General features: G+C 43.6%; 1 protein-coding gene across 11 annotated transcripts; it reads right to left on the bottom strand.

Annotated features, from left to right (window-relative positions):
- Positions 1-14,219: 14,219 nt before the first annotated feature.
- On the bottom strand, positions 14,220-104,810 carry LOC132896397 (cadherin-13-like). 11 transcript variants are annotated; one of them, XM_060937187.1, is made up of 20 exons: positions 104,647-104,784; positions 85,635-85,742; positions 83,541-83,684; positions 81,886-82,018; positions 64,137-64,285; positions 63,842-63,973; positions 61,825-62,007; positions 54,552-54,853; positions 46,270-46,412; positions 43,276-43,491; positions 32,984-33,190; positions 32,737-32,867; positions 32,115-32,171; positions 29,255-29,305; positions 28,327-28,374; positions 23,885-23,932; positions 19,422-19,472; positions 18,491-18,541; positions 17,375-17,440; positions 14,220-16,189 (listed from the first exon to the last, which is right to left on the bottom strand). In XM_060937187.1, the coding sequence occupies exons 1-20, from the start codon at positions 104,689-104,691 to the stop codon at positions 15,878-15,880; spliced, it is 2,577 nt and encodes an 858-aa protein (XP_060793170.1). In that variant the 5' UTR covers positions 104,692-104,784; the 3' UTR covers positions 14,220-15,877. The 11 variants fall into 11 exon arrangements, with proteins under 11 accessions (XP_060793170.1, XP_060793172.1, XP_060793171.1 ...); XM_060937189.1 differs by lacking the exon at positions 19,422-19,472; XM_060937188.1 differs by lacking the exon at positions 23,885-23,932 and having other exon boundaries at positions 104,647-104,783.
- Between the last annotated feature and the right edge of the window lie 39,369 nt (positions 104,811-144,179).

Below are 144,179 nucleotides of genomic sequence, written 5' to 3' on the forward strand. Positions count from 1 at the left end.
GAGAACGAACTTGCGAAAAAGCTGGACTTCAATGACCTTATTGACAACTTTGCCACAACAAAAGTCCGGCGCATTGCATTTCGCACCTGAATAGTTGCAGACTAAGGAAATGTTAAAACTGTAAAAATGTTGAAATGCTAAAATGAAATGGTTGTTGACCGGTTGAATGGTTTTTGAATACCTGTCATTTAAGGTTTGGAGTGAGTAGAGACTGGGATAAGAGAGGTGGGTGTGTGTGTGGGTTGGCCCGGGGGGGGGGGGGGGCATTCGGAGCATTTTGTCCCGGGCCCAGCCAAAGCTGTCAGCAGCCCTGCCTCAGGTAATTATGATATACATAAGACAATTTATTACATAGGCACGAGTGTTTTACTGGGAAATGCGACACTCGTATTTTTCATACGAGCTACATCCGGGAAGGTGAGTAACATATTTTATGATATCTTGACTTGTAAGGAAATCGATGGATTGTTTTGATAAATTTGGTTACTTTGTGAATGTGGCAATATAATAGAAAGAAAATCACACGCTGGCTTGATGATGTGAAGTTTATCTTCTCGAGTTGAAAAAAATCGCAATTTCATATGAAATGCATCGCAGATCTGAGCGATATATTTTTAAATAATGTTGGCTGGCATTGGGTGGTATATCAGATATATTCTATTTGGCTCGCATGATATTGAACAAATCGAAGACAAGTAGCTGAATGGAATATATTTGATATCCCATGAAAAAAACAGCTATTATTATTATTGTACACTCTCCAGTTTTTCGATGTTGTTGGTATGTTTTTCTCTTGTAATCAGAAGGGAACCGTCAGAGCCTTCTGGGCCTTCATAGAAGGCCCAAACATATAAGCATTTCAAATGTTATATTTAATTTCTTTCATAATTTCATGATAATTATTCTCTTCTAATTTTAATTAGGCCTCATTTTTCTATCAAATTTGCTTCAGAAATGAAAGGGTTACTGTCAGGCTTGTAGTATTCAAGTCCAGGATTCGGACTCGAGTCTGACTCGTGCCCTAATTTTAAAGACTTGTGACTCGACTTGGATTTGAGCACTGATGACTCGGACTCGTGCATTAACTACACTACCGTTCAAAAGTTTGGGGTCACTTTGAGATGTCCTTATTTTTGAAAGAAAAGCACTGTTCTTTTCAATGAAGATCACTTTAAACTAATCAGAAATCCACTCTATACATTGCTAATGTGGTAAATGACTATTCGAGCTGCAAATGTCTGGTTTTTGGTGCAATATCTCCATAGGTGTATAGAGGCCCATTTCCAGCAACTATCACTCCAGTGTTCTAATGGTACAATGTGTTTGCTCATTGCCTCAGAAGGCTAATGGATGATTAGAAAACCCTTGTACAATCATGTTAGCACAGCTGAAAACAGTTTAGCTCTTTAGAGAAGCTATAAAACTGACCTTCCTTTGAGCAGATTGAGTTTCTGGAGCGTCACATTTGTGGGGTCGATTAAATGCTCAAAATGGCCAGAAAAATGTCTTGACTATATTTTCTATTCATTTTACAACTTATGGTGGTAAATAAAAGTGTGACTTTTACGGAAGCTGCGAGAGGCCCTTCATATAATCTTTTTTTATTCACCTTGTTATCCCGAGATAATGACATAATTCATTCAGGATGTCGAGAAAACAACACAACTAATTTGAGATCTTGAGAAAACAAAACAATTATTCCATGATCTCGAAAAAACAAAACAATTATTTTATGATCTCGAGAAAACAGCTGAGATTTCTAGCAGAGCTGCGCCCCCTGTGGGTCAGACAACGAAGACTTAGAAATTGGCGGACATGTAACAGAGCAGAAATGGCTTTTTACGATGCCTTGAGAGAGAGGGGGGCCAGTCTTCTGCGGAGGTGCCGCGGACTAATTTTGAAATTATCCCTTATTAAAAGACTTAATGCAATCTCTCCCTGTGTCAACCCCTGATCAAAATATTGCCTTATTAGATGATCGATTATTCCAGACATTCTAATGACCAAAGTTGCGTCTATACAGAATGAGAAATAGCCCCAAAGTCAGCATATCACAAGTCTCTTGGCGCACCTGAATGAACCATTTCTCAGCTGTTTACTCGAGATCACGGAATAATTGTTTTGTTTTCTCGAGATCACAGAATAATTGTTTTGTTTTCTCGAGATCACAGAATAATTGTTTTGTTTTCTCGAGATCTCGAAATAACGGTTTTGTTTTCTCGAGATCTCGAATTAGTTGTGTTGTTTTCTCGAGATCCTGAATTAATTATGCCGTTATCTCGGGATAACAAGGTGAATAAAAAAAAAAAAAAGGATTATATGAAGGGCCTCTCTCGGCTTCCGTAGACTTTTCATGGAAAACACAAAAGTGTCTGGGTGACCCCAAACTTTTGAACGGTATTGTACATTCGGACTTGTAAAGCGGAGACAAGGACTCGGATTTGTTCTTTATTTTTTGTAACATGCCATAATAATTTGGCATAAGATATTTATATCTACATTTAATTTTGTACTAATTTTGTGCAAGAGTGTCACACCTGCGCGCCTTGGCGCGTGCATCAGAGAGACTCTCGGGTGCGCTCCGGACACTGTGCGCCAAGCGGACTCTCGTGTGTCATAAACAACTCTCACCTGCACAGGATTAAGGTGCAATCAGCACGCCGATATAAAAACTGTGAAAACACACTTACTTTGTGAAGTATTGAGTTGCGTTGCTGACACATTACCGAGCCTTATTTCCTTGTTTGGGTTCCTGATCCCTGATTTCCTGTTTCTCTTCTTTGATTCTGCCGAGTCTACGATAGCCTGTTTTGTGCCTCGCTTGACATATCGCCTGTTTTACGATTTTGCCTGCCATTCTGGATTGTTTACCTGTCTTCACTTGTATTAATAAACACACCTTCTGCACTTACGTCCGTCTCCCAACCATCTCTGACAGAATACGTTGCACTCCCTGACAAAGAAGAATGCACATTTACCTGTTCATACATCATGTTCAGGAACAAATTAATGTTAATGGCGCTAAAACAGCTATTGTCAAATGGTGTGGTTGGAGTCTTGTTCTTGGACTCGGATCGATAGTGGTCTCAGACTTGACTTGAAAATTTTTTTAATGACTTGGACTTGACTCGGACTTGAACACTTGGGACTCGAGAGTGGACTCGGACTTGAGGTTTAGTGACTCAATTACAACACTGGTTATTGTCATGAAAACATTAAAATCGAGTTATCCAATGAGACTTTTTTGTTTGCTGTCTCTAGACTGAGAAGAGTTTAGAGCTGGCTCACTCATTGGTTAGGACTTCATAGCCGGGACAGAAGGCCATGGCAGTATATTTTACGTAAGATGTGTGACAGATGAATTAACCAATCAGATTTTGATTTATAGTGGGGGGACCAAAAATTTATCGCCCTCGGCCTTCTCGAAGCCCAATGTGAGCTTAACTACGAGTCAGCGCATCAGCAAAGTCATCTTCCAGCTGGTGGTTGGTTGTAGGTGGTTTATCAGCCACCTACAATGCAGCCATCAGCATTCTGATTCGGATTCTATGATGATCCATGAGAGGATAAATACTGGATACTCCCTATTAGTCAGACAGAACTGAGGATGCCTTTAGGATGAGAGGCGAAACGTTTTCAAGAATCTTCAAGCAAGTCCAGTTGCTCTCTTCAACCAACCACAGATTACTATGTACCTGGATGACTGAGATTCGTCACAGATGTGCAGCTGGTGTAGTGTTCATCAGTAGTGTCAGCGAATGCTAATAAAGTGGTCAAGCCAGTGCTATCAACAGCAAGTAGCACAGGCTAACAACCAAGAAATTAAGATTTCTGTCTCCAGATTCCTCTTCTACACACTTGCTACAGTATTTTTCACTCAGATTTAAGTATTAATTTCCCTGTGTAATTTACTTAGTTACGGTGTAGTGGTTAGTGCTGTCGCCTTACAGCAAGAAGGTTCTGGGTTCGAGCCCCGTGGCTGGCGAGGGCCTTTCTGTGCGGAGTTTGCATGTTCTCCCCGTGTCCGCATGGGTTTCCTGCGGGTGCTCCGGTTTCCCCCACAGTCCAAAGACATGCAGGTTAGGTTAACTGGTGACTCTAAATTGACCGTAGGTGTGAATGTGAGTGTGAATGGTTGTCTGTGTCTATGTGTCAGCCCTGTGATGACCTGGCGACTTGTCCAGGGTGTACCCCGCCGTTCGCCCGTAGTCAGCTGGGATAGGCTCCAGCTTGCCTGTGACCCTGTAGAACAGGATAAAGCGGCTAGAGATAATGAGACTTTTAAAATCAACATCAACAACTACACATAACAGAGCGACCTGGCAGCCTGCTGCTAATCCCTTGCAAAATCCTTTGCTCTGTTGCTTTTTTGGTGTCTGGTTCAGTTTTGACTGAGCTGAAGTCCCAACTCTAATAATAACAGTTTGTTACTGCTTGTAAATATGCGTGAAGAATATCTAATAGTGTTGGTAGTCTTTCAGATGTTCAATGCATCTTTTTCCTGGTGGAAAAAAAAAAAACTTCTGTGCATGCATAGCAGAAAACTTTCTCACTGGACATTGGCATCAGCTCTGACGTGTGACGACATGTCTTCATAACCATGCAATATCGTAAACCATATTCAATGCTCATTCTCCATTGGGTAGAGTGATGTAATACACATAGGATAAGCGACATGATAATATTACATGCTATCAAACCAAATGAATGAAACCCGCTGGAAGGGAATAGAATACATGTTTTTATTCCCAGCTGGCTGAAAAGTCTGAAGGGGGATTATGTCGTGGCAATGTCTGTTCCTCTCTCCCGGGAAGGGTGCTCACCTTCAGAAATCAACTCCTCTCACGATTTTTGGAGGAATTTCGTGAAACTTGGCAAAAGGCCTTCTTGGTGCTTGAAAGTTTGTGAACCCTTTAGAATTTTCTAGATTTCTGCATAAATAGGACCTAAAACAACATCAGATTTTCACACAAGTCCTAAAAGTAGATAAAGAGAACACAGTTAAACAAATGAGACAAAAATATTATACTTGGTCATTTATTTATTGAGTAAAATGATCCAATATTACATATCTGTGAGTGGCAAAAGTATGTGAACCTTTGCTTTCAGTATCTGGTGTGACCCCCTTGTGCAGCAATAACTGCAACTAAACGTTTGTGGTAACTGTTGATCAGTCCTGCACACCGGCTTGGAGGAATTTTAGCCCATTCCTCCGTACAGAACAGCTTCAACTCTGGGATGTTGGTGGGTTTCCTCATATGAACTCCGAGCCTAATCTAGGGCGCGTAATACGCGATAATATGCATTTTTTATCTGTCTGTCGCACATCCACTTTTTGGGTACGAGAGTGATATCGCGTATCTATTCATTTTGTCGCGCATTTATAAGTAGAGAGCGTGTAGTTGCGTTTTACTGAATCTTGTGCGTATCAATTTGTCAGCACCAGCTAGCAAGCACTGCGGTAAATATAGCGTTGTTTACACACCAATTGGAAAATATTGGAAAGGACCGAAGTATTCCGAATGGTTTATTTAGCGGGTAAAACAGTTTTGTGAATTATTATATCATTGGTCACTGAACCGGAAGACAGTGTATGTCAACCAATCGTGTGAAGTGTTTTAAAAATACCCAAAAGCACATGGCATATCGTTCTGTCTCATCCAAACATAACAATGTCAAAACGCGTGGTCACGTTGAAAGACCTTTGGATGAAAAAAGGAAACAAAATGAAGACACAGAAGTGAGTATTATGTCTCATCTCATCTCATTATCTCTAGCCGCTTTATCCTTCTACAGGGTCGCAGGCAAGCTGGAGCCTATCCCAGCTGACTACGGGCGAAAGGCGGGGTACACCCTGGACAAGTCGCCAGGTCATCACAGGGCTGACACATAGACACAGACAACCATTCACACTCACATTCACACCTACGCTCAATTTAGAGTCATCAGTTAACCTAACCTGCATGTCTTTGGACTGTGGGGGAAACCGGAGCACCCGGAGGAAACCCACGCGGACACGGGGAGAACATGCAAACTCCACACAGAAAGGCCCTCGCCGGCCCCGGGGCTCGAACCCAGGACCTTCTTGCTGTGAGGCGACAGCGCTAACCACTACACCACCGTGCCGCCCAGTATTATCATATTCAAATAGTAAAGGTGCTTAGTTGATATACAAGACATAAGTTTGTGTACAAATATGATCTTAGAGTAATTATATGACAGTGTGAAGACATACTAAGTCATTTGATTCTGATTGATAATGGTTTTTGAAGTTTGAATTTGATATTTTCCTAAAACCAATATACAATTAGTTTGATAATGTTTGGTATTATGTAAGTTTTATTTGAAAATATTATGAAATATATTTAATCTGTTCTTGTGTAATTGTAGGTACTGTAAGATTGTAAATGATAGAGATTATATACTTTTTAGGAAGTCTGAATTTTGAGATTATCTCCAGTCATTTATGTCAAAATCTAGTTTAAACATGGGTAGATTGTTTAATGTTTTTCACTTTCATGAAAGGTGGTCTGAACAAAACAAATATGATAGCATTTTTAAATATTTGATAGTGATTTTATTTTATTCAGAAAGTCAGATTTTTCATCTTATTATTAATTAATAGTGGCAAGACTACATGGATTTTAGACTTAACTATATCAAATGATGTAATATTAACCTAGTCATATTTGAAATGCAACATTATACTACTGGTGGTCAAATTGGTAAAAATAGGCTAGTCACGTGATTTATAGTAAACCAGTAACCTAGTCATATAACAGAAAACTAGTCATATTTGTAAGGTTTTGCAGTATATAATTCTTCATATAGTTTTTGATCTAAAATCTTTACATTTTTAAAGTTCAGATCTGATCATAATGTTTGTGCAATACTATAAACTGTGGATAAGTGTTTGCTGATATGGTTTTCATATCACTGTATTAAAGGATATGTATAGTGCCATAATTATGATATTATATAGATTAACATCTGATATTAATGGTTGTTAGTTTTATTAATAAAACTGTTCTGTTTATAGATGTACTCTTGAAAATATCTACCAATGTATTACTTATTTTTCTGTCCCCACTAACTGGAACAAAATGGGATATTTTTACCCATGTTAATATTTTCTGTCCCCTGTTTCTACAACTAGTGAGGGATCTGTCCCCTATTTTCAAATTCCTAGATTAGGCTCTGTGAACTGCTCGCTTCAGGTCCTTCCACAACATTTCGATTGGATTAAGGTCAGGACATTGACTTGGCCATTCCAAAACATTTAACTTTATTCTTCTTTAACCATTCTTTGGTAGAACGACTTGTGTGCTTAGGGTCGTTGTCTTGCTGCATGACCCACCTTCTCTTGAAATTCAGTTCATGGACAGATGTCCTGACATTTTCCTTTAGAATTTGCTGGTATAATTCAGAATTCATTGTTCCATCAATGATGGCAAGCTGTCCTGGCCCAGATGCAGCAAAACAGGCCCAAACCATGATACTACCACCACCATGTTTCACAGATGGGATAAGGTTCTTACGTTGGAATGCAGTGTTTTCCTTTCTCCAAACATAACACTTCTCATTTAAACCAAAAAGTTCTATTTTGGTCTCATCCGTCCACAAAACATTTTTCCAATAGCCTTCTGGCTTGTCCACGTGATCTTTAGCAAACTGCAGATGAGCAGCAATGTTCTTTTTGGAGAGCAGTGGCTTTCTCCTTGCAACCCTGCCATGCACACCATTTGTTGTTCAGTGTTCTCCTGATGGTGGACTCATGAACATTAGCCAATGTGCGAGAGGCCTTCAGTTACTTAAAGTTACCCGGGGGTCCTTTGTGATCTCGCCAACTATTACATGCCTTGCTCTTGGAGTGATCTTTGTTGGTTGACCACTCCTGGGGAGGGTAACAATGGTCTTGAATTTCCTCCATTTGTACACCATCTGTCTGACTGTGGATTGGTGGAGTCCAAACTCTTTAGAGATGGATTTATAACCTTTTCCCACCTGATGAGCATAAACGCTTTTTCTGAGGTCCTCAGAAATCTCCTTTGTTCGTGCCATGATACACTTCCACAAACATGTTGTGAAGATCAGACTTTGATAGATCCCTGTTCTTTAAATAAAATAGGGTGCCCACTTACTCCTGATTGTCATCCCATTGACTGAAAACACCTGACTCTAATTTCACCTTCAAGTTAACTGCTAATCCTAGATGTTCATATATTTTTGCCACTCACAGATATGTAATATTGGATCATTTTCCCTTAGTAAATAAATGACCAAGTATAATATTTTTGTCTCATTTGTTTAACTGGTTTCTCTTTATCTACTTTTACGACTTGTGTGAAAATCTGATGATGTTTTAGGTCATATTTATGCAGAAATATAGAAAATTCTAAAGGGTTCACAAACTTTCAACCACCACTGTATCTGGCATTGGTACACACACATTATTTTGCTCAATTTGGTCACATTTTACCAGAGTTGTGGCTCTTGATTAACAACCTTATACTTTCACAATTTCATGAAGGTGTGCTTGCCTTCTGGCATCAACTCCTCTCACAATTTTTGGATGAATTTCTCGAAGCTTGGCAAAAGGCCTTGTTATATGACTGTAATATGCATATTGAAATTTAATTTTGTTTGTGAAAATTCTCCCAGAGTTTTGACCCTTGATTAAATAACTTGTACTTTGACAGTTTCATGAGGGTGTACGCTCTTCTGAAATCAACTCCTGTCACAATTTGTGGAGGAATTTCACCAAACCTGGCAAAAGGTTTCATTATATGACAGTTATACGTATATTAAAATTTCATTTAATTTTACCAGAGTTATGCCCTTGATTATTAACAAACTTGTACTTTGGCAATTTCATCAAGGTGTGCTTGCTTTCTGAAATCAACTTCCCTCACAATAATCGGAGGAATTTCATGTAATTTGGCAAAAAGTTTGTATCCCCCACTGGCCAGAAGGGGGATTGTGTCATGGCGATGTCTGTCCGTCCGTCTCGGGAAGGGTACTCACCTTCGGAAATCAACTCCCCTCACAATTTTTGTAGGAATTTCACGAAACTTGACAGGATTCTTTGTTATATGTCGGTAATCAATTCAGTCACATTTTACCAGAGTTATGGCATAGTTTCCAGCGGGGGATATTGTGCTCTCAGAGCACTTTTGTTATTCCATCAAAAGAGTGTCTTGTATGTATAATATTTCACTCCAATGATGTCACTCCCAGTGTTTTCCTGCTGACTAGATGCCCGTTGTCAAAATGGCGAATCAGTTCAAAATTAAAATTCTTTTGATTTACTTGTGGTTTTTTTTTTTTTTTGGTAGATGTGTCTATAAAAATAAAAAGAATATTAGCTAAATGTTCAGTCACTTGTGAATATATTCACCAGTTGAAGATATGAAGTTTATCTTCGTGGTACCATATAATATCCTCTATTTGTGTGTCTTGGAGCAGAAAAATACAATGCAGATATTTGATTCCTCCTTGTAGGACGCTGTAGGAGGAAACCGCCACTTTAAACTGTCACAGACAAGCAAAAAAAGTAAACCTTTGTATCTTGGTGTGTCACCACTTTTGGAATGTACTGTGATGTAATGAAAAGTAAAACATACTGTCGATATGGTAGTTTTCTCATCTCATCTCTAGCCGCTTTATCCTGTTCTACAGGGTCGCAGGCAAGCTGGAGCCTATCCCAGCTGACTACGGGCGAAAGGCGGGGTACACCCTGGACAAATCGCCAGGTCATCACAGGGCTGACACATAGACAACCATTCACATTCACACCTACGGTCAATTTAGAGTCACTAGTTAACCTAACCTGCATGTCTTTGGACTGTGGGGGAAACCGGAGCACCCGGAGGAAACCCACGCGGACATGGGGAGAACATGCAAACTCCGCACAGAAAGGCCCTCGCCGGCCACGGGGCTCGAACCCGGACCTTCTTGCTGTGAGGCGACAGTGCTAATCACTACACCACCGTGCCCACTTTGTACCAGTCTGAGTTAAACCTGTAACTTTGTTTTCTGCCATGGGAAAGTCTTCAGGAGTTTTGAACTTTATGGCTTTACAGTAATGAGCTGCAATTTCTAATATAATGATGGAATGCCTGTTTATAGCTGTTATACCATAAATGAGGAGGAGCTAACATATTTCACAGACATTTCACTAACACTGAACGTAACTATTAATGGATAAAATGTATGAACAGTTGCTGTGTTCCAAGAGGAATAAAACACTCGAGGATATGCTATTATCGGCAAATAATCAACTTGGGAGTGGCATCAGTATTGAAACTTCATCACATCGCACCATTGTTGGTGATTTTTCAATAACACCGCCAAGAGTTTTATTTCTTAGAAAGCCGTCACAATGCCTGTAATAAGGTGTACTCGGTGCAATTCTCATGAGCAACACTAGATGGCAGTTTGTTTGATTAAAAGGGTCAGTGTAAACATATCACTGGTTCAAACGTCACTGTAATCTTTATTTGTATGAATAAAACCCTTAATATTATAAGAAAATAAGCAGAAACCAAGCACGATCATATTTCAAGATCCAATTTGTCAAGACAAAATGAGACAGTGCGTTATGTTTTTGGCTGCAGCTGTATCTCAAAGACAAATTGTATTTCCAGGACAATTTAAATTCAGTTAACTTTAGTGCAATGTCCTTGATTGGAACGGATATTACAGCAGATACATTATTACCAAAGCAATGCAACAGCAAAAATTAAAATACAAATAATAATAAAATAGAACAGAAGTAAATACACTTTCCCTGTACCCAGAGTTTGATCAGTCAGAGACCGAGAGTGTCTTGCAAAAATATCCATCCTCCTTGGTGTTTGTCCTGTTTTGTCATGTTACAAGCTGGAATTCAAATGGATTTTTGGACGGTTAGCACCATTTGATTTATACAACATGCCTACCACTTTAAATGTGCATTTTTTTTTAAATTGTAACACAAACGATAATTAAGATGAAAAAACAAATCTGGAGTGTGCATAGTTATTCACTCCCTTTCGTTTGAAACCCCTAAATAAGAGCTGGTTGGTCCAACCAATTCACTTCATATGTCACATAATTAGTTAATTAAGATCCACCTGTGTGCAATCAGTGTCACATGATCTGTCACATGATGTCTGTATAACTGGACCTGTTCTGGAAGGACCCTGACTCTGCAACACTACTAAGCAAGCAACATGAAAACCAAGGAGCCTCCAAACAGGTCAGAGACAAAGTTGTGGAGAAGTCTAGATCAGGGTTGGGTTATAAAAAATATCCCAAACTTTGAATATCCCACAGAGCACCATTAAATCCATTATAGCAAATGGAAAGAATATGGCACCACTACAAACCTGACAAGAGAAGGCCGCCCACCAAAACTCGCAGACCGAGCAAGGAGGGCATTAATCAGAGGTGCAACAAAGACACCAACGATAACACTGAAGGAGCTGCAAAGATCCACAATGGAGATGGGAGTATCTGTCCAAAGGACCACTTTAAGCAGTCCACTCCACAGAGTGGGGCTTTATGGAAGAACAGCCAGGAAAAAAGTCATTGCTTAAACCAGGGGTGGGGAACGTCCTGCCTCCGGGCCGTATACAGCCTGTGAGACCGTTTGATCCGGCCCACAAGATAATTCATAATTACTCTCTCTCTCACACACACGCATTTATCAGACAAAATGAGATCGTAATTAATAAAATAGGCAAGTGGTTGTCTTTCCGGGCCAAGGTCAGGGTCCTGGACCCCACACGAGCAGAGGGTGGTCATGCGTGGTCACGTCACATCATTTAGCGGGCATAGACAGACTGTTTAACAATTTCATTCAAACACACCATGGCAAGTATGAAGAAGAGAAAGGTAGGTACGGAATGTCACACTTTTCAGGGAAAATGGACAAATTATTATTTTTTCGTCAAAGCAAAAACCAAGCCAGTTTGCTTAGTTTGTGGGGACACCCTTGCAGTGATGAAAAAAGGTAATCTGGAGCATCATTACAGCACCAAACACGCCAAGCTGGATGAGCTGAAAGGACAAGTGCGTGTGGATAAAATTAATGCTCTTTGATGCAGTTTGGGCACCCAACAAACAACATTTACAGGACCTCAAGGTAACCAAGAAAACATTACACAGGCTAGTTTTGTGGTAAGTGAACTAATCGCCAAGAAACTGAAACCACATTCAGAAGGGGAGTTTGGGAAGAAGTGCCTTGTCACTGCTGCAGAACTGCTCGCACCGGACAAAGTGAAACTTTTCCAAAGTGTCAGTTTGTCTCGAAGAACCATCTCCGATCGGATTACTGACATGGCACAAGACATTGAGAAAACACTGAAGGATACCGCGAGGGATTTTCAGTTTTTCTCTTTAGCCTGCGACAAGACAACAGACATCACAAATACCGCCCAACTCACCATTTTTGTGCATGGGATTACAGCGGAGTTTGATATGTGGGAGGAAATGCTGTCTTTGCAAGCCATGCATGGCACTACCAAAGGTGAGGATTTGTTTGAGCAAGTTGTTTTGTCTATGAACAAATTCGACTTACAGTTTGACCAAGCTAAGTGGACTGGCTACAAATGGAACCCCAGCCATGGTTGGCACACAGAAAGAATTGACTGTGTTGGTTAAAAAAAAGGAGTCGTCTCAGTCTGGATCCAAATGAGTTGATTGTGTGCCACTTGATCATACACCAAGAGAGCCTGGGTGCACATTCCCTGAAGCTCAGTAATGTGATGACTACTGTTGTTTCCACCATCAACTTCATTAAAAGCAGAGGATTTAACAGCCGCCAGTTTAAAGAGCTACTGAGTTAGCTTGAGTCAGAGTATGGAGATCTGGTTTACCATTGTGAGGTGCGGTGGCAGAGTTGCGCAGATATGCTTGCACGCTTCTACAACTTGAGGGAAGAAGTAAAGCAGTTCATGGAGATGAAGGGCAAACCAGTCATTGAACTCAGTGATAGCAAGTGGCTGTGTGATTTGGGCTTCATGGTGGACATTACCAAGTACCTCTCAGAACTGAATGTTAAGCTCCAAGGTCCCAACCAGCTTTTCAGCTCACTGTTTTAAAATGTGAAATAATTTGAAGTGAAACTGAAGCTGTGGCAAGTGCAACTGGAAAGGGGAAACACTGTGTACTTTCCTACTTTGCAAGAATAAAGCCTGCTGTGACATCTGAATATGCTGGGGAGTGTGCAAAATTACTCCAGGCCTTTAGAGAGAGGTTCCAGCTGATGAGAAGTTATGAGAAGGATCTGAACATATTTGCAACACCATTCAATGTGGAACCAGCTGATGTGCCTGACAACCTACAGCACAAAATCATTGAGCTGCAATGCAATTATGAGCTCAAAGCTAGGTATAACAACCTTCCTCTACTTGAGTTCTACAAACTGTATGTGCGTCCTGAGGATTTTCCCACTCTGAGGAGACATGCACTGAAGTTTGCATCACTGTTTGGGACAACCGACTGCTGTGAGCAGTTCTTCTCAAAACTGACCCTTGCAAAGAATCGGTTTTGCTCAAGACTGACTGACCCAAACCTGGAAAACCAGCTGTGAGTAGCATCATCATCTGACATCAGACACCTTGCCAAAGAGAAGCCGTTCCAGCCTTCACATTAGGTCAGCCAGATATAATAATAATCTCATCTCATTATCTCTAGCCGCTTTATCCTTCTACAGGGTCGCAGGCAAGCTGGAGCCTATCCCAGCTGACTACGGGCGAAAGGCGGGGTACACCCTGGACAAGTCGCCAGGTCATCACAGGGCTGACACATAGACACAGACAACCATTCACACTCACATTCACACCTACGGTCAATTTAGAGTCACCAGTTAACCTAACCTGCATGTCTTTGGACTGTGGGGGAAACCGGAGCACCCGGAGGAAACCCACACGGACACGGGGAGAACATGCAAACTCCGCACAGAAAGGCCCTCGCCGGCCACGGGGCTCGAACCTGGACCTTCTTATTGTGAGGCGACAGCGCTAACCACTACACCACCGTGCCGCCAATAATAATAATAATTAGGTAAATATTATTATATTGTAGCATCTTCATTACATAAAATGCTCAAAGTGCTTTACATCAGTACATATAAAATCAATAAGAATACAAGACTAAAAACAGAGCATTAAAACAATAAGAGGTGGATAAAATTTAAAAAGAAAATGGGAAGATTAAAAAGGGATAAAACAAAGTTACACCAATAAAGTTGCTTTTTTATTTAAATAGCATGAAAGAAAGCTAAAATAAAATGGGCTGCATCTTAAAATTTTCAGCAGAGGTTATGGGTTAAAACATTTAGTTTGGCCCCCATAGGATGTTATAAAACTTAAAACGGCCCTTGATTGGAAAAAGGTTCCCTACCCCTGGCTTAAAAAAAAGCACCACCACACATTTAAAGTTTTCCCAACAGCCTGTGGCAGACTCCCCAAACACATGGAAGAAGATTCTCTGGTCAGATGAGATGAAAATTGAACTTTTTGGCCATCATGGGAAATGCCATGTGTGGTGCAAACCCAACACTCTGAAAACACCATTCCTACAGTGAAGCATAGTGGTGGCAGCATCATGCTGTGGGGATGGTTTTCATCTGCAGGGACAGGAAAGCTGGTCAGGACTGAAGGAAAGCTGGATGGCACTAAGTACAGGGCAATTCTGGAGGAAAACCTGTTTGAGTCAGCCAGAGGTTTGAAACTGGGACAAAGGTTCATGTTCCAGCAGGACAATGACCCTAAACATACTGCTAAAGCTACACTGGAGTGGTTTAAAGGGAAACATTTAAATGTCTTGGAATGGCCTTGTCAAAGCCCAAATTTCAATCCAATTGAGAATCTGTGGCATAACTTGAAGATTTCTGTACATCAATGCAACCCATCTAACTTGAAGGAAATGAAGCAGTTTTGCCTTGAGGAATGGGCAAAAATCCCAATGGCTACATGTGCTAAGCTAATAGAGACATACCCCAAGAAACTTGCAGCTTAAACTGCAGCAAAAGGTGGCTCTACAAAGTATTGACTTTGGGGAGTGAATACCTATGCACACTCCAGATTTCTGGTTTTTTTTCCATCTTAATTATTGTTTGTGTCACAATAATAATAATTAAAAAAATGTGTACCTTTAAAGTGGTAGGCATGTTGTGTAAATCAAATGGTGCTAAAACCCCAGAAATCCATTTTAATTCCAGCTTGTAATGCGACAAAACAGGACAAACACCAAGGGGGATGAATACTTTTGCAAGATACTGTGCATTGCTGCACCTTAGCCCTGCAATCAGATTTGCCATAAATATGCACCTCCACATTAAATATGATAAAATTAAAGGAAAGATCAACCCTGAAACATATAAAATGTAAACTATGTATGAAAAGATTTGTTTCTTGATTCTCATGCTCATTTGATGCTTGGAGCTGTATTTTCATTACTTCTGTGGGTGTGCACACGCTATGCTGATGTCACATCACGACATTGTCATCGTTGGTGTCGTTACAATGGTGTTAAATAGCAGAAAATTTAACAAACTCAAACATAAAGGGTAACAGGCAGAGCTTTTTCTGCTAGCTCCTAAAAACAAAAAAGCAACAGCTTTGAAGTAATAATCAGCATTATTTTGATAAACTCCAGTATAGAAGTAGTGGATACATTGACGCAAACTCTGGACTCAAAGTCCCAGAATGCAATGCAGTCACTGAGTTATAGCAGAGACTCAGCTCAGCTACTTTACAACCTATGATATGATGAGTGTGATGGTGTTGATGGTGGTATTAGCAGGAAACAAGAAGCTTTGGAAGCTATTTTGAGCAGATTGTACAGATGAGGAGGTGAAAGAGCTGGACAGGCTACTGTACTACTATCATCACGGCAGTTTTGCTGCCTGCAAAATGATGCAATTTTCTCCGTCAGTGGTTGAAAGATGATGATGATGATGATAACGCTGAGAAGATAATGACGCTTGGCTCACATAGCTCTGTTGGATGAGGTCTGGCCTGCACATTTCTGCCAGTCGTTGGAACTTGGAGTCCAGATTTTGGAGATCTCCTACACTGAAGTGACTATCTGCTATAGAAATTCTGTCCAGCTGAGCCCGTTTCCCAGGCTCACCCTCATTATTATATGGGTGTGGCTGATAATCACACAGCTCCTCCTGGTCATGAAATCTGGACAGTCTCTGGAACAAAACAATTCACAGTTAAAGCTGTACTGCCTTTCAGGTTTTTCAAGTGTAGGTCATAAAAAGAATTTTCCCTGACATCCAATTATTTTTGTTAAGTAGACCGAAAGCTACTGAATTCGAATCATAGACTTCCAATTTTATTCTTTTTTTTTTTAATAGAACAATTAAGGAATTTTAGGGCCTCATGGCCCTAAATTCTCTGCTATTTTTTCCTGCTTCACCATGACCCAATTCAAGATACTACATCATGCATCACATGGTGGGCTTTCCCTGTTTGTACAAGGCATTGTGAGATACAAATTTGAAACAGGAGAGAAAAATGGAGGACGTGAGTGTGCGAATGAAACGTGAAAAACCAACGACAGTAATCAAAAGCGAGAAGAAAAGACGCTATGTTATATACGAAGGAAAGGAAACGCAGGACCAAACTAATAAATATCAGCAGTCAGCGAGCACCTCGGTGTGATCAGCTGTTCGTTTAGTGACAGAATGATGTAACTGTCCATGCATGGTCAAAGGTAAACCTGTAGATGGCATTAATGCAACACTGAATGCTAGCTGCCATAAAACCCAAAAAAAGAAGTTGTAGTAGCAGTAGAAGGTAAACCTGTGCATGTGCACACGGACTTCCTTTGTCTGCCTGACTGCACGAAGCAAGCAATGCACATCATTTACTAGGGAATCCCCTCAAATTAAATACCTTCCCAGCCACAGAATGGCCTGATATTTTGTGAGATATTACTATATATCACAATAACCAAATTTCAGAGGGAACTAAATTTCACCGATTTTATGAAATCGAAAAGCCATCTAGCTTTAATAAAGTCATCAGTGATTTGCTAATACTTATCCTTAATGATATATTGAATTATTTTAACTACACTCAAAGGTTTGATCCAACAGGAATCTGATTAGAAATCTTAAACTGTGATTGTTTCATACAGTCTTAGAAAAAACATCCAGGGAAGGTTGCTTCTTGTAAATTAAAAGTGACCTGCTGTTTTTGTGAGTTTGAATCCAGGAAGAAACTCTGTTATCACTGGGAGAAGCTATATGACAAAGAACACAACATTCAGTGATGGAAATCCCTACCTTCCCCAATTCACACGGAATTCATCCTTAAATCTGACATGATTTAATGATTAGACAGCATCGATGTGTAATGAGCTGCATGATTACCTTCTCAATCTCCGTTTTCGCCATTGTACATAGCTGAGACAGTGAGTCGTCATGAATTGTGCATTTCTTGATAAAGGCCCATGAATAGCAACATAAGGAAAGGTAAATTAAATTAGGGGAAAATTTCTAAATACATCTTGTTCCTTATTCATCAAAATTGCATAGAAATTAGTGTAGATTTCAGCACATGGAATGACCAGTGAACAGATTTGTGTCTGATTCATGACATACCACAGAAAAATGAGCAGTGATTTGAGCACAAAATGACCAATCAGATTCAACTGCATTGAAACAAGCTCCTGCTCAACAGTCTATTGCCAGTTTACACTCATATGACATGCCAGCTTTCGGGAGGATCGTAAGCAAGATCGGAATCAGGGCCCTCCTCAGCAAAATGACTACTTTTTTACCCTGCACATGACCGGTTACTAAAGAAACAATAAAAATAAACTAAAAAAAACAAACAAACAAAAGGTTCAAACTGCTGAAAAAGTTAATACTGGCTAAAACAGAAACATGTCAGCATAAACTTTTTCAGCAGTTTGTGGTACAGTTGCTCTTCTGGATTAGACCATATGGGCTAGCCTTTGTGCCCCATGCGAATCAATGAACCTTCGACACCCATGACCCTGTCGCCGGTTCACCGGTTGTCCTTCGGATCCTTGGACCACTTTTGGTAGGTATTAACCACTGCATACGGGGAACACCTCCACAAGATGTACCATTTTGGAGATGCTCGGTCCTAGTCATCTCGCCATCACAATTTGGCCCTTGTCAGTGTCACTCAGCTCCTTACGCTTGCTCATTGTTCCTGCTTCCAACACATCAACTTCAAGAAATGACTCTTCTCTTGCTGCCTAATATATCCCACGCCTTGACAGGTACCATTATAATGATCAATAATCAATGTTATTCACTTCACCTATCAGTGATTTTAATGTTATGGCTGGTCAATGTATACAGTATGTATTTTTTCTGGCTCCCTTTTAATGTGGTGAAAATAAAGACAATGTGGTGTGCATCAATTATTTCTGTCTCACACACACAACAAAGGTTTCATAGGATCTTGCATCATAAACTTTATGGTTTCTGAAATAATAAAACCTGGAAGCATACCTGTGCATTATGATTCAGTGTATGTTGATGGTGACTCCACTCTTTTTGTATCTGCAGAAACAAACATCATGAGCTTGAAAGTGAAAAAGAGGGCGCGTAAAATAGTGGAGCCGAAGATTAAATGGTGGAAACTAAGAGGTTGAACATCAGAAGGAGTTTAAGGAAGGAATGAGATGAGCATTGAGTGTTAATGGAAGTCTGCCAGAAGACTGGGATACGACTGCTATACTAGTAAGAAAGGCAGCAAGGAAGGTGCTAGGGTGGTCATCGGGAAGGACGACAAGGAGACATGGTGGTGGACCAAAGAAGTGCAGGAAGTTATAAAAGAAGAATTGGGACGATCAGAGAGATGAGGAAAGCAGGCGGTTATACAGAGAGACGAGACAAAAGGCAAAAAGAGCGGTAGCGAAGGTGAAAGCAGATGCATACCAGGAACTGTACGAAAGACTGGAGACCAAAGAAGGAGAGAAAGACCTGTACAGACTAGCTAGGCAGAGAAAGATGGAAGCGAGGGACGTACAGCAGGTAAGAATGATGAAAGATGTAAATGGAAATGTGCTGACAAACAGTGTATTAAGAAGGTGGAAAGAGTACTTTGAGGATTTATTAAATGAGGAGAATCCAAGAGAGAAAAGGTCAGAGTCGGAGACAGCAAATCAGGAAGTAGAGTTGGCTAGTAATATCGTACGCCTTGACAGGTGCCATTGTAATGAGATAATCAATGTTATTCACTTCACCTGTCAATGATTTTAATGTTATGGCTGATCAATGTATACAGTATGTATTTTTTCTGGCTCCCTTTTAATGTGGTGAAAATAAAGACAATGTGGTGTGCAACAATTATTTCTGTCTCACAGATACAACAAAGGTTTCATAGGATCTTGCATCATAAACTTTATGGTTTCTGAAATAATAAAACCTGGAAGCATACCTGTGCATTATGATTCAGTGTATGTTGGTGGTGACTCCACTCTTTTTTTATCTGCAGAAACAAACATCATGAGCTTGAAAGTGAAAAAGAGGGCGCGTGAAATAGTGGAGCCGAAGATTAAGTGGTGGAAACTAAGAGGTTGAACATCAGAAGGAGTTTAGGGAAGGAATGAGATGAGCATTGAGTGGTAATGGAAGTCTGCCAGAAGATTGAGATACTACTGCTGTACTAGTAAGAGAGGCAGCAAGGAAGGTGCTAGGGTGGTCATCAGGAAGGACGACAAGGAGACATGGTGGTGGACCAAAGAAGTGCAGGAAATTATAAAAGAGAAGAGGCTAGCAAAGAAGAATTGGGATGATCAGAGAGATGAGGAAAGCAGGCGGTTATACAGAGAGACGAGACAAAAGGCAAAAAGAGCGGTAGCGAAGGCGAAAGCAGATGCATACCAGGAACTGTACGAAAGACTGGAGACCAAAGAAGGAGAGAAAGACCTGTACAGACTAGCTAGGCAGAGAAAGAGGGAAGCGAGGGACGTACAGCAGGTAAGAGTGATGAAAGATGTAAATGGAAATGTGCTGACAAACAGTGTATTAAGAAGGTGAAAAGAGTACTTTGAGGATTTATTAAATGAGGAGAATCCAAGAGAGAAAAGGTCAGAGTCGTTGGAGACAGCAAATCAGGAAGTAGAGTTGGTTAGTAAGGATGAGGTGAGGACAGCCATGAAATGAATGAAGACTGGGAAAGCAGTCGGACCAGATGGTATCCCAATTGGGGCTTGGAGATGTTTGGGTGAGATGGCTGTGGAATTCCTAACAAGATTGTTTAATAAGATCTTCAAGAATGAGAAAATGCTGACTGAATGGAGAAAGAGTGTGCTAGTCCCAATATACAAGAATAAGGGAGATGTATAGAGCTGCAGTAATTACAGAGGGATAAAATTGATGAAGTTATGGGAAAGGGTATTGGAGGCGAAATTGAGAAGAGAGGTAGCAATCTGTGAACAGCAGTACGAGTTTATGCCAAGGAAGATCACGTCGGATGCAATTTTTGCTTTAAGCATGTTAATGGAGAAGTACAGGGAAGACCAGAGAAAGCTACATTGTGTGTTACGATAGAGTGCCGAGAGATGAGTTATGGTATTGTATGAGGAAGTGTGGCGTGAATGAGAGGTATATTCGAGTGGTGCAAGACATGTGAGAACAGTGAAACAGCAGTCAGGTGTGCAGTTGGAACGACTGAATGGTTCAAGGTGAAGGTGGGACTCCATCAAGGATCTGTTTTGAGTCCTTTCTTGTTTGCCATAGTGATGGATAGCTTCATGGATGAAGTGAGGCAAGAGTCACCATGGAACGTGATGTTTGCGGATGATATTGAGATATGTGGTGAAAGGAGGTTGAGTTGGGTTTGGAGAGATGGAGGTATGCATTGGAACGAAGAGGAATGAAGGTGAGCAGTAGCAAAACAGAATACATGTGCATCAATGAGAATGAGGATGAGAGGGTAGTGAAGATGCAAGGAGTAGACGTAAAGAAAGTTGGTGAATTCAAGTACCTGGGGTCAACTGTGCAGGAAAATGGGGGCTGCGATAGTGAGGTGAGAAAGAGAGCGCAGGCAGAGTGGAGCAGTTGAAGAAGAATTTCGGGAGTCATTTGTGATCGGAAAGTCCCAGCAAAAGTGAAAGGCAAGATGTATAAGACAGTAGTGAGACCAGCTATGATGTATGGATTGGAGACAGTACCCTTAACGAAGAGACAGGAGGCAAAGTTGGAGGTGGCGGAGTTGAGGATGTTAAAGTTTGCGATGGGAGTGACAAGGTTGGACAGGATAAGGAATGAGCACATCAGAGGGACAGCACATGTGGAGAGCTTGGGAATTAAGCTAAGAGAGATGAGACTGAGATGGTATGAGCACATCCTGAGAAGAAATGCAGAGCACGTTGGAAGGAGAATGTTGAGGATGGAGCTGCCAGGCACACGAAAATGAGGAAGGCCAAAGAGGAGATACATGGATGTGGTGAGAGAGGACATGAAAGTGGCAGGTGTGGTAGAGAAGGATGCGGAAGACAGGGAGCAGTGGAGATGAAAGATCCACTGTGGCGACCCCTAATCAGGAGCAGCCAGAAGAAGATGCATAAACAAACATCAAACTGTTCATCTGCTTGCAAAGTATTATCAAATGCATTTATTTCAAATTTGCTATTATGTTCACTATCATAAATTAATCTCTCTTTCTCTCTACACACACTATTTCTTTATCGCTTTCATTTTTTTATCTTTCTCTTCTTTTTTCTTTCTTCTATATATCCATTATCCATAACCTCGTATCCTGGGCAGGGTCACAGGCAAGTTGGAGCATAGCCCAGCTGACTATGGGTGAGAGGCGGGGTATACCCTGGGCTGACACATAGAGACAAATAACCACTCACATTCACACCTATGGTCAATTTAGGGTCCATCAATTAGCCTAACCTGCACGTCTTTGAACTGTGGGGGAAACCAGAACACCCGGAGGAAACCCACGCAGACACGGGGAAAACATGCAAACTCCACACAGAAAGGCCCCATCAGCCACTGGGCTTGAACCCAGAGCCTTCTTGCTGTGAGGCGATAGTGCTAACCACTACATGACTGTGCCGCCCCGTTACTATAGAAACAATAAAAATACTCACAAAAATAGTACAAACTGCTGAAAAAGTTAATTCTGGCTAAAACAGAAAGGTGTCAGCATTAACTTTTTCAGCAGTTTGTGCTACAGTAGCTCTTCTGCAGGATTGGACCATGTGAACCAGTCTTCGACACCCATGACCCTGTTGCCGGTTCACAACTTGTCCTTCCTTGGACCACTTTTGGTAGGTACTAACCACTGCATACTGGGAACACCCCACAAGATGTGCCATTTTGGAGATGTTCAGACCCAGTTATCTTGTCATCACACTTTGGCCCTTGTCAAAGTTGCTCAGATCCTTACGGTTGCTCATTTTTCCTGCTTCCAAAACACTGACTCTTCTCTTGCTGCCTAATATACAGTGGTGCGTGAAAGTTTATGAACCCTTGTGTGAATCAGATTTTCACACAAGTCCTAAAAGTAGATAAAGAGAGCCCAGTTAAACAAATGAGACAAAAATATTATACTTGGTCATTTATTTATTGAGGAAAATGAGCCAATATTACATATCTGTGAGTGGCAAAAGTATGTGAACATTTGCTTTCAGTATCTGGTGTGGGCCCCTTGTGCAGCAATAACTGCAACTAAATGTTTCCGGTAACTGTTGATCAGTCCTGCACACTGGCTTGAAGGAATTTTAGCCCATTCCTCCGTACAGAACAGCTTCAAGTCTTGGATGTTGGTGGGTTTCCTCGCACGAATTGCTCACTTCTCTCTCTCTCTCTCTACACACACTGTATTTATTTGTTTATCTCTTTCATTTTTTCATCTTTCTTCCTCTCTTCCATACATCCATTATCCATAACCGCTTATCCTGTGCAGGGTTGTGGGCAAGTTAGAGCCTATCCCAGCTGACTATGGGCATGAGGCAGGGTACACCCTGGTCTGACACATAGAGACAAACAACCATTCACACTCACACCTACAGTCAATTTAGAGCCACCAGTTATCCCAACCTGCATGTCTTTGAACTGTGGGGCAAACCAGAGTGCCTGGATGAAACCCACACAGGCACGAGGACACGGGGAGACACGGGGAAAACATGCAAACTCCACACAGAACGGCCCCTGTCAGCCACTGGGCTTGAACCCATTGCCTTCTTGCTGTGAGGCGATAGTGCTAACCACTACATGACTGTGCCGCCCCATTACTATAGAAACAATAAAAATAGACTCACACAAATAGTACAAACTGCTGAAAAAGTTAATTCTGGTTAAAACAGAAAGGTGTCAGTATTAACTTTTTCAGTAGTTTGTGCTACAGTAGCTTTTCTGCAGGATTGGACCATGTGAACCAGTCTTCGACACCCATGACCCTGTCGCCAGTTCACCAGTTGTCCTTCGGATCCTTAAATCATGTTTCGTAGGTACTAACCACTGCATACCGGGAACACCACACAAGATGTGCCATTTTGGAGATGTTCAGACCCAGTTATCTTGCCATCACAATTTGGCCCTTGTCAAAGTCGCTCAGATCCTTACACTTGCTCATTTTTCCTGCTTCCAACACATCAACTTCAAGAACTGACTCTTCTCTTGCTGCCTAATATATCTCACGCCTTGACAAGCACCATTATAATAAAATAATCAATTCTATTAACTTCACCTGTCAGTGATTTTAATGTTATGGCTGATCAGTGTATACAGTATGTATTTTTTCTGGCTCCCTTTTAATGTGGTGAAAATAAAGACAATGTGGGGTGCAACAATCATTTCTGTCTCACACATACAACAAAGGTTTCACAGGATCTTGCATCATAAACTTCATGGTTTCTGAAATAATAAAACCTGGAAGCATACCTGTGCATTATGATTCAGTGTATGTTGGTGACTCCACTCTTTTTGTATCTGCAGAAACAAACATCATGAGCTTGAAAGTGAAAAAGTGGGTGTGTGAAATAGTGGAGCCGAAGATTAAATGGTGGAAACTAAGAGGTTGAACATCAGAAGGAGTTTAGGGAAGGAATGAGATGAGCATTGAGTGGTAATGGAAGTCTGCCAGAAGACTGGGATACGACTGCTATACTAGTAAGAAAGGCAGCAAGGAAGGTGCTAGGGTGGTCATCGGGAAGGACGACAAGGAGACATGGTGGTGGACCAAAGAAGTGCAGGAAGTTATAAAAGAAGAATTGGGACGATCAGAGAGATGAGGAAAGCAGGCGGTTATACAGAGAGACGAGACAAAATGCAAAAAGAGCAGTAGCGAAGGCGAAAGCAGATGCATACCAGGAACTGTACGAAAGACTGGAGACCAAAGAAGGAGAGAAAGACCTGTACAGACTAGCTAGGCAGAGAAACAGGGAAGCGAGAGATATACAGCAGGTAAGAGTGATGAAAGATTTAAATGGAAATGTGCTGACAAACAAAGAGAGTGTATTAAGAAGGTGAAAAGAGTACTTTGAGGATTTATTAAATGAGGAGAATCCAAGAGAGAAAAGGTCAGAGTCGGAGACAGCAAATCAGGAAGTAGAGTTGGTTAGTAAGGATGAGGTGAGGACAGCCATGAAATGAATGAAGACTGGGAAAGCAGTCGGACCAGATGGTATCCCAATTGGGGCTTGGAGATGTTTGGGTGAGATGGCTGTGGAATTCCTAACAAGATTGTTTAATAAGATCTTCGAGAATGAGAAAATGCTGACTGAATGGAGAAAGAGTGTGCTAGTCCCATTATACAAGAATAAGGGAGATGTACAGAGCTGCAGTAATTACAGAGGGATAAAATTGATGAAGTTATGGGAAAGGGTATTGGAGGCGAAACTGAGAAGAGAGGTAGCACTCTGTGAACAGCAGTACGAGTTTATGCCAAGGAAGATCACGTCGGATGCAATTTTTGCTTTAAGCATGTTAATGGAGAAGTACAGGGAAGGCCAGAGAAAGCTACATTGTGTGTTACGATAGAGTGCCGAGAGATGAGTTATGGTATTGTATGAGGAAGTGTGGCGTGAATGAGAGGTATATTCGAGTGGTGCAAGACATGTGAGAACAGTGAAACAGCAGTGAGGTGTGCAGTTGGAACGACTGAATGGTTCAAGGTGAAGGTGGGACTCCATCAAGGATCTGCTTTGAGTCCTTTCTTGTTTGCCATAGTGATGGATAGCTTGATGAACGAAGTGAGGCAAGAGTCACCATGGAACATGATGTTTGCGGATGATATTGTGATATGTGGTGAAAGTAGAAAGGAGGTTGAGTTGGGTTTGGAGAGATGGAGGTATGCATTGGAACGAAGAGGAATGAAGGTGAGCAGTAGCAAAACAGAATACATGTGCATGAATGAGGCTGAGAGGGTAGTGAAGATGCAAGGAGTAGACGTAAAGAAAGTTGGTGAATTCAAGTACCTGGGGTCAACTGTGCAGGAAAATGGGGGCTGTGATAGTGAGGTAAGAGAGCACAGGCAGGGTGGAGCAGTTGAAGAATTTCGGGAGTCATTTGTGATAGGAAAGTCCCAGCAAAAGTGAAAGGTAAGATGTATAAGACAGTAGTGAGACCAGCTATGATGTATGGATTGGAGACAGTACCCTTAACGAAGAGACAGGAGGCAAAGTTGGAGGTGGCGGAGTTGAGGATGTTAAAGTTTGCGATGGGAGTGACAAGGTTGGACAGGATAAGGAACGAGCACATCAGAGGGACAGCACATGTGGAGAGCTTGGGAATTAAGCTAAGAGAGATAAGACTGAGATGGTATGAGCACATCCTGAGAAGAAATGCAGAGCATGTTGGAAGGAGAATGTTGAGGATGGAGCTGCCAGGCACACGAAAATGAGGAAGGCCAAAGAGGAGATACATGGATGTGGTGAGAGAGGACATGAAAGTGGCAGGTGTGGTAGAGAAGGATGCGGAAGACAGGGAGCAATGGAGATGAAAGATCCACTGTGGCGACCCCTAATCAGGAGCAGCCAGAAGAAGATGCATAAACAAACATCAAACTGTTCATCTGCTTGCAAAGTATTATCAAATGCATTTATTTCAAATTTGCTATTATGTTCACTATCATAAATTAATCTCTTTCTCTCTACACACACTATTTCTTTATCGCTTTCATTTCTTTATCTTTCTCTTCTTTTTTCTTTCTTCTATACATCCATTATCCATAACTTCGTATCCTGGGCAGGGTCACAGGCAAGTTGGAGCATAGCCCAGCTGACTATGGGTGAGAGGCGGGGTATACCCTGGGCTGACACATAGAGACAAATAACCACTCACATTCACACCTATGGTCAATTTAGGGTCCATCAATTAGCCTAACCTGCATGTCTTTGAACTGTGGGGGAAACCAGAACACCCGGAGGAAACCCACGCAGACACGGGGGAAAACATGCAAACTCCACACAGAAAGGCCCCCATCAGCCACTGGGCTCGAACCCAGAGCCTTCTTGCTGTGAAGCGATAGTGCTAACCACTACATGACTGTGCCGCCCCCTGTTACTATAGAAACAATAAAAATACTCACAAAAATAGTACAAACTGCTGAAAAAGTTAATTCTGGCTAAAACAGAAAGGTGTCAGCATTAACTTTTTCAGCAGTTTGTGCTACAGTAGCTCTTCTGCAGGATTGGACCATGTGAACCAGTCTTCGACACCCATGACCCTGTCGCCGGTTCACAACTTGTCCTTCCTTGGACCACTTTTGGTAGGTACTAACCACTGCATACTGGGAACACCCCACAAGATGTGCCATTTTGGAGATGTTCAGACCCAGTTATCTTGTCATCACACTTTGGCCCTTGTCAAAGTTGCTCAGATCCTTACGGTTGCTCATTTTTCCTGCTTCCAAAACACTGACTTTTCTCTTGCTGCCTAATATACAGTGGTGCGTGAAAGTTTATGAACCCTTGTGTGAATCAGATTTTCACACAATTCCTAAAAGTAGATAAAGAGAGCCCAGTTAAACAAATGAGACAAAAATATTATACTTGGTCATTTACTTATTGAGGAAAATGAGCCAATATTACATATCTGTGAGTGGCAAAAGTATGTGAACATTTGCTTTCAGTATCTGGTGTGGGCCCCTTGTGCAGCAATAACTGCAACTAAATGTTTCCGGTAACTGTTGATCAGTCCTGCACACTGGCTTGAAGGAATTTTAGCCCATTCCTCCGTACAGAACAGCTTCAAGTCTTGGATGTTGGTTGGTTTCCTTGCACGAATTGCTCACTTCTCTCTCTCTCTCTCTACACACACTGTATTTATTTGTTTATCTCTTTCATTTTTTCATCTTTCTTCCTCTCTTCCATACATCCATTATCCATAACCGCTCATCCTGTGCAGGGTTGTGGGCAAGTTAGAGCCTATCCCAGCTGACTATGGGCATGAGGCAGGGTACACCCTGGTCTGACACATAGAGACAAACAACCATTCACACTCACACCTACAGTCAATTTAGAGCCACCAGTTATCCCAACCTGCATGTCTTTGAACTGTGGGGCAAACCAGAGTGCCTGGATGAAACCCACACAGGCACGAGGACACGGGGAGACACGGGGAAAACATGCAAACTCCACACAGAACGGCCCCTGTCAGCCACTGGGCTTGAACCCATTGCCTTCTTGCTGTGAGGCGATAGTGCTAACCACTACATGACTGTGCCACCCCGTTACTATAGAAACAATAAAAATAGACTCACACAAATAGTACAACCGGCTGAAAAAGTTAATTCTGGTTAAAACAGAAAGGTGTCAGTATTAACTTTTTCAGTAGTTTGTGCGACAGTAGCTTTTCTGCAGGATTGGACCATGTGAACCAGTCTTCGACACCCATGACCCTGTCGCCAGTTCACCAGTTGTCCTTCAGATCCTTAAATCATGTTTCGTAGGTACTAACCACTGCATACCGGGGACACCACACAAGATGTGCCATTTTGGAGATGTTCAGACCCAGTTATCTTGCCATCACAATTTGGCCCTTGTCAAAGTCGCTCAGATCCTTACACTTGCTCATTTTTCCTGCTTCCAACACATCAACTTCAAGAACTGACTCTTCTCTTGCTGCCTAATATATCTCACGCCTTGACAAGCACCATTGTAATAAAATAATCAATTCTATTAACTTCACCTGTCAGTGATTTTAATGTTATGGCTGATCAATGTATACAGTATGTATTTTTTCTGGCTCCCTTTTAATGTGGTGAAAATAAAGACAACGTGGTGTGCAACAATCATTTCTGTCTCACACATACAAGAAAGGTTTCATAGGATCTTGCATCATAAACTTTATGGTTTCTGAAATAATAAAACCTGGAAGCATACCTGTGCATTATGATTCAGTGTATGTTGGTGACTCCACTCTTTTTGTATCTGCAGAAACAAACATCATGAGCTTGAAAGTGAAAAAGAGGGTGCGTGAAATAGTGGAGCTGAAGATTAAATGGTGGAAACTAAGAGGTTGAACATCAGAAGGAGTTTAGGGAAAGAATGAGATGAGCATTGAGTGGTAATGGAAGTCTGCCAGAAGACTGGGATACGACTGCTATACTAGTAAGAAAGGCAGCAAGGAAGGTGCTAGGGTGGTCATCGGGAAGGACGACAAGGAGACATGGTGGTGGACCAAAGAAGTGCAGGAAATTATAAAAGAAGAATTGGGATGATCAGAGAGATGAGGAAAGCAGGCGGTTATACAGAGAGACGAGACAAAAGGCAAAAAGAGCGGTAGCGAAGGTGAAAGCAGATGCATACCAGGAACTGTACGAAAGACTGGAGACCAAAGAAGGAGAGAAAGACCTGTACAGACTAGCTAGGCAGAGAAAGAGGGAAGCAAGGGACATACAGCAGGTAAGAGTGATGAAAGATGTAAATGGAAATGTGCTGACAAACAGTGTATTAAGAAGGTGGAAATAGTACTTTGAGGATTTATTAAATGAGGAGAATCCAAGAGAGAAAAGGTCAGAGTCGGAGACAGCAAATCAGGAAGTAGAGTTGGCTAGTAATATCGTACGCCTTGACAGGTGCCATTGTAATGAGATAATCAATGTTATTCACTTCACCTGTCAATGATTTTAATGTTATGGCTGATCAATGTATACAGTATGTATTTTTTCTGGCTCCCTTTTAATGTGGTGAAAATAAAGACAATGTGGTGTGCAACAATTATTTCTGTCTCACAGATACAACAAAGGTTTCATAGGATCTTGCATCATAAACTTTATGGTTTCTGAAATAATAAAACCTGGAAGCATACCTGTGCATTATGATTCAGTGTATGTTGATGGTGACTCCACTCTTTTTTTATCTGCAGAAACAAACATCATGAGCTTGAAAGTGAAAAAGAGGGCGCGTGAAATAGTGGAGCCGAAGATTAAGTGGTGGAAACTAAGTGGTTGAATATCAGAAGGAGTTTAGGGAAGGAATGAGATGAGCATTGAGTGGTAATGGAAGTCTGCCAGAAGATTGAGATACTACTGCTGTACTAGTAAGAGAGGCAGCAAGGAAGGTGCTAGGGTGGTCATCAGGAAGGACGACAAGGAGACATGGTGGTGGACCAAAGAAGTGCAGGAAATTATAAAAGAGAAGAGGCTAGCAAAGAAGAATTGGGATGATCAGAGAGATGAGGAAAGCAGGCGGTTATACAGAGAGACGAGACAAAAGGCAAAAAGAGCGGTAGCGAAGGCGAAAGCAGATGCATACCAGGAACTGTATGAAAGACTGGAGACCAAAGAAGGAGAGAAAGACCTGTACAGACTAGCTAGGCAGAGAAAGAGGGAAGCGAGGGACGTACAGCAGGTAAGAATGATGAAAGATGTAAATGGAAATGTGCTGACAAACAGTGTATTAAGAAGGTGGAAAGAGTACTTTGAGGATTTATTAAATGAGGAGAATCCAAGAGAGAAAAGGTCAGAGTCATTGGAGACAGCAAATCAGGAAGTAGAGTTGGCTAGTAATATCGTACGCCTTGACAGGTACCATTGTAATGAGATAATCAATGTTATTCACTTCACCTGTCACTGATTTTAATGTTATGGCTGATCAATGTATACAGTATGTTTTTTTTCTGGCTCCCTTTTAATGTGGTGAAAATAAAGACAATGTGGTGTGCAACAATTACAGCGCCCTCCACAATTATTGGCACCCCTCGTTAAGATATGTTCTTAGTCTTCTAATAAATTCATTTTTTTTAAATGATACAGGACAAAAAAAAAGGAGAAAAATCCAACCTTTAATTCAAGTGCATTTATTCAGTGGGAAAAAATCCCACATTAAGAAATAATTATTTAACATGCAATCGTGTGGCGGCACGGTGGTGTAGTGGTTAGCGCTGTCGCCTCACAGCAAGAAGGTCCGGGTTCGAGCCCTGTGGCCGGTGAGGGCCTTTCTGTGTGGAGTTTGCATGTTGTCCGTGTGGGTTTCCTCTGGGTGCTCTGGTTTCCCCCAAAGACATGCAGGTTAGGTTAACTGGTGACTCTAAATTGACCGTGAATGGTTGTCTGTCTATGTGTCAGCCTTGTGATGACCTGGCGACTTGTCCAGGGTGTACCCTGCCTTTCGCCCGTAGTCAAATGGGATGGGCTCCAGCTTGCCTGCGATCCTGTAGAACAGGATAAAGTGGCTAGAGATGATGAGATGAGAAATCATGTGTGCCACAATTATTGGCACCCCTGATGTTAATACTTTGTACAACCCCCTTTTGCCAACAAGACAGCACTTAATCTTCTCCTGTAACATTTCACAAGATGGGAGAATACAGAGAGAGGGATCTTCGACCATTCCTCTTTGCACACTCTCTCTAAATCGTCCAGAGTCCTGGGTCCTCTCCTGTGCACTCTCCCCTTCAGCTCACCCCACAGGTTTTCAACTGGGTTGAGGTCTGGGGACTGAGATGGCCATGGGAGGAGCTTGAGTTTGTGTCTGGTAAACCATTTTTGTGTAGATTTGGCCACATGTTTAGGGTCATTATCCTGCTGAAAGACCCAGTGACGACCCGTCTTCAGCTTTTGGGCAGAGGCCACCAGATTTTGATTTAAAATGTCCTGGTATTTCAAAGAGTTCATGATGCCATGCACCCTAACAAGGCTTTGGAAGAGAAACAGGCCCACAGCATCACCGATCCTCCCCCATACTTCACAGTGGGCATGAGGTGCTTTTCCGCATACTCATCTTTTGTGATCTATTAGAGTGTTTGTTGCCAAAAAGCTCTATCCTGGTCTCATCTGACCAAAGCACACGTTCCCAATTGAAGTCCCAGTACCGCTTAGCGAACTCCAGACGTTTACGTTTATGCTTGTAAGTGAGAAAAGGCTTTTTCCATGCATGCCTCCCAAACAGCTTGTTGGCATGTAGATAGCGCCTGATGGTTGTTATGGAGACTTTGTGACCCCAAGATGCTACTCTTTGATGCAATTCTCTAACAGTGAGCTTTGGAGAACTTTTTACTTCTCTTACCATCCTCCTCACTGTGCATGGTGGCAAGATAAACTTGCATCCTCGTCTAGGCTTGTTTGCCACTGTTCCAGTTGTTTTAAACTTCTTGATGATTCCTCTGACTGTAGATATGGGCCGGTGTAGGCGAGCGGCTATTTTCTTGTAGCCATTGCCTGACTTATGAAGGTCGACACACATCTGCCTTACTTGAATGGTGTGTTCTCTTGTCTTTCCCATGTTGAAGAGTGGATAAGAGAAATAGGCCTCTGTGTCACATCATATTTATACCCCAGGGAAACAGGATGTGATGAATTACTAATTAAAGGTTCCTAGATACTCTGATCAACTTTATAAACTACAGTAGAAATGACAGAAATGCTTCAATTGCATTTATTTTCTAGGAATTGTTATGGGTGCCAATAATTGTAGAACAGGTGATTTTATGAAAAAATAATTATTTCTTAGTCAGGGATTTTATATATATTTTTTATTCACTTGAGTTAAAGGTTACAATTTTCAGTGTGAGATTATGCTTCTGTAATAAAAATTGAATTTATTTTAAGGCTTTTAACACATCTTAACCAGGGGTTCCAATAATTGTGGAGGGTACTGTATTTCTCTTTCACACAACAAAGGTTTCAAATATTTTATGGTTTCTGAAATAATAAAACATGGAAGCATACCTTTTTATGACCCTTCAATTTACATTGGTGGTGTCTCCACTCTTTTTGTACTGCCATCTGCAGAAACAAACCTCAAACTGTTCATCTTTTTGCAAAGTATTATCAAATGCATTTATTTAATATTTGCTATTATTTTCACGATCATAAATGAATCTATTTCTTTGTTTATCGCTTTCCTTTTTCAGTTTTTCTCTTTCTTTCTCTTATTATATACACCATCTTCCATCAATGATCTCTAATAAGGTTCCATTCTTCACTAAAAAAGGATTCAAAGCAGTAGAAATAATCCACAACAATTTAACGCTCTGTTCTAAGTATCTGCTACCAGTTTACTGATTCATGAAGGAAATATGTAGCCAGAATAATAATTAGTATCATTTGATACACCGTATTTTGAATAATAATTATGAGGTAAGTCAGCATATTACTTTTTTTTGGTAACTGTTGGAATGAAAACTTGGTCATGATCTATAAGAGAAATAAAATTGTGTCTGTAATATTTAATTTGTCATTTGTCCAAAAAAAATCAATTAAAAAATTATAGCTAGCTATAAAATGATAGATAGATAGATAGATAGATAGATAGATAGATAGATAGATAGATAGATAGATAGCATGGTACCTCAACATCATTTCCCGGTCCTTCCTCATTATAACAATGCACAAAATATTTTGAACTGTCATACTCAGGAAATTGTATTTTTTCTGCTGTATTTGAAGAGCATGAACACTTGAACACCATGAGTAGGACACCTTTTGTTTTAAATCACACACACAGAAAGTGAAATTAAATAAAATACAAGGCCAAATGCTGTAAAAATGAACTGGATCACAAATAAATAAATACATCCTTGAAAAGCTTCGCTTACATAATGCCAAGAGAAGGCATATAAGGATCATCAAGATGCTCAGGCCTCCGACCAGTATTTTGGATGAACTGGAACGATCTGTGCACTTATGCACAGTAACTAACAGTTTTTGTGTTGAGAAAAGCCCTCCAGAATCAGTAATATTCAGAAAAAGCTCGTAGCGGCCTTGGAATATGTTCTTGCCTTTTACCAGATTTACAGTTTCTCCTGTACAAACAGATAAAGAAAGATAAATAATGGGTTAATGACATGAAAGTGCAATCGTAACCTCTTCACCATATTAATGACTATTTCTAGAAATTTCTCTAACCAGCTCTGGACAGCAAAGGCGACAGTTGTGGAGCTATGTATTCACTGTAAGTGATTCATTTTGCCTTTTTATACTCGAGTATAAATGTTTGCCAATTTGATGTGTTTACTACTTTACTCCACTTTGAAAAGGAGCTTTAAAAAATAAATGCAGATATTCATTAAAATGACTCTTCAGCTCTATGAGTCAACTCCCAGCATTCACTTTAATGAGCCAACTTAAAGATCTGATTTAATGAGCCAATTCATTTTTGGTCAACACATACAGTTCACCTCATCAGGGGAAACATCACACATCACTGAAAATGGCTGTGCTAAAAATAAATCAAATGATTCCAGCGATTAATTTTAGTCTATGTCTTATATTATTTCTGAAAAAAAAGTAACACTAATTCATGGATTAAAGTTTTCCGTGGCTACGACGGATTTCCGTCAACTGGGAGCACTAAAGGTCAATAATGAGATTGATGCAGATCCGAGGAAGAAAAAAAAAGAGGGGGGGTAGGCCCATAGGTCTGACACCGATGTGATTTAGAACTTCACCAAGCTGCTGTGATTGCCTGTTCTTGAACCCTTTCTTGTGCTATGTTTGAGTATATGTAAAGGAATAAGTTGTGCTAGATAGGCATAAATAAATAAATAAATAAATAAATACAGCCTACGCTACTGTCTAGTCCCGGGGAGGCTAGGCATAGGCGGTGAGCCGCGGTGCTCGGCTTGAGTTTCATTTCTATCGGCGGCTCCAGCCCGACTTTGCACGCTCGTAACTCGGCCAGAGGAGGTCCCAGCCTCCCCAAACTTGGCAGCCAGCGACCTCTGCCCTCTCCCCAACGAACCAGCGCTCCCAGGGCGGGCCAGCCCCGCGGCTCGGGACGCGATTCACCCCAAGGCGAGCCGCGGCGCTCCGCATCAGTTTCCTTTTAACGGCGGCTCCACTGATGAAACAATTTGGCTGTCCTACTACTAGGCAACTACTTGCCTACTACAAATACTAGGCCTATTGTAGTAGTAGTAATAATAATAATAATAATAATTAAAGCCGCAAGCGGCCTCGACGGGCCCTCGCGCCAGCGGCCAAGGGGGGCGGGGGCATGCGTCCCCGCGAAATACCTTCCACAGCTTCTTCGGCAAGAGACATTACTCCCACAATGGCGACAAAGCACAGAATTGGACACATGGCAACAATAGGGTCTCGCACTGTACGGTGCTCGGGGGGCGCTATAGAGGCCCTGAGGCCCGCCTGGATCTGGGCTTCTGGTTCTCAGTAGCGGTGGCAGTCTAAGAAAAAGGAGCCAAATTTCGTGTGTAGTCGACCATGGCAAGCGCCCCAGTAAGGGTCTTGTAAAGAGTTTGCTTGCCAAGTTTGACAAATCAGAAGCTGCAATATCATTTTTGCCATAACCAGCACCCCCAGGGGCGAAAGTGCACAAAATTTGGCGTATATGTCAGGTGAGCTATGAAGAGTTTGTGTATGAAGTTTGAGGACAATTGAGTAAATAGAAGATGAGATATAGATTTTTGAAGAATAAATTTTTTGGTTTTTCCCATGTCAGTAGGTGGCGCTATGCTGTACATGAGCGATTATGAGTTGGAAAAATAAGAGTCTACAACAGCAACGTACTATCACAAGGTAGTGGTGTGAAGGAAAAGCATTATGGAATTATTTACCAAAAACCCGTAATGGAGCAATTGCTTCGGCCAAAAACAGCGCCCCCCATGGACGAAAATTCCCAAAATGTGGTATACATGACATGGGAGGTAGAAAGAGGGTGGCTGTGAAGTTTGACCAAATTTGAGGAAAGATTGGATTTTTTGCCCAAAAATAGTGCCCCCAGAGGCAAAAGTGCACAAAATTTGGCGTATATGTCAGGTGAGCTATGAAGAGTTTGCGTATGAAGTTTGATGACAACTGAGTAAATAGAAGATGAGATATAGATTTTTGAAGAATAAATTTTTTGGTTTTTCCCATGTCAGTAGGTGGCGCTATGCTGTACATGAGCGATTATGAGTTGGAAAAATAAGTGTCTACAACAGCAACGTACTATCACACGGTAGTGGTGTGAAGGAAAAGCATTATGGAATTATTTACCAAAAACCCGTTTTGGAGCAATTGCGTCGGCCAGAAACAGCGCCCCCCATGGACGAAAATTTCCAAAATGTGGTATACATGACATGGGAGGTAGAAAGAGGGTGGCCGTGAAGTTTGACCAAATTTGAGGAAAGATTGGAATTTTTGCCCAAAAATAGCGCCCCCAGTGGCGAAATATCACAGAAATTGGGTAACATGTCAGAAGCCCAATGAGTGATTTGCGTGTGAAGAATGAGCAGTTTTGAGCAATCAGAAGAGTTGTTATGAATTTTTAAGCATGTAAAATTTTGCATCGAAAATTGATTGACGTATAACTTCTGAACGGTTTATCGTACGTGAAACGTATTTAGTAACTTTTTTCAGCCATGTCTGTAGATGATGTGTATCAATTTTGGTGACGTTCCTATGAACGGTCTAGGAGGAGTTGTGCCGTCTTCGTGGCCATGCATTTCGCACAAAAGTGAAATTACCTCACTTCCTGTTGGGCGTGGCTAATGCATTGGCATTACATTTTTGTCCGGCTTAGTGAGATACATATGCGTACCAAATGGCATGCCACTACTACAAACTACATGGCACCCAGGCACCTTAATGCGGGAGGCCAAAATCACAACGACTTAGGGGGCGCTATAGAGGCCCTGAGCCCCGGCCAAGTTTGGGCTTCTGGTTCTGAGTAGCGGTGGCAATTCTCGGAACTGGTGCCAAATTTCGTGCGTTTTCGCCCATGGCAAGTGCCCCGAAAATGGCCCAACAGCGGAGAAAAATAAAGAAGAAGAAGAAGACGGAAGAAGAAGAAGACGGAAGAATAATAATAGTGAACTCTTACAAGAACAATAGGGCCTTCGCCCATAGGGCTCGGGCCCTAATAATGATATTTGCCTATTGAAAGGTGATCAGGTAAAAAAATCTAAACAGCCCCGTTGAAGCCGCAGCAAGACCTATTCTATTAAGCCTTTTGTAGGTTAAACAGGCTTCGGCAGACAACGTTCTGGAAAGGCTGTATTTTTCTTTGGTTTGATTAGCCTACGATTTAATCTTTAAACATTATGGTTTCAGCAGTTCGCTTAAACATTGGAGGCTGTAGAGTCGGGCTGCAAGATTTCCCGACACTTGTTTAAGATGCCAAACTTCATAGTAAGGAGAAAATAATTCCACAGTATTTAGTGCCTCGTCAGTCTCAAAAATTAATAGTGAAGGACCAATGTGAATTAAGTCCCAAAAACCATCTCATAGGCCTATATTTTACATTTTCAAAAAAGTCCGGAATTGGAAGTCAGTCAGTGGAGTGTAATTAAGTGTCTCATTCACTAAGCACAAAATGTCAGAAAACAGTGGAAGCCAATACTCCGAACCTCAAAATTCAGGAAAGTGGCTCCAGTGTCGCAAGTGCACAAGAACAGTTATTTGAAAGTTAACCTCATGAATTTGTGCGTGCGCGTGCGATTTCATGAAGAACCAGGACAATTGGCATTCGGTGAAAGATTCACACCTATGACTCATTATATTCACGCGCGCCCTCTTGCCCACTGTCGCTTCGTTTTCCCGATTTACACGAGTGTCTGAAAATGGAGTTTTCAGAAATCTCCACTCTGCCCCGAGTTTGCGAAAGTAGCTGTTTTCAGTGACTGAAACCTCTGTATACAGTACCAGTCAAAAGTTTGGAAACACCTTCAAATTCGATGTTTTTATTTTAAATTTTTTTTCCTACATTGTAAATGAATACTGAAGTCATCCAGATTATGCAGCAACACGTAAGGAATCATTTAGTAAACTTTACAGCTTTGCACACTCTTGACATTCTCTCAATCAGCTTCATGAGGTAATCACTCGAAATGGTTTTCCAACAGTCTTGAAGGAGTTCCCAGAGGTGCTGAGCACTCGTTGGCTGCTTTGCCTTCACTCTGCGGTCCAACTCATCCCAAACTTTTTCAGACTGACTGACCTTCATTTCTTAAAGTAATGATGGACTGTCATTTTTCTTTACTTAGTTGAGTAGCTCTTGGAATAATATGGATTAGAGCAGTACTCAAATAGGGCCATTCACTGTATACCAACTCTACCTCTTCACAACACAACTGATGGTCTCAAACACATTCAGAGGTCAAGAAATTCAAGAAATTAACTCTTGACAAGGCACAGCTGTAAACTGAAAGCCATTCCAGGTGACTACCTTGTAAAGCTGACTGAGAAAATGCCAAGATGTGCAAAGCTGTCATCTAAGCAAAAGGTGCCTACTTTGAAGAATCTAAAATATAAAACATATTCTGGTTTGATTAAGACTTTTTTTGTTTACCAAATAATTCCATATATATTTCTTCATAATGTCGATGACTTTAGTATTAATCTACAATTCAGAAAATTTTAAAATAATGAAAAAACACTGAATTAGAGGCGTTTCCAAACTTTTGACTGGTACTGTAGGTGTGAATGAGAGGTGCAACCGAATAAATAAATATGCGTCTTTTTTATCCAGCTACATGTAGGCTATCACTGCGCAAAGCCTCTAATGTTGAAATGGTAGTAATATTTGTTAAAATAATAGTAGGCTAATTTCCACATTAATTGGTAAAATGGCCCAAGGGATGTGATGGGGGGATGGCTGTTTTATAAGGGGGATGATTTGAGATTTTTATTTCAGAAGGGGGATGCCTCCCCCCCCACATCCCCCCTCAACTCGAGTACTGTATATAAGGCCATATTTCACCTGACATAGGCCCTTCGATTTCCATCACTAGAGCGCGTCAAATTACTTTCGGTTTTGCCAGCATGGACACGCTTCTTTTAAATGAAGGCACAGATGTGTCAGACATCGACAAAACAGTAAAGAATAAGTGGAGATGGGCTTGGCGAAATGAAATGGGCGATAATGGCAAGCTCCTGCTGCTGTGCCAAGGAAAAAGAAACAAAAGCAGGCATCAGGTGTTGCCAAACTAGATGCCTTTGGCTTCACAGCGAAGAAGCAGAAAAAGTGAACTTTCACTTTACTTTTCTTGTTTCCTGGCTTTATTTCAACAGATTTTCCTATTTTTCTTTCTGTTCCACTCTTTTGAAAGCATGGTTCAAGTTCGACTGCACTTGCACTTTTCTCTGAAGCACTGTTGTGCATTACTAAAGTATTGTTGAAATAAATTTGCACTTTGTGCTGAAAACTTGATGTTTCATCATGAATAGCCAGTAATGACAATGGTAAAGTCTTGCCTTAGCTTTAGTCATTGTTAAAATTATGTAAATGTACTATAAGTAGGGGCCGAGGGGATAATTGTAATATGCATGAGACTATATTTTAACTATATTCTAACATTTTGCTAGTTTTACAAGAGTTGGCTAAATCATTGCTAAAATTAGCATGCTAGCTAACTAGCTTACAGTCACCCAACAGCTAACTCTTAGAAAAATCATCCATTGCTTCATAAAGCAAATAATTAAGTCGTTATATTTTACTATCACTTATTTAAATCGATCGTGTATGCATTCTGTGTCAAATCCTCTCAGAAATCAAATTTAATTGGCTAGCTGTGTGAGCTGCACAGAGCACTGAAGTGCTCAGGCAAAATAACAAATATTTCCATCTCCAAATTGATTGCACACATAGCTTTATTATTTTACACAGTTAATTAGCTGCTAACTGTTACAGCCTCCTCACAGGTTAGCTAGCTTTAGCATGACTAAGAGCAGCTTGCGCTGTATGGATGGTGCAGTCGTGACTTTCCCACCTTTTATGCAGGGCCAAGATGGCGATTTTTTTTCAGTGCCTAAATGGCTGTAATACCTTGCATATAAAGTCACTGTAATATTAAAAATATCCTTAATGAAAAAGATAGTAACGCTTATTAAGAGTGGGAAAATGTCTGCCATGTGGAACCATGGCCAACCTATAAGCTCTATTCAGATTGGATTAGTTTGTCAGGGAGACGTCGGTGATTATTTTAAACTCTCCTTAGTGATAAAACTCTTGCATCCAGACAGCAATAAAATTACTACAGAAGGCGTGAGTTTCTAAAGGTTGCATTTTCTATAATCATGCTCAATTCACAACATGATGTCCAAGTAGGCATGTAACAATATACAGTGTGGTGATAAATCGTAATGCAAATTTATGATGATTCAAATTGATGACATAAAAAAATGCATCATGATTATCAGGCTGTGTAAGCTTTGTATTTCTTTGCTGTAATTCCACTGTTTAGACAGCAGAAGGCATGATAACGTACAACAGTGGGAACACACATGATTTCACCCTAGGTGGAAGTAACACAGCTCTAATGCTGCAAAAACACACAAAAAAAGGGAAAGGGGAAAGAGCTGTTGTGTTATTGGCTGTACAATGAGATTGAATAAGAAATCAAAGGTCTCTTTTTACAGACTGATGAAAGATAAAGAAAAGAGAAGCAAATGGAGGTAGTCCAAATGTTCATCTCATTATCTCTAGCCGCTTTATCCTGTTCTACAGGGTCGCAGGCAAGCCAGAGCCTATCCCAGCTGACTACGGGTGAAAGGCGGGGTACACCCTGGACAAGTCGCCAGGTCATCACAGGACTGACACATAGACACAGACAACCATTCACACTCACATTCACACCTACGGTCAATTTAGAGTCACCAGTTAACCTAACCTGCATGTCTTTGGGGGAAACCGGAGCACCCGGAGGAAACCCATGCGAACAACATGCAAACTCCGCACAGAAAGGCCCTCGTCGGCCACAGGGCTCGAAACCGGACCTTCTTGCTGTGAGGCGACAGCGCTAACCACTACACTACCGTGCTACCCCCAAATGTTCATAATACTTAAAATGTTCAAAAACATCTAATGTTCATAAGTTTGCTAAGAAAAGGCCTATTTGTTATGAACGTTTTCATTTTTAATAAAATTAATATTTTAGTTAACAGGTTATTATACAGTGGTGCTTGAAGGTTTGTGAACTCTTTAGAATTTTCTATATTTCTGCATGAATATGACCTAAAACATCATCACATTTTCACACAAGAATGTACTTTATCCTAAAAGTAGATAAAGAGAACCCAATTAAACAAATGAGACAAAAATATTATACTTGGTCATTTACTTATTGAGGAAAATGATCCAATATTACATATCTGTGAGTGGCGAAAGTATGTGAACCTTTGCTTTCAGTATCTGGTGTGACCCCCTTGTGCAGCAATAACTGCAACTAAACGTTTCCGGTAACTGTTGATCAGTCCTGCACATTGGCTTGGAGGAATTTTAGCCCATTCCTCCATACAGAACAGCTTCAACTCTGGGATGTTGGTGGGTTTCCTCACATGAACTGCTCACTTCAGGCCCTTCCACAACATTTCAATTGGATTAAGGTCAGGACTTTGACTTGGCCACTCCAAAACATTAACTTTATTCTTCTTTAACCATTCTTTGCTAGAACAACTTGTGTGCTTTGGGTCATTGTCTTGCTGCATGACCCACCTTCTCTTGAGATTCAGTTCATGGACAGATGTCCTGACATTTTCCTTTAGAATTTGCTGGTATAATTCAGAATTTATTGTTCCATCAATGATGGCAAGCCGTCCTGGCCCAGATGTATTTTCCTTGCCACAGGCTTGCTCATTGGGGATGGATTAGGGATAAAATTAGCTCATGTTTTAAGTCATTCAAATTGTGTAAAGCTGCTTTGCGACAATGTTTATTGTTAAAAGTGCTATACAAATAAACTTGACTTGACTTGACATGCAGCAAAACAGGCCCAAACCATGATACTACTACCACCACCACCACCACCACGTTTTATAGATGGGATAAGTTTCTTATGCTAGAATGCAATGTTTTCCTTTCTCCAAACATAATGCTTCTCATTTAACCCAAAAAAGTTCTATTTTGGTCTCATCCATCCACAAAACATTTTTCCAATAGCCTTCTGAATTGTCCATGTGATCTTTAGCAAACTGCAGACAAGCAGCAATGTTCTTCTTGGAGATCAGTAGCTTTCTCCTTGCAACCCTGCCATGCACACCATTGTTGTTCAGTGTTCTCCTGATGGTGGACTCATGAACATTAACATTAGCCAATGTGAGAGAGGCCTTCAGTTGCTTAGAAGTTACCCTGGGGTCCTTTGTGACCTTGCTGACTATTACACTCCATGCTCTTAGAGTGATTTTTGTTGGTTGACCACTCCTGGGGAGGGTAACAATGGTCTTGAATTTCCTCCATTTGTACACATTCTGTCTGACTGTGGATTGGTGGAATCTTTAGAGATTGGTTTTGTAAACTTTTCCAGCCTGATGAGCATCAACAGCGCTTTTTCTGATGTCCTCAGAAGTCTCCTTTGTTCATGCCATGATACACTTCCACAAACATTTGTTGTGAAGATCAGACTTTGATAGATCCCTGTTCTTTAAATAAAACAGGGTGCCCACTCACACCTGATTGTCATCCCATTGATCGAAAACACCTGACTCTAATTTCACCTTCAAATTAACTGCAAATCCTAGAGGTTCACTTACTTTTGCCACTCACAGATATGTAATATTGGATCATTTTCCTCAATAAATAAATGACCAAGTATAATATTTTTGTCTCATTTGTTTAACTAGGTTCTCTTTATCTACTTTTAGGACTTGTGTGAAAATCTGATGATGTTTTAGGTCATATTTATGCAGAAATATAGAAAATTCTAAAGGGTTCATAAACTTTCAAGCACCACTGTATTTAACACCAACTTTTACAAATGTGTGTAAATGATTATTGTTGGTCATTAAGAAAATGATTTTTTTTTTTAAACAAGGATACTTCGAAAAGTTCTTGTCCTCACCCAGAAATCCTCACAGGAGAAAGCTTGTTCTTGCATTATTTTTCAACATAGTCTTCTTTAACTTCAATGCACTTGGTCCACCAGTATTCAAGTTTCACTATGCCTTTGTGGAAGACGGTCACATCTTGAGCCTCCAGATACTCCTGAACAGCATGGATGATTTCATCATCACTCTGAAAATGGTGACCATGCGAGTGGGATTTCAGTTTGGGAAACAGATAGATGTTAGATGGTGCAGGTCAGATCAGTAAAGTGCATGGGGCAAAACTTCAAAGCCACATTTGGCTGCTTCTGCCACTGCCACCTGTGCTATGTGGACGGGCGCATTGTCCTGGAGCAACAGCACGCCAGCTCAAAGTTCAAAGCTTTCCTCTCCTTTTTTCTTTGATTGCTTCTTTTATTTAAGTTTTTGTGGACAGTGATATAAGGCTTTATAGTAGACAGTTATGCCCCAAAATGGGAGTTACTCCCCTTTTTTCCAGGTGAGGCCGAGAACTTTTTCCAAGTACCCTTGTATTTAACAAATGGAAGATTTAAGTTGATAAACAATAGGAAAATAGATGCTGCATATTTGGTAATACAATTTTCTTCATTCAATTTTTACTTTCAAAAATATTGTGGGGGAAAATCGAATTTTGAACCCAATACTGTGAATTGAAGAGAATTGTAAATTGAGTGAATCCAAGTAGTCAAAGAGGCACTGGAGTTGAGAAGATATGCTGGCTCTTACTTCTTTTTGAAACCAGTTTGAAAACCCAATCACAAACTGGCTCTGCCATTGTGTTTTTTGTTTCACAACTTTGAAAGTATTTAATACCGTAATATAGGTGACATCTGCATAGAAAATCATGGACGTGTATCTGGATGGAACTAAAATGATCTAATGAGTGCCCAGTTTGGTGAAAAACAGGCTGATCTGAATGGAAATAAAATCACAGAGGAGCACCTGTAATAGGTATAATCGGAACTTACTCAGGACCCCCTGTCCAGATCAGGCTTATGATGGACAATAATCAAGTCAGTTGTAAAAGGCCTATATTGAAAATGCACTGTTATATGTCAGTGTTTTTGGCAGATATGTAGTTTGTTAAAATTTTCTAACTCTTTTGATTTACCATTGGATGGTTCAATCCTCCAATCTGCCTTATCATCTCTGAACTCATATGTGAAGGGTGCGGTGAATGGTGGGAGGTCTGGATCTATGGCAGTGATGGTGGTCATGGATTTTGGTAAACAAATTTCCACCTCGTTGTCCTTCAAAAGTGGAGCATTGTCATTCTGATCTAACAGTTGGATGATCAACGTTCCTGTACCTGTCTTCGGAGGTTTACCTGTAGGTCAGATAAAAGAAAGACATATTGATGTCTTCTACATATGTGACATTTCACCACTAGTGCAAAATTACCAGAGTCACAGTTTGTGAGCAATGTGGTATGTAAATTAAAGGGTTGCCTAACAGTTAATAATAATGACAGAAGTGAGTAGTTTTTGTAGTTGGAGCAACTCAGAGAGATAGAAAGAGCAATAGAACAAAGTTGAATGTTTTAAGACAAACTTAAAAAAACAATAAATATAGTTTTAAAGGTGTATACTGTAGCCTTTAACAGTCTTACAACTAAAAACAGACAAATAAAATGAATGTCTTAGGGCAGGGGCTCTCAACCTTTTCTACTTCAAGGCCCACCTATTCATACTTGTAGCAAGTCGGGGCCCATTAAAAAAGATCCCCAATTATTTTGGCTCATCTATTCTATTAGAATCTAATAATCTATTGTAAAGTGTAGTAATGGGATGCAACATCACTCCCTGTTACAGATGGGAGCCCAGGAATTAAATAAATGCAATATATATTTTTTTTAATGTTGGTATTGTATCTAAGACTCTGTGGATGTGCCAGAAGCCAAACCTTACATGCAGGGTATTCTCAATCAAAAGGGATTAAAGATTAAAAAATTTTTTTTTTAAGATTGTGTATATTTTTAGTCTTTTGTGTTGAAATTATTTGTATCTGTACATGTATGACCCCACCAGCTCTGTTGCTCAACTTATTGTGTTTAAATAAAGTCATTCATTCATTCATTCATTTATTCATTATGAGTTGGAAAATTATCCATCTGTTGAGTTCCCCGACATCTCAAACTACCCGGTGCTGCAGACATCGTTCTACACGGACACACAGATGAAAGCCTGGAAGAGCATGAAGGCATACAACTTTTTATATGTGGCTGGGTTAAATATCTGTGGATCAGGATACTACAAGATAAATCCTGTATTGTTTTTGCCTGGGTAAGGAGGAATTTCTGGGCTTTTTGTCAGCGTCTTTGCAATGGTTGCTAGGACGCTATAAGTTTTAGTATCGGGTGTAAACAAACCAGGTGGCATGGTGATGTAGTGGTTAGCACTGTCACCTCACAGCAAGAAGGTCCTGGGTTTGAGCCCAGAGGCTGGCGAGGGCCTTTCTGTGTGGAGTTTGCATGTTCTCCCTGTGTCTGTGTGGGTTTCTTCCGGGTGCTCCGGTTTCCCCCACAGTCCAAAGACATGCAGGTTAGGTTAATTGGTGGCTCTAAATTGACTGTAGATGTGAACGTGAGTGTGAACGGTTGTTTGTCTCAATGTGTTAGCCCTGGGATGACATGGCGACTTGTCCAGGGTGTACCCCGCCTCTCACCCATAGTCAACTGGGATAGGCTCCAAGCTTGCCTGTGACCCTGTACAGGATAAGCAGCTACAGATAATGGATGGATGGTGTAAACAAACCACAGCTGCTTGATTCTCAATCTGTCCTGCTGTTTTCTTCCAGCAGGCATCACAGATCCATATCATTTACCCACAAATGTATTTATTTATTCTGCATGCGCACTCTCTGTGTGTGTGTGTGTGTGTACGCTCTCTCTCTCTCTCTCGCTTTCTGTGTGTGTGCGCACATGTGTGGGTTAAATGCAGAGGAGGAATGTGACAAAAATAAATGCTTGTTCTTCTTAATTTACCCACAAATGTATTTATTCCACTTTAACAATATTTGCCAAACCAGCTACTGGATTTGGGACACTACAACATCTCATCTCATTATCTCTAGCCGCTTTATCCTTCTACAGGGTCGCAGGCAAGCTGGAGCCTATCCCAGCTGACTACGGGCGAAAGGCAGGGTACACCCTGGACAAGTCGCCAGGTCATCACAGGGCTGACACATAGACACAGACAACCATTCACACTCACATCTACATCTTTGGACTGTGGGGGAAACCGGAGCACCCAGAGGAAACCCACGCGGACACGGGGAGAACATGCAAACTCCACACAGAAAGGCCCTCGACGGCCCCGGGGCTCGAACCCAGGACCTTCTTGCTGTGAGGCGACAGCACTAACCACTACACCACCGTGATGCCGACACTACAACATTCTGAACTATTTAGTATTTGGCTTCAAACTTGAAAAAAAAATTGTGGCCCACTGGCCCAGTGGTTGAGAAACACTGTCTTAGGGAACAGGTGCCCCACCCTCCAATTTAAGTAACACCTTTCCTGCACATTTTAGTGTTTTCTCAGCATACTATAGGGTATTTGCAAGGTTAGCACTTATAGCCTTAAAATTACTGTAACAACATGTAATTATTTCTCATCTCATTACCTCTAGCTGCTTTATCCTGTTCTATAGGGTTGCAGGCAAGCTGGAGCCTATCCCAGCTGACTACAGGCAAAAGGCGGGGTACACCCTGGACAAGTCACCAGGTCATCACAGGGCTGACACATAGACACAGACAACCATTCACACTCACATCTTTGGACTGTGGGGGAAACCGGAGCACCCGGAGGAAACCCACGTGGACATGGGGAGATCATGCAAACTCCACACAGAAAGGCCCTCGCCGGCCACGGGTCTCGAACCTGGACCTTCTTGCTGTGAGGCGACAGCACTAACCACTACACCACCGTGCCGCGCCATGTAATTATTTATTAATTACAATTCACTTTATCCTCATTCAATCAAATTATGCTCACTTACTAGAATTGTTATGAATCATGTTAAAAATTGATTATAGTACACAAGTTTCTTTGAGGTAAGTGAACACATATACCATTTGAGCTATATACCATTGTTGAATAGCTTACCATCATCCACAGCATGCAAGATGACCGTGTAAGTGCTGTTCTTAACAAATGGTGATTCTCTGTCCAAAACTTTGGCTGTGGAGACTTTGCCTGATCTCGAGTCTATTGTTACCCAGTCATTTATATCATTTCCTTTAATGAACCTGAAGAAAGAAAGAAGGAGAAAGGTACATATAGCATAATGAAGTATACATGATACAGGATTTTTGTAAACAAAGTGACATGATAGAAAGTGAAACTGTTTTGTTGCCTTATGAACTGACCTCAATATAATTCTATGAAACATACATTTCAGATTTAAAAACAGAATTATGTACTACAGATTTCAGCACTCAAAAAGGAACAAAAATGCAGCCATGTACACCAAAGTGCACAAATTGCTGATATATTTGTACATGTATTTGTTTTCTTTTTAATGTGAGACATAATAAATGGATGCAGTGAGTTGCTAGTTGCTAGGTTTGCTGTTGCTAGCTACTATAATAAATTAACACATCCGCCACACGCTGAGGTAAATTAACTATAGCGAGTTGATACATATCCACCATACCATATGGTAAGTTATCTACAGCAAGTTGACACATCCTGCACAATATACAGTAAGTTAACTATGGTACTTTAACACATCTGACATGTGGCATGGCAAGTTTACACATCCTGTCCTGTCTTTCTAGAGAAATCAGACTACATTGATAATGGTTTAAAGGTCAATTTGTACTTATGCATTGAATCTACACCATAGGTATGGCAGATTGAAGCATTTATACTTGCATGTAAGGTGTGCGTTTCCTCTAGGAGGTGCTATTACATGAACCACACCAGAATTTACAGCTTTTGCACATACAGGTACAAGAGAGGAATGTGAGCTCCGTATTTCATGGTAGGAATAATAAACAGAAAATAACAGACAAAATGTTGTTTTGAAACAAATTTAATATGGGAAAAGAAACTTCATGTTATTAATTACTTCTTTGAGCTGCTGCCATTAGGGGTTGCCAGAATGGTTCTGTTCTGCATATTTGATTTGGCATAGGTTTTCTACAGGATGCCCTTCCTCACACAGCCCTCCCCAATCTATCCGGGCTTGGGACCGACACTAAGTATGCACTGTCTTGTAGAACCCCAATGGCTGGGTATTTTACCTAATTGGCATGTCTTTGAGCTGTGGGGAAACCCACACAGACACAACATGCAAGCTCCATACAGAAAGGGCCCTTTCAGCCATGAGGTTTGAACCCAGAACCTTCTTGCTCTGAGGCAACAGTGCTAACCACTACACCACTGTTATTAATTACAAACCAATTGAATTTTCACTGAAAGTATTGCTGAAGTGTTTTAACTCATCTGTAGCAGTATGCATGACTTGGAGTCAAATTTCCACTATGCTGTCTGGAATGAGGCACAAAAATAACGCGTGTTTAAAGATGCAGAATTAAACTTGTCATTATAATGGTCTACAACTGCTATAGAGCCTCATACTTTATATATTTATATTAACACAATATTTCTGATTTTCGCAGTGAAGAAAATGCAGCCGGAAATGCGGTGCTACAATGCAGACCGACCAATCACAGTTGTTGCAGTCTGTATCGACATGACATGTAGTTAGATTTCTGGAGAGGTGCATATCAGGCCATGGCATAGATGTACCCGACAGCATAGATTCAACACAGGAGGATAAATTGGCCTTAAATTTGCATTTATGTGCATTTCTGATTTCTTGATTGAACCTTACTGCTGTAAATGGCCATTGAAGTAGTGGTGTGCAATCTAGATTGTATCTTAAAAAAAAAAGATATTCCCCTCAAAAAGAAGTGGTAAAGACAGACATACAGTACCTTTTAAGATCACTTCTGTTGTGTTGACTACATAAAATAGTCTGGTCCACTGAGTTGAATACATAAACTTTTAAACATTACCCTTGTAATGGTCAGCTCAGCGTAGATCATGATTAAGGTGTGAGTTCCCCGGACATTTTTTTTTTCATTGAAGCCTTCAGTTTATAATAATTTTTTAGATGTGCATTCAATTCCATGTAAAATTTAACCCTTACTAAATGTTTGAAAGTTATTTTACACATATATACCTTACATTGGGGCAGCATGGTGGTGTAGTGGTTAGCACTGTCGCCTCACAGCAAGAAGGTCCTGGGTTCGAGCCCAGTGGCTGACAAGGGCCTTTCTGTGTGGAGTTTGCATGTTCTCCCTGTGTCTGCATGGGTTTACTATGGGTGTTCTGGTTTCCCCTAAAGGCTAATTGGTGGCTCTAAATTGACCGTGAGTCTGAATGGTTGTTCATCTCCATGTGTTAGCCCTGCGATGACCTGGCAACTTGTCCAGGGTGTACCCTGCCTCTTGCCCAGTCAGTTGGGATAGGCTCCAGCTTGCTTACGACCCTGTACAGGATAAGTGGCTATGGATGGATGGATACCTTACATGTTCAAGTAGATACAGTACTGTGCAAAAGTCATACGTACACATCAAGAAATGCTGTAGACCAAAAATGGCTTAAAAAATAATGAAATGTTTCAACATTGAAACTATAAACAGCAGTAAGCCATAATAAATTAAACAGTTAATATTTGGTGCGAGATGACCCCTTTGCTTAAAAAAAAAAAATAGTAGTCTCAGGTCCAATGAGTGCAGTTTTATAAGAAAATGAGCTGTAGGTTTTACTGAGCTGTAAACCAGAACCAACCACAGTTCTTCTGGACACTTTGTCACACTCGCTTCTTCATTTTGATAAAAACCCAGTAGCCTTCATTACGTATGTTTTCTTTTTTAAACTGAAACGTGCTCTCTTATGGAATATGCTGCTCAGATACAAACATTATTTTTTTTCTCTGTAACATTTCATTTTGTGCTGGAAAGTGAACACTTGGAACTCTAAAGTGTTTTTGTACTAACTAGATAATGTAGAAGTCATAAAATAGAAATCTATAACAAAGTTTGCATGAAAAAAGAGGGTGCCTAATACTTTTGTACAGTATTGTATATCGAAAGATGATTTTTAAAAACTGGTTTTCATGTTTATTCCATATTTGAAATAAAAAATTGAAATTGGTTATTTTACCTCAAAGAGCAAAAGTTGCTGATATACAGTGGGGCAAAAAAGTATTTAGTCAGTCACCAATTGTGCAAGTTCTCCCACTTAAAAAGATGAGAGAGGCCTGTAATTTTCATCATAGGTACACTTCAACTATGAGAGACAAAATGAGAAAAAAAATCCAGAAAATTACATTGTCTGATTTTTAAAGAATTTATTTGCAAATTATGGTGGAAAATAAGTAAGTATTTGGTCAATAACAAAAAAGTTCATCTCAATACTTTGTTATATACCCTTTGTTGGCAATGACAGAGGTCAAACGTTTTCTGTAAGTCTTCACACACTGTTGCTGGTATTTTGGCCCATTCCTCCATGCAGATCTCCTCTAGAGCAGTGATGTTTTGGGGCTGTCGCTGGGCAACACGGACTTTCAACTCCCTCCAAAGATTTTCTATGGGGTTGAGATCTGGAGACTGGCTAGGCCACTCCAGGACCTTGAAATGCTTCTTACGAAGCCACTCCTTCGTTGCCTGGGCGGTGTGTTTGGGATCATTGTCATGCTGAAAGACCCAGCCACGTTTCATCTTCAATGCCCTTGCTGATGGAAGGAGGTTTTCACTCAAAATCTCACAATACATGGCCCCATTCATTCTTTCCTTTACACGGATCAGTCGTCCTGGTCCCTTTGCAGAAAAACAGCCCCAAAGCATGAGGTTTCCATCCCCATGCTTCACAGTAGGTATGGTGTTCTTTGGATGCAACTCGGCATTCTTTCTCCTCCAAACACGACAAGTTGAGTTTTTACCAAAAAGTTCTATTTTGGTTTCATCTGACCATATGACATTCTCCCAATCCTCTTCTGGATCATCCAAATGCTCTCTAGCAAACTTCAGACGGGCCTCGACATGTATTGGCTTAAGCAGGGGGACACGTCTGGCACTGCAGGATTTGAGTCCCTGGTGGCGTAGTGTGTTACTGATGGTAGCCTTTATTACTTTGGTCCCAGCTCTCTGCAGGTCATTCACTAGGTCCCCCCATGTGGTTCTGGGATTTTTGCTCACCGTTCTTGTGATCATTTTGACCCCACAGGGTGAGATCTTGCGTGGAGCCCCAGATCAAGGAAGATTATCAGTGCTCTTATATGTCTTCCATTTTCTAATAATTGCTCCCACAGTTGATTTCTTCACACCAAGCTGCTTACCTATTGCAGATTCAGTCTTCCCAGCCTGGTGCAGGTCTACAATTTTGTTTCTGGTGTCCTTTGACAGCTCTTTGGTCTTGGCCATAGTGGAGTTTGGAGTGTGACTGTCTGAGGTTGTGGACAGGTGTCTTTTATACTGATAACGAGTTCAAACAGGTGCCATTAATACAGGTAACGAGTGGAGGACAGAGGAGCCTCTTAAAGAAGTTGTTACAGGTCTGTGAGAGCCAGAAATCTTGCTTGTTTGTAGGTGACCAAATACTTATTTTACCAAGGAATTTACCAATTAATTCATTAAAAATCCTACAATGTGATTTCCTGGATTCTTTCCCCCCATTCTGTCTCTCATAGTTGAAGTGTACCTATGATGAAAATTACAGGCCTCTCTCATCTTTTTAAGTGGGAGAACTTGCACAATTGGTGGCTGACTAAATACTTTTTTGCCTCACTGTAGCTCTAGCAACTTGTCTCAACGGTGTAATTCTATAATTTGGAGTACATTTCATATCCACTGATGATATTTATATTCATTCAAACTATATTCATCATATACCTATTAATGGAAAACATATCACACAGATATTAGTACATCCTATGCCTCATACCTCATTTAGCTTGAAATATGTCATGATGTTCCTAAATTGACCATTTTTGCTTTGTCCATTGTCTTGGTTTCAAAATAGTGAATAAAAACCATTAAAGTCAACGAGGTCAACAGTTTTTTTTTAATTTCAAAATTCTAAATAATAAAGAAAAATACTATTATTTTAATTTATTTTCTCATTTAAATAATTAAAATATATTAATTTATTAATGATCACAAATGTTGTCAATCATGTTACTAACAGAACTCACCTCTGCAACTTATAAATGGTTTGTCTCAATTCCATGTGACCAGCATCACATGATGTTATTTTCCTCAGTGGCAGACATGTTGAACACACTTTGGAGTGTCCTTTCTCTCTCTCTTTTGCATTATTTGATCTCTAATGGTACATTGTTATGGTTTACAAATTTATGTTACTTTTAATTTAGTTATATGTTAAAATTTGATGTTAACCTGCTCACTAAAATGATATGTGGTCAGCCAGGACAGGCCTAAATTATGGGTCATAATAGGGAAATTGTCAACTATGTTACCTGTCAACTAAGTTATCCATTAACGGTCTTCATTATCATATTTTTTATTATTATCAATCTACATAGGTCACAAGACCTATTATCCATATGGGCACATTTTCCCTTTCTCTCTCACATTTTTAAAAAAAATCCAATTGTCTTAAATAGATGTCAGCAGCTGAGAAACTTTGGAGATACAGGGCTCGTGGGATGCTGATCTTACATGAAAGGCAGTGTGTTTGCAGATGCACAGGCATAAACTGGTTGACTTTTATTCAGAACTTTTACATGCACATTAATATTCCACTATTATTCCAAATATAACGATATTCAGAATTTGATACGGGCAATGTATCCGAATATTCCATTCAGATATTCCAAATTTGTCCTTATTCCAAATTTAGCATTTTCCGATTAAGACATACCGGTATTATTTGGGTTTTATGAGCATTCTTTGGACATGTATAGAGCACATTCGGAATATGCGCCTCAATTGGAGGTTTTAGAACAGTTTGCGTTACATAGCCTCTTGCCTGTTTACGGTCAGCTCTGTGCATTGTACACAAGCCAACTACACAATTGGAGAATGCACAGCTGCATATAATTAGTGGAATATTCATTTTAATTAGCCATGTAAATTTTAGTCAGAAAATTAGTAAGAAACTTTCTTACAAAGAAAAATTTTCTTTTTGGAATAAGAGCAAAAACTGGAATATTTTGTGCATGTAAACGGTGAATGTCAAATTTGTTACACTTTTTTTTATCCTTTAAAAATATACTGTTCACCTACATCAACACTATCAAAATGACCTGTATGGGAGTTTTATTTTATTTTTTTAAAGTAATAATAAAAAAATCTGTCCTTAATGACAGTGCTGAACATATCACGTATATCTGAAAAAATAATTCTTAAAATAATTTTTTAAAACACAATTGTGTACAAACAGTCCAAGCACTGATCCTCTCCCGCTTGGACAACTGCAATTCTCTCCTTGCTAGCCTTCCAGCTTCTGCCATCAATCCCCTGCAGCTCATCCAGAATGCTGCAGCTCGTCTGGTCTACAACCTCCCTCATTCTTCCCATGTCACCCCTCTGCTTGCCAACTTGCACTGGCTACCTATCACAGCTCACATCAAATTTAAGACACTGGTGCTAGCTTACCAGACTCTCAAGGTGGTTAGGGCCAGTATACCTCCAGAGTCTGATCCACCCCTACATGCCTGCCAGATCCTTACGCTCTGCTACTACTGGTTGCCTGGCCCCTCCTCCTCTCCACTTCTGCCCAGCCCGCTCAAGACCACTGTCTGTCCTGGTTCCCTGTTGGTGGAATGACCTTCCCATTGAGGTCAGATCTGCTGACTCCCTGACCATCTTCAAGCACAGGCTGAAGACCCACCTCTTCACCATGTATCATTCTCGACCAACCCAGGCTATGTGCTGTCTAGCCTTGGGTTAGCTGTTTTGAGTTCTCTATTTAGTTGTACTTTATATGGTTGGTTTGTTTCCTTAACTGTTTGAGTATTAGTATTTCAACAGCAATTTACACTAGGCATTGCTGTCATTTGTTCAGTTGGCACTAGAACTTTCTTGTCTAGAAGTTCAGCACTTCATGTACCTGACTTTTGCACTCGTATGTCGCTCTGGATAAGAGTATCTGCTAAATGCCATGTAATGTAATGTAATATGACAGAATAGACTCAATATACTAACTTGAACCGCTAATTGTTTTATTGGGGGGGGGGGGGGGGACATTCAAGAAAACATTGTTTTTGTAGTTTTTTGTTGATGTGAAATGTACCCCAAATTATACAATGACTCAGACATTTGAGCTTGTTGCTCGTGGGAATGGTCTTGTCAGCTTTTTTTTAAATTCTAGTTAAAAATTGCTAGCCAAAAATAATCCTAAATTATTGAGGATTAAGACCTCTTTACCATTTTTTCTTTGTTGTTGCAACTCTAAAATGGATTCAATATTTTTTTTATCCGAAACGAAAACGAGTTACGTCCGTCTGGTCACGTTTTTGTTTCCGGATCATATCTTTAAAACCACTGAAGATATCTTCATGAAACTTTGTATACATATCAAGCAACATGTGAATTGGTGCCTTTTGCTATATTAGATTTTTGAAAAAAAAAAGTATTTTTCAAATATTTACATAAAAAACAGATTTTGACAGTTTCTAAGAGCAATGTTCGTTTCCGGAGCATACATCCAAAACTATTCATGATACAGATTTGAAACTTAGTATACATGTTAACAACATGATGTAGACGTGCCTTTTCATACTAAGAAATTTGAGAAATTTAAATTTTTCATGTTTCCATGGAAACGATTTCAGACTTAGTCTCTCAGTTTAGTCTTAGGGGTAGATTTTGTTTCTGGAGCAGAACTTGAAAACTATGAGTGGTATGGTCTTGAAAGTTGGTATGTGTGTTGATTAAGTAATATGTGCCTATTGATACTAAGAAATGTGAGAAATTTTAATTTTTAGCTCACCTGGACCAAAGGTCCAGTGGGCTTATGCCATGGGCTGCTGAGTTCAGGGTAAAGAGGTAGGGTTGGTTTCCTGCAGCAGAACTTGAGAAATGTGACAATATCTTGAAACTTGGTATATAGTTGGTATACAGGATGGGGGATATGGATGTCTTCTTCTTCTCATTAATTTGTAAAAAAAAATGCTCCATAAAGAAAAAAAAAACCCAAATATTTGTAAATTTAATAAAAAATGTGAAATTTTATATTTACACTCTTCATTTACTACTTCATGCTTGTGATGATGTCTGATGCTAGCTACCTGAGAAACCATTGAAACCAGCAGTGAAGTCAGGCTATGATTGTCTTTTCATGACTGACATGTAACAGTTCAGGCAATTTGAAGTGAAAAATTGTACTATTGTAAAATTTGTACATCTTACTGGTGTTTATTTGGTGGATTCTGGTCCTGATCCGTTACAGAGAATGTCCACAGACTGTGTCCAGGTGGTGTGTTTTCGAAGATGTTCACATATTTAGTGGTGTCTGTGAACACTGGAGGGTCATTAACATCTTCCACAGAGATGGAGAAAGAAATCCTTGCAGAGCTGGAGCCGTTTCTTGAATAATTGACATCCCACAGTTTTCCAGTGTATTTCTTCTGAACTGAACAGGAAAAGAACGGCTCTTCATTCTCCACATTAACCGTCAGGTTCAGCTTCTGGATCTCTTCATAGTCTAGGGGCTAAATTAAAAAATTGAGAGAGAACACATTATGCTAGTGAAAGGTACTACTGAAAATGACTGACTTACACGAGTCTTCAAAACAAAGAAGAGCTTGGCCCACAAGACTTTCTGTCTGTGCATCACAGCCAGTCTGTGCATTCTGATATAATATTCATGATTTTTGAACCCTTGCAATGGTGATACAGACATACTTGAAAACTATGCTTATCTGCTGTCTCAGCTCAAGCAGTGGAAAGAACATGGAAATTTGCCTGTAGGAAAGGCAATCCAGTGAAGGAGAAAGTACACAGGAAGTGAAAGATGTTTATGGTTACTGTTGCTCTCATTTTCCACTGAATTTATTATTTTTTGGGTGCTAGTGCAGAAACATCCATCTATCCATCCATTATCTGTAGCTGCTTATCCTGTTCTATAGGGTCTCAGGCAAGCTGGAGCCTATCCCAGCTAACTATGGGCGAGAGGCAGGGTACACCCTGGACAAGTCACCAGGTTATCGCAGGGCTGACACGGAGACAAACAACTATTCACACTCAATTTTAGAGCCACCAATTAGCCTAACCTGCATGTCTTTGGGGGAAACCAGAGCACCCAGAAGAAACCCACACAGACACAGGGAGAACATGCAAACTCCACACAGAAAGGCCCTCATTGGCCACTGGGCTTGAACCCAGGACCTTCTTGCTGTGAGGCAACAGTGCTAACCACTACACCACCCTGCTGCAGGAACCCCCCCCCAAAAAAAAAAAAAAAAAAAAAAAACACTATCAAATGACACCATGACAAAATGACACTTGCCAAAAACCAGGGGAATGTTTATCAATTAGTCAAGATTTGCCTGAGTCCAATCTGAATTGAAGAAAAATTAAAACATGCTCCCCTCCCCTGATTTTATTATTAAAGAAATAATAATGTTTTGCCTGTTAATAATAAAAAGTGCAAGGTGAAATGCACTGTGTCACCATTAATTTTTTTTTTCAGTAAGTAGGCTCTGGTAGAGTTTTTATTTGAGCTGAAAAATTCCCCATCTCATCTCATTATCTCTAGCCGCTTTATGCTGTTCTACAGGGTCGCAGGCAAGCTGGAGCCTATCCCAGCTGACTACGGGCGAAAGGTGGGGTACACCCTGGACAAGTCGCCAGGTCATCACAGGGCTGACACATAGACAACCATTCACACTCATACCTACAGTCAATTTAGTCACCAGTTAACCTAACCTGCATGTCTTTGGACTGTGGGGGAAACCGGAGCGCCTGGAGGAAACCCATGCAGACACGGGGAGAACATGCAAACTCCGCACAGAAAGGCCCTCGCCGGCCACGGGGCTCGAACCCGGACCTTCTTGCTGTGAGGCGACAGCGCTAACAACTACACCACCGTGCCTTATTATGTCTAGCTTATTATGGACTGCACTGCAGACTGGACATTCATTTATGTTTGCCAGAGTTTCGACACTGTGGCAGGTTTTCCCAGGACACACACAAATATTGAGGCGAGAGCCAGCACAGGAACAGTACCTATCTTGATCAGTAGGAATGCAAGTTTGCACATTGTGGCAGCGGGGGCGTGGTCAAGCACCGGTCTGTGACAGGAGGGTGGAGCCGGGGAAGGTGAGTGGCAGAATCGTGACACCTGAGGATAATTAACCTGTGTTTGTGTGTGTGTTTTCCCAGTAACCGCTCCCTATTTAAGGAGGCAGAGAGAGAGGAGAGGGGGCGCAACCCGGGACCAGACAAGTGTGCGTGTGTGTGTGTATGGAAGGAAATATTTAGACTGAAAAGTTGTTAAAATAAACAGATTTATCTGCCTCCAAGCATTGTCCTGCCGTCCTCTGTGCTCCACCCACACTCGAAACTCGCTACAGTGGTGCCGAAACCCGGGAAAAAAGTGGAGCACCAACACAGCAGCCCCATGGAATCCTCCCCGTTCGCGGACTTGGTCCACGCCCTCGCTACGGCTCAGCAGAGCCAGCACCAGGCACTTGTCATGCTCCGAAAGGAGCAGGAGCGCCACTCTGAAGCCCTGGTGCTGGCCCAGCAGGAAGATCGAGAGGCGTTCCGGCGTCTCCTCGCGGCGGCGGGGTCCACCAGCGCCCCGGCCATGGGCCCGTCTCCCCTCACCGTGACCAAGATGGGCCCGCAGGACGACCCCGAGGCATTCATCACATTGTTCGAGCAGGTCGCCGAAGCCTCGGGGTGGCCGATGGAGCAGCGCGCGGCGCGCCTCCTCCCCCTCCTGACGGGAGAGGCGCAGCTGGCCGCACTACAGCTCCCCGCCGACCGCAGGCTGGCCTACGCCGATCTTCGCCGGGCTGTCCTCCAGCGCGTGGGGCGCACGCCGGAGCAGCAGCGCCAGCGCTTCTGCGCGCTGCGGATGGAGGAAGTCGGCAGCCCGTTCGCGTTCGGCCAGCAGCTCCGGGACGCCTGCTGGCGGTGGCTGAGGGCCGAAGATCGCGACGCCGAGGGAATCATCGACCAGGTGGCGCTGGAACAGTTCATTGCCCGCTTACCAGCCGGAACCGCATAGTGGGTCCAGTGCCACCGCCCGACGTCGCTGGATCAGGCCGTGGGACTGGCGGAGGATCATCTGGCGGCTGTTCCGGCGGCAGGACAGCGGACGTCATCAGCTTCTCTCTCCTCTTCTCTCTCTCTTTCTCTCCCCCTTCCTCCCGTGTCCCGTCCTCTCCCCATTCCCCCACCGCGGAGGCGGGGACCGGCTCCACCCCAGCCGGCCCGCCGCACCCGTGGTGCCCTCCCGTTTCTCCCTTCTGTGTCTGTCTCTCCCCCCCCCTCAGGTGAGTGAGCCCCAGAACACAGCTGCAGAGGGAAGGCCCGGGCCGGTCTGCTGGCGCTGCGGGGAACCGGGCCACCTGCAGCAACAGTGTGCAGCGATGGAAGTGGGGGCAGTGGTGCGGATCCCCGACGCGCCAGAGGCTGCCCTCGATCAGGCCGGAGCATATCACATACCGGTAAGTGTACAAGGGGCTACATATCAGGCGTTGGTGGATTCAGGTTGCAATCAGACCTCAATCCGCCAAAGCCTGGTGCAAGACGAGGCATTGGGGGGAGCACAAGAGGTGAAGGTGTTGTGTGTGCACGGGGATATTCACAGCTACCCGTTGGTGTCAGTCCACATACATTTCAGAGGGGAAAAATCGATAGTGAAGGCGGCAGTTAATCCTCGCCTTACCCACTCTTTGATTTTGGGGACTGATTGGCCGGGATTTCGGGGTTTAATGGCACGCCTAGTAAAGAGTGGGTCCTGCCAGTTGACAGGGGAGGGTCCCGGTGTCGCTTTGGCTGGAGCTGTGGTCGCAGAGCCGTCTACGTCATCTCCGCGACAGAGTGAGGAGCCACCGGCCCCTCCTCTTTCTATTGGGGAATCCCTCGTGGATTTCCCACTGGAACAATCGCGAGATGAGACTCTGCGACACGCGTTTGACCAAGTGAGAGTAATTGATGGTCAGATGCTCCAGCCGAACGCCACCCCGTCCTTCCCCTATTTTTCCATTTTGAAGGATAGGTTATACCGAGTGATGCAGGACACTCAGACAAAAGAGCGAGTCACCCAATTGTTAATTCCAAAGAGCCGTCGGGAATTGGTATTCCAGGCGGCTCACTTTAATCCCATGGCTGGACACCTCGGCCAGGATAAGACACTCGCCCGGATAATGGCCCGATTCTATTGGCCGGGGATTCGCGGCGACGTCCGTAAGTGGTGTACTGCGTGCCGCGAATGCCAGTTAGTAAATCCAGCGGCCATTCCAAAAGCGCCCTTGCGCCCCCTACCATTAATCGAGACCCCGTTCGAAAGAATTGGGATGGATCTCGTCGGGCCATTAGATCGGTCAACACGAGGGTACCGCTTTATATTGGTTCTGGTGGACTATGCAACACGATATCCGGAAGCAGTGCCTCTTCGCAATATCTCAGCACGCAGTATTGCAGAGGCCCTCTTCCACATCATCTCCCGGGTTGGAATCCCGAAAGAGATTCTGACTGACCAAGGCACCTTGTTTATGTCACGGACACTGAGCGAACTGTATGGGCTACTGGGTATTAAGCCGATCCGCACCAGCGTGTATCACCCACAGACGGACGGTTTAGTTGAACGGTTCAATCGCACCCTCAAGAACATTATCAAAAAATTCGTAAGTGAGGACGCACGTAACTGGGATAAGTGGCTCGAACCCTTGTTGTTCGCAGTGCGAGAGGTCCCCCAAGCCTCCACGGGGTTCTCCCCATTTGAATTATTATATGGGCGTAAGCCGCGCGGCATCTTAGATGTCCTGCAGGAAAATTGGGAGGAGGGACCTTCACAGAGCAAAAACGAAATTCAGTACGTTATGGATCTGCGGGCAAAGCTCCACACGCTCACCCACCTAACTCAGGAGAATTTGCGGCAGGCCCAGGAACGGCAAGCCCGCCTGTACAACAAGGGCACGCGCCTTAGAGAGTTCACTCCGGGAGATAAGGTACTCGTCCTGTTGCCCACGTCGAGCTCCAAATTAATCGCCAAGTGGCAAGGACCCTTTGAGGTCACACGGCGAGTCGGGGACGTCGACTATGAGGTTAGGCGAACGGACAGGGAGGGGGCGCTACAGATCTACCACCTCAATCTGCTGAAACTCTGGAACGAGGAGGTCCCCGTGGCGTTGGTGTCGGTAGTTCCGGAGAAGGCGGAGCTGGGGCTGGAGGTCCAAAAAGGGTCGTTGGCAACACGTACCTCTCCGGTCCCCTGTGGAGACCACCTCTCCCCGACCCAACTCACGGAGGTCGCCCAGTTGCAGGCCGAGTTTTCGGATGTGTTCTCGCCCCTGCCCGGTCGCACTAACCTCATAGAACACCACATAGAGACGCCCCCGGGGGTGGTAGTGTGGAGCCGTCCTTATAGATTACCCGAACACAAAAAAAAGGTGGTTCGGGAAGAACTTCAGGCCATGCTCGAAATGGGCATCGTCGAGGAGTCCCACAGTGACTGGAGCAGCCCGGTGGTCTTGGTTCCCAAGGCCGACGGCTCGGTCCGGTTCTGTGTGGACTATAGAAAAGTCAACGCGGAGTCTAAATTCGACGCGTATCCAATGCCTCGTATTGATGAGCTGCTCGATCGACTAGGCACGGCTCGCTTTTACTCGACACTGGATTTGACGAAGGGATATTGGCAGATCCCCTTGACTCCATTATCCCGAGAGAAAACGGCCTTTTCCACACCGTTCGGCTTACACCAGTTCGTCACACTTCCTTTTGGGCTGTTTGGGGCGCCCGCTACATTTCAGCGGCTGATGGACCGGGTCCTCCGGCCCCACGCCACCTATGCGGCCGCTTACCTAGATGATATCATCATTTATAGTAATGATTGGCAGCGGCACCTACAACACCTGAGGGCCGTCCTTAGGTCGCTGAGGCGGGCGGGACTCACTGCCAATCCGAAGAAGTGTGCGATTGGGCGGGTGGAAGTACGGTATCTGGGCTTCCACTTGGGCAACGGGCAGGTGCGTCCCCAAATTAATAAGACGGCAGCGATTGCGGCCTGCCCGAGGCCCAAGACCAAAAAGGGGGTGAGGCAGTTCCTGGGGCTGGCTGGCTACTATCGTAGGTTTATACCTAATTATTCAGACGTCACCAGCCCGCTGACTGACCTCACTAAAAAGGGGGCGCCAGATCCGGTCCAGTGGACGGAGCAGTGCCAGCAGGCTTTCTCTGAGGTAAAGGCTGCACTGTGTGGGGGGCCACTTTTACACTCCCCTGACTTCTCTCTCACTTTTGTGTTGCAGACCGATGCGTCGGACAGAGGGCTGGGGGCCGTTTTGTCCCAGCAGGTGGAGGGGGAGGACCGCCCGGTCCTGTACATCAGCCGGAAGCTGTCAGTGCGTGAGGGGCGCTACAGCACAATTGAAAAAGAGTGCCTGGCGATTAAGTGGGCGGTCCTCGCCCTCCGTTACTACCTGCTGGGGCACTCTTTCACTCTCTGTTCGGACCACACGCCCCTCCAGTGGCTCCACCGCATGAAGGATGCCAACGCGCGGATCACCCATTGGTATCTGGCACTCCAACCCTTCAACTTCAAGGTGGTCCACAGGCCGGGGGCGCAGATGGTCGTGGCGGACTTCCTCTCCCGTCAAGGGGGGGGGGAGTCGGCTGCGGGCCGGACGAGCGCCCGGCCTGAGTCGGGCGGTGGGGGTATGTGGCAGCGGGGGCGTGGTCAAGCGCCGGTCTGTGACAGGAGGGTGGAGCCGGGGAAGGTGAGTGGCAGAATCGCGACACCTGAGGATAATTAACCTGTGTTTGTATGTGTGTTTTCCCAGTAACCGCTCCCTATTTAAGGAGGCAGAGAGAGAGGAGAGGGGGCGCAACCCGGGACCAGACAAGTGTGCGTGTGTGTGTGTATGGAAGGAAATATTTAGACTGAAAAGTTGTTAAAATAAACAGATTTATCTGCCTCCAAGCATTGTCCTGCCGTCCTCTGTGCTCCACCCACACTCGAAACTCGCTACACACATGAATTTGATTATTGAGTAACAATACATACAAAACAGGAAAAAGCAAACACTGAAAGTAGACATTGTATTTGCATCCAAGTTGTCTTGCTTTTAAGTAAACATATAATTGATATGAAATTTTGCTGAAGAACTATATAGCTTGAATTTCACCTCATATCAGTTTTGTTCAAGTAATATTGAAAAACTTTGTATATTGTCTGTTGACTGGGCAAACAATAAACAAGAAAATGTAGCTGGTGTCAGACTTCAGTTCACTAAAATAAGCACCTGTATTAACTTGGAACCCTATGGAGAAAAATAAATTGTCAGTCAATCAATCAATCAATCAATCAATCAATCAATCAATCAATCAATCAATCAATCAATCAATCAATAATGCCGCCATCATATCAGACCATAATTGTAACTGTTAGCATTCATTCCTTTGTGTCAGTCAATTTAAAATGAAAAGATATTAAGAAAAATATTTTTACCTTTACAACAGATAAGATGCCCTCATTAGTTTTGGGGTTTTTTTCAATTCCAAAGTTTTCTGCTTTTTCACCATCAAGTGTGAATTTGGCCCTCCACCCAGGAGATCCTGGACTGTCTCCATCCGTCACTTGTATTCTGTAAACCTCCATTCCAATCTCTCCTTCTTTTATCTGTCCTTTTATCTGTTATTTATTACAAGGGAAAAAAAGCAGGAACATAGATCATGACTGAAGTGTGATTTCAGTGACATGTTAAAACCTTCAGTTTGTCCTCTGTTGTTTCACATCTATTTTGAGCATAACACTTACTAATCCTTAAAGGAGATATGCAGAACCTTTATTTTTAAATAAATTTCTGAGTGGATAGTACTGTATCTCCATCCTTGACTCTTGTGTGCTGCATAAATGGGAATAAAAATATATATATTTTTGAGAGTTAAAATCAACCACAAAGTTGGCATTCGAGCTGGCCCGCTGACCCAGCCAGCCATGAGTGTGTGACGTCACAGCGGTAACTGGTTTTAAGGCCGAGGCCTTTGACAGCTACAGTATAGACCAAAGTTATATAAATAAAAATTTATGGTGAAAGTAAGAAATACTGTTACCGACTTGCTCAACTAAGACTGATTTGACTTCATTGATTGTGGGTTGACTCTCATTAAAACAGGATAGGTGTTATAACTTATGCAACATACATGTACATGCATGCATTTTCACTGATAAAACGTAAAAGGCTAATTAAATAATCAGATGAACTGAGACAATCACATTCTGAAGCAAATTAAATAATCTTATACCGGTAATTTAAACACACAATACAAGTTGCATGGATTAATCTAAATGCAGGTAAACAATGTGTTGTTTTTGTTGTTTTGTATCCAAATGAGAGTCGGAGCTTACCCGTCTGCGTTTTTGCTTCTTGAAGGCCAATCTTGTGGCCGATTATTTTGAAACAATCTGAGTTTCAGTTCTTTGTTCAGTTCTCCGTTCATTCACTTCTTCCATGTAAGGGCGAGATAGCAGCAATATCCAGTGGAAAAATCAGACGGCTGCTCCACTCATTCTCCATTTTCTCCATACTGAGTACTCCACCATTGCTGCTTGGCTCAGGCAGTTACTAAAACCCAGGACGGGACGGAACATCACCGGTTTTAGCAACAACTGCGGGGAGGTCACTGCCCAAGCAATATGTCACCTCCTGTTCCATCCTGGGTTTTACCAACAACCCATGGCTCACACTCTGGGAGAAATGGTGCAACTGAACTTTCCTTTTTAAAATAAATAAAATACTTTCCTTTTCTTATAGTTTTATTTAATTGTTGGTACTGCACCCTCTTTCAGTACGGGCTTATAGCCAACACTCCTCAACAGATCAGAGGTCTCATATGAGTCTTCAGTAAAATGTGCAGAGCAGAGGAGAGACTTCGTAGGCACCCAATGTGCCCATGAACTTCTCCCAAAATGCATCCAAATCTTCACAGTTTGAACATTCTTGGGCCAGGAATGCAACATAAATCCACCTTCTGTCATGTTGCTGGTGGGTGCAGCAACACATCTATGTGGCATGGTGATAAATTAGCTCAAAATGGAGGATCGGAGTTGCAGTCAGCTCTGTTTTAGTATAGCGGAAATGAGACCAATAGACTTCCTGCTGTGACGTCACGGACGTCAAGGTCATTCACTCAGACTACTACCTATATGAATCACTTTAATCATAAAAATTTATATATTAGATTTATTGTTAATGCTTAAAACTATTACTGTGCCATTCTAGAGGTCTCAAGGCATTTATAAACGAAAGTGAGGCCATGGCTCTGCGTATATGCTTTAAAGCAAAGCCATATTGATTTCATGTACAGTTGAATCAAGATGTGCCAACCAGAAACTTGCTAGAGCAACTGTCTTTATGCTTATTGCTTATTTCAAATACATATAGTTTCATAATATCTAAAACATGCCATTTTAGCATACTGATTTTGTTTATATTTATTTTTCCACTGATTTCACATTTACTCACCTTTTTTCCTGTAATTACTGGTTTATGGTCATTTTTGTCAATAACCTTGATTATCACTGTAGCTGTACTGGAATGTGAAGTTAATATTTTTTGGTCCTTCGCTTCAACCACTAGTGTGTATTTCTTATTTTCCTAAAGGAAAGCAATATAATATGAATGCTGTCAAACACATTACTGTTGATTTGTACATCCAGAAATTATTAGCATTGTAATTAAGCCAAAATCCAAACAGAAATGCTGCACATAGAACCAACCACACATGAAGCCAAGGAAAGAGATGTGGAGATCATAGTACCTCATAGTCCAGACATCCTCTAAATGAAATTTCCCGCTTTTCATTTATCACAAACATAACATCCTTGGGGTCTGTTTTAACTTTAATATTGAAAGTTAAGTTTGGATTGTCTGTGCTGTTGGGTCCATTCAGTGTTAACAAATGTGTACCTGCAGAAATACAAGCAGAGAACACATAAGAACTGCACATATAAATGGGAATACAATGTACAGTGTATACAATGTATACACATACAGTATATACACTGCCCAGCCAAAAAAAAGTGGCACGCTCTAATATTTCTGTGGACCGCATTTAGCTTGGATTACGGAGTGCATTCACCATGACATTGTATCGTATTTGGTAGAAATTTTCAGTTGGACTCAAAGAGGAACTGATTTTGGTGATCAAAGGTCAAAGTCACTATGACCTCATGTATATCCCATTTTTGTGAATGGAGAATCTAAAAAACACCTTGAGGGAATTTCTTCAGATTTGGTACACTTCATGCAGCATGTGCTGCCTCCCTCTCCTTGGTCTTGATTCTCCTTGATCTTTCTGCTGCATTTGACACTATTGATCACTCCATCCTCCTGTCATCCTTATCAGGTCTAGGGATCTGTGGGACAGCTCTAGACTGGTTCAAGTCCTACCCCTCTGGTTGCTTCTTCCAGGTTATCTGCTCTGGTACTGTATCAGCACCACACCCACTTAACACCAGTGTTCCTCAAGGTTCAGTTCTCAGTCCACTTTTCTTCTCCCTCTACACCCAGTCTCTTGGCTCAGTTATCTCTGCTTATGGTCTATCCTACCACTGTTGTGCTGATGACACCCAACTGTTTCTCTCTTTTCTTCCTTCTAACACACAGATCTCTGCTTGCATCTCTGCATGCCTGCGTGACATCCAGAGTTGGATGGAAAATCATCACCTGCAGCTCAACCCAGGCAAGACAGAGGTAATCTACATTCCTGCTCCATCCTCTCCACCCCTGGACATTGTCATCTCCCTGGGGGATGTTTGAGTATTGGTATTTCAACAGCATATTACACTAGGTATTGCTGTCACTTGTTCAGTTGGCGCTAGAACTTTCTTGTCTAGAAGTTCAGCACTTCATGCACCTGACTTTTGCACTCATTGTATGTCATTCTGGAAAAGATCATCTGCTAAATGCCATGCAAATTAATGTAATGGTACAAATGTTCACTTGGACTCAGAGATGAACTGATTTACAATTTGGTGGTCAAAGGTCATGTTCAATGTGACCTCATGTTCTTGTGAACACTATATATCAGGAATGGCTTGAGGGAATTTAACCCTTTGATGCAAAACATATGCACACCCTTTCTAATGCACAACATGGGTCAAAAATGACCCGCATTCATTTTCCAGGTTATTTCATGCTGACTGAGTTTTTCTTTGCTCTATCTTTTGAAATCAATTTATTTTATGATTGAATATTCCAAGTATTCTTTAAATATCTTGTTTTTAATTACCACACATCATGAATTAAATTTTTTCTTTCCTACTTTATGAACAAAAATACTTTTTATATTACTACACATGGGTCATCCAAGTGTGATTTAAAATTAAATGTCTTAATACTATAATAATAATTTGTTTCAAGTAATTACTTTAGCAGTGAATAGGGACAGTTATTTATTTATTAACTATGTAGTTAGCTAAGCCAACTACAATAAAATTAGCTAACTAAAGTAGAATATGTCAACAACTAGGTAGCTAATAGTAATTACTTGTAACTTTCTGACAAGTAATCTACTCACTCTCAAGGTAACCTGAACATAATCAATTTTTTTCTAAGGTAATGTTAGAACAATTGAAAAACATTACTTCCATGTGTTAGATGGGCAAAGGGCGCTGTGCTGAGCTGTGCAATGTCTGACACAAGCACAATTCACAGTTCCCACCAAATGCTGGAGTAAATGCATGCGGGTCGTTTCTGACCCATGTGTGTAAACTTGATGTAGAATTACAAAAGCTGTGCTTGTTCATAACTTAAGAAAGGAAAAATAAAAATGATGATTTGTGCTAAACAAAAACAAGATATTTACTGCATATTTGGAAAAGTAAATGACAAAATGAATTTATTTCAAAAGTATATCATAGAAACACTCAGCCATACATGAAATAACCTGGAAAATGAATGCAGGTCATTTTTGACCCATGTTGTGCATTAGAAGGGTAGTGATACAAAAAGGGTTTTTATTCAAAAAGTAAGAAAGGAAAAAATAAAATAAGGATGTATGATGATCAAAATCAAGTTAATTGAGGAATACCTTGAATACTGAATGATGGAATTAATTTATTGCAAAGATATAGAAGATAAAAACTCAGCCGGGTCACTTTTGACCCATGTTTTGCATCAAAGGGTTAAAACTGAACTGGCTTGAGTTTCCCAAAAGCATTGCAGCACAAAGTTCATCATTAAATGGTAGATCGAGCAGCACAATTAACATTCTCTCTCCAAGTTAAGACAATCTCAGTGTTAAGAGGCTTTCGGGAAGCCCATCCCTGGTTCGTGAAGGCATACAACTGCAGAGTGGTAATTCTAGTCTTCTTTAGCCAGGTTAAAACACAGGAATCACACACTGGTGCAGAGCAAAGCAACCAAATGTGCCTGAGCATAATTGTTTTTGCCATGGACTCCAGTGCGATTTAGTTGCAGTATTGACTACACTGCAGGAAGTGAACCAAATATGCAGTATATTTTGGAATGCTAATTTTGTTCACTGTGTTTTGCAAATGTGAGTTGCTAAGTCGAGCTCCAAGGTGCAAAGTGAGCCAAAGTAGTTCTATAGTGTTGCATAAACACCATGTGCACTAAATATATGGATTGATGGAAAAAAAAAAGGAAAGTAAACACTGAGTCACAGAATGTTTTAAACTGTTAATCTCATCTCATTATCTCTAGCTGCTTTATCCTGTTCTACAGGGTCACAAGCAAGCTGGAGCCTATCCCAGCTGACTACAAGTGAAAGGTGGGGTACACCCTGGACAAGTCACCAGGTCATCACAGGGCTGACACATAGACACAGACAACCATTCACAGCTGCGGTCAATTTAAAGTCACCAGTTAACCTAACCTGCATGTCTTTGGGGGAAACTGGAGCACCTGGAGGAAACCCACATGGACAACATGCAAACTCCACACAGAAAGGCCCTTGCTGGCCACGGGGCTTGAACCTGGACCTTCTTGTTGTTAGGCGACAGTGCTAACCACTACACCACCATGCCACCCCCTATCTATCTATCTATCTATCTATCTATTTATTTATTTATTTATTTATTAATATAAATTTATAATCATACATAGAACTGACTTCATGACTTCACTGACTTCATGCTTGGGGGAATTTTGTGATTAACACATGCACTTGGCAAAGTTTCATGTACCATATTCTGGTGTCATATTTTTGACTAACAAAATTGTTGGACACGTATGTTTTTAGATGTACATGTCTGTCAGCCAGTGCACTTTTTTTTTGCCTCATTAATGCAGAAGGAAACCAAGCCAAATAGCAAACAGACCAAAAGTATTAAAATTTTTTTAAAAATGCTCTGATTCATGCTTGGCAAACAGAACTCGAGGTGTAACAGCAGCCAGTTTATTAGATACTTTCAAGCTAAACTGATCAGCCATTTTACCAGGTGTATTTACCATATAGATCTACTTACCATGTCTTGCAAAAGTATTCATCCCCCTTGGTGTTTGTCCTGTATTGTAACATTACAAGCTAGAATTAAAATGGATTTTTGGAGAGTTAGCACCATTTGATTTAGACAATATGCCTACCACTTTAAAGGTGCCAATTTTTTTTTTATTTGTGACACAAATAAAAATTAAGATGAAGAAACAGAAATATGGAGTGTGCATAGGTATTCACTCCCTTTTGTATGAAACCCCTAAATAAGATCTGGTCCAACTAATTCACTTCATAAGTCACATAATTAGTTGATTAAGATCCACCTGTGTGCAATCAAAGTGTCACATAATCTGTCACATGATGTCTATATAAATCAACCTGTTCTGGAAGGACCCTGACTCTGCAACACTACTAAGCCAGCAACATGAAAACTAAGCAGCACTCCAAACAGGTCAGAGACAAAGTTGTAGAATTATATATATATATATATATATATATATATATATATATATATATATATATCCCAAACTTTGAATATCACACAAAGCACCATTAAACCTGACAAGAGAAGGCCACCCACAAAAACTCACAGACTGGGCAAGGAGGGCATTAATCAGAGATGCAACAATGCCACCAAAGATAACACTGAAGGAGCTGCAATGATCCACAGTGGAGATGGGAGTATCTGTCTATAGGACCACTTTAAGCCATACACTCTTTTATGGAAGAGTAGCCAGAAAAAAGCCATTGCTTCAAGAAAAAAAAAAAAGAAAATATGCTTGGAGTTTGCCCAACACCATGTGTCAGACTCCCCAAACACATGGAAGAAGATTCTCTGGTTAGATGAGACTAAAATTCAACTTTATGGCTATCATGGGAAACGCCATGTGTGGCGCAAACCCAACGCTTCCCATCACCCTGAAAACACCATTCCTATGGTGAAGCATGGTGGTGGCAGCATCATGCTGTGGGTATACTTTTCATCTGCAGGGACAGGAAAGCTGGTCACACTTGAAGGAAAGATGGATGGCACTAAATACAGGGGAATTCTGGAGGAAAACCTATTTGAGTCAGACAGAGGTTTGAGACTGGGACGAAGGTTCACGTTCCAGCAGGACAATGACCCTAAATATACTGCTAAAGCTACACTGGAGTGGTTTAAAGTGAAACATTTGCTCAATGTCTTGGAATGGCCTAATCAAAACACAGACCGCAGTCCAATTGAGAATCTGTGGCATAACTTGAAGATTGCTGTGCACCAACAAAACCCATCTAACTTGAAAGAGCTGGAGCAGTTTTGCCTTGATGAATGGGCAAAAATATCAGGGGCTAGATGTGCTAAGCTACCCCAAGAGACTTGCAGCTGTAATTGCAGCAAAAGGTGGCTCTGCAAAGTATTGACTTTGAGGGGTGAATACCTATGCACACTCCAGATTTCTGTTTTTTTTCCATCTTAATTATTGTTTGTTTCCCTTTAAACCACTCCAGTTTAGCTTTAGCAGTATGTTTAGGGCCATTGTCCTGCTGGAATGTGAACCTTTGTCCCAGACTCAAACAGGTTTTCCTCCAGAATTGCCCTGTATTTAGATGAAAAATATCCCCACAGCATAATGCTGCCAGCACTATGTGTGGTGCAAACCCAACACTTCCCATCGCCCTGAGAACACCATTCCCACGGTGAAGCATGGTGGTGGCAGCATCATGCTGTGGGTATGTTTTTCATCTGCAGGGACAGGAAAGCTGGTCACCCTTGAAGGAAAGATGGATGGCACTAAATACAGGGCAATTCTGGAGGAAAACTTGTTTGAGTCAGACAGAAGTTTGAGACTGGGATGAAGGTTCACATTCCAGCAAGACAATGATCCTAAACATGTTGCTAAAGCTACAATGGAGTGGTTTAAAGGGAAACATTTAAATGTCTTGGAATGGCCTTGTCAAAGCCCAGACCTCAATCCAATTGAGAATCTGTGGCATAACTTGAAGACTGCTGTACACCAGTGCAACCCATCTAACTTGAAGGAGTTGGAGCAGTTTTGCCTTGAGGAATGGACAAAAATCCCAGTGGCAAGATGTGCTAAGATAATCAAGACATACCCCAAGAGACTTACAAGTAATTGCAGCAAAAGCTACGTAGCTCTACAAAGTATTGACTTTTTTTTTTGGGGGGGGGGGGGGGGGGGGGAATGCACTGTAGAAATAGTTAAGGTGGGTGGAGCACAGAAGCATGGCAGGCCAGAACTGAGTTTGCAAAAACCCTTTTTATTTTAGCTTTTCAGCTTTTAATTATTCTCACACACACACACACACACACACACACACACACACACACACACACACGTGTTCTTGTTCGGGGAGAGCCCCCTTCCTCTGCTCTCCCTCTCCTCTTATAGGGTGCGGTCACTGGGGAAGACACACAAATACAGGTTAATTCCCGTCAGGTGCAGTGATTCTGCCACTTACCTTCCCTGACTCTGCCCTCCATTCATAGACCAATGCTTGACCATGCCCCCGCTGCCACATACCCCCACCGCCTGACTCAGGCCAGGGAGCCGTCTGGCCTGCAGCTGACTACCCCCCCTTGATGGGAGAGGAAATCCGCCATGACCATCTGCACCCCCGGCCTCCTCAAACTTAAACGGCTGGAGTGCCAGATACCAACGGGTGATCCAGGCATTGGCATCCTTCATGCGGTGGAGCCACTGCAGGGGCACATGGTCCGACCAGAGGGTGAAAGGGCGCCCCAGCAGGTAGTAGCAGAGGGCGAGGACCACCCACTTGATGGCAAGTCATTCCTTCTCTATGGTGCTGTATCTGCCCTCGCGCACTGACAGCTTGCGGCTGATGTACAGCACTAGTCGGTCCTCCACCTCCACCTCCTGGGACAGAACAGCCCCCCAGCCCTCTGTCCAGTGTGTCCGTCTGCAAAACAAAGGGGAGAGAAAAGTCAGGGGAGTGTAACAGTGGCCCCCCACACAGTGCAGCTTCTACCTTAGAGAAAGCCTGCTGGCATTGCTCCGTCCACTGGACCGGATCTGGTGCTCCCTTTTTAGTGAGATCAGTCAGCAGGCTGGTGACGTCCGAATAATTAGGTATAAACCTACGATAGTAGCCAGCCAGCCCCAGGAACTGTCTCACCCCCTTTTTGGTCTTGGGCCTCGGGCAGGCCGCAATCGCTGTTGTCTTATTGATTTTGGGACGCACCTGCCCATTGCCCAAGTGGAAGCCCAGATACCATACTTCCACCCGTCCAATCGCACACTTCTTCGGGTTGGCTGTGAGACCCGCTCGCCTCAGCGACCTAAGGATGGCCCTCAGGTGTTTTAGGTGCCACGGCTAGTCATTACTATAAATAATAATGTCGTCCAGGTATGTGGCCGCATAGGTGGCGTGGGGGAAGAGGACCCTATCCATAAGCTGCTGGAACATAGCGGGTGCCCCCAACAGCCCAAAAGGAAGTGTGACAAACTGGTGTAAGCCAAACGGTGTGGAAAAGGCCGTTTTCTCTCAGGATAGTGGAGTCAAGGGGATCTGCCAATATCCCTTTGTCAAATCCAGTGTCGAATAAAAACGAGCTGAGCCTAGTCGATTGAGCAACTCGTCAATACGAGGCATTGGGTATGCATCAAATTTAGACACCGCGTTGACTTTTCTATAGTCCACACAGAACCGGACCGACCCATCAGCCTTGGGAACCAAGACCACTGGGCTGCTCCAGTCACTGTGGGACTCCTCGACAATGCCCATTTTGAGCATGGCCTCGAGCTCTTCCCAAACCACCTTTTTCTTGTGTTCGGGCAGTCTGTAAGGGCGGCTGTGCATTACTACCCCCAGGAGCATCTCAATGTGGTGTTCTATGAGGTGGGTGCGGCCGGGCAGGGGCGAGAACACGTCAGAAAATTCTGTTTGCAACTGGGCTACCTCCATGAGCTGGGTCAGGGAGAGGTGGTCTCCACAGGAGACTGGAGCGGTGGGTGATGTCAATTTTCCCTTTTGAACCTCCGGCCCCAGCTCTGCCTTCTCTGGAACCACCGACACCAACGCTACGGGGACCTCCTTGTTCCAAAGTTTTAACAGATTGGGGTGGTAAATCTGTAATGCCCCACCCCTGTCCATTCGCCTCACCTCATAGTTGACATCCCCGACTCGCCGTGTGACCTCAAAGGGTCCTTGCCACTTGGCGATCAATTTGGAGCTTGATGTGAGCAACAACACGAGTACTTTATCTCCCGGTGTGAATTCCCTAAGGCGCGTGCCCCTGTCGTACAGACGGACTTGACGTTCTTGGGCCTGCTGCAAATTCTCCTGGGTTAGGCGCATGAGGGTGTGGAGTTTGGCGTGCAGGTCGATAACATATTGAATTTCATTTTTGCTTGTTGAAGGTCCCTCCTCCCAATTTTCACACAGCACATCTAAAATGCCATGCGGCTTACGCCCGTATAATAATTCGAACGGGGAGAACCCCGTGGAGGCTTGTGGGACCTCTCGCACTGCGAATAACAAGGGCTTGAGCCATTTATCCCAGCTGTGTGCATCCTCGCTTACAAATTTTCTAATTATGTTCTTGAGGGTGCGGTTGAACCATTCGACTAAGCCATCCGTTTGTGGGTGATAAACATTGGTGCAGATAGGCTTAATTCCCAGTAACCCATACAGTTCGTGCAGTGTGCGTGACATAAACATAGTGCCTTGATCAGTCAGAATCTCTTTGGGGATTCTGACTCGGGAGATGATGCGGAAGAGCGCTTCCGCAATACTACGTGCTGAGATATTGCAAAGAGGCACTGCTTCCGGATATCGCATTGCATAGTCCACCAGAACTAAAATAAAGCCATATCCTCGTGTTGACCAATCTAATGGCCCAACGAGATCCATCCCAATTCTTTCAAACGGGGTCTTGATTAATGGCAGAGGGCGCAAAGGCACTTTTGGAATGGCCGCTGGATTTACTAACTGCCATTCGTGGCACGCCGTACACCACCTACGGACATCGCCGCGAATCCCTGGCCAATAGAACTGGGCCATTATTCGGGCTAGTGTCTTATCCTGCCCTAAGTGTCTGGCCATGGGATTAAAGTGAGCCGCCTGGAATATAAATTCCCGGTGGCTCTTTGGGATCAAAAACTGTGCTATCAGTTCGTTAGTCTGAGTGTCCTGCGTCACTCGGTATAATCTATCTTTAATAATGGAGAAATAGGGGAAGGACGGGGTGGCGTTTGCCTGGAGCGTTTGACCATCGATTACTCTCACTTGGTCAAATGCATGCCACAGAGTCTCGTCTCGCAACTGCTCTAATGGGAAATCCGTGAGGGATTCCCAGAGAGAGGGAGGAGGAGCCTGCTGCTCTTTGCTCTGATGCAGTGATGACGTAGACGGGTCTGTGACAGCTGCTCCTGCCAAATCCACTCTGGGACCTCCCCCCACTAAATTATGGCAGGCCCCACTCTTCACTAAATGTGTCATTAATTCCCCGAATTCCGGCCAATCAGTCCCCAAAATTATCGAGTGGGTAAGGCAAGGATTAACCGCCGCTTTTACTCTAAATTTCAGCTTTTAATTACTCTCACACACACACACACACACACACACACACACACACACACACACGTGTTCTCGTTCGGGGAGAGCCCCCTTCCTCTGCTCTCCCTCTCCTCTTATACCCCTGTAGCAGTCCATGTAGGTGGGTGGAGCACAGAAGGACGGCAGGACAGAACTGATCTCACAAAACTCTCTTTTATTTGCACTTTTCAGTCGCAAAAACACACTCAGACATACGCACACACATCAGCCGTCTGGTTGTGGAGAGAGCTCCCTCTGCTCTCACTTTCTCTCCTTAAATAGGGTGCGGTCACTGGGAAGGCACAAAAACACATTAACAACAGGTGTAGTGATTCTGCCACTTAACTTCCCCGATTCTGCCCTCCTGTCACAGACTGATGCTAGACCACGCCCCTGCTGCCACATACCCCCACCGCCCGACTCAGGCCGGGCAGCCATTCCGGCCCGCAGCCGACTCCCCCCCCAACTTGACGGGAGAGGAAGTCCGCCATGACCATCTGCGCCCCCAGCCTGTGGATAACCTTGAAGTTAAAGGGTTGGAGTGCCAGATACCAACAGGTGATCCGTGCATTGGCATCCTTCATGCGGTGGAGCCACTGGAGGGGCGCGTGGTCTGAACAGAGGGTGAAAGGGCGTCCCAGCAGGTAGTACCGGAGGGCGAGGACCGCCCACTTGATCGCCAGGCACTCCTTCTTGATGGTACTGTAGCGCCCCTCAAGCACTGACAGCTTGCGACTAATGTACAAGACGGGGCGATCCTCCCCCTCCACCTGCTGGGACAAAACGGCCCCCAGCCCTCTGTCCAACGCATCTGTCTGCAACATAAAGGGGAGAGAAAAGTCAGGGGAGTGTAAACGTGGCCCCCCACACAGTGCAGCCTTAACCTTAGAAAAAGCCTGCTGGCATTGCTCCGTCCACTGGACCGGATCTGGTGCTCCCTTTTTAGTCAGATCAGTCAGCGGGCTGGTGACGTCCGAATAATTAGGTATAAACCTATGATAATAGCCAGCCAGCCCCAGGAACTGTCTCACCCCCTTTTTGGTCTTGGGCCTCGGGCAGGCCGCAATCGCTGCAGTCTTGTTAATTTGGGGATGCACCTGCCCATTGCCCAAGTGGAAGCCCAGATACCGTACTTCCACCCGCCCAATCGCACACTTCTTCGGGTTGGCTGTGAGACCTGCCCGCCTCAGCGACCTAAGGACGGCCCTCAGGTGTTGGAGGTGCCGCGGCCAGTCATTATGATAAATAATGATATCGTCTAAGTACGCGGCCGCATAGGTGGTGTGGGGGCAGAGAACCCTGTCCGTCAGCCGCTGAAACGTAGCGGGCGCCCCAAACAGCCCAAAAGGAAGTGTGACGAATTGGTGTAAGCCGAACGGTGTGGAAAAGGCCGTTTTTTCACAGGATAATGGAGTCAAGGGGATCTGCCAATAACCCTTTGTTAAATCCAGTGTCGAGTAAAAACGAGCCGTGCCTAGTCGATCGAGCAACTCATCAATACGAGGCATTGGGTACGCATCGAATTTAGACACCGTGTTGACTTTTCTATAGTCCACAAAGAACCGGACCGACCCGTCGGCCTTGGATACCAAGACCACCGGGCTGCTCCAGTCACTGTGGGACTCCTCGACAATGCCCATTTCGAGCATGGCCTCGAGTAACCTGTAAGGGCGGCTACGCACTACCACCCCCAGGGGCGTCTCAATGTGGTTCTCTATGAGGTTAGTGCGGCCGGGCAGGGGTGAGAACACGTCCGAAAACTCGGTCTGCAACTGGGCAACCTCCGCAAGTTGGGTCGGGGAGAGGTGGTCTCCACAGGGGACCGGAGAGGGACGTGATGCTAATGTTCCTTTTTGAACCTCCGGCCCCAGCTCCGCCTTCTCCGGAACCACCGACACCAATGCCACGGGGACCTCCTTGTTCCAGAGTTTGAGTAGGTTGAGGTGGTAAATCTGTAGCGCCCCACCCCTGTCCGTTCGCTTCACCTCATAGTCGATGTCCCCGACTCGCCTTGTGACCTCAAAGGGTCCTTGCCACTTGGCGACTAATTTAGAGCTCGATGTGGGCAACAGTACGAGTACTTTCTCTCCCGGTGCAAACTCTCTAAGGCGCATACCCTTGTCGTACAGGCGGGTTTGCTGTTCTTGGGCCTGCCGCAAATTCTCCTGGGTTAGGTGTGTGAGTGTGTGGAGTTTTGCGCGCAGGTCAATAACGTATTGAATTTCATTTTTGCTTGGTGAAGGTCCCTCCTCCCAATTTTCTCGCAGCACGTCTAAAATGCCGTGCAGCTTATGCCCATATAATAATTCAAACGGGGAGAACCCCGTGGAGGCTTGGGGGACCTCTCGCACTGCAAAGAGCAAGGGTTCAAGCCATTTATCCCAGTTATGCGCGTCCTCACTTACAAATTTTTTAATTATGTTTTTAAGGGTGCGATTAAACCGTTCCACTAAACCGTCCGTTTGTGGGTGATACACGCTGGTGTGGATCGGCTTAATACCTAATAACCCATACAGGTCGTTCAGTGTTCGTGACATAAACGAGGTGCCTTGATCAGTCAGAATCTCTTTCGGGATTCCAACTCGGGAGATGACGCGGAAGAGTGCCTCCGCAATACTGCGTGCTGAGATATTGTGAAGAGGCACTGCTTCCGGGTATCACGTTGCATAGTCCACCAGAACTAATATAAAGCGGTACCCTCGTGTTGACCGATCTAATGGCCCAACGAGATCCATCCCAATTCTTTCGAACGGGGTCTCGATTAACGGTAGAGGGCGCAAAGGTGCTTTTGGAATGTCCGCTGGATTTACTAACTGGCATTCGCGGCATGCCGTACACCACCTACGGACATCGCCGCGATTCCCCGGCCAATAGAATCGGGCCATTATTCGGGCTAGTGTTTTATCCTGCCCTAAGTGTCCAGCCATGGGATTAAAGTGAGCCGCCTGGAATACCAATTCCCGGCGGCTCTTTGGAATTAAAAGCTGAGTGACTCGCTCTTTAGTTTGAGTGTCCTGCGTAACTCGGTATAATCTATCCTTCATAATCACGAACTAGGGGAAGGACGGGGTGGCGTTCGGCTGGAGCGTTTGACCATCGATTACTCTCACTTGGTCAAACGCATGCCACAGAGTCTCGTCTCGCGACTGCTCTAATGGGAAATCCGCGAGGGATTCCCCAATAGAGAGAGGAGGAGCCGGCGGCTCCTCACTCTGGCGCAGAGATGACGTAGACGGCTCTGTGACAGCTGCTCCCGCCAAAGCAACACCGGGACCTCCCCCTGTCAAATGGCAGGACCCACTCTTTACTAAGTGTGTCATTAAACCCCCAAATCCCGGCCAATCAGTCCCCAAAATTAAAGAGTGGGTAAGGTGAGGATTAACCGTCGCCTTCACTATAAATTTTTCCCCTCTGAAAATAATGTGGACTGACACTAAAGGGTAGTTGTGAACATCCCTATGCACACACAACACCTTCACCAATTGTGCTCCCCCCAATGCCTCGTCTTGCACCAGGTTTTGGTGGATTGAGGTCTGATTATGGCCAGAATCCACCAACGCCTGATATGTATCCCCTTGGATACTCACTGGTATGCGATACGCTCTGGCCCGATCAAGGGTGGCTCCTGGCACGTTGGGGATCCGAACCACCACGCCCACCTCCATTATCGAGCACTGCTGTTGGAGGTGGCCCGGTTCCCCGCAGCGCCAGCAAACCGGCCCAGGCTTCCTCTCTGCACTAGTGCTCTGGGGCTTACTCACCTGAGGGGGGGGAGAGACAGACACAGAAGGGAGACACAGAAGGGCACAGCGGGTGCAGCGGGCCGGCTGAGGTGGCGCCGGCCCCCGTCTCCGCGGTGGGGGAATGGGGCGAGGAGAAGACACAGGAGGAGGGGAGAAAGAGAGAGGAGAGAAGAGAAGAGGTCGTCTGCTGTCCTGCCGTCGGGACAGCCACCAGATGATCCTCCGCCAGCTCAATTGCCTGATCCAGTGACGCCGGGCGGTGGCACTGGACCCACTCTGCGGTTCCCGCTGGTAGATGCCTGACGAACTGTTCCAGTACCACCTGGTCGATGAGTCCTTCGGCATCACAGCTATCGGCCCTCAACCACTGCCAGCAGGCGTCCCGGAGTTGCTGGCCAAACGCGAACGGCCGGCCGACTTCCTCCAAGCGCAGAGCGCGGAAACGCTGATGTTGTTGCTCCGGGGTGCGTCCCACCCGCTGGAGGACGGCCCGGCGAAGGTCCGCGTAGGCCAGCCGGCGGTCGGCGGGGAGCTGTAGCACGGCCAGCTGCGCCTCTCCCGTTAGCAGGGGGAGGAGGCGCGCCGTGCGCTGTTCCACCGGCCACCCCGAGGTCTCTGCTACCTGCTCAAAGAGCATGAAGAATGCCTCGGGGTCGTCCTGCGGGCCCATCTTCATGAGGGTGAGGGTGAAAGGGCCCGCGGCGGTGGAGATGGTGGACCCCGCCAACGTGAGGAGGTGCCGGAACGCCCGACGATCTTCCTGTTGCGCCAGCACCAGGGCCTCGAACTGTTGTTCTTGCTCCTTTCGGAGGGCGAGCAGCGCCTGGTGCTCGCTCTGTTGGGCCATGGCGAGGGCGTGGATCAGGTCAGCGAAGGTGGAGGACTCCATGGGGCTGTTGTCTTCTGTGCTCGGATCCCGGGTTTCGGCACCACTGTAGCAGTCCATGTAGGTGGGTGGAGCACAGAAGGACAGCAGGACAGAACTGATCTCACAAAACTCTCTTTTATTTGCACTTTTCAGTCGCAAAAACACACTCAGACACACGCACACACATCAGCCGTCTGGTTGTGGAGAGAGCTCCCTCTGCTCTCACTCTCTCTCCTTAAATAGGGTGCGGTCACTGGGAAGACACACAAGCACATTAATTAACAACAGGTGTAGTGATTCTGCCACTTAACTTCCCCAACTCCACCCTCCTGTCACAGACCGATGCTAGACCACTCCCCTGCTGCCACAACCCCTTTTCCACCAAATCAGTTCCAGGGCTGGTTCGGGGCCAGTGCTGGTGCACAACTCATTCAACTTGTGAGCCAGCTGAGAACCAGTTTGCTTTTCCATAGCTTGGGGTGCTAAGGGGAGCCACGTCATTACGTCACTGTATACGTCAGTTATGTCGTGCATTTGCATAAACCTTGGTGCCTACATCGAAGCAACAACAACACAGAGAAAAAGAAGAAGAAGCAACAACAACAATAATGGATGACTTCGCGTTTGTACAGCTGCTCCTTCTGGCTTTATGGTGCTTCATTGGGATCAGAAATGGCACCCTCTTGCGGTCTTGCTATTGTTGTTGGTCTTAACAACTCCGCCCCCCTGCTGATGTAAGTGGTTCTTTCCTCTAGCCCAGCAAAGAGTTGGTGCTACCCTGGAATCAGTTTTTCTGGCCCAGAGCCAGTTCTTTGTTCAGTGGAAAGAGAAAACCCGGTTCCAAACTAAGCACTGGCCCCAAACCAGCCCTGGAACTGCTTTGGTGGAAAAGGGACATTATAGGGCATCCCATCAGGTGCAGTGATTCTGCCACTTACCTTCCCTGACTCCGCCCTCCATTCACAGACCGATGCTTGACCATGCCCCCGCTGCCACATGCACACTCCAGATTTAGGTGTTTTTCATCTTAATTATTGTTTGTGTCACAATAAAACAACAATTTTCACCTTTAAAGTGGTCGCATGTTGTGTAAATCAAATGGTGCTAACTCTCCAAAAATCACTTGTAATGCAACAAAACAAGACAATCACCAAGGGGAATGAATAGTTTTGCAAGACAGTAATATATATATATATATATATATATATATATATATATATATATATATATATATACAGTGGTGCTTGAAAGTTTGTGAACCCTTTAGAATTTTCTATATTTCTGCATAAATATGACCTAAAACATCATCAGATTTTCACAAAAGTCTTAAAAGTAGATAAAGAGAACCCAGTTAAACAAATGAGACAAAAATATTATACTTGGTCATTTATTTATTGAGGAAAATGATCCAATATTACACATCTGTGAGTGGCAAAAGTATGTGAACCTCTAGGATTAGCAGTTAATTTGAAGGTGAAATTAGAGTCAGGTGTTTTCAATCAGTGGGATGACAATCAGGTGTGAGTGGGCACCCTGTTTTATTTAAAGAACAGGGATCTATCAAAGTCTGATCTTCACAACACATGTTTGTGGAAGTGTATCATGGCACGAACAAAGGAGATTTCTGAGGACCTCAGAAGAAGCGTTGTTGATGCTCATCAGGCTGGAAAAGGTTACAAAACCATCTCTAAAGAGTTTGGACTCCACCAATCCACAGTCAGACAGATTGTGTACAAATGGAGGAAATTCAAGACCATTGTTACCCTCCCCAGGAGTGGCCGACCAACAAAGATCACTCCAAGAGCAAGGCGTATAATAGTCGGCGAGGTCACAAAGGACCCCAGGGTAACTTTTAAGCAACTGAAGGCCTCTCTCAAATTGGCTAATGCTAATGTTCATGAGTCCACCAACAGGAGAACACAGAACAACAATGGTGTGCATGGCAGGGTTGCAAGGAGAAAGCCACTGCTCTCCAAAAAGAACATTGCTGCTCGTCTGCAGTTTGCTAAAGATCACGTGGACAAGCCAGAAGGCTATTGGAAAAATGTTTTGTGGACGGATGAGACCAAAATAGAACTTTTTGGTTTAAATGAAAAGCGTTATGTTTGGAGAAAGAAAAACGCTGCATTCCAGCATAAGAACCTTATCCCATCTGTGAAACATGCTGGTGGTAGTATCATGGTTTGGACCTGTTTTGCTGCATCTGGGCCAGGACAGCTTGCCATCATTGATGGAACAATGAATTCTGAATTATACCAGCGAATTCTAAAGGAAAATATCAGGACATCTGTCCATGAACTGAATCTCAAGAGAAGGTGGGTCATGCAGCAAGACAACGACCCTAAGCGCACAAGTCGTTCTACCAAAGAATGGTTAAAGAAGAATAAAGTTAATGTTTTGGAATGGCCAAGTCAAAGGCCTGACCTTAATCCAATTGAAATGTTGTGGAAGGACCTGAAGCGAGCAGTTCATGTGAGGAAACCCACCAACATCCCAGAGTTGAAGCTGTTCTGTACGGAGGAATGGGCTAAAATTCCTCCAAGCTGATGTGCAGGACTGATCAACAGTTACCGCAAACGTTTAGTTGCAGTTATTGCTGCACAAGGGGGTCACACCAGATACTGAAAGCAAAGGTTCACATACTTTTGCCACTCACAGATATGTAATATTGGATCATTTTCCTCAATAAATAAATGACCAAATATAATATTTTTGTCTCATTTGTTTAACTGGGTTCTCTTTATCTACTTTTAGGACTTGTGTGAAAATCTGATGATGTTTTAGGTCATATTTATGCAGAAATATAGAAAATTCTAAAGGGTTCACAAACTTTTAAGCACCACTGTGTATATATATATATATATATATATATATATATATATATATATATAATGGTGCTAACCCCTCAAAAATCCATTTTATTTCCAGCTTGTGATGTAACAAAACTGGACAAACACAAAAGGGGATGAATAATTTTGCAAGACACTGCACCTGGGGAAAAACGCAAGCAGAAGCAAACACCACAATTGTAACAGAGTGTACCTTTTTGACCCAAAAGAAGAAGATTGTTTGTGCAACAAAAAAATGCACCTTTAAAGTGGTAGGCATGTTGTGTAAATCAAATGGTGCTTATCCCCCAAAAATCCATTTTAATTCCAGCTTGCAATGCGACAAAACAGGACAAACATCAAGGGGGATGAAAACTTTTGCAAGACATTGTTTTGGCATGTTGTAAAAGACTATAACTCAATGTTGCTGTGAACAATGTGTCAGCCTTTTACCCCATTGATGAAAAGAAAGGGACCATCAGCAGCAGAACGAGCTCCACTCTGTAAATGTACTCTGACTAAGTGGCATGTGTAGCTGATAAAGTGGCTGATGAGTGTTCTAAGGATTAAAATTATTTTAGATTAAAAATGGCTTGGCGGCACGGTGGTGTAGTGGTTAGCGCTGTCGCCTCACAGCAAGAAGGTCCTGGGTTTGAACCCCGGGGCCGGCGAGGGCCTTTCTGTGTGGAGTTTGCATGTTCTCCCCGTGTCCGCGTGGGTTTCCTCCGGGTGCTCCGGTTTCCCCCAAAGACATGCAGGTTAGGTTAACTGGTGACTCTAAATTGAGTGTGAATGGTTGTCTGTGTCTATGTGTCAGCCCTGTGATGACCTGGCGACTTGTCCAGGGTGTACCCCGCCTTTTGCCCGTAGTCAGCTGGGATAGGCTCCAGCTTGCCTGCGACCCTGTAGAAGGATAAAGCGGCTAGAGATAATGAATGAATGAATAAAAATGGCTTTCACAACACCATGCTTGGCTCTTTAGGAGAAGATCAAATCAGAAAAAAAGGGGAAATAGAAAAAAAAACCACAAAACCAAAAAAAAAAATCTCAAATAATATTGATATTTTACACAATAAATCAAATTATCATGTTGGTCAGCCACACTGACTTACCTTGCTGCATTGATTCTTCTGCACTGATAGAATAGGTACCCTGAGTGAAATATGGCTCATAAGTCTCCTCTATGAGAATATCCACTGCAAGTCTTTTGTACACATTCACCAGGGAAGCACATTCAAATACAAGCTGCAACCAGACAGAAGATAATTTAATTTAAAACATAGCTTTAGCCATAATTTATATATTGTAGAATAGTTGGGATTTTGCTTAGAATCTGCATAGAGAACAGATTGAGCAAGGTGTATATGCTACACACACAGTGTCTTGCAAAAGTCTTCATCCCCCTTTGTGTTTGTCCTGTTTTGTCGCATTACAAACTGGAATTAAAATGGATTTTTGGGGGGCTAACACCATTTGATTTACACAACATGCCTACTACTTTAAAGGTGAAAATTGTGGTTTTATTGGGACACAAACAATAATTAAGATGGAAAAAAAACAGAAATATGGAGTGTGCAGAGGTATTTACCCCTCCCCAAAGTCAATAATTTGCAGAGCCACCTTTTGCTGCAATTACAGCTGTAAGTCTCTTGGGGGTATGTCTCAATTAGCATCGCACATCTAGCCACTGGGATTTTTGTCCATTCCTCAAGGCAAAACTGCTCCAACTCTTTCAAGTTAGATGGGTTGCGTTGGTGTACAGCAATCTTCAAGTTATGCCACAGATTCTCAACTGGATTGAGGTCTGGGTTTTGATTAGACCATTCCAAGACATTTAACTATTTCTCTTTAAATCACTCCAGTGTATATTTAACAGTACGTTTAGGGTCATTGTCCTGCTGGAATGCGAACCTTACTCCCAGTCTCAAACCTCTGCCTGACTCAAACAGGTTTTTCTCCAGAATTGCCCTGTATTTAGTACCCTCCATCTTTCCTTCAGTCCTGACCAGCTTACCCCACAGCATGATGCTGCCACCACTGTGCTTCACTGTAGGAATGGTGTTCTCAGGGTGTTGGGTTTGTGCCACACATAGCATTTCCCATGATGGCCAAAAATATCAAGTTTTGACTTCCATGTGTTCGGGGAGTCTGCTAAATGCTGTTGGGCAAACTCCAAATGTTTTTTCTTCAGCAGTTACTTTTTTTCTGGCCACTCTTCCATAAAGCACCACTCTGTGGAGTGTACGGCTTAAAGTGGTCCTATGGACAGATACTCCTATCTCCGCCATAGATCTTTGCAGCTCCTTCAGCATCATCTTTGGTGTCTTTGTTGCATCTCTAATTAATGCCCTCCTTGCCCAGTCTGTGAGTTTTGGTGGGTGGCCTTCTCATCAGGTTTGTAGTGGTGCCATATTCTTTCCATTTTGCTGTAATGGATTTAATGGTGTTCAGTGACATATTGGTTGGACCAGCTCTTATTTAGGGGTTTCATATGAAAGGGGGTGAATTTCTACACACACTCCATATTTCTGTTTATTCTTCTTAATTATTGTTTGTGTCACAATAAAGCAACAATTGGCACCTTTAAATGGTAGGCACGTTGTGTAAATCAAATGGTGCTAACTCTCCAAAAATCACTTGTAATGCAACAAAACAAGACAATCACCAAAGGGGATGAATACTTTTGCAAGACACACACACATATATATATATATATATATATATAAAGGGTAATTTTGATTGCAGTGCCAATAAATAAAATGAGTACCGTAAATTTTTTGTCATCATAGTTCACTTTCCCAGTTGCATATATTTCCCTGAGTTTCTTGCTGATTGTGAAAATGTTCTCTGGCTTCTGATCATAACCAGAACCAGAGATATCGCAGTCTTCAGCATTCTCAGTAAAGCTCAACTGTGAAAAACAAGATCATTGCTTCACTGCAATTGTGTGATAATTATCTCATCCTTCATCAAACAGTCATCTTTGGTTCTACATCAGTTGAACTGAATGGCTTCGCCTGTCCTGATGCTGCTTGTGAAATGATTTGTCAAGTGACAACTTGTTCCAGAACAAAGAGTTGCATATACCAATGTGGCAGATCATGTTCCTTTTTTTTTTTAAAGCTAATTGATTTCATAATCATTCTTCCTCTTGCTCCCATTAGGGGTCACCACAACACAGCTGTTCCACATATTTCATTTGGCATAGGTTTTACAAAAGATGTCATTCCTGACACAACCCTCCCCAATCTATCCAGGCTTGTATGCACTGGCTTGCACAACCCAAGTGGCTGGATATTTTACCTAATCTGCATGTCTTTGAACTGTGGAGGGAAACTAGAGCATCCAGAGGAAACCCATGCAGAAACAGGAAGAACATACAAACTCCACACAGAAAAGCCCCCAATCGGCCATGAGGTTCAAACCTTAACCTTCTTGCTGTGAGGTGACTGTGCTAACCACTGCACCACCCAAATAAACAATTATTCGCAGAAGGTGAAGTGACTATTGAATAATAACCGAGATGAATTATTTAATTTATGAATAAATAATGAAAAGTCTGAGCAGCCAAAACTGCCATCAGTTTAATTTTCCAGATATATTTCTCCTAACGGTTTGGTTAATTAAATGTCATTATTTATGTTGTGCAATATGCATAAGCTTTTTGCATACTCTGTAGCTTGTGGTAGAGTATGAGATAACAGCATATAAGTGATTAATGCTACATGTAGCTTAAATTTCTCCTACATTTAACTAAAATCCATAAGATTTGTTAGTGCAGATTACTTAATTAAATGTATTGCTTCTTCTTTTTCCCCATAACCAGCAAAGGGCTATAAGGGCACCACTGATGACAGTTTATCACTGGTGTGTCTAGGACATTTTAAACTTGGTAGAGCCCATCCTTCTCCAAGCTTGATCAATGGACAATTTAGAGTAGCCAGTTAACCTAACTGCATGTCTTTGGACTGTGAGGGAAACCAGAAGACCCAGAGAAAACTCACACAGACACAAGGAGAACATGTAAAGCCCACACAGAAAGGTCCCTCGTTGGCCATGAGGTTCAAACCCAGAACCTTCTTATTGTGAGGCGACAGCGAAAACCACTACACCGCTGTGCCACCCAACATATTACTACTTAATCAATTTCTAAGGTTTTTGAGTAACCCTAAAACTGGCTGCCAAAAGTATTCTACCTTCAAAGTCCCTTGCTTCAGTTAGATTTTTTGAACCTGCTGACTATGTTTGAGCTAAGCTCTCTGAACATAAAGGAAGGGTCTGTGAGACTACTTGCTATCTGTTAGTCCTGCAGACCTAATGGCAATTTCTGAGTCCCATGATGTCACAGCTGTCAATCACACAGTTTTTGTTTCATACCATTCAGTTCAACTGATGAAACCTAACAGATTTAAGTGTATTTATTTGTGTGTGTGTATATTACATTATATAGACACAAGAGTTTTACTGGGAAATATGCCACTCACATTTTTCATGCAAAATACATTGCAAATCTGAGTGACATATTTCCTGATATTTCACCCCGATAGCATGACTCCCAGTATTTTCCTGCTGACTTGATGTACATCATCAAAATGGAGAACCATTTCAAAATTATACTTCTTTTGATTAACTTGTGTATTTTTTGTGGATGTGTCTATATAATATAAAGAACAGTATATGGTGGTGTGAAGATATGAAGCTTATTTTCTTGTGTTTAAAATATTGAATATAACATACATTAACCACTCAAAGATAAACTTCATATTTTCGTGTGACCATGTAATATCCTGTGTGTGTGTGTGTGTGTGTGTGTGTGTGTGTGTGTGTGTGTGTGTGTGTGTGTAAAAAAATTTATACATACACGTCCGACTAATCCTTTGAAGCCTCGTTTAATAGTAAATATATCCATGACCCATGCTCGTTTTTGGCGTATCTTGCTCACTGATGAGCCAATCTCTTGAGCCCCAACCTTTTTACATATTAAATGGCAGTTAATACATCATGCACAAATATGTTACAATACAAATGAAAAAAATATATAATATAATGATGATCAAGTCATGTTTCTAACTAAACATAGCTATTGAAGTGACATTGAGCAACTGAGATTTTATTTTTTATGATACCAGAGTCAGCCCTGTGGTGACCTGGCGACTTGTCCAGGCTGTACCCCGCCTCTCGCCCGTAGTCAGCTGGGATAGGCTCCAGCTTGCCTGCGACCCTGTAGAACAGGATAAAGTGGCTAGAGATAATGAGATAAGATGATACCAGAGTGCTGTTGATTTCTTGAATCTGATAGGTAGGAAGGTGTTGACTAATATCCTATGTCAACTCTGCCAGTAGTGCAGCTGCAAATCATATGTTTCTATTAATGTGCTTGTTATAATAAGTTATTGTTTCTAAATTAACAGCCCATTCAAGCCCAGGAACTTGTATGGTGAATGCTGCGCAAGGCTAATAATAAATACATCAATTAATGTTATTTAATTTCCCCAGTGTCACATGAGTGGGCAATAGACAGATGTAATCGCAGAAAGAGTTTATTAAAACTAAGCTGGCAAAAAATATTGAAACATGAGGCAAAGAGCATAAACAAGAACAGGCACCTGACACCACAACACCTGCAGCCCTCTCCACCTCTTTCTCCTTCTCTCTCACTCCTCGACTATCTGATCATTGTGGTTGTGGTACTGGTTTGTTGATCTCTCAGTCATGGAAATTTTCACCTCTTCCACTTTCTCACCTCTCCATCTCCTCCTTTGAATTTCACTCTGCTTCAGTCTTCTCTCTTGTTAACCTGTTTGTCATGGTTGTTTATTGCCCTCCAGGCCCTGTGGGATGGTTCCTTGATGAACTGGACATCCTACTTGGCTCCATCCAAAAAGATGGCACCCCACTGATACTCCTGGGAGACTTCAACCTTCACTTAGAAGCCTCCCACTCTGCTGCCTTCCTTCTACTACTCCACTCCTTGATCTCTCCCTGCTGCATTCACCTCTGACCCATAAAACTGGCAACCTTCTAGACCTGGTCATTGTGAGAAACTGCTCTGCCTCTGATCCCACAGTTACCACTCTCCATCTGTCTGACCACCACTTCAATTCATTTTCGCTCCCTTTTCCTCTCCCCCCTCCTACCCCCACTGTTACAGTCCATTCATAGATATTGATGGCGGCGCACATGGTTGCAGCGGCTCACGGCTCTCCTTTTCAGTGCTCTTTTTTGTTGTTATTGTATTTCTTTCTTGCTTGTTTGTGCACCATCGGTTCTGCGAACATCCAGTACACCCGCCAGACACTTTTGGACATCGGTGACCAATACCAGATATCTGTTTCGAGCGATTTTCACTACTCGCATAACATCCCAGATGACATAGCAAGACCGCTGGGCTCTCCGAGGATTGTTATCGGGTCTAGGAGGTGGCACAGACGGAGGAGGGAGAGGAAGCAGAAGTAGGGCCGCAGGTCCAGTATTATGCTAAGACTAAGAAAACAACCACACAAGCCACCTCTACCGGGCCTGTATCTCTCCAATGCCAGATCCCTGGTGCATAAAATGGATGACTTGGAATTACAACTCGCTGGAAATCGCTATATTCGTGACTGCTGTATTTTGATTATCACCAAAACCTGGCTTCACCCGGGAATTCCCGATGCTAGCTTGCAGCTAGCAGGTCACACTCTGCTCCGCTGGGACAGGACTGAGGACTCTGGTAAGAGCAGAGGAGGGGGGCTCTGTATTTACGTGCATGATAACTGGTGTAACAACAGAACAATTATAGACAAACACTGTTCCCCAGACCTCGAGTACATGTCTGTAAGATGCCGGCCTTTTTTTCTACTGAGAGAGCTAACTGTAGTGATTGTCACGGCTGTGTATATTCCACCCAACGCCAGTGTAAACACAACGCTTTCTCTCCTGCTGAACACCATAAACAAACAGCAGCGAGCCCACCCCGACGGTGTTCACATAATTGCGGGATACTTTAAAGGAACAGTCCACCGTACTTCCATAATGAAATATGTTCTTTTCTGAATTGAGACGAGCTTATCCGTACCTCTCTGAGCTTTGCGCGACCTCCCAGTCAGTCAGACGTGCTGTTACTCCTGTTTACTCCTAGTTAGCAATGTAGCTAGGCTCAGTATGGCCAACGGTATTTTTTGGGGCTGTAGTTAGATGCGACCAAACTCTTCCACGTTTTTCCTGTTTACATAGGTTTATATGACCAGTGACATGAAACAAAGTTCAGTTAAAAAAATTGAAACGTGGCGATTTTCTATGCTATGGAAAGTCCGCACTATAATGACAGGCGTACTAACACCTTCTATGCACTTCAACAGCACATTGATACCGTCACTCCTGAGTGAAGGTATCAATGCGCTGTCGAAGCGCACAGAAGGTGTTAGTACGCCTGTCATTATAGTGCGGACTTTCCATAGCATAGAAAATCGCCACATTTCAATTTTTTAAACTGAACTTTGTTTCATGTCACTGGTCATATAAACCTATGTAAACAGGAAAAACGTGGAAGAGTTTGGTCGCATCTAACTACAGCCCCAAAAAATACCGTTGGCCATACTGAGCCTAGCTACATTGCTAACAGGAGTAAACAGGAGTAACAGCGCGTCTGACTGACTGGGAGGTCGCGCAAAGCTCGGAGAGGTACGGATAAGCTCGTCTCAATTCAGAAAAGAACATATTTCATTATGGAAGTACGGTGGACTGTTCCTTTAATAAGGCCAACTTGAAGACTGTACTGCCGAAGTTCCATCAACATGTCAAGTGTTCTACTAGAGGGGAGAACACTTTGGATCACGTTTACTCCAACATCAGGCATGCGTACAGAGCCATACTCCTCCCCCACCTCGGCCAATCAGACCATCTTTCCCTCCTGCTCTCCCCAGACTACACCCCCCCTCACATGCAGAGCCAGGCCCACGATTAGGAATGTTACAACCTGGCCTGACAATGCACTCTCCAAACTACAAGACTGCTTCAATCAGACAGACTGGGACTTATTTGAACACCAGGAGCTGGAGATATTCACAGGAACGGTACTGGACTATATCAAGTTCTGCATCGGGAATGTGACAGTGGACAAAAACGCCCTGGTTTTCCCAAACCAGAAACCCTGGATGACCAGCCAGGTCCACTCACTCCTCAGGGCCCGCGACGCTGCCTTCAGGCCAGGTGACAGAGCTCTGTACAGAGCTGCTCGAGCTGACCTGAAAAGAGGAATTAAAAAAGCCAAGGCGGACCATAGGATAAGTATAGAGTCCCACCTGTCCAGCAACAACACACGGGTGGTATGGCGGGGTATACAAGACATCACAAACTTTAGAGGCTGTGATGCGTCAACAGGAGACCTGAGTGCACCACTGGCAGAGGAGCTAAATTGAGGAATGCGTCTGCTCATCAAAACCAAACAAATTCCAAACTTATCTATTTCGGCTCTCCACCAGCACTGGCCTTGGTCAAGGCCGTTGCTGGGACAACAATTCCCCTGGAGAACACTGCTGTTAGACTCTCTTGTATTTCCTCCCCCCCTCTTCCCGCGGTTGCTGCTTCACCCCCAGTGTGACAGGTGGGTGCATGATCAGCGCCATTATGGCTGCAGGAGCAGACGGCTGCTTGCTGCGCTGGGTTACCTCTACCTCCTCCCCAAAAACCCTTCCCCACCCCCCCTTTTTTTATCCCACACCCCTGCTCTCCCCCCTCCCCCTTCAAGTCCCGAGTTTTTCATGTTGTAAAGTGTACTTGTGTTATTTTTGTGCTTATGTGCTGAGGTTTTTTAATGTTCCCACACTGTACTCCTCAAGGAGCATAATGTGGGGGTTGCTTTTTTCTCCTCCTCTCTCCTCATGTTACTACTGTGCTTCCTTTTCTTTTATTCCTGTCTTCCTGTCCTGTTCCCCCTCTGTAAGGACAGGTTGATGGTCAATTTCACTGGTACAGTGATAATAAAGGGTTCATTCATTCATTAAATTGCTTCTTTGCTAGCTTTGAAACATCCCAGCAGCACTCATCTGCTCCAGCCCTGCCCCCACCCCCACCCGGCTCCTGCACCACTCCATTCACTGTACAGGAGCATGATGTCAGACGGATGCTCCTGGCAGTGAGCTTCAAGAAAGCTACCGGCCTAGATGGAATATCTGGCAAGGTGCTCAGAGAGTGCGCCCATCAGCTTGCCCTCACCTTCACCAGGATCTTCAACCTCTCTCTGGCTCAGGCAGTCATCCCACCCTGCCTAAAATCAGCAACAATAATCCCAGTGCCGAAGAAGTCTCCCGTCACCAGCCTGAATGATTACCGTCCTGTGGCCCTCACCCCGGTGATCATGAAGTGCTTCGAGAGACTAGTTCTTCAGCACATCAAGGACTACCTCCCCCCAGACTTTGACCCCCACCAGTTTGCATATCGTGCAAACAGATCCACAGAGGACATCATTGCCGTAGCTCTCCATTCTGCACTGAACCACTTGGAGCAGTGCCAGAGCTATGTCCGGATGCCCTTTGGAATTACAGTTCAGCCTTTAACACAATAATCCCGGACATCCTCATCAGAAAACTGGACAATCTCAGCCTCCCCATCTCTCATGTGCCTGGATAAAGGACTTTCTCACCAACCAGCCCCAGACTGTGAGACTTGGCCCCCACTTCTCCTCCACCCGCATGTTGAGCACTGGCTCTCCACAGGGCTGTGTGCTGAGCCTCCTCCTGTACTGCCTCTACACCCACATCTGCAGTTCGACCCACAACAACAACCTCATCGTCAAGTTTGCTGATGACACCACTGTGGTCGGACTCATCTCGAAGGGAGACGAGACAGCCTACAGAGAGGAGGTCCTGAAGTTGACAGCCTGGTGTTCGGAGAATAACCTTGCTCTGAACACCAAGAAAACCAAAGAGATCATCGTTGACTTCAGGAAGCACAGCACTGACCTAGCCCCCCTTCATATCAACGGCGAGTGTGTGGAGAGGGTCCACACCTTCTGGTTTCTTGGCGTTCTCATCTCCGCCGACATCTCCTGGACAGAGAACATCACGGCAGTCATCAAGAAGGCTCAGCAGCAGCTACACTTCCTGAGAGTCCTCAGGAAATACAACCTAGACTCCAACCTGCTGCTGACCTTCTACCGCTCATCCATTGAGAGCCTGCTGATGTACTGTATCACAGTATGGTATGGCAGCTGCACTGCTGCAGACAGGGAGAGGCTCCAGAGAGTAGTAAAGGCAGCACAGAAGATAATCGGCTGCCCTCTCCCCTCCCTAATGGACATTTACACCTCCTGCTGCCTCAGCAGAGCTAAGGACATTACCAAGGACAGCTCCCACCCTGGCTTTGATCTGTTTGACCTGTTGCCCTCAGGGAGGTGCTACAGGTGCATCAAGACAAAAACAAATAGATTCAAAAACAGCTTCTTTCCAAAAGCCATAACCATCCTGAACTCGAATATGCACTGACTTTATAGTCTAACCCCCCCAGCCCCCGGATTCTCCCTGTGCAATACTTATAATGTGCAATACCTGGACTTTCTCTGTATAATACTTAAAATGTGCAATACCTGGACTCTCCCTGTGCAATACTTATAATGTGCAATACCCGGACTCTCTCTGTGCAATACTTAAAATGCGCAATACCTGGACACTCTCTGTGCAATACTTATAATACTTATAATGTGCAATACCTGTACTCTCTCTGTGCAATATTTATAATGTGCAACACCCCACTCCATAATGTGGAACACAACACTGTACATAGCACCTTTTTTTAACTATATTCTTTGTTCTGTGTTTATATTGCATATTTTTATGCTGTTTGCACTGTGATTGGAGTTGCTTTTAATCTCACTGTACATGTGTATAGTGACAATAAAGGCATTCTAATTCTAACAGTCCACTGTAACTTCTGCTTCCTCTCTCCCTCCTCTCTTGCCTCCTCTGTCACTGCTTCCCTCCCCCCTTTGAATAATTCTCCAATCTTCCTGCTGCATCTTCTGTGCTCCTCTCTATCCTCATCACTTAACACATTATCTCCTCTTAGTGGAGCAGATAAGTGAGAAAATATTTCAAATGGTGATACAAGCACCAACATTTGTACAGATATCCTTCAGGGGCCATATATATTTAAAAAAAAATCCCACAGGCCAATCAAAATTCCAAAATGACCCCTATTTTTTCAAGATGACTGCCCTTTTGGTACAAAATTGCATATTTTACCATAGAATTCCATTCACTGGGCCAAATTTGATGAGTAAGGTATTGAGTTATGGGTTTTTGACTATGAGGAATCCAAATTATGACTCTCAGCTCTGTACAAGGTTTCTTTCTAGCATTTCTGGAAGGTTGTGTGAAAAATTAGTAACAAAACACATTATTTGCAAACAAACTTTTATTACTGGGTATCAGTGAAGTGGTTCAACATTAGATTATCAATACAAAAGGGATGTCCACATTACTGTATATTTTTGAAACTGCTCTGTGTTTCCACTCATCAATTATTAATCTGTTAATAGGCCATCTGCTCACATGACATCTGAGCACTGCACATAACCAGACTATAAAACAAATCTGAAAAATATGTGAACCATATCTGTTATTAACTGTGTGTCCACACTAAGGGCATCGCTGGCCCAAATTCAACAGTCAAGAGAGTTTGCTTAAGGGTTCTCCATTGTCTTTATATTTGCCAGCCTAATCCTCACATTTGCAGCTACACAGTGCTGTACAGGTGAGACCAAGACGGCACCTTCCATGGCATTTCAACTTACACCCACACTTGGTCAACTGTTGACAACTCTCTGCAATAGGTGGAAGCTCTGTCCAGAAGGCCTGTCACAGATCAAATCAAATCAAATCAAGTTTATTTGTACAGCGCTTTTAACAATAAACATTGTCGCAAAGCAGCTTTACAGAATTTGAACGACTTAAAACATGAGCTAATTTTATCCCTAATCTATCCCCAATGAGCAAGCCTGTGGCGACGGTGGCAAGGAAAAACTCCCTCAGACGACATGAGGAAGAAACCTCGAGAGGAACCAGACTCAAAAGGGAACCCATCCTCATTTGGGCAACAACAGACAGCCTGACTATAATATTAACAGTTTTAACAGGTATAACCCTCAACTGTCCTCATGGGGCCGTCCTTCACAGGAGTGGGGCGATAAAACTCCGACCAGACACAGGGCACCAGGATGGATCAAGCAGGTCCGAGGGGCAGAAGAGGCCAGCATCTCAATCCCAGGATCAACATGTAACTCAGATGGACAGATGGGGGGGGGGAAGAGAGAGAGAGAAAGAAAACATGTTGTTAGGTATGCCCTAAAAATGACAAGTATTAAATCTGTGTGGTAGGCTCGCAGAGACGAGAGTCTTTACATCAGGCATGACACACAATGGCATGTTAATATGGTAAAAAAAATATATCATGACCTGCTCTGGCTGGATGCTTGATTGGGTGATGGGAGCACACTCCTCAGCAATGATGAGATGCAGATGGGACCCTTAGGCCTGGCCAAGACAATTCAGTTACATTTCACCGGGTCTGGGACATGCGACAGAATGTCTGACGGCCGATTCCCTGCAGGCTACGATAGCCAGTCGTCACCTTTCTTTGTCAAGCCCCAGTCAGCAGGACATGGTGTTTCTGGTGGGCACAGTGTTGATTGGCTCCATATGCCACCTGCCTGGTAGGCAGCACACTTGGTGTGTTGCAGTAGAGCCCCCCTGGTCAGAGGAATTACTTCATACGGTCTCTGCTTTCGAGCAAATATGTCCAGCCTCGCATCATCAATACCTTCATCTTTCTTGTGATGTCCACATCTACTAGTCATGGATGAGCTGACTTCATGCACATAAGGTTTTGGAGTCTAACATAATCCATCACACACAGAGACTCTCTGTGTGCTACCCTCAACTAGTTTTGCCTGTGAGCCAACACAGGGTACCAGGGTGTGGCCATTGCTGTGCACAAACAACTTATTGGAGCCATAGGTGAGAGTTGGGTAAGTAGTGAGGACTAGTGCTAGGAGTCCATCCAGGGGATGTGGCTGACTTCTGAAGCAAAAAGTACTACCACTACTACTACTACTACACCCCAAAAAATAGAGCAGATCTATGCATGCATGTTAGAGCTGTCAGTTAGTAGATTATTATGACAATATATGAAATCTAGTAAAAGGAAACTTCTGAGTGTTTCTAGAGGTCCAATTTTGGTTTCTGCAAAGTCAGAAATGTATTATTTGATGTCAGAATCATTCAACTCGAACAAGTCTGTGCAATTTTTTTGCAAAATGTAATTTTATCGTACCAAAAATGGCGGCCATCTTGAAAACTGGCAGCCATCTTGAATTTTGAGTGGCCCATGGGATTTTTCCAAAGAGTAATGCCCATGGAATATTTGAGCCATTTGGTGCTTGTATCACCATTTGAAATATTCTCCTGAAATATTCAGTTACTGTATCTGCTGTACTATCTTGTTTCCAGGCCAGCAAGCTCTTCTCCTAGTCCCTGATTGTCTGAAACACTTTGCTCCAGCAGAAGCAGTTTGTGAGCAGTGAAGAGGAAATGGAGAAAATTCCAGGGTCCGAGCTGACCGGTCTCACTACCAGTCCCTCCTGGCCAATTTCACAGCTTCACTCACATCAGCTAAGATCAAATTTTAGCATTACAAAATTCATAACTCTCTCTAACCCTTGTCAACTGTTCTGCCTTCTCTTCTCTCCTCAGCTGCACTTCAGTCCTCCTTCACTGCCGAGGACTTTGCAGTCTTCTTTGAGGAAAAGATTGTGCCCATCTGTATCTCCTTCACCTAGGGGTAGTGTTCACCTTCACCCAGTGCAAAGAATCTATAGGTGGTGTTTGACAACAGACTCTCCTCCTCAGTGAACATCACTGCAGTGTCCCAGACATGCAGATTTCTCCTCTAAAACTTCTGAAGGATCCACCCTTTCCTCACCACCTACTTTACGCAGCTCCTGGTCCAAGCACTAATCTTCTCTTGCTTGGACTACTACAATTCTCACCTTGCTGGTCTTCCAGCATCTGCCATCAGACCCTTGCAGTTCATCCAGAATGCTGCAGCCCACCTAGTCTACAACCTCCCTTGTTCCTCCCACATTTCTCCTCTGCTCGCTGCCCTTCGCTGGCTGCCTGTTGCAGATCACATCAAATTTAAGATGCTGGTGCTAGCTTACCAGGCAGTCAAGGGGTTAGGTCCAGCATATCTCTAGAGACTGATCTGACCCTACACCCAAGCCAGACCCCTACGCTCTGCTGCTACTGGTCTCTTGGCCCCTCCCCTTCTCCACTCCTCCTCAACCCCTCCAAGACTGCTCTGTCCTGGCTCCCCATTTATGGAATGATCTTCCCATCAAAGTCAGAACTGCCAACTCCCTGACCACCTTCAAGGTCAGACTGAAGGCTCACCTTTTCAGGCTGCACCTTTCCCCTGCTTCCTTGCCCACTGTGCCTATCGGTCTTGACCAACCCAGGCTGTGTACTGGCTAGCCTGGTCATGATGAATTTGGGTTAGCCATTGGGGTTTTAATTTTATCTATTTAGTTGGACTTTGTCAGCTCATTTGTAGGTTGGCTTGTTTTCCTTGGCTGTTTGAGGATTGTTGTTACTTCAGCAAAATATTACTGTGGCAGCGGGGGTGTGGCCAAGCAGCAGTCTGTGAATGGAGGGCGGAGTCAGGGAAGGTAAGTGGCTAAGCCATTCCACCTGCTGTCAATTAATGTGTGTGTGTGTGTGTGTGTTCATTACAGGGATGGAGCATAAAAGGAGGGGGAGGGCAGAGAAAAGAGGCTCCCTCCTGACCACAATGCATGTGTGTGTGTAGTGTGTGTGATAGTGTGAGTGAGTGCTGAAAAGCTAAATTAAGTGAAATAAAAGAGTTTGTGTGTGTGACCATCAACTCTCGCCTGCCATGCTTCTGTGCTCCACCCACATCAGGAACTGCTACAGTGGTGCCGAAACCCGGGAAGCACAGAAGGGAACCACCCCATGGAGTCCTCCCCATTCGAAGAGCTCATCCTTGCCCTCGCTACTGCCCAGCAGAACCAGCATCAAGCACTGATCGCCCTCCGAAAGGAACAAGAGCAGCGTTTCGAAGCCTTGATGCTGGCCCAGCAGGAAGCTCGCCAGGCGTTCCAGCATCTGCTCGTGTCAGCAGGGGTGTCGACCATCACCACAGCCAGCACCCTTATGAAGATGGGCCCTCAGGACAATTCAGAAGCGTTCCTCGTCCTCTTCGAGCAAGCAGCTGAGGCGTGGGGGTGGCCGCTGGAGCAGCTTGCACTGCGCCTCCTACCGCTCCTGACTGGTGAGGCACAGCTCACAGCACAGCAGCTCCCTGCTGACAGCTGACTGGTGTATGCTGACCTGAGGAAAGCCATCCTGCAGCGGGTTGGCCATTCCCCGGAACAACATCGCCAGTGCTTCCGAATACTGGCATTGGAGGAGATTGGCCGGCCATTTGCATTCGGCCAGCAACTCCAGGACACTTTCCAGCAGTGGCTGAGGGTGGAAGACTGCGACGCCAATTAAATCATCAATCTGGTGGCACTGGAACAGTTTATCTCTCGACTTCCAGAAAGAACAGAGGAACGGGCCCAGTGTCATCGCCCAGCATCACTAGAATGAGCCTTCAAGCTGGCAAAGGACCATCTGGAGGTGGCTCCGATGGCAGGCAGATGAGGTGTCTCCCCTCACTTCTCTCTCTCTCTTCCCCCCTGTCTTTTGTTCCCCTCCCCACCCCATTCCCCTGCTGCGGAGGCGACAGCCAGCTCCTTCCCAGCCAGCCCATCACACCTGTGGTGTCCTCCCATCTTCCTCTTCCATCTCTGTGTTGTCTCCTCCTCAGGTGAGTGACACCGATAACACCAGTGTAGAGGGAAAGCCTGGGCTGGTGTGCTGGCGTGGCGGGGAGTCGGAGCATCTCCAGAGTCGGAGCATCTCCAGAGTCAGAGCTCCACAAGGGAGGTGGGAGCTGTGATCCGGATCCCTGACATGCCAGAAATCGCCCCTGTTTGGGCCGGAATGTATCGCATACCGGTAAGTGTTCAAGGGGATACATATCATGCTTTGGTGGATTCCGGTTGTAATCAGACCTCAATTCACCAATGCCTGGTGCAAAGTGAGGCATTGGGGAGAGCACAAATGGTGAAATTGTTGGGTGTGTACAGGGATGTTCACAATTATCCCTTAGTGTCTGTCTGTATTCTATTCCGGGGCCAAATGCATAGAGTAAAGGCAGAGGTTAGTCCTCGTCTCACCCACTCATTGATTTTGGGTACTGATTGGCCAGGGTTTAAAAAGCTGATGGAATATTTAACACGTAGTGGGTCCTGCACTAGTAGGTCACGGGAAGATCCCGGTGTGGCGTTGACTGGAGAAGCTGTCACAGAGCCATCTACACCAACACCATGTCAGAGTGAGGAGCAGCCCACTCCTCCTCCCTCTCTTGGGGATTCCCTTGCGGATTTCCCATTAGAGCAGTTGCGAGACGAGACTCTGCGGTATGCATTTGACCAAGTGAGAGTAATCAATGATCAAACTCTTCAGCCAAGCGCAGCACCGACCTTCCCTTATTTTGCTATTATTAAAAAAATAGATTGTACTGAGTGACGCAGGACACTCAAACTAGTGAATGAATAACCTAAATGTTAATCCCAAAGAGCCGCAGGGAACTCGTATTCCATGCGGCTCACTTTAATCCCATGGCTGGACACTTAAGGCAAGATAAAACACTAGCCCGAATAATGGCCCGGTTCTATTGGCCAGGGATTCACAGGGATGTCCGTCGGTGGTGTGCGGCATGCCATGAATGCCAATTAGTAAATCCCGTGGCCACTCCAAAAATGCCATTGCGCCCTCTTCCCCTAATCGAGACCCCATTTGAGCGAATTGGGATGGATCTCATCAGGCCATTAGATCGGTCGGCATGAGGGTATTGCTTTTAGTTCTGGTGGACTATGCAATGCAATATCCAGAAGCAGTGACTCTCCGCAATATCTCAGCATTGCGCATATCTCAGTATTGTGGAAGCATTCTTCCGCTTTATTTCCCAGGTTGGGATTCCGAAAGAAATCCTGACAGACCAGGGCACTTTATTTATGTCACGCACACTGCATGACCTATATGGGTTATTGGGGATTAAGTCTATCCACACTAGTGTCTATCACCCACAAACGGATGGCTTAGTAGAGCGATTTAACCAAACACTCAAGAACATAATCCGGAAATTCGTAAGTGAAGATGCACGTAATTGGGATAAGTTGCTCGAGCCCCTGTTAATTGCAGTATGAGAGGTCCCACAAGCCTCCACTGGGTTTTCTCCATTTGAATTATTATATGGGCGTAAGCCTTGTGGCATTCTGGACGTGCTACGAGAAAATTGGGAGGAGGGACCTTCACCTAGCAAAAACGAAATCCAGTAGGTTCTTGACCTGCGGGCCAAACTCCACACCCTCATTCACCTAACCCAGGAGAATTTGCAGCAGACACAAGAATGTCAAATCCAGCTGTATGCCAGGGGCACACGCCTTAGAGAATTCATGCCAGGAGACAAAGTGCGGCGGCACGGTGGTGTAGTGGTTAGCACTGTCGCCTCACAGCAAGAAGGTCCTGGGTTCGAGCCCCGGGGCCGGCGAGGGCCTTTTTGTGTGGAGTTTGCATGTTCTCCCCGTGTCCGCGTGGGTTTCCTCCGGGTACTCCGGTTTCCCCCACAGTCCAAAGACATGCAGGTTAGGTTAACTGGTGACTCTAAATTGACCGTAGGTGTGAATGTGAGTGTGAATGGTTGTCTGTGTCTATGTGTCAGCCCTGTGATGACCTGGCGACTTGTCCAGGGTGTACCCCGCCTTTCACCCGTAGTCAGCTGGGATAGGCTCCAGCTTGCCTGCGACCCTGTAGAAGGATAAAGCGGCTAGAGATAATGAGATGAGATGAGACAAAGTGCTCATATTATTGCCCACATCAAGCTCCAAATTAGTAGTCAAGTGGCAAGGGCCCTTCAAGGTCACACGGTGAGTTGGGGACGTCGACTATGAGGTGAGGCGAACAGATAGGGGCAGGGCATTGCAAATCTACCACCTCAACCTTTTAAAACACTGGAATGAAGGGGTCCCCGTGGCTTTGGCGTCGGTAGTCCCAGAGAAGGCAGAGCTGGGGTTGGAGGTGAAAAAGATAGCATCTCGGACCACTCTGGTCCCTTGTGGAGACCACCTCTCCCCGGCCCAACTCACGGAGGTGGCCAAGTTGCAAAAGGAATTTTCCGACATGTTCTCACCCCTTCCTGGTCATACCCACCTCATAGAACACCACATGGAAATGCCCCTGGGGGTGGTAGTGCGTAGCCGCCCTTACTGCTTGCCCGAACACAAGAAAAAGGTGGTTCGGGATGAACTCAAGGTCATGCTTGAAATGGGCATAATCGAGGAGTCCCACAGTGACTGGAGCAGCCCAGTGGTCCTGGTTCCCAAGACCGATGGGTCGGTCCGGTTCTGTGTGGACTATAGAAAGGTCAACGCAGTGTCCTAAATTTGACACATACCCAGTGCCTCACATTGATGAGTTGTTTAGAACACCCGAGGGCCGTTCTAAAGTCGCAGAGGCGAGTGGGCCTCACAGCTAACCCAAAAAAGTGTGCAACTGGGCGGGTGGAAGTACGGTATCTGGGGTTCCACTTGGGCCATGGGCAGGTGCGTCCCCAAATTAACAAGACTGCAGCAATTGCAGCCTGTCCGAGGCCCAAGACCAAAAAGGGGGTGAGACAGTTCCTGGGGCTCGCTGGCTATTATCATAGGTTTCTACCTAATTATTTGGATGTCACCAGCCCGCTAACCGATCTCACTAAAAAGGGGGCTCCAGATCCAGCCCAGTGGACGGAGCAGTGTCAACAGGTCTTCTCTGATGTAAAAGCTGCACTGTGCGGGGGGCCACTTTTACACTCCCCTGACTTCTCTCTCCCCTTTATTTTGCAGACTGATGCATTGGACAGAGGGCTGGGGGCTGTTTTGTCCCAGGAGGTGGAGGGCGAGGAGCACCCCGTGCTGTATACCAGCCAGAAACTGTTGATGCATGAAAGCAAGTACAGCACAATTGAGAGAGTGTTTTGCCATCAAGTGGGTGGTCCTTGCCCTCCGATACTACCTGCTGGGGTGCCCTCTGTTCGGACCACGCGCCCCTCCAATGACTCCACCACATGAAGGATGCCATTGCGCGGATCACTCATTGGTATCTCACCCTCCAGCCATTTAAGTTCGAGGTGATCCACAGGCTGGGGGCACAGATGGTGGTGGCGGACTTCTTATCCCATCAGGGGTAAGTCAGCTTCAGGCCAGATGGCTCCCCAGCCTGAGTCGGGCAGTGGGGGTATGTGGTAGCAGAGGCGTGGCCAAGCAGCAGTCTGTGAATGGAGGGTGGGGTCGGGGAAGGAAAGTGGCTAGGTCATTCCACCTGCTGTCAATTAATGTGTGTGGGTGGGTGTGTTTGTTACAGGGACGGAGCATAAAAGGAGGGGGAGAGCAGAGAAAAGAGGCTCCCTCCCGACCACAACGCATGTGTGCCTGGAGAGTGTGTGATAGTGTGAGTGAGTGCTGAAAAGCTAAATTAAGTGAAATAAAGAGTTTGTGTGTGACCATCAACTCTCATCTGCCAGGCTTCTGTGCTCCACCCACATCAGGAACTGCTGCAATTACAGTAGGTGTTATTCTGTCCCTTGTTCAGTTGGCACTAGAACTTTTTTGTCGATCTGTTCAGCACTTCTTGTACCTGAATTTTGCACTTGTCCTTTGCTCTAGATAAAAGCATATGCTAAATGCCTGTAATGTAATGTAATATAGACCGGTATATGACAGTGTATACTTCAAAAAGTCCTGTGCTTCCTGTGAGTCCTTAAATACGTGATCTTTGATTGTGCTGTGATCAAGCACAGGTGCTTGGCATCAGTTAGTCTTAATGAGCATAAGCATGGCATGAATGTGAGTTGCTGTCCGAGACTCACCGCTGCATGCTCTGAGTGCAAACGCATGTGGACAGGACACCCAGCATTGAGTTGGCTTATTACATTTATGACTTTTTTACATATTACATTTAGATGGCTTTTTAAACCATCTACTTGCATTTTTTTTTGTTGTTGGCTTTTTTTATATATATATCCCACCAGCAAATACTGTCAACATCCACAGTGACAACAAGTGAACTTCTTGGTATATTAAAAAAATTAAATTAAATTAAAAAAAAAACTTTAAACAGTAGAATGAATGCCATCAACTCATAGTGGATAAAAAAATTATAAGGTAAAATAGACCAAAAATAAGATAAAATAGAAATAAGTAGCATTGTAGTAATGCACAGTGTGAACAGTTTCTGGCAGTGGTATCAATTAAATATGTATGCATGGCATGTATGGTATAAACAATATTGTAGAAATAGTTAAGGTGGGTGGAGCACAGAAGCATGGCAGGCCAGAACTGAGTTCGCAAAAACCCTTTTATTTTAGCTTTTCAGCTTTACATTTATTCTCCCACGCACACACGCGCGCACACACACAAGTGTTCTGGTTGGGGGGAGAGCTCCCTTCCTCTGCTCTCCCTCTCCTCTTATAGGGCATGGTCACTGGGGAAGGCACACAAACACAGGTTAATTCCCGTCAGGTGCAGTGATTCTGCCACTTACCTTCCCTGACTCCGCCCTCCATTCACAGACTGACACTTGACCACGCTGCCGCTGCCCCAAAATATAATGGTATAAATAGTGCAAAGTGTCCAGCAGTCATAAATAGTAGCAAATGTATGCAGCAACAGAACCAAAACAGTCCGGAACTGTAGCTATAGTCTCCAAAGAAAACAGTGTGGGTGAATGTATTAGTTTCTGTACACTGAGGTTATTAATTACAATTTAAAGTGAGCTAAAAATCTAATTAATGGCTGCCTGGTTAAATTGTTTATTAAATGTGGTCACATTTTCATTATAGGAGAGCAAAATTCATTGCTTAACCTAATTAACTTGAGCAATTTTTATGTAGTAATTGTGTTAACTTTAAACTGTATATAGAAAATAGAATCACAAAAACAATGCATTTAGTATATTTTGTGTTTGAATGTGAATCGCATTTTAAAGAATTTCATAAATATTTCACAAAACTTTATATGCTATAGTAGTAATAATAATAATAATAATCTCATTATCTCTAGCCGCTTTATCCTTCTACAGGGTCGCAGGCAAGCTGGAGCCTATCTCAGCTGACTATGGGCAAAAGGCGGGGTACACCCTGGACAAGTCACCAGGTCATCACAGGGCTGACACATAGACAAACAACCATTCACACCTACAGTCAATTTAGAGTCGCCAGTTAACCTAACCTGCATGTCTTTGGACTGTGGGGAAACCGGAGCACCCGGAGGAAACCCACGCGGACAACATGCAAACTCCGCACAGAAAGGCCCTCACCGGCCACGGGGCTTGAACCCGGACCTTCTTGCTGTGAGGCGACAGCGCTAATCACTACACCACCGTGCTGCCATAATAATAATACAAAATAGGAAAGTTGTGCCAATAGTTGTTGGGGCATTGGGTGCAATATCAAACAAGTTGACAGGACACTTGAAGGAACTGGGTATTTCAGACAGGAAAAGAACAATGCAAAAAAGTCTGCTCTCCTTGGATCAGCACATATCCTTAGGAAGGTGTTAGAAGTCTAACGTCTCAGGATGAGACTTGACTGGAAGCTATTTATCCAGGGATGAATCCTGTATTTAATCCAAATAATAGCTTGTTTAATTTTTAAAGTACCCATAATCCAGCCATCCATCATTTGTAGCCGCTTATCCTGTACAGAGTCATTATAGACCCTTTTCAGTCACGTGACCTTCGTAAACGCGACCACCATTTTGGACATGTAGCGGACTTCGGCTCGAATTGGTTTGAATGCGAGGAAGGCGACAAACGGAGAACATGCAAGAAAAAGGAGCGAGATGCAGAAAACACCTTCGCTATCCAGCGACGTAGGGCATTTACAGGGCGAGCAGAGGGAGAGGTATTTGCAAAAATTGAGGTTAGCAGGCTTAGAGAGCGACGTTTATCTGCTTCCGCATGGATTGTTTAAAGACGTACGGAAGTACACGAAGCCCTCGTCTTTACCTGACTTCGGCCCACATGATCTTTATACCTATGTCGTTAAAAACCCGTCGCCATACACAGGTATTGATCTGAAAACTCTTGTTTTGAACACTTATTTGTAGGCAGTGCTTAATTTGTAAAGTAGGAGGTCCCGGAGCGCAGAGGATGAGCGGCTCCGGTGCGGAAAAAAAGAGGGGGGGAGGGAGGGCACGGCGCTGCGCTTCTAGGCATGTTTTGTAATAACACTGCAAATTAAGTTCATCTGCAGATATTTTGTGGATGTCGTTTCATGAGAGAAATCACCAACAAGACAGATATCAAAATCAGACATTAACACTAAATAAACTTGCATTTTTTAATTTAATTATTATTATTTTTTTTGTTACATAGTCAAAAGAGGTGTCGGATCACCGGATCCAGTGTAAATAGCTGCCGGAGCCAACGCCCGAGGTTCCAGAGCGCGCTCCGGCTTGCTCCCCCTCAAATTAAGCGCTGTTTGTAGGACACTGCCTCTGATCTGTCCTACAGTCTACCAACAGCAAAGGAACACAACGCTAGCTAATGTCGTTAGCTAATAGCTACTACAGAAGAACAAAGAGGTTACAATGGGTTATTTTAGCCTATTTGGTTACACACTCGCCGCCACAGAATGTTAACAGCAATGTAATGCCTTTTCTGGCTAATTTTATGCGTCTTACCTCCAACAAAGTGGTCACTGCACAAGCGCTGGTATGCCGAGGGCTGCCAATCTTTCCTGTTTATGGCCGCTATCCATCTACCGGGATCCGATAAAATGATAACCCTTGCCTTGTTTGTTGATAGTTACTACATCCAGGTGCACAACAATATAGTGGCATGATGGAAGTCTTGCTGAAAATAAACACTTTCTTTGCTGCCGTTCCTCAATGCTGGCTGTGGTAAACTACTGGTAGTACATGTCCAAAATGGCGGCCGCATTTGTCGTGACGTCACGTGAAAAGGGTCCATAGGCAAGAGACAGGGTACACCCTGGACAAGTCACCAGATCATCACAGAGCTGACACATAGAGACAAACAACCATTCATATTCACATTCACACCTATGGTCAATTTAGAGCCACCAATGTAGCCTAACCTGCATGTCTTTGGACTGTGGAGGAAACTAGAGCACCCAGAGGAAACACACAGACACAGGGAGAACATGCAAACTCCATACAGAAAGGCCCTCATCAGCCACTAGGCTTGAACTTAGGACCTTTTTGCTGTGAGGCAACAGTGCTAACCACTACACCACCATGCCACCTGTACGCATAATATAAATTATTGTTATTATAAATTAAGAAGTATATTTATATAGCAGGTGGCACGGTGGTGTAGTGGTTAGTGCTGTCGCCTCACAGCAAGAAGGTCCGGGTTCGAGCCCCGTGGCCGGCGAGGGCCTTTCTGTGTGGAGTTTGCATGTTCTCCCCGTGTCCGCGTGGGTTTCCTCCGGGTGCTCCGGTTTCCCCCACAGTCCAAAGACATGCAAGTTAGGTTAACTGGTGACTCTAAATTGACCGTAGGTGTGAATGTGAGTGTGAATGGTTGTCTGTGTCTATGTGTCAGCCCTGTGATGACCTGGCGACTTGTCCAGGGTGTACCCCGCCTTTCGCCCGTAGTCAGCTGGGATAGGCTCCAGCTTGCCTGCGACCCTGTAGAACAGGATAAAGCGGCTACAGATAATGAGATGAGAGATGAGATTTATATAGCAAGAATGCTCTGGTTACTTACTGTCATTATGAAGAGAATGATCACAGTAACGGTTATTGTCCTCATGCTGTCTATTGCATTTGTGCATCTACTGCTGCAGTGTATGAGCCTTTCCAGTTTCAAACCTTTTAAAGGTTTAGTGGGCGGAGAGCTTGAACAAGTCACATTTGAAATTCAGCAAAATGTGACCATGCCATTATTCAGTCATCATCACCTATCATATCGTTCATCTTCTGCCATACTGTAAACATGTTCTTGAAAAACCAGTTGTTTCACTGAGTCATGTTGAGAACTGGGCAACAGTGACTTACCGTAAAATTAATGAGCCACAATGATTCAAAATTTCTAGTGAAATAAAGACCAACAACATTTTATTTCTATCCAGGGTCACCTTTTGAAATAAGTCGATAATTGTGAGCATAGTGTGAATTTACTTCATATTAATTTGATAAATAGCACACCTGGTCAACTTTTGCCATGCAATGTTTTTAAAACATTGATTGAAAAGCTGAAATGCTTTGAATATAGTTGTAAGAAAAGTAAATACTGAACTTAATGCAAAAAAAATGTGATTAATGTTTGATTGAATTTGATCATTTTATTGATTAGATCATGAGTCTTAATAAACAAACAAAAAACCCAGCATGCGTCTACTGCTTTGACTATTAGTTCTGTATTTTTTTTGTCCATTTTCCCTCTACTGCATCCATATCAAGCTACAAAATATAACATTTAAGATGCAAGAAAGTTATTTAATCAGTTTACTCTTTGTAAAAAATGTGAATGTAAAATTAAATATAGGCCTTTAAAAACTTACAGTCATGAACAGAATGATCATCATAGTAATTATCATCCTCATGCTGTCTTGTGTTTCTTCTCTGATCAGGATATAGCTTAAAACTAGAATGTGTGTGGCCTTTCTCTTCCTTTCCTTCTTTCTTTTCTATGGTCGTGGGTGTTTTTGTGTTGTATTATTTCATAGCTTTTAATAGTTGTAATGGGAGAAGAGTTCAGATTAATTACTCTTGAAATGCTATGCACCTGAACTTTGCGAACATCATTAAAAAGACTCCTGATGTTAAGGGTGGCGAGATGTGGTGAGTTAGGATCCGATAGCAGAAAAGAAACCAGAAAATCCAATAAATAAAAAAATTATTTAATTAAAGTCCAAAAAGAGTCAACAAACATAAATAGCAAAAATAATCCAGACAACAACGAGGTAGACAAAGAAAAAGGGCCAATATGAAAAAAACATGAAAAATAGTTCTGACAAAAACTGGAGACAAAAAACGTAGTGCAAAAAAACATGAAAAACTGACAAAACGTGAGTGCAAAAAACTGTGGCTAAGACTAGGCAAAACAGAGAGCAAAAATGGCACAGAGATGACGTGAGAAACAGACAAGATGTTCTGGCAAAGTCCCCTTCTGAGAACGGCCTATTTATAGACCTTGTGCATGTGACGTCATGGTCACGTGATTATCTGTTTACACCGCCATATTGGGGATCACGCTTTCGCAAGTTTGTAAGTGATACCCACTGTCGCGATGTCATCTTCTCAAGTCTGCCTCTTGACTTATGCTGAATCCCTGGATGTTACAGCAAAAAAATCGCTATAGAGATAAGATTGCTGTCTTAGGGGTCGATCCATATATCATTAGTAAGAGTGAAACCAAATCTGCGCTTGATTGTTCAAGTAATGAGCTGCCAGATGTAAGTTACCCGGATGTATATCACTATCTAATCAACATGCCAGGGGGTTACAGTGGTCAGTCACTAAAAGCCTACAAGTCACTAGAAGCTTACAGATATTTCTCCTCAGGATGGGTAAGGAACTTGCTAGTTCATACTAGGGATGTTAACCGATGACCGTTTGACCGATGGTTGACCGAATCAACGTCAACCGGTTAATTTTTTTTTGGTTGTCGGTTAAAAAAAAATCAATCGTTTTGAAGCTGCCGATTTTGGAGCGGAGAACCTGGAATTCTGTGTTGTAAACGCTTGGGGCATGCCATGTGGTGTAAGGACGACAGCTGACAAATCAGAAACACCCATTCAGTCATGTCCCGCCCTCCCGCCCCAGTTGAAGACAGCTGACAAATCAGAAACACCCATTCAGTCATGTCCCGCCCTCCCGCCCCAGTTGAAGACAGCTGACAAATCAGAAACACCCATTCAGTCATGTCCCGCCCTCCCGCCTCAGTTGAAAACAGCTGCCACTCGGCGAAAGAAAAGTGTAGACACAGGCTTTTTAGCATACAGATTACTATTGTGTTTTTTTTTTTTTTATTATTATTAGAAGGCACATTGAGTTTAGTCCTGCCTTGGCCAGTGCATTCTGAAAGTATGTTTCGGTCTGTAGCCAACAATGCATGTTATTGTAGATCATATCTCTCCACACAAACTAAAGGCGCAGATGCCGACTTTTTCACGGCTGAATCGTGCAGATCCGAATTTTTTTTTTTTAGGGGGGGCGTTGGAGTGTCTGAATAATTTCATCAGAGTACAACCCCGATTCCAAAAAAGTTGGGACAAAGTACAAATTGTAAATAAAAACGGAATGCAATAATTTACAAATCTCAAAAACTGATATTGTATTCACAATAGAACATAGACAACATATCAAATGTCGAAAGTGAGACATTTTGAAATTTCATGCCAAATATTGGCTCATTTGAAATTTCATGACAGCAACACATCTCAAAAAAGTTGGGACAGGGGCAATAAGAGGCTGGAAAAGTTAAAGGTACAAAAAAAGGAACAGCTGGAGGACCAAATTGCAACTCATTAGGTCAATTGGCAATAGGTCATTAACATGACTGGGTATAAAAAGAGCATCTTGGAGTGGCAGCAGCTCTCAGAAGTAAAGATGGGAAGAGGATCACCAATCCCCCTAATTCTGTGCCGACAAATAGTGGAGCGATATCAGAAAGGAGTTTGACAGTGTAAAATACCCAGTGTACCCCACACCCCTGATCGCCCCCCTCTCCCCCCTCCCCCATCAAGTCCCGAGTTTTCATGTTGTACAGTAAAGTGTACTTGTGTTATTTTGTGCTTATGTGCTGAGTTTTTTTTTAATGTTCCCACACTGTACTCCTCACAGGAGCATAGGGTGGGGGTTGCTTTTTTCTCCTCCCCTCTCCTCATGTTACTCTGTAATTTTCTTTTATCCCTGTCTTCCTGTCCTGTCTACTCTCCCTCTGTCAATTATGTGTATGTATGCATGTAAAGACAGGTTGATGGTCAATTTCACTGGTACAGTGATAATAAAGGGTTCATTCATTCATTCATTCATTCATTCATTATGTTTTGGCCATGATTCATCCATTGGTGGTGCAGCAGTGTCTCAAGGCCGGATTAACTATATGGGCCTGCGGCACAGTGCCCAGGGGCACTAACCACTCACAGCCAGTGGGGGGGGCACCACATGACAGAAACTTTAAAAATATTTTTCGTGAATGTTTGTACACTTAAAATGGTTATACACTTGACATTGTTAAATAGTCATATATAATTCATTATGAACACTAATTTCATAAGAACAACAACAATAATCATAATTCTGAGCAAGAGTGGCCTATGTGACCATTAACCCCCCTTTCCTCAACCTGTCAGCTGAGCCAGTCCACCTACGGTGAAATGTATAAATTTTTTAAAAATCGCGGTAGAAATGAAAAATGGACAGACATCAATTGAGTGGTTGTGCGAAGAGAAAATTAAAAAAAGAGAAAGACTCCAGGCATGTAGCTGCAATTAAAAATGTTCCAGTGTTGGATCGTTTTTTTTTATAAAAACATTGACAACTGCTGTCACTACCAGCGCTGAAGCCGAAGCTAGTGAAATCAGTGATGCTAGTGAGGGAGATGGCCCTGCTAGCACTAGCCGGGGAGATGCTACAACCACAGCCAGTGTTAGCTGAGGGGTCGGCGACGACGAGGATCCCCTTGAGGAAGATGGGAACGAGGGAGACCCCGGGGAGGAGGATATGTGCGAAGCCACTTTAAGCCAGGTAGAGATCAGTTCACACCATGGTGACGAGAAGGAAGACGAGGGTGTTATGGATGTCAACCCAGCACAGCCGACGCCAGTAGAACACTTCTCTTTTCAACTGATCCTGCGCTATGGGGAGATCTAACGGAGTTGAAAAAAGAACTGGCTATTGCTAATGGTCCCGCCACCTACCACAACCGGGCGGCTAAATATGCAGCATCCTCATGGCACGACGGTAAGAAAACCAGATTTCTTACAAATGATCTCTTTCAGTGCCAGCTGCCGAACAAACAGTCAGTGTCCAGAGATTGGCTAATCTACTCCCCTTCAACCGGCATGGTTTATTGCTTCACGTGCAAATGCCTGGCTGTGCAGCAAAATGCCTTCACATCAGGATACAGTGACTGGAAACACTCCGACCGAGTCACAGCTCATGAGAAGAGCGCAAGCCACCACGAATGTATGCTCGCACTTCTGAGGAGATCAAGGAATGTGGGTACAGTGGATACCATACTCAGGAAGCAGAAAGAGGATGTGGCAAAGTATTGGAGAGAGGTTTTGCGACGCATTGTGGCCGTGATAAAGTTTTTGAGTGTGCGAGGTTTGGCGTTCAGAGACAATGAGCTGCTGGGGTCATCTGGCAATGGCAATTACTTTGGGCTGATTGAACTAATCGCAGAGTTTGACCCATTCCTGTGTTAGTAACTTGCCAGCGCCCCATAACGATCCCACAATTCCTTGCGCGCTCCACCCGGATGTGACATAAAGTGGAACTGCTTTAACTGTATCGAGAGTGCCTCGATTCACTCTCTCATGTTCTGACTACTGGAGTGGTCAGACGGACTGTAGGCACGCTCGCTACAGTGTTGAGACTAACCGCTATTGTCTGAGAACAGCCTGTTCAAATTAGTTTCGGCCGAACTTTTGAACGACCTGCTAGGTTTCAGTGATATAGTGGTTTTGATTCTAAACCTTTGCAAAGTTTAACTACAGTTAAGTAGTTTTCCACGCTAAGAGGCATTTGTGGACAGCTTCGCTCCTCTCAGCCTTTTTCTCATCGACGCATCACCGGAGGTTTCTCCCGAAGCACCGTGGACCAGCTAGGCCTCCATCTCCCTGCTTCGTTTAGCCGTGGTTGGACGCAACTCACCACTTACCTCCTCTCCTCAGACCGCGACCCTCAGCGCGGACATCGGAGAACGAACTTCCATCGCATTGAGTAGGCACTTGGGCAAATTTTAGTAATTTGTAGCTTATTCAGATGGTTGTTAGGGTCATGTTTAAGCTCTGAGCTGTTTAGCATACCCGCTCAGACACGGAAGGTGTCTTTTATTGTTTGTTTTGGTTCTGTTTTTCTTTGAACTTGTTAAACAGGGTATCTTGCATGATTATGTCTTTCCTTAACTCCATTGCTAGCTTCCCTATCTGATTAGCAGCGCAGCAACAAGTTTGTTATTTTAAGCCCCGAGGCTGGACCGCTACAAGGCCTAGTCCTCTCCATCCAACACCTATTACTCTTCCCCTCTCTCTCTCTCTCTCTCTCTCTCTCTCGCATTGAGTTCTTTGCCTAGATAGTCTGTTGGAAATTGTTGTTAAGCACAGTGTTTGGGTCCAGCTGTAACGTGGCCAGATTCTCATTAGCAACTCATTGCTAGCTACCTCAGGGTGATACGCTAGCTGGTAGGCTTGTGTTCTCGACTAGGCCTGCAGGCGCCATATTCCCCGACGCCATTTTGGTACCTCCCTCATTGAGCTACCTGTGATACGTCACCTAGTTTACGACATCTAGGCATTGACCGCCATTTTGCTTAAGCATTGCTAGAGTGGCTAGTCGTTAGCATCTGCCCACAGATACACACACACACACACACACACGCACACCTACACACACGCACGCATCGGCTTTCCCTAGTCACACACACACACACACGCACACACAAGGGATTCTCTTTTCCTATCTCTCTCTTTCTCTCTCTCTCCCCCTCTCTCCTGCCCCAAACCTATGGCCCAGGTGTAATTGTTCCATTGTTGTGCCTTGTTATTACCTTTGCCCGACATTGAATGTATTTTGTGAGATTCTTATTAGTGAGTAGTAGACAAATAAAAGCTAATCAAATTGAATTACATTTTACTTGTTCCTGTTGTTTATTCACAAGGTCAACTATTTAGAACTCCTTTTTCCTTCAAATTTAGCTTTTGTATACAACTGGGTTTCCCACCTAATGCAGAGCTACCATTAATCTTGAATGTAACCATTCACGGTGAATATTAAGATTAATAATTTAAGATTTTATGAAACTGATCTTTAATTATAAATTGATTAATTCAATTATCAATTATTACATAATTTATAATTTAATTAATCCCAATTCCACCTACACCTGAAAGAACACCTGGACAAGCACGGCCAAAAGGGAAGAGGAAACACATCTTACCTGTCGTCTACAGTGTGCGATGAGTTGATCTGCTTGATGGGCGAGAAAGTGAAGCGGAAGATAGCATCCGAAATTCAGCGTGCCAAATACTTTTCCATCATTACGGATTCGACGCCCGACATGTCGCACACTGACCAGCTGACTTTCATCTTCAGATGCGTGAGTAAAGAAGGCGAAATAGTCAAGCGATTCATTGGTTTCGAGCCCATTTACAGCCACACTGGAGCAAGCCTCGCTGAGTGTGTTATGAAAATGACAGCTGATCTCGGTTTAGACCTGTCAAACTGTAGAGGCCAAAGCTACGACAACGCCAGCAACATGTCTGGAAAATACAATGGTCTTCAGGCTCACCTGAAAAAGGTCAATCCCTTAATTCACTATGTACCCTGTGCTGCACATTCCCTCAATCTCGTGGGGGTGAACACGTACTGGATGTTATTTGAATTTATATTTCGAATTGAGACATTTGAATATGTTGCCTAGATCGATGCTATTTTAATTGATACACATTTTGAATTGACACATTTGAATATGCTGTATAGATGGATGCTGTTTAAATTGCTGATGCTGTTTGAATTGATACACATTTTTGAATTGAGACATTTTAATATGGATAGAATAGAGTATGGATACTTTGAAGGTTTTTATTGAGACATACAAATATATGCTGCTCATTTTTGAATGAGACATTTCAATATGCCTACATGCATATCGTTGGTTGTTTTCAGTGAATTTGATGGGCTGATGTAGCCTACTTAATACATTTTCAATGAGGAAGAATGACCTTGTTTATGTGTACTATTGTTTATGTATATGCTACTATTTTTGACAGCAAAGGGCAAGGTTTGTAAGTGTGTGCAGGAGGTTACTGAACGCGTGCGCGCAGGGTGGTGGTGGTGGTGGGGGGGGGCACTTGAGGTATATTGCCCAGGGGCACCGCATTGGCTTAATACGGCACTGAGTGTCTATTTGTACACCTGTAAGCAGGATTATGCAAACACCACACACCCTATTTTCACAAAATAATGTGGAATTTCACCATCACCCATGCATGATTATACCTGTTGCACTATGCTCATAGATTTCACATCCAATACTTATATACTCTGCCACACAGTCCAGGTAACCTTTAGGTTAAGAGACATAAACACACACAGACAGACAATATTAATGTCTCTTACAAAGCAGTACCTTAATTCAGCATAATGCTACTGTAAACACAATGTAAATTTAATATGCTATTTGAACTTCAAGAACGATTACAAATTTGCGAATTGAGGATATCATGCTGTTGTATAATTACATTTCAAAGTAAATTAAAACACAGTCTTTATCGGGTCACGGACAGCTTCAGGTCATGCCAACATACTATTTGCAGCCACAACTAAGCTCTCTATTTCCTTTACTGTGTCTAATAAATGTTTACTGTATGTCTGTCTTTATTTTTGCTCTGTATTAGATAAGAAGAAAAGCAAGAAAAGCAGTGCCAGGGCAGATGAGGATGCCGTGATAGACCTGGAAGACTCTGGGTCATCAGAATCATTCCAGGATTCCACAAGCTCCTCATCATCTTCCTCATCCTCTTCATCCTCTGAGGATGAGAGAAAGAAGAAACAGAAGAAGAAGAAGAAGAAGAAGAAGAGGAAAAAAGAAAAGACCAGAAGGGAGGAAAAACACTTCAGACACAGAGGTAAATATGGGCTGTAGAAATTGTGTCTTTGAGAGCTATGATTACAAAAACTGGGTTTGTATTACTGTTTAAAATGAATAGTTTGGAATTATGAACATAGATACTTATTGTTTAATTATCCACAATGTTGTTGATTCGTGGATGTCTATTTCAGCTTACTGCATGCTGTTCTTGGTTTAGAACTCATCAAAACAGTTTTGTGCTTTGTGTTTGGTCAATCATATATCTGTTGTCACTGTTATAAATAGCATTGTGTCTTACATTATTGGAAAGCCTGTTCATTTCCCTTTACAATGATGTCACATCTGCAAGGATGATCACCTTTGCTGCTCATCCCAGAAATGCTTGATCTTTATGGATGGGTCACTGTAAAGAGAAAAGAACAGGTTTTCTGATTACGTAAGATGCAACTATGCTATTTAATACAGTGACAACACAGTGATAACAGAGATATGATTGACCAAACCCAAAATTCTGACTGTTTTTGTACAACCCCGATTCCAAAAAAGTTGGGACAAAGTACAAATTGTAAATAAAAACGGAATGCAATAATTTACAAATCTCAAAAACTGATATTGTATTCACAATAGAACATAGACAACATATCAAATGTCGAAAGTGAGACATTTTGAAATTTCATGCCAAATACTGGCTCATTTGAAATTTCATGACAGCAACACATCTCAAAAAAGTTGGGACAGGGGCAATAAGAGGCTGGAAAAGTTAAAGGTACAAAAAAGGAACAGCTGGAGGACCAAATTGCAACTCATTAGGTCAATTGGCAATAGGTCATTAACATGACTGGGCATGAAAAGAGCATCTTGGAGTGGCAGCGGCTCTCAGAAGTAAAGATGGGAAGAGGATCACCAATCCCCCTAATTCTGCACCGACAAATAGTGGAGCAATATCAGAAAGGAGTTCGACAGTGTAAAATTGCAAAGGGTTTGAACATATCATCTACAGTGCATAATATCATCAAAAGATTCAGAGAATCTGGAAGAATCTCTGTGCATAAGGGTCAAGGCCGGAAAACCATACTGGGTGCCCATGATCTTCGGGCCCTTAGACGGCACTGCATCACATACAGGCATGCTTCTGTATTGGAAATCACAAAATGGGCTCAGGAATATTTCCAGAGAACATTATCTGTGAACACAATTCACCGTGCCATCTGCCGTTGCCAGTTAAAACTCTATAGTTCAAAGAAGAAGCCGTATCTAAACATGATCCAGAAGCACAGACGTCTTCTCTGGGCCAAGGCTCATTTAAAATGGACTGTGGCAAAGTGGAAAACTGTTCTGTGGTCAGATGAATCAAAATTTGAAGTTCTTTATGGAAATCAGGGATGCCGTGTCATTCGGACTAAAGAGGAGAAGGACGACCCAAGTTGTTATCAGCGCTCAGTTCAGAAGCCTGCATCTCTGATGGTATGGGGTTGCATTAGTGCGTGTGGCATGGGCAGCTTACACATCTGGAAAGACACCATCAATGCTGAAAGGTATATCCGGGTTCTAGAGCAACATATGCTCCCATCCAGACGACGTCTCTTTCAGGGAAGACCTTGCATTTTCCAACATGACAATGCCAAACCACATACTGCATCAATTACAGCATCATGGCTGCATAGAAGGGTCCGGGTACTGAACTGGCCAGCCTGCAGTCCAGATCTTTCACCCATAGAAAACATTTGGTGCATCATAAAATGGAAGATATGACAAAAAAGACTTAAGACAGTTGAGCCACTAGAATCCTACATTAGACAAGAATGGGTTAACATTCCTATCCCTAAACTTGAGCAACTTGTCTCCTCAGTCCCCAGATGTTTACAGACTGTTGTAAAGAGAAAAGGGGATGTCTCACAGTGGTAAACATGGCCTTGTCCCAACTTTTTTGAGATGTGTTGTTGTCATGAAATTTAAAATCACCTAATTTTTCTTTTTAAATGCTACATTTTCTCAGTTTAAACATTTGATATGTCATCTATGTTGTATTCTGAATTAAATATGGAATTTTGAAACTTCCACATCATTGCATTCCGTTTTTATTTACAATTTGTACTTTGTCCCAACTTTTTTGGAATCGGGGTTGTATGAGTTCACTGTGTGCGTGTGTGTGTTTGTTTGTCAGTCACTAGCTATCACAAATGTGGCATCTATTCAGCCCTAATTACAACATTAGTTAATTTGCCCTGTCATCATCTGTCTGGGAACCCTGCCAGTGCATGTGCAAGATATGAATTCAGGCAGCGAGGACAGTGGAGTCAGAGATTCAAAGATGCTATCCTATGTTGCCATCAATTGACATTCCAGTTAATTCCAAAAGAGTTGCGCAACAAATAATTTCTTTTGTACTTCTGTGGTTTATTTACCGTAAATCATATTGGCACAGCTAAGAATGTATCTTGGCCAATCTCAATGCATGGTTGGAAATAGCTGTTGTATACCGTACATTGTATTTATCTTTGTTTTGTCTTTTCCATAATAGCAGTAAATCCACACCAGGTGGTCAAGAGGTACCAGAAGGTCTTGCAACATTACCAAAGAGGCAAGAATTTCATCGAGTCATACAAGGCTGTCAGGGTGAATAGGAATACTGTTGTAGCAAATGCCCCCGTTGCCTCACCAGAAAAGTATGGGGAACTGCTGAAGGTGTATTAAAGGTTGCAAAAGCTTCAGGCTGCAAAGTGCTAATGTTATTAAAGATGATATGTGTTGTTGGCTGAGGTCGAAGAAATGAAAAGCAGGGAAACCTCTCCCTTTCCTGAAGAGGAAATAGAGTACAGAAATGGGAGTGGATGGGTGGGTTAGTTAGTTTGAAGAATTCACAGTTGTCAGTGTTTTATAACAGTGTTTATGAACAATTTTTTATTTGTATTAACAGTGTTGTGAATGTGCAAGCTGTTGAAAAGCATTTCATTGATATATGTTGTTTTGCTGCTATATTGGTTATTGTGTTCATCTCATCTCATTATCTCTAGCCGCTTTATCCTTTTGGGGTCGCAGGCAAGCTGGAGCCTATCCCAACTGACTACGGGCAAAAGACAGGGTACACCCTGGACAAGTCGCCAGGTCATCACAGGGCTGACACATAGACACAGACAACCATTCACACTCACACCTACGGTCAATTTAGAGTTACCAGTTAACCTAACCTGCATGTCTTTGGACTGTGGGGGAAACCGGAGCACCTGGAGGAAACCCACACGGACAGGGGGAGAACATGCAAACTCCGCACAGAAAGGCCCTCGCCGGCCACGAGGCTCGAACCCGGACCTTCTTGCTGTGAAGCGACAGCGCTAACCACTACACCACTGTGCCGCTGTTATTGTGTTCTCATCTCATTATCTGTAGCCGTGTTATCCTTCTACAGGGTCGCAGGCAAGCTGGAGCCTATCCCAGCTGACTACGGGCGAAAGGCGGGGTACACCCTGGACAAGTCGCCAGGTCATCACAGAGCTGACACATAGACACAGACAACCATTCACACTCATATTCACACCTACAGTCAATTTAGAGTCACCAGTTAACCTAACCTGCATGTCTTTGGACTGTGGGGGAAACCGGAGCACCCGGAGGAAACCCACGCGGACACGGGGAGAACATGCAAACTCTGCACAGAAAGGCCCTCGCCGGCCACGGGGCTCGAACCCAGACCTTCTTGCTGTGAAGCGACAGCGCTAACCACTACACCACCGTGCTGCCGTTATTGTGTTCATTTTAATAAAATGTATTATACTCTTATGCTCCTAATTCTGTCACTGTTTGATGTCACAAAGAAGGATGGATCCCAAAGTTGTCTACAACATTTGTAACATGTGATAAAAAAAATCTACAAATCTTTAACAAACATTATTAGATATTTGTTAATGATGAATAGGGTTCACTTTAGATTAAGGGACACAATAACATCAGCAAATTATTTATATATTTTTTATGAATGTCTAACAAATCATTTGTTAAACATGAATAGACAAGTTAGTAATTGCTTCGTGTCTGTATTCCTAAAAGCCAGATTGTTCATAAAAGGTGAGCAAAAAGTCTACAAATCATTTATTAACATTAACAGGTATTTGTAAATAATGAACAGGGTTCACTTTAGATTAAGGGACATAATAACATCTGCAAATGATTTAAAGATTTTTTACGGATATCTAACAAATCATTTGCTAAACATGAATAAACAAATGGCGGTACAGTGGGCTTTTTAACACATCTACACTATTTCATTTGATGATCATATGGAAAAAATGATCTACAGATCATTTAGGAATATTAAAGTAATACATGTACAAATTATGTACTAATCAGTTATAAACGTATAGAAATAGTTTGATAATAAGCAGTTTGTTATCTATGATTTTTCTTGAAATGCTTTAGGCTGCAACAAAAACTTAACACGATTTATACTGTCTTATTAAATGTTTAACAAATCATTTATTTACCATGAAAAACTCAATACATGTAGCTTTAATCAAAGAATATTTTCTTAAAATCATTCAAAAATGTTTTCCTACACACTAAATAACATTATATAAAAATGAATAAATCATGTGCAAACAACGCTGACAATGCATTTTTAATAATGCATTATTATTAATTCATTATCTACTAATAGCTAACAAATGTCTTAAAAATGATCGTTATTATAAAGTGTTATTGTTCCGGGATTGTGGAAAACTATGAAACATACGGAGAGGCGGGTTCGGATCAGTCTCTCTTGATTTCAATGAAAGAAACTCACTTTTCAGGGGTTGTCATGGCTGTCATCAACAAATATAAGGCACGCACAGTCACAGCCAATAATCTGGCTCTCTCCTTCTTCTCTCCTCTTCATTCTTTTATCAGCTCTCTGTCACTGGGAAAACACACACACACACACACACACACACACACACACACACACACACACACAGAGCACATTAATTAACCACAGGTGTGATCACTTTGCCACTCACCTTCCCTGGTTTCGCTGTCCATTCAGAAACTGGTGCTCGACTGTGTCCACGTTGCCACAAGTTGAGGATGTACTGAATTTCATTTTTCCTTTCAGAAGGCCCCTCCTCCTCCCAGTTTTCCTGGATGACATCTAGGACACCCCTAGGCTTGTGCACATATAATAATTCAAATGGAGAAAACCCCATGGAGGCTTATGGACCGCTCATACTGTAAACAACAGGAGTTTGAGCCATTTATCCCAATTATGAGTGTCTTCACGCACAAACATACGAATCAATTTTTTAAGGGTTCAGTTAAATTGCTCGACCAAGCCATCTGTTTGTGTGTGATAAATACTTGTGCAGATTGATTTAACCCCCAAAAGCTCGTAGAGTTTCGGAGTGTGCATGACATCAACATAGTGCCCTGATCAGTTAGGATTTCCTTCAGAATCCTGACTCAGGAGATAATTTTAAACAAAGCCTCTGTGACTCTGCTTGCAGAAATGTTATGCAGTGGCACTGCTTCTGGGTATCATGTTGCATAGTCCACCAGGACTACAATATAGCAATGCCCTCACACAGTCCAATCTAATGGCCTGACAAGATCCATCCCGATTCTTTCAAAGGGGGACAAAATTTTTGATTTCCTTAATTCTTGATTAAGGGAAGAGGGCGCAATGGTGCTTTTGGAATGGCTGCTGGATTTACCAGCTAGCGCTTGTGGCATGCTGCACACCACCTGCAGACATTCCCGCAATTCCCTGGCCAGTAGAACCAGGCCATGTTAGTGTTTTGTCTTGCCACAGGTGACCAGCCATTGAGTTATAATGAGCTTCATGGAAAAGGAGTTCTCTGTGGTTTTTGGAAATCAATAATTGTCTTACCTGCTATCCAATTTTAGTGTCCTGTGTCACTTGATACAGTCTATCTTTAATTATAGAGAAGTACAGAGAGAGTGGGAGAGTGCAACATTTGGCTCTGACTATCTATTACTCTCACTTGGTTGAACGCATGAGGCAGAGGTTTGTCTCGCACCAGCTCCAAAGGGAAATCTGCTAGGGAATCCCTGAGAGAATGGGTAGGCCTGACATGCTCCCCACTTTCCATGTCGCCATGATGCAAAGCTGATGTAGATGGCTCTGGGACAGCTTCCCCTGACAACATCACACCAGGATCCCCCCATGATGCACTACTACAGGACCCACCCACCACCACTTGCTTTATTAGGCTCCTAAACCCCAGCCAATACATCCCCAGAATTAGTGGGTGGGTAAAGTGTGGGCTAACTGCTGCCTTGACACTATAATTTGTTCCCTTTAATTGGATTTTTTACCAATACCTGTGGGTATTCATCAATATCCCTGTACACACACTGAACCTTCACTAAGCATGCTGTACCCAGTGTTTCACCTTGAACCAAGCTTTGGTGAATCGATGTTTGATTGCAGCCTGAATCCACCAAAGCATGATGTGTACCCCCTTGGATACTCACCGGTATGTGGTACTTCCAGCTCAGTCGGGGGTGGTTTCTGACACATCGGGTATCCAGACCACTGCTCCCACCTACATTGCAATGCACTGATCCTGGAAGTGCCCAAGCTCCCCACAATGTCAGTACACCAGCCCAGGCCTCAACTCTGCACTACTGGGGTAAGGATCAATCATGAGAGGGGAAGACACAGAAGCATAATGGTTAGGGGGAATGGGAGTCATGGGCCTCGGGAACTGGCTGTGGGGGAATCAGCCCCTGCTTCTGCTGTACCAGGAGGGGAGGGGAGAGGAATAGGTGGAGGGGGAGATGAGAGAGAGAGAGAGAGAGAGAGAAAAGAGGCAGGATGTTCACCTGCCACTGGAACCATTGCAAGATATTCTTCTGCCAGCTCAATTGCTTGATCCAGTGATGCTGGGTGGTGGCATTGGACCCACTCTGCTGTCACCCTTGGCATTGAGTGATGAACTGCTCCAGTGCAACCACATTGATAACCCCCTCAACATAATGGTCTTCAGCTCCCAACAACTGCTGCCAGGCATCTTGCAGCTGCTGGCCGTAGGCAAACAGCCAGCTGACTTCCTCCACTGTCAGCCCATGAAAGCACTGATGGTGTTGCTCAGGGTGTGTGGCTGACTCACTGTAGGATAGCACAATTCAAATCAGGGTATTCCAGCCTGTTGTCAGCTGGCAGTTGCTGCACTTCGTCGGTGAGGAGCAGCAGTAGGTGAGCCATTTTTTGCTTGTCTGGCCATTCCCACACCTCCATGGCTTGCTTGAAGAGTCCTAGGAAGGCTTTGTGGTTGTCGTATGGCCCCATTTTTGCAAAGGTGATATGGGGTGACTCTGTGACTCTGCAGACTCTGTGATTGGGGCACCGGCAGGCGTGATGAAAAGCAGGAGTGCCTGGTGGTCTTCTTGCTCAGTCTGCAGCATGGCCTCAAAGCGCTGCTCCTGCTCATTGCACAACGGCTAGTGCTGGTTCTGTTGGGGTGGCGGTGAGGTCATGGATGATCTTCTTGATCAGGGAGGACTCCATGATGGCAGTTCGCTTCAATGTTCCCAGGTTTTAGCACCAGTGTAACATTTCCCTGAATGTGGAGAATGCTGAGACACACAGGCAGGCAGGTTTGGGTCAGTCTCTCTTTGTATTTCAACAAAAAAAACTTGCTTTTCAGCAGTGGTCATGGTCGTCACTGACAAACATAAGGCACACATGGTCACAGCCAATACTCTGGCTCTCCCCTTCTTCTCTCCTCTCCAGCCTTTTATCAGCTCCCCATCATTGGGAATACACACAGCACAGCACATTAATTAACCATAGGTGTCACTTTGTCACTCCCCTTCCCTGGCTTCGCACTCAATTCACAAACTGGTGCTCAACCATGTCCCTGCTGCCAGAGGATGTTTTTGTATGCACATATCTTTGATATAACATGGCCTTTGCATGTGGCTTAGTTCAAAATATTTAGCGGAAAAACTTTTACACATATTTGCCTGCTATTAAGTGCTTAGCTAGCAAGGTAAATAAATAAGGAGTCACATTCAGTTATCAGTTAGCATTTTCTGAACCACAGTTAATCTTAACCCATTTACTGGAAATTCCTGAGTCATTTGCATAGCCTAGATGGCTTGGCCTACTCAAAACTGACAAATAACTATTAAAAATCAAATAATCTTTTTGTTTTCTATGTTGTGGTGGTTTGTATGAACACAGCACAACATAAAATGAACAAACAAACAAACAAGCAAACAAAAACCCTGTACTTAACTCTTCTACAACTCTTTGAATTGTTTGCACATTCACACATTACTGCCCTTCTGCTGCTACGTCTGATCATTGCCTTATTTTTGTATTACACTACCTATTTTGCACTACATTTACCTTTATTTTGTACTATACTGTGTGTTTTTGTTTTTGTTGCTTTTGCTTTTCTTTGCTTTTATTTTTGCACTATATTGCCTTTACTTTGTATTACTTCTCCTGCCTATTTATTTATTTGTAATTGGCATTCATGGTGGACAGCAAACTAAGAATTTCATTGTGCAAGTGGACATGTCCTTACTGTTCATATGACAATAAACACTTTGAACTTGAACTACATAAACACCCTGCCTATTTTTATTTATTTTTTTTATTTGTGTGTGTGTGTGTGTGTGTGTGTGTGTGTGTGTGTGTGTGTGTGTGTGTGTGTGTAAAATACGCAGTGAATGTGGAACCTGTTGTGGCAGGTATGTGCATCAGTATATTATGCTTAATTGTGCCAAATAAGAAGATATACTAACTTTCACTAAGGTTATTGTAGCGCGAATAAAGTGTGGGTGGAGCACAGAGGATGGCAGGACAACGTTTAGATGCAGAGAAGGATATTTATTAATCAACTTTTCAGTCGAGATGCAGTGTAAGCCCACATACACACGCACACACACACTCTGCTTCCGGTACCAGGTCGCGCACCCTCTGCTCTCTCTCTGCCTCCTTAAATAGGGAGCGGTTACTGGGAAAACACACACAAAACACAGGTTAACTACCGTCAGGTGTAGCGATTCTGCCACTCACCTTCCCTGGCTCCGCCCTCCTGTCACAGACCGGCACTTGAGCACGCCCCCGCTGCCACATACCCCCACCGCCCGACTCAGGCCGGGCGCTCGTCCGGCCTGCAGCCGACTCCCCCCCCCTTGACGGGAGAGGAAGTCCGCCACGACCATCTGTGCCCCCGGCCTGTGGACCACCTTGAAGTTGAAGGGTTGGAGTGCCAGATACCAATGGGTGATCCGCGCGTTGGCATCCTTCATGCGGTGGAGCCACTGGAGGGGCGCGTGGTCCGAACAGAGAGTGAAAGGGCGCCCCAGCAGGTAGTAACGGAGGGCGAGGACCGCCCACTTGATCGCCAGGCACTCCTTCTCGATCCTGCTGTAGCACCCCTCACGCACTGACAGCTTCCGGCTGATGTATAGGACCGGGCGATCCTCCCCCTCCACCTGCTGGGACAAAACGGCCCCCAGCCCTCTGTCCGACGCATCCGTCTGTAACATAAAAGGGAGAGAGAAGTCAGGGGAGTGTAAAAGTGGCCCCTCACACAGTGCAGCCTTTACCTCAGAGAAAGCCCGCTGGCACTGCTCCGTCCACTGGACCGGATCTGGCGCCCCCTTTTTAGTGAGGTCAGTCAGCGGGCTGGTGACGTCCGAATAATTAGGTATAAACCTACGATAGTAGCCAGCCAGCCCCAGGAACTGTCTCACCCCCTTTTTGGTCTTGGGCCTCGGGCAGGCCGCAATCGCTGCTGTCTTATTAATTTGGGGATGCACCTGCCCGTTGCCCAAGTGGAAGCCCAGATACTGTACTTCCACCCGCCCAATCTCACACTTCTTTGGGTTGGCAGTGAGTCCCGCCCGCCTCAGCGACCTAAGGACGGCCCTCAGGTGTTGCAGGTGCCGCTGCCAGTCATTACTATAAATGATAATGTCGTCTAGGTAAGCAGCCGCATAGGTGGCGTGGGGCTGGAGGACCCGGTCCATCAGCCGCTGAAACGTAGCGGGCGCCCCAAACAGCCCAAACGGAAGTGTGACGAACTGGTGTAAGCCGAACGGTGTGGAAAAGGCCGTTTTCTCTCGGGATAATGGAGTCAAGGGGATCTGCCAATATCCCTTCGTCAAATCCAGTGTCAAGTAAAAGCAAGCCATGCCTAGTCGATCGAGCAGCTCATCAATACGAGGCATTGGGTACGCGTTGAATTTAGACACCGTGTTGACTTTTCTATAGTCCACACAGAACTGGACCGAACTGGGGCGTCTCTATGTGGTGTTCTATGAGGTTAGTGCGACCGGACAGGGGCGAGAACACATCCAAAAACTTGGCCTGCAACTGGGCGACCTCCATGAGTTGGGTCAGGGAGAGGTGGTCTCCACAGGGGACCAGAGAGGTACGTGATGCCAATGTCCCTTTTTGAACCTCCGGCCCCAGCTCCGCCTTCTCTGGAACTACCGACACCAACGCCACGGGGACCTCCTCGTTCCAGAGTTTCAGCAGATTGAGGTGGTAGATCTGTAGTGCCCCCTCCCTGTCCGTTCGCCTAACCTCATAGTCGACGTCCCCGACTCGCCGTGTGACCTCAAAGGGTCCTTGCCACTTGGCGATTAATTTGGAGCTCGACGTGGGCAACAGGACGAGTACCTTATCTCCCGGAGTGAACTCTCTAAGGCGCATGCCCTTGTTGTACAGGCGGGCTTGCCGTTCCTGGGCCTGCCGCAAATTCTCCTGAGTTAGGTGGGTGAGCGTGTGGAGTTTTGCGCGCAGGTCCATAACGTACTGAATTTCGTTTTTGCTCTGTGAAGGTCCCTCCTCCCAATTTTCCCACAGTACATCTAAGATGCCGCGCGGCTTACGCCCATATAATAATTCAAACAGGGAGAACCCCGTGGAAGCTTGGGGGACCTCTCGCACTGCAAATAAGAAGGGTTCGAGCCACTTATCCCAGTTACGTGCGTCCTCACTTACGAATTTTTTGATAATATTCTTGAGGGTGCGATTGAACCGTTCAACTAAACCGTCCGTCTGTGGGTGATAAACGCTGGTGCGGATTGGCTTAATACCCAGTAGCCCATACAGTTCGCTCAGTGTTCGTGACATAAATGAGGTGCCCTGGTCAGTCAGAATCTCTTTCGGGATTCCAACCCGGGAGATGACGTGGAAGAGGGCCTCTGCAATACTGCGTGCTGAGATATTGCGAAGAGGCACCACTTCCGGGTATCGCGTTGCATAGTCCACTAGAACGAATATAAAGCGGTACCCTCGTGTTGACCGATCTAATGGCCCGACGAGATCCATCCCAATTCTTTCGAACGGGGTCTCAATTAATGGTAGGGGGCGCAAGGGCGCTTTTGGAATGGCCGCTGGATTTACTAACTGGCATTCGCGGCACGCCATACACCACTTACGGACATTGCCGCGAATTCCCGGCCAATAGAATCGGGCCATTATCCGGGCTAGTGTCTTATCCTGCCCGAGGTGTCCAGCCATGGGATTAAAGTGAGCCGCCTGGAATACCAATTCCCGGCGGCTCTTTGCAATTAACAACTGGGTGACTCACTCTTTTGTCTGAGTGTCCTGCGTCACTCGGTATAATCTATCCTTCAAAATGGAAAAATAGGGGAAGGACGGGGTGGCGTTCGGCTGGAGCATTTGACCATCGATTACTCTCGCTTGGTCAAACACGTGTCACAGAGTCTTGTCTCGCGATTGTTCCAGTGGGAAATCCGCGAGGGATTCCCCAATAGAAAGAGGAGGAGCCGGCGGCTCCTCACTCTGTCGCGGAGATGACGTAGACGGCTCTGCGACCGCAGCTCCAGCCAAAGCGACACCGGGACCCTCCCCTGTCAACCGGCAGGACCCACTCTTTACTAGGCGTGCCATTAAACCCTGAAATCCCGGCCAATCAGTCCCCAAAATCAAAGAGTGGGTAAGGCGAGGATTAACCGCCGCCTTCACTATAGATTTTTCCCCTCTGAAATATGTGTGGACTGACACCAACGGGTATCTGTGAACATCCCCGTGCACACACAACACCTTCACCCCCTGTGCTCCCCCCAATGCCTCGTCTTGCACCAGGCTTTGGCGGATCGAGGTCTGATTGCAACCCAAATCCACCAACGCCTGATATGTAGCCCCTTGTACACTCACCGGTATGCGATACGCTCCGGCCCGATCGAGGGCAGCTTCTGGCGCGTCGGGGATCCGCACCACCGCCCCCACCTCCATTGCTGCACACTGTTGCTGCAGGTGGCCCGGTTCCCCACAGCGCCAGCAAACTGGCCCGGGCCTTCCCTCTGCAGCTGTGTTCTGGGGCTCACTCACCTGAGGGGGGGAGAGACAGACACAGAAGGGAGAAACGGGAGGGCACCACGGGTGCGGTGGGCAGGCTGGGGTGGAGCCGGCCCCCGCCTCCGTGGTGGGGGAATGGGGCGAGGACGGGACACAGAAGGGAGGGAGAAAGAGAGAGAGAAGAGGAGAGAGGAGACGCCGTCGTCGGCCATCCTGCCGCCGGAACAGCCGCCAAATGATCCTCCGCCAGTCCTACGGCCTGATCCAGTGACGCCGGGCGGTGGCACTGGACCCAGTCCGTGGTTCCGGCTGGTAAGTGGGTGATGAATTGCTCCAGCACCACCTGATCGATGATTCCCTCGGCGTCGCGATCGTTGGCCCTCAGCCACCGCCAGCAGGTGTCCCGGAGCTGCTGGCCGAATGCGAATGGCCGGCCGACTTCCTCCATCCGCAGTGCACGGAAGCACTGGCGCTGTTGCTCGGGCGTGCGCCCCACGCACTGGAGGATGGCCCGGCGAAGGTCGGCGTAGGCCAGCCGGTGGTCGGCGGGGAGCTGTAGTGCGGCCAGCTGCGCCTCTCCCATTAGGAGGGGGAGGAGGCGTGCCGCGCGCTGCTCCATCGGCCACCCCGAGGCTTCGGCGACCTGCTCGAACAAGGTGATAAATGCCTCGGGGTCGTCCTGCGGGCCCATCTTGGTCAAGGTGAGGGGAGACAGGCCCGCGGCCGGGGCGTTGGTGGACCCCGCCGACGCGAGGAGATGCCGGAACGCCTCTCGATCTTCCTGCTGGGCCAGCACCAGGGCTTCGAAGCGTCGCTCCTGCTCCTTTCGGAGCATGACGAGTGCCTGGTGCTGGCTTTGCTGAGCCGTGGCGAGGGCGTGGACCAAGTCCGCGAACGGGGAGGATTCCATGGGGCTGCAAAGCTGGTGCTCCACCTTGTCCCGGGTTTTGGCACCACTGTAGCGCGAATAAAGTGTGGGTGGAGCACAGAGGACGGCAGGACAACGTTTAGATGCAGAGAAGGATATTTATTAATCAACTTTTCAGTCAAGATGCAGCGTAAGCCCACATACATACATACACACACACACACACACACACACACACACACACACACTCTGCTTCCGGTCCCGGGTCGCGCACCCTCTGCTCTCTCTCTGCCTCCTTAAATAGGGAGCGGTTACTGGGAAAACACACACAAAACACAGGTTAACTACCGTCAGGTGTAGCGATTCTGCCACTCACCTTCCCTGGCTCCGCCCTCCTGTCACAGACCAGCGCTTGACCACGCCCCCGCTGCCACAGTTATGTTTGCCTTTTTTTAGCTTAATTTTAGTTCAACATCAATAATCAACATTAACATCAACATAAAAAAACTCAAGGTAATTTAATTGTTTCCATATTAGGTCAGATTTGAAGGGAAAACATGCTAACCTATATTAGGCACCCAAGAAAAGGCAGAGATGAAATGAGCACCACCCAGCATCTGATCAAGGACCAACCTATGTTTGCAAAACCTGTGGCAGAGTTTGTCTCTCAAACATCGGACTCATCATCCACAGTAGACGCTGTTTAAAAAAGTCTAAAGCCCTCTACTGAGTGTATCCCATGTTTGACTATGACTGGTGGTGGCCTACTACTACTACTATATTAGACACCATAGCTTTCACACTTAACATTTTTAATGAATTATAAAATCAACAGTTCTGTGCATTTCTGTTGATAACATAGGCAATTGAGGGGTTCAAATTGAATAGAAGAGAATAAATTATCTTTGTCATTGCATAATGACAAAGTGATTGATTGACAAAATGATCAGTTGTCAACTGCACAGGAAGAAAAGTACAACGAGATTAAGTTTGGAGTTTGTAGGGCAGGTTTTTCAAAGTTCCCTCATCTACCACATCTGATAATTACTTCACTGGAAAGGTTGTCACTTAAGAAATTCACTACCATAAAATCAATTTGGGTCCATGTTCACCTAAGATGGCAGTGTGATGGCATATAGTAGAAACAACTCCCTGTATTGCCTTTTGCCTGCAGCCTTTTTGGATCAGGGTGTTGCTGAAACATCAGGGTTTCAGTCAGTTTTTATAACATCAGGTTCTCTTTATCTACTTTTAGGACTTGTGTGAAAATCTGATGGTGTTTTAGGTCATATTTATGCAGAAATACAGAAAATTCTAAAGGGTTCACAAACTTTCAAGCACCCCTGTAATGTTTAATGACGATACAATATATTAACATATTTTAAGTATTTATATTCCATTGGTTTTTGGTTAAAAACAAATGCCACTCGACCTCCTTGACTGGATTTAACAACTGCTAATGCTTTAGCGAGGACGGCTCATTGCAAAGAAGCTCTTGGCAAAGTTGCTGTTAAAGGTAGACTGCCTTTCAGATTTTTCAAGTTTAGGTCATAAAAAAATTTTTTCCCTGACACCCAGTTATTTTTATTTAGTCAACCAAAAGCTACTGAATTTGAATCACAGACGTCCAAATTTATTAGTTTTTATAAACAGAACAATTAATGAATTTAGGGCCACATGGCCTTAAATTCTCGGCTATTTTTTCTTGCTTCACCATGACCCAATTCATGGTACTATGTCATGCATCACATGGTGGGCTTTCTTCATTTGCACAAGGCATTGTGGGATACAAACTTGAAACAGGAGAGAAAAATGGAGGATGTGAGTGTGCGAATGAAATGTGAAAGACCGACTACAGTGACGGAAAGTGAGAAGAAAAGATGTTATGTTGCAAAGGAAAGGAAACGCAGGACCAAACTAATAAATATCAGTGGTCACCGAGCACCTCATGTGATCAGCTGTTTGTTTAGCGACAGAATGATGTAACTGTCAGTGCACGGTCAAGGTAAACCTGTAGATGGCACCTGTGGATGTTCAGTGTTTGGACAACAAACTGGATGAGCTGTGTGCACAGATTAAACACCAAAGGGACATCGGAAACTGCTGTGTTTTTGCATTTACAGAGATGTCACTGGAGCCCTGCATGCCCAACTATGCTGTTACCCCAGAGGGTTTCACTGTTTATGGGCAAGACAGAACGAAGGACTCAGGCAAGTCAAGGGGAGGGGTTATGTGCTTTATGGTGAACTCTTTGTGGGCCACATATATTTGCATCTTAGCAAAGCACTGAACTGAACTAGGTCTGTGAAACAAAAGACAAATATATACTTTCTCTCTTACTACCTTTGCGTTCTCGTTTCTTTCTCTGTAAGACCAAAACATGAGGTGTATAACTCCATACTCACTACCGTGGAGTTGAGCTCATGCATTCTAAGGCTAAGATAGCTAATGCTAGCTAGAATGATTTAGTTATCTGTCCAGACAAATGACATGTCATCTAACCTTCCTGTATCTGGCAGTTGCACTCACTAGGCAGACTTTCCTTTTCTTTTCCGCTGGCTTTTAACTGGCATGAGAGCAAGGTCTGTCATATTTGCCCATGCCAACTTGTTTTGGTTAAAAGTAGGTCAAACATGCCCCATGGTAGTCACGTGATATTGTTGCTCACTTGCTTCGGCAATTTCTGTAATCGTAAAATGCAGGACACTTTTTATCTTGGTAAAACATTTACATGGTGTGTGCAGCAGTGAAACATCTCGAAACTCCAACAGGAATAGAAACAGAATGTTTTGCCCAGAATTCAACTTTACAGTCAGCACCTTTAAATATGATTCAGTTCGAACATTAAACCTTTATTGCATTAATTTTTGTTCTTTTGGTTCATATGATTATTTAAGTGTTTTCAGTCTCTGATTAATGATAATGATTTCTAGAATTATTATTATTATTATTATTATTATTCCTTTTAAAAAGTATCAGTGGTGTAGTGGTTAGCACTGTTACCTCACAGCAAGAAGGTGCTGGGTTCAAGCACAGCAGCTGACAAGGAGCTTTCTGTGTGGAGTTTGCATGTTCTGTCTGTGTGGGTTTGCTCTGGTTTCCCCCAAAGACATGTGGTTAGGTTAATAGGTGGCTCTAAATTGACCATAGTTCAATTTATGGTTGTTTGTCTCTGTGTCAGCCCTGTGATAACCTGGCAACTTGTCCAAGGTGTACCCTGCCTCTTGCCCATAGTCAGCTGGGATAGGCTCCAGCTTGCCTGCGACCCTGTAGAACAGGATAAGCGGGTACAGATGGATGTTAGTATCAAAGCATTTTTGTCATTAAACAAAAAGAGTATGAATAAAGAATTCGTCTTACAAAATGTAAAAAAAGGGTGAATACTTGTACAAGACACTGTAGCCACCAGTAGTGAGTTTGACTGTATTATTATTAAACACTATCTCTGCCTGTGGCAGAATGTGCACTCACATGACTTAGTTCTCTCCAAAGTTCCTGGTTCTGAGTGGCTTGGTTTAGAGTGTCAAGGTTGAGCTCTGACCAATTGTAGATGTTATCATGCCACCTTTTTTGTTGGGCTCCCCTGCTTCTTTTACCAGTTATCATTCCTTCTAAACATATTTTTTGACAATCCTTTTTTACTACATTTGATGTGACCATAAAATGTAAGTGTTTTGCTTTTGATGAAAGGGACAGTTGGGGTTAAAGCAATTGTTTCAAGAACAGTTTGGATCCTTATGCGATCAGAAAGATGTTTTTTTTTTTCATGAATCTCACGATATGGTTTTGGAAGGTTTCAACTCTTTTTAGAAGTACTGTTGTCCAATTAACACAGTTTAACCCATAGAACAGGACTGGTAGTATGTATGTATTGTAACTTTTAGCCTTAATTTGCTAGGGAACATGGTTAGAGGTGAGATCTTTATTCCTCTCAATTACTGCCCAACCAAGGCTGGTCCTATACTGAACAGGCACAGAGCCATCATTGGTAGGAGAAAGTTCATGAGCCAGATAGATAAACTTGGTTACTTGTTTGACTGGTTTCCCATAGACTATTATATTGAAAGGGAAATTATTTTTGTTCATGGACATGCATTTTGTTTTTGATACATTGATAGACTGACTTTTTCCTGCGTTTTTAGCTAAGGTGTCTATGTATTTCTGCATTTCAGTGATTGAATTGTTTATGGCTGGAATGTCATCTGCATAGCCTAGGTTTGAAAGAAGATGTCCTCCAATGGAAAAGCCTGAATTGCAAGTGGATTTGGTTTTCTGTGTAATCGATGCAATGACAATACAAAAAAGAATTTCAGACAGAATTTTGCCGTGTTTGACGCCTTTTAGAATGTCAACAGGTCTTGAAATATCAATGCCAGTTTTAATGCAGGCTGTGCAGCTGTCATGTGCATTGAAGGAGATTTGTGTATTTCTTGTTTATGCTTGTTCCTTCTAAAAGTTTCTATAGGCAGGGTAGTTTTATACTACCAAACACTTGTGTAAAGTCTATTAAGACAAGATACACAGGGTTGTTAAATTCAGTAGATTTTTCAAAAATTTGTTCTAAGGCTATTTTTGCTCTATGGTTCCCCTTCCAGGTTGGTATAAAGCCTGTGAATCAGGGAAGGACGCATAAAGATAATTTTTTACTCAATTTGCTATGATGCTTATGAAAAGTTGATAAACATGGCTCAATAAGCTCATTGGTTTATAATTTTTGCATTCAAGTTGGCTATCCCATATGGAAAAGAAATAGAAGAAACTTATAAAAAAATATATAACTTTCCATCACCTTCAGTTTATGTTTCATGTATTGTGCATCATATAAGGAATATGATTTACTCCTGGGGCGGCACGGTGGTGTAGTGGTTAGCGCTGTCGCCTCACAGCAAGAAGGTCCGGGTTCGAGCCCCGTGGCCGGCGAGGGCCTTTCTGTGCGGAGTTTGCATGTTCTCCCCGTGTCCGCGTGGGTTTCCTCTGGGTGCTCCGGTTTCCCCCACAGTCCAAAGACATGCAGGTTAGGTTAACTGGTGACTCTAAATTGACCGTAGATGTGAGTGTGAATGGTTGTCTGTGTCTATGTGTCAGCCCTGTGATGACCTGGCGACTTGTCCAGGGTGTACCCCGCCTTTCGCCCGTAGTCAGCTGGGATAGGCTCCAGCTTGCCTGCGACCCTGTAGAAGGATCAAGTGGCTAGAGATAATGAGATGAGATGAGATTTACTCCTGAAAGTGGCCACTTTTGCATTACTGTCATATATTGTTCTGATAAATACACAAATCATACAAGTTTCATTTTGTTCAAATTTACTAAGGATCTTATATCTGGTTTCACTGTTGTATGCTTTACATTCAAGTTTCAGACAAAGGACATACAAAGTTTATAAGCTTTATCTACATCTTTTCCATATGGGATCTTTTTTTAAATAGCACAACTATTAGAAGTTCTTTGAAAGACTGTGGTACTACATTAGCTGTAAGGATTTTGTTAAACAGAAGATGCAAGGTATTTACAAGGGGATCGTCTCCTGCTTTAAGATATTCAGAATAGATGCTATCAAGTCATGGGCTTTTTCCATACATTAGGTTGTCAGTAACATGGGTAATTTTGCTCTGAAGAATTGATGGAGTGGATTCTTCTTGAGCGTCTTCAATCGTTGTGTCTGGAGAGTAATCAAAATAGAGATCTTCATGAAATTCAGCCCATCTCTCTAAGATTTTAGTCTTATTTGTCAAAATGTTATTGGTCTAATCTTTAATTCTCCAACTGATGTTTTGGAGTTTTGCTTTGAGTTTCCTGATTGCTGTGTAATACTGTTTGTTTAGTGGTAGACTACTCAAAGAATCTAGTTCTTTTTCAATTTGTTTGAGCTTGTCTTTCTTTACTAAGTTTTTGTTTTCAGCTTTTACGAGTTTATCAAGGCTAGATGATGTGCCATGGTTCTTCCTTATTTGATATTTCTTGTCAATCGTAATTTTGGTTTCCCTTGTCATCCAAGAAGCATGAAATTGTGGTTTTGGTGGAAGATGTTCTTCCACTAAGTCATTGATGGTGGAACTGATCTTTTCATAGAGAGTTTTGAGTCTAACTCACTTGAAAGAGGTGTAAAGTGGTTTCTGACTTCTAACTGGAATAAGTCTTTGATGTTATTCTCTTTCAGATTATCTAGATCATATTTTTGAGGACTCTAGTTTCAGGGGCCATGAGAATTTTAGCTTGATGGTGGATCTTACAAGCTGATGGTCAGAGATATCTGGTCGACTTAGGGCTGAACTATTAATGATAGTTTGGCGTGATTACTGGTGCCTGGATAAAACAAAATCAATTTGATTTCTTGTTTTTCCATCAGGGGATGTCCAGGTATAAAGGTTGGCTTTTTGACAAGTCTGTTAGTTTCTATGAGCCTTTTTTTTATACAGAATTTTGCAAGTAGCTCAGCCCTGTCATTAAAACATCCAATGGCATGGTTTGAGATACACTGTATTTAAGCCCCTTACTTTGCTGTTAAAGTCACCCATAACAAAAAGATGATCGTGTTTAGGGATGTTGTTGATCATCTGTTGGATTTGATTGTAAAGCTCTAGGACTTCATCAAGATGTCCAGTGGTTGGAAAATAGACCTGTATCAAGATGATGTTTGAAAATTTCTCTTTGAGTCTAAGGGCTATCAGATATTGGATCATAGTCATCAATGAAAGGAACCAAAGATTTGTTGACAAGGAAACCAACACCATGAGATCTAGAAATTTAATTGCCTAAGAAGAACAGATGATGCTGCAATTCTTCTAAGAGTTCAATTTTGGACTCTTTCATTTTAGTCTCAGCTAGCCCAATTATGCCCCACTTAATATATTTTACCTCATGGAGCATAATTTCAAGCAAGTCTTCATTTAAGTAATTTATAGTACAGATGTTATATGTACAGATGTTGAGAGACTTAAGTGGTGATCCTCCGGTTGCATGTCACACCACAGTCCAAGGCTGCTGGGGTGAACCCCTGTTTGCCCCTCTCACACCACTCCAGGGCTGCTGATGTGCCCTCCTGGTCACATGGCGAGGGTTCGGAGGTGGGCCCCTTTTAACTGATGAATTTGGATTTGGCATAGTCATATAATATTATGAGCCTACTCTTCAGTGCTGGCTCAAAGCAATTTGGAAGAGTTGGAAAAAAATGCATACAGTCAAGTTTAAAGAAGGTCTTTCCTCCATGAAGTGAATTATCCCGCACCAGATACCAGAGGTGGAAATACCCGGGTGCAGAAAGTAAAAACCCTGCCACATTTTTGCTCCAGCCAATTCAATGAACCAGCTGATCCTAATTACCACATCCCCTAAGCCAGGTTGATGAGCTAATTGGTGAAATCACCTGTGTTGAGAGCACAGGCAGAAGGAAAACCTAAGCAGGACTTTTACTTTGTCAATCCAGTTTTTCCACCTCTGCCAGATACCAACCTGGAATTTATACCCTCGCATTATTGTTTGTGCTATCAACCTGCAGACCAATGCTGATGACCCTAATCTGAATAATATACAGTTTGACTGTATATTTAATCTTAAAAGCATCTGTTACCCCTTTTCCACCAAATCAGTTCCAGAGCTGGTTCGGGGCCAGTGCTGGTGCTGGTTCACAACTCGTTCAACTTGCGAGCCAGCTGAGAACCAGTCTGCTTTTCCATAGCTCGTGGTGCTAAGCGGAATGTGTACCCCACCTTTTGCCCGTAGTCAGCTGGGATAGGCTCCAGCTTGCCTGAGACCCTGTAGAACAGGACAAAGCGGCTAAAGATGATGAGATGAGATGAGATGAGATGAACAATATTTCTTGGGACCAGAAGAAAATTACAGAAGGTTTTTTTAACATAAAAAGTTTCAAATGTGCATAAAATTAAAACCGTTGCTTATGACCTTTAACGTTACAACTATTCTTACATAATAGAGTTAAAATTTTGTGTACAAGTAGCTTTGTAACAAAATGACTTTTAAAATGACTCAAAACTAGACATGGTAATATCATTTGGCATTCAGATTAAAATCTGCTGGACCAGGACTTAGAAAATAGAAGAAAATAAAATAATATTTTATAATAAAAGAGAAAATAAAAACTCTTAAAATATAAATCTACATCCTCCAAAGCATATGACTGTGACTGTCATTCTTATTATGAATTTAAAAAATGCACATAATAATAACAACATAACCACTGATTGGCAGTTTGGCACTTAATATAATACTGTACTGCGAAGTTTCATGTAAACTGAACTCTTAATCAATCGACTGGATCAATCATATACTGTCAACCCTAAAACATTAGTTCAAATTAATTTTGCAATAAAAACAACGATGAATACTGAGTTTATTATTGTTGTCTTCTTTCATGTGCCACTTCGGGAGAGGGAGGTACCTGTAAATTTTGGGAGGGCTAGGACCTTCAGTGGCCAAGTTATGAAATTTTAAATCCCCGGGTGTGAGACCAGCTGGAGCCAGGGCTTGTGCTAAAGCTTTCTGTGATCTGCGCTCGCTCCTGATGTTGGATTTAGCTGAGCCTGGGCTTGTCCAAAGGGTCTTGGGGAGAGGGATGTGTGGGTGAAGTTTGGTGGGGCTGGGACCTTTGGTTGCCGAGTTATGAATTTTTAAAGTAGTGCCCGCGGAGGCCCCCGTTTCACAGGCCATGTTATGATATAATGTATTAACACAGTGTAATATTTGCAAGAAAATTAGAAGTAGATTAGACCCATATCTTTACAATTTTTCATGGACCATCCGGTTTGATGCTTTTGAAATACAGATGGACTCATTCGAATGATTTTTTATCACCCATCTGGTCCGATGCTTTTGAAATACAGGCAGACAAAGGCGAATATTTTAACAAATGTAAATGTCCGCTGGTCTGACCTTATTTCCTTATTTCAAACACTGTTGGTCGAGTCTATGCTGACCACATCAGCACTAATAACATAACCCAGGAAAGAGAGCTCAGTGACATGGAACTCACATTTCTCTGCTTTGACATACAACTGATTTTCCAGGAGCTTGCTGAGAACTGACTTGACATGTTTATAATGATTGGTTTCATCTGGGGAATAAATCAGAGTATCATTGATGTAGGTGATAACATAGCATCCCAGCGTGTCCCACAGCACATCAATGATGAGACACTGGAACACGTTGGGTGCGCAAGATAGTCCATATGGCATGATAAGATATTCGTAGTGACCTGAGGTCGTGCTGAATGCCGTCTTCTATTCGTCCCCTTCCCGTATAGGCACCAGGTTACAGGCACTTTGGAGGTTGAGTTTGGTGAAAATATGAGCAGATTTTAGTTGGTCTAGGGCAGATGGGACAAGGGGCAATGAATATGGATACTTGATGGTTATCTGATTAAGGCCTCATAATCAACGCAGGGTCATAGGCCTTCCCCTTTCTTTTCCACAAAGAAGAAACCCATGGATGCTGGGGATGGGGATGGACAGACGTAACCTTGCTGAAATGCCTCCTGTCTATACTCCTGCATAGCTGCTTGCTCTGTTCTAGAAAGTGGGTAAATGTGGCTGCATAGAGGGGTAGTGCCCAGAAGGAAGTCTATGGCACAGTCATATGGTCTATGAGGGGGTAATCCACTGGCCTTTCCCTTGCTGAAGTTCTTAGTAACAAGTACCCAAAGTTCATAGTAGCAAGTTGGGACCTGCTCAATGCCCCAGGGGAGGGGCTGTCCATGGAGGTGGAAGTCAGGGTGAGTTGGGGCAATTGTAGGCAGTTCTGCTGCCAGGAGATGAGTGGATCATGTACTTGCAGCCATGGAAATCCTAGCACAATAGCATGGTTGGAAGCTCAGATGATGTACAGAGACAGATGTTCCTTGTGCAGGGCCCCAACTTGAATCTCCAGAGGTCCAGTTCTTTTTCTGACCAGTCCATCTCTGATGGGGCCACCATCAATTGCTTGGAGGCTCACAGGTTGCTGGAGTTCTTCGGTGGGCAGCTCGAGCTTTTGAACGATTTCAATGTCAATGAAGTTACCTTCTGCCCCAGAGTCTAATAGAGCAGAGAGAACATTGGTGGTTTCTGATACTGATAGCAAAACATTGAGCTTCAGAAATGGATGGGTAGGAAAATGTTTATGACTCACCGGGGTGTCAGAACGATCCTCTTGTTGGGGGCTGTCATGCCTTCAGGAAATTACAGGCCAGACAGGACATTTGGACCAGCAGGTGACTGCGCTCCCCATAATAAAAGCATAGCCCTTCCCGGCATCTTCTTTGTCTCTTGGAGTACAGTGTGTGAGTATTGGAGATTTCCACTGGAGTGGGCACCTGTGAAGGCTGGCTTGGAACATGGGTGGGTTGCAAGGAGGGCCAGTTTTGGAGGAGGTGGTCTAGTTTAATAGCAAGGTTGATTAGTGAATATAAGGTATACTGTTCATCCCTCCATGCAAGTTCAGTTAGGATGATAGCTTCCAGATCCTGATAAAAAACAGCCTTCTACACCAGGTCATTCAATCCACTACCGGCAGCCAGCATGCGAAACTCTAATGCATATTCTGCCTCAGACCTTTGTCCTTGCTGAAGAGAGAGTAGTTTCTTACCCACCTTGATGCCTTCAGGCTGGTGATCAAACACTCTTCTAAATAACTCCATGAAGCAATCACAAGACATTGTGGAGTCACCTCCGTGATTCCAAACCACAGTTGCCCACTTCAAAGCACAGCCAGTTAACAGATTTACAAACTGAGCTGTCTTTTGTTGTTCAGAAGAGTCCATTAGAGTAGTGAAATGCAACAAACATTGTAGAAGGAATCTTTTACACTCAATTACATCACTCGGGAACTTATCTGGCTGTGGAATGGCTGTAGCAGAGTCATGTCAGGAGGGCCTGTGACACAACTGCAGTGAGCTGAGAGAGGCAGATATCAGTTTCACTCAGCATCTGCTGATGTTCTCCCAACAGTCATCCTTGAGCCGAAAGCGCAGTTTGCTTAGCCTCTTCTGCTGCGTTCATGGTCGCAAAGTATCCTGTCAGAGTGCAGGCACTTATGGATGCAAATGCAGGGGAGAGCAGGTGCATTGCAAACTGGAGAACAAAGCCAAGTCATGAGATGAGAATCGAGGTCAGGTTCATAGCAAAGGTTGGTCAATGTGCAATTGGAGTGTCGGGGGAAAGCCAGAGTCTCAAAGTCAGTAAATATGTAGCAAGAGTCATAATACACTAGAGTCAGGTCAAAGAAACAGAAAGGCTCGGTATGATCAGTTATGAAAACACAGAACAATACTTCACAATGGGCTGGACTGTCTGGTGCTTATATAGGGAAAGTGCATACTCCCAATCAGAACTTGGGAGAGGGAAGGCGCTGTGGTGCTTGGGAATTGTAGTCTATGGCAGCCGTATTTGAAGGCTGCCACAAACTTGTGTTGTCACTGACAAAAAAAAAAAACACTGCCTACTGTCATTATGATGAGAAAGTTTATCATGGTTATTATCCTCATACTGTCTTTGATCCATTTCTGCTCTATCCATCCATCATCTGTAGCCACTTATCCTGTTCTACAGGGTCACAGGCAAGCTGGAGCCTATCCTAGCTGACTATGGGCAAGAGGCGGGGTACACCCTGGACAAGTCGCCAGGTCATCGCAGGGCTGACACAGACAACCATTCACACTCATGGTCAATTTAGAGCCACCAATTAACCTAACCTGCATGTCTTTGGACTGTGGGGGAAACACACAAACATGGGGAGAACATGCAAACTCCACACAGAAAGGCCCTCGCCAGCCACTGGGCTTGAACCCAGGACCTTCTTGCTTTGAGGTGACAGTGCTAACCCCTACACCATCGTGCCACCCCATTTCTCCACTACTAGAAAAATAAAGATGTAGGCAATAAGTAGAATGTGGATTATTGAGGTGTGTATGTATGTGTGTACAGGTTTCATCAGTTCCCCAGCCTTTTATATTTGTAGTGGACAGAGTATTCTGATTAGAAACCCGTATATAATTAAGTAGCCTTCATGGCAGACTTTTCATGACAAATAAGTACCATTCACACCATACTCACTGGTGCAAATCTGAAAGAAAGCAAATGCACAAATAATCTGCCACCTCTTCCACTGACATGATCGTCGATATATCTGGTAAAATTCTATTTTTCTCTCTGCTTCCGAGAAAACATGATTTCCTTGTTTCTCTGGTCTCAGGGATTTATGTGTATGCATCTTTTCAATGAGAGGCAACACACTTTATCTTCAGGCCATTTAAAGGCAACATGAGATCAAAGTCAAGGCATAACATATTTACCACACACACACACACATATATATACAGTATATATATATATATATATATATATATATATATATATATATATATATATATATATATATATACAGTATATACTGTATATACTGTGTGTGTTCTAAGTACAATTACATGCATAACACCAGCTGTATTAACCAGCTGTATTGTTCATCCTGAGCAGGAAAGACATCTGTGTGTTTAAAAAGAAATGCCAATCATGTTGAGGATGTTTTTAAATGAAGTTCATTTCCTGAAAGCTAAAAAGTTTTACTTTCCCCTATGTATGGAGATGTCTGAGACAACCTGCAGCATTTTAAGAAAAAAATAATCAAATATATTTATGAGAGCTATTGATCTTTTATCACTGACCTTTAGTTTGTTAAGATATAAGTTATATTATAAGTTTGGAAGTGTTCTGTATCATACAAAGGATACTTGAACCATTTATTAACATTGCTGTTAATCCTGTTTATGATTATTTTACTATTAGTCTTTGTGTCTTTGAAAATGCACAACTTTACAACTTCTTTGTAATGTGGCATAATTTAAACCAATTAAATACAAATGATGTGTCAATTTGGTTTATATTTGCCAGAAATGCAGGCAACAGCTGGATGTAAAAGCAGGAAAGAGTTTAATCAAGAAAAGCAGGCAGACAAATCCAAAACATAAGGCAAAAGGCAGAGTCAAAATACAGGTGAGGTGAGGTCAGGTGAGGCACAAACAGGCAGAGGTAGAAAGGCAAAACAGCAAAATCCAAAAACATAAAGTCTAAACCAGAACAACAGAGCAGGATATCAAAGGCTTGGAAAAGTCAGACCAACAGTAACTGAACGTTTACTTCACAATGAACTGAGAAACTGAATTCCTTAAATGATGAGCCGTGAGACTGTAAAGTGGTTGTGAACAGGTAAGTGCAATTAATAATTAGGGGACTGTGAGTGGTGAAGTGTAGAATGGATGCTGTAGTCCATGGCAGTCATATATGAAGGCCACTCTGTGAATGCTGGGAAGTGGAGTCTTGAGTGCAAGCAGGTGCAGATGTGACAGACCCCTCACCTCCACCCTGAAGAGCTGAATCTGGGAACAATAGTTTTTCTAGACAGCCCTGGGGTCAAGAGCCTGGCTATCTAGATGCTTGACAGAGTAGGGGGTCCAGGATGTCCTGTGTTGGGACCCAGCACTGCTCCTCAAGACCGCAACCCTCCCACTACACCAGGTACTCCAGCCTGCCATCTCTCCTATGAGGTTCCTGATGGTGTAGGCAGGCTGGCTGTTGATGTTAATGGGAGCAGGAGGTGTCATGGAGAAGACTTTAGTGGATAGGGGACCTAGGATGGTGGACTTGAAACAAGAGAAATGAAACATGGGCAAGAGTCTACTGTGTCTGGGCAAGTCAAGCTTGTATGTGATGTTGTTGATGCATTAGATGACTTTGAGTGAGCCAATGTACTTAGCATTGAGTTTCTTGCAGGTCTGCGGGATCTTTATGTCCTTGGTGGACAGCCATACTCAATCACCTGGGTTATACTGGAAGTTTCTGCTATTTCAAATGTTGCAGGGAGGCCGGGTAGAGGGATGAGCCTCAAAAACTCTGAGAACTGGTCGATGATAACCACAATTACTGTGTTGCCTTGGGACTTGGGAAGATCTATAACGAAGTATATGCCTATGTGGGACCACGGACACTGAGGCATGAGAAGTGGCATGAGTTTGCCTACTGGAAGCACCTGGGGTACCTTGGCCCCATTTTCACATGCTGAAAATGAGGAGATTTAACATTTGATATCTGTTAATGTGTATTTGGTTTGGAACAGTTGGACGTATGATGACTGCCAGGATGCCCAGTGGCAGGAGTAGTGTCAAGTCAAGTTAAGTTTATTTGTATAGTGCTTTTAACAATAGACATTGTTGTAAAGTAACTTTACAGAAAATTAAAGGCTTTAAACATGAGCTAATTTTATTCCTAATTTATCCCCGATGAGCAAGCCTGTGGTGATGGTGGCAAGGAAAATTCCCTCATTTGATATGAGGAAGAAACCTTGAGAGGAACCAGACTCAAAAGAGAACCCATCCTCATTTGGGTGATAACAGATAGTGTGATTACAAATAACTCACTTCGATAACTGTACCCTATAGAGTCACAATGTAGAACTGTGAAAACAGGAAAATCATTAGTTTTAATGTGAAGTCTCTTTTGTTGAAGTTGTAAACTATTCATTGAGAGAAACTTGAGTGCAAAACTGCTCATGACAACTGCAGTCCTAAAGTTAGCAAGTCAACTGTTGTCCTCAGACACAAATGTATTACTGTACGTGTCCAGAGCCTTCTTCTGAGTGCAACTTTCAACTGTCCATATGGGACTGTCCTCCACAGGAGCGATAAAATGAGACTCAAGCCAGATGTAGGGCATCAGAATGGATCAGGCAGGTCCGAGGAGCAGAAAAGGTCAGCATCTTACTGGTGTCTAAGGATTGACATGGGTGGTAAAAGAGAGCAACTGGACTTGCTTGAAGATTCTTGAAGACGTTTCACCTCTCATCCGAAAGGCTTCTTCAGTTCTGTCTCACTGGTAAGGAGTATCAGGTATTTATTCTCTCATGGATGAAAAGCTCATCTAAGGTGTCGTTGAGTCATCCTGTTGGTGTGGGTCACTGGGGGCTGTTCTCTGACCCGCTGATGTAGGCATGTTACCCAGCCTGACACAAAATATTTGTAGGTATCCAAACTCTTGTACGCTTTCAGATCAATACCTGTGTATGGTGATGGGTTTTTAACGACATAGGTTTACAGATCATGTGGGCCGAAGTCAGGTAAAGACGAGGGCTTCGTGTACTTCCGTACGTCAGTGAACAATCCTGGTGGAAGCAGGTAAACGTCGTTCTCTAAGCCTGCTAACCTCAATTTTTGCAAATACCTCTCCCTCTGCTCGCCCTGTAAATGCCCTACATCGCTGGATAGTGAAGGTGTTTTCTGCATCTCGCTCCTTTTTCTTTTATGTTTTTCATTTGTCGCCTTCCTCGCATTCAAACTGATTCGAGCCGTGACGTCCAAAATGGCAGCATCACATGACTTGGTCACGTGGGTGAAATACCTCAATTGTGTGCATGTCAGGGTTGCAAGGAAAAAGTCACTGATCTCCAAAAAAAAAAACATTGCTGCTCGTCTGCAGTTTGCTAAAGATCATGTGGACAAGCCAGAAGGCTACTGGAAAAATGTTTTGTGGATGGATGAGACCAAAATAGAACTTTTTGCTTTAAATGAGAAGTGATAAGTTTGGAGAAAGGAAAACACTGCATTCCAGCATAAGAACCTAATCCTATCTGTGAAACATGGTGGTGGTAGTATCATGGTTTGGGCCCGTTTTGCTGCATCTGGGCCAGGATGGCTTGCCATCATTGATGGAACAATGAATTCTGAATTATACCAGCGAATTCTAAGGGAAAATGTCAGGACATCTGTTCATGAACTGAATCTCAAAAGAAGGTGGGTCATGCAACAAGACAAAGACCCTAAGCACACAAGTCGTTCTACCAAAGAATGGTTAAAGAAGAATAAAGTTAATGTTTTGGAATGGCCAAGTCAAAGTCCTGACCTTAATCCAATCAAAATGTTGTGGAAGGACCTGAAGCGAGCAGTTCATGTGAGGAAACCCATCAACGTCCCAGAGTTGAAGCTGTTCTGTATGGAGGAATGGGTTAAAATTCCTCCAAGCTGGTGCACAGGACTGATCAACAGTTACCAGAAACATTTAGTTGCAGTTATTGCTGCACAAGGGGGTCACACCTGATACTGAAAGCAAAGGTTCCCATTCTTTTGCCACTCACAAATATGTAATATTGGATCATTTTCCTCAATAAATAAACGACCAAGTATTATATTTTTTTCTCAATTGTTTAACTGGGTTCTCTTTATCTACTTTTAGGACTTGTGTGAAAATCTGATGATGTTTTAGGTCATATTTATGCAGAAATATAGAAAATTCCAAAGGGTTCACAAACTTTCAAGCACCACTGTATGTCCCACTATGCCTCTGGGACTAGCTGATCACCTGGGCATGCACTTTCTCCCTCCCTTCCCTCTGTTTGTCCCTCTGAGTTACATGTCAATCCTTGTCTGTGAATATTCTCAGTCATCCAGGTCATAGTAACTATGGGTGGTAAAAGAGAGCAACTGGACTTGCTTGAAGATTCTTGAAGACATTTCACCTCTCATCCGAAAGGCTTCTTCAGTTCTGTCTGACTGGTAAGGAGTATCAGGTATTTATCCTCTCATGGATGAAAAGCTCATCTAAGGTGTCGTTGAGTCATCCTGTTGGTGTGGGTCACTGGGGGCTGAATGTGAATGGCCTCGAGAGTCGTTAGGGTGATCAATGGATTGCCCGTTAAGGTGATCAATGGAATGCTGATTTTCTCTGTCCTCCTGTGAGCCACTGAAAACAGCTGGGTTTTGGTGTGCATTCAGTTGTCTGGGAAGTGTGCCAAGGACTGCATTGTAGGTGGCTGATAAATTATGTCTTAGACCCCCACCTCTGTTCAGTGATGGCCGTTCCAGGTTGACAAAAATGGCTTCTTTAACTCCTCGCTCATACCAACGATCCTCTCTGGCTAAAATGCGTACGTTGGAATCCTGAAATGAGTGTCCTTTGTTGTTAAGATGAAGGTAGACAGCAGAGTCCTGGCCTGAGGAACTGGCTCTCCTGTGTTGAGCCATACGCCTGTAAAGCGGTTGCTTGGTTTCACCAATATACGAGTCCGTGCATTGCTCACTGCACTGAATTGCATACACCACATTGTCCTGTTTGTGTCTGGGTATTCTGTCCTTAGGGTGGACCAATTTCTGCTTCAGGGTGTTACTGGGTCTGAAACGTACCGGAATGTTGTGTTTGTAGAAGATCCTCCTGAGTTTCTCAGACAGACCAGAAATGTAGGGAATGACAACGTTCTTGCGTTTGTTCCTGTTATCCTCCTTGTCCGTTATGTTCCTTTTCCTGCTCTTGAAGAAAGACCAGTTGGGATACCCACAGTTCTGAAGTGCTTTCCTGATGTGATTCTGCTCCTTCTCTTTTCCCTCTACCGTTGTAGGGATGTTCTGAGCCCTGTGTTGCAAGGTCCTAATGACCCCCAATTTGTGTTCCAGTGGGTGGTGAGAATCGAAGAGTAGGTACTGGTCCGTGTGTGTGGGTTTCCGGTAGACCTCGATGCTAAGGCTTCTGTCTTGTCTAATGCCTGCCTACACCATCAGGAACCTCATAGGAGAGATGGCAGGCTGGAGTACCTGGTGTAGTGGGAGGGTTGCGGTCTTGAGGAGCAGTGCTGGGTCCCAACACAGGACATCCTGGACCCCCTACTCTGTCAAGCATCTAGATAACCAGGCTCTTGACCCCAGGGCTGTCTAGAAAAACTATCGTTCCCAGATTCAGCTCTTCAGGGTGGAGGTGAGGGGTCTGTCACATCTGCACCTGCTTGCACTCAAGACTCCACTTCCCAGCATTCACAGAGTGGCCTTCATATATGACTGCCATGGACTACAGCATCCATTCTACACTTCACCACTCACAGTCCCCTAATTATTAATTGCACTTACCTGTTCACAACCACTTTACAGTCTCACGGCTCATCATTTAAGGAATTCAGTTTCTCAGTTCATTGTGAAGTAAACGTTCAGTTACTGTTGGTCTGACTTTTCCAAGCCTTTGATATCCTGCTCTGTTGTTCTGGTTTAGACTTTATGTTTTTGGATTTTGCTGTTTTGCCTTTCTACCTCTGCCTGTTTGTGCCTCACCTGACCTCACCTCACCTGTATTTTGACTCTGCCTTTTGCCTTATGTTTTGGATTTGTCTGCCTGCTTTTCTTGATTAAACTCTTTCCTGCTTTTACATCCAGCTGTTGCCTGCATTTCTGGCAAATATAAACCAAATTGACACATCATTTGTATTTAATTGGTTTAAATTATGCCACATTACAAAGAAGTTGTAAAGTTGTGCATTTTCAAAGACACAAAGACTAATAGTAAAATAATCATAAACAGGATTAACAGCAATGTT

The sequence above is a fragment of the Neoarius graeffei genome, chromosome 13, assembly GCF_027579695.1.
Source record: "Neoarius graeffei isolate fNeoGra1 chromosome 13, fNeoGra1.pri, whole genome shotgun sequence".
In the NCBI taxonomy this organism is placed as follows: Eukaryota; Metazoa; Chordata; class Actinopteri; order Siluriformes; family Ariidae; genus Neoarius; species Neoarius graeffei.

Excerpts from the sequence above, each read along its gene's own strand:
- LOC132896397 (XM_060937187.1), bottom strand. The coding sequence starts at position 104,691 with ATGAGGACAATAACCGTTACTGTGATCATTCTCTTCATAATGACA. Across the intron at positions 82,019-83,540 it reads ATGATGACAAAAAATTTACG|CTTGTATTTGAATGTGCTTC; the intron begins GTACTCATTTTA and ends GTCTGGTTGCAG. Across the intron at positions 54,854-61,824 it reads GCATCTTATCTGTTGTAAAG|CCCCTAGACTATGAAGAGAT; the intron begins GTAAAAATATTT and ends TTTTTAATTTAG.